This window comes from Canis lupus, chromosome 17, assembly GCF_003254725.2.
Source record: "Canis lupus dingo isolate Sandy chromosome 17, ASM325472v2, whole genome shotgun sequence".
In the NCBI taxonomy this organism is placed as follows: domain Eukaryota; kingdom Metazoa; phylum Chordata; class Mammalia; order Carnivora; family Canidae; genus Canis; species Canis lupus.
Window position 1 is genome coordinate 48379929 of NC_064259.1, and position 144179 is coordinate 48524107.

Here is a 144179-nt window from a genome sequence, read left to right on the forward strand (position 1 = left end):
CATGGAGCCTGCTTCTCCCTCTGCCTGTGTCTCTGCCTCTCTCTCTCTCTCTCTCTGTGTGACTATCATAAATAAATAAAAATTTAAAAAAAAAAAAAGAAAGCTAGAGGCTCAAAACTGGCCTAGGAAAGGTCATCTATCTTCCAGCTTCATTGGAACCATGGTTCTGAGAAGAAAGATATCCAGGGTCAAGACCAAGTCTTGGCCACATACCTGCCAAGCAAGCACATGCAGTCAAAATCAAGATAGGCAATTATTCAGACCAGTCAGGAAGTCATAATATGCCCCACAGATGACGGTACCCTTAAAAATCCTCATGAAGCACACGTTGGCTATTTTGAAAAATGTTAAAATTTAAAAATCCTCATGAACCACACGTTGGCTATTTTGAAAAATGTTAAAATTTATTAATAGTTAACCTCACATAGTTAATTCAACTAGTTCTTTATTATACATGACAACAACTTTACTAGACTGAGTGCTCAAAGATTTGAGATTCAACACTTCCCAGTCAAAGATTGAGATTTACTGTATTTACATCAGGCAAAGCAGCATCAGCAAGGAACTGTCACCTAACCATGGGGACACAGACATTCAAAATGCATTTTCCTTTTTGGAAACCAATGACATAACTAATAGCCATACATACAGCTCTACCTTTAAAAAAAAAAAGGTGCAATTTCACAGACAGTGCCTAATTTTCAAGTTTAAAAGTTAAAATTCATCTCTACTTCTTGGGCATTCTTTAGTGATACGCAGACCCAAACATTGTTCTCAACAAGTATGATACGTGTGCAAAGTTGGGTGCTAGTGAATCCTGTCTTTTCTTCCTCATGATCCTTGATTCCTACTCAATAGTGTTCTAGGGCCATTCCCTCTTTACCATGTAGTCGCAGTATGTGGGTGTGCATAGCTTAGGGAAGACGTGGCTTTCAGATTCAGAATGAACTGCACTCCTGAAAAGTAGAGCATAGATTTTATGCCCCCCTCCCCCCACACCCACCAACAGTTTGAAATAAATACTGTATATAAAAACAGCTCAGCGTTGAGAAGCCCTTGGACAATGCTTCTTGTAAAAACATTTACAAATAAACCAATTTTGCTAGGAGGGCACAAATCTACCAAAGGTGTTGTTCCTGAGGTTTTGTTTGATTGCTTCATTGTTTGGTTTAGGTTTGCTATTAATAATAGTTAGACGGAATTTTCTTTAAATGTTTTTGGCGGCTTCCTTTATCTTCTTAGATAGCTTAAAAATACTACTGGCTGTCCTAATGACAATTCTTAAGCAGTGAGTCTGTCTGAAAGGATTCCTGTTTGCTTTGGTTAAGAGCCCATGTAATATTACCCCAGGAAGGTCTAGACAGAGCAGCTAGTTGCTGTGGTCTCTGTGATCTGTAGACTCAGCTTCCCTCACTGCCTCCTGCCTTCCACATTTCCCAGTCTGCAGGCTAAAAAGGAGCTGGGAAGGAGCTACTTGGCCATTCACTCACCCTGAAGAGGCTTCCCTTCTCTTCCTGCAGGCGAATGAGGTATTTCTAGTAACCTATCAGTATCTTCACCTTCCATCCTGTAACTACGTTCATGGACTACAGAGGCCAAGTCTGAAAAGACCCTGTGTATTTATATACAGAACAAATTGACATATAAATATATTACATACAACCAATCATTACATACAGTGTCAAAATAAAGGAGCAGATGGACTTCATGAACTAAGTAAATTTCAAACATAAATTAAAATGAAAATAGAATTGTTTCCACTTCTGCAGGAAAATTTTAAAAACAGACCAAAAAAGTCTCCCCTGCCCCAAAGGTCCATTGCTTATGGGTGACTCCAGAACCCACAAGGAGATATGACATGCTCTCCAACAGGATGTATCAACTCATGGCCTTGGTTTTGCTTTCTCAGATTCAGGATGCTTTCATTCCAGGAAGAGCATCCACTGGAACCCACCAGGCTTGAAATTTGAGGTTAAAAGGGGACTGCCACGTCGCCATCCATGGATTTCCCTCCATTGCTGCCTCTATGCTTCCCTCTTCCCCCCCAACACCATTTCTGCCTATGGGAGAATCAGGATCAAGCTAACTTGATCTCCAGAGGGATCTCAGAGGAGAAACAATAGCAGCCCCCGCATGCTGGGCGATGCTCTTCACTTAGAAATAAATATCATGTTCAAGGTCCATGGTGAAGCAACCATATCTTTTCATTAGTGTCCCCATCCTGTAGGATGAGACAGGGACATGGAATTTGGTCAGGGGGATTACTAGAGGTTAAAATTTGTCTGAAGTTTTAAAAGAACTGGTAGGAATAGTTGTGACAAATATGAACAAGTCCTTACTTCAAAACATATTTATCTCAAGAGGCCAAGGCTTGGGGATTGAACTCAAAGTGGGTATCCACAGACAGCACACCCAGTCCCACGGGCTCCTCTCTGCCGAGGAAAAGCTGAGGGGCCTGTCTCTGACACAGGGGATGACATCTTATAATTTAAAGTGGGGGAGAGGGGGAACCAGAGGAAGTCCCTTCTGATTTCTGGGACTCTATCGCTGTCCAGCCTCGCGGATGCGGCAGGCCACGGCGGTGATGAGAGCGGCCCCCTTCCCGCTGCCGTCCTCTGACTCGAGAAAGCTCACGTCACATTTCGGAGCCAGGTCCTTCACTGTCTCATGCATGATTTTGGCAAAGCTGCAAATGTTGGGTAGAAGACACAGGAAAAAAAAAAAAGCACCTTAGTCATGATTGATTTGTGTCCTCCGAGGTGAGATCCTAGAAAGTGATGCTGGAACCCCAGGAACTACTAAGATAAGCAAAAGGATGACAGCTACCATGTATGAAACACTGTGTATTGCATATCAGAAAACCAAGGCTTCGAGTGGCTAGCAACATGCCCAAATTCTATGTCACAGCAGGCAAATGGGGAGCCGAGAGCCACTGTGAGGCAACTGAGATTTTGGAAATTGTGCTTTTTTTTTTTTTTTTTTAATTTATTTATTCATGAGAGATACAGAGAGAGAGAGAGAGAGAGAGGCAGAGACACAGGCAGAGGGAGAAGCAGGCTCCACACAGGGAGCCCGACCCCGGACTTGATACCAGGTCTCCAGGATCACGCCCTAGGCTGAAGGCAGCGCTAAACCACTGAGCTACCCGGTCTGCCCAGGAAATTGTGTTCTTAAAACTCATCAGTGGGAAGAAAGATTCAAGAGTCATGGGCACCTCAGGAAGGAAGACCAAGCCCCATGCATGAGATATTTTATTTCCCAGGGGTAGGGATTCACATTAGACCCACATCTAATCCAAGATGCCATTAAAGGACCAGGCTCGGGGTTGTTGCCTGCACATTGTGGTGATCACAGCCTTTCAGTGTGGGACTAGGGAAAGAGATAGTCACCACTTTCCCCAACCGAGCAAGGGCAGGAAGCCCTCATCATCTACGAAACAAGTCTCAGTGCCAGTGCCTTAACTTCTATGTCCCTCTCAGCTCTCAATTCAGACCAAGATTCCCACTTATGAGACATTAATCATTAATGGACTTGGAACTTCAAGATTCTCTTTTTACTTTGTAGCCCTGGGCAAATCTCTCAACTCCTTGGAACAGTCATGGTGAGAGCCGCCAACATTTCAAAAGAGGAGTCTCTCTATCTTCACTCTGTCCCACCTACTGTCCAGACTAGGATGTATCAGCTCTATTCTTCTTAACTTTGAGCTGAGAAGCTTCTAGGGGAAAGGGATTGGGGTACTTCCCGACTTCAAAATGATTTATCCAAAACATATGCAAATAAGTGAAGAAGGGACAGGAACAATGGTTGATGAGAGGAGAGAAGAAGAGAGCTGGAGAGACAGGGAAAAGTATTGAAAGAAAAGGGAATTCAACACTTCCACTCTGGTGGGAGTTCGAGGGACATGTTTCCTATGAAAGAGTCAGACAGTAGGTAGATACACTTGCAGCTTTGTGAGCAACCACTCTGCCATTATAGAGTGAAAGCAACCAGAGGCAACACTTATGTCACGTGTGGGCACAGCTGCATTCCAATAAAACTTTATTTATAAAAACAGTCGTGGCTGCAGTCGGCCAGCCCCCACACCAGACTGCAGAAAATACCTCACTCCAGGGTTCCAGCATCCGTTTCCTAGAATGTTCACAGGAGCACTGTTTGTAGCAGACAAAAATCTAGAAATAACCCAATATCAACTAGCAGTACAAGAAACTATAGTAGACTCATTCAAAGGTATGCTACCCAGCCCTGAAAATTAATGACCTATACCCACATACTTCAGTGTGGATGCATCTCAAAATTATAAATGCTGTGTAGGAAAAGCCAGTCATGAAAGGAGAGATGTAGAGAGAGAGATACATGGCAGAGGAAGCAAGGGACTAAGTCACCAGAGTACCTTCCCCTGGCAGAGGGACAGGGGTGTAACCCTGAGTCCTCCAAGCTGGGTGGTAAAACACAAGCCTACTTCTGGTTATTAACCTTTAAACTAAAGTGTATGTGTTATAGACACGCATTTTAGATGCTGGGTGGTTTGCTAGAAAATAAAAAAGGGGGAGAAAGAGAAGGGAATGCAAGGAAAGAAGAGATGGGGAAAGAAAAGACAGACGGGGCGAGTGGAGGTCAGGCACTCACTGAGGATGGAGCTTGTAGAGGGTCCCATCCACGCCCACTGTCACTTTGAGGGTGTCCAGCCCACGGTTTTCTCGTATTTTGTCCACCACGGCGGCCATGCCTGCACCACAGAGCTGGGCTGCCCGCCGTGCCACCACAGTGCACACCTCTTTGACAATGATGCTGTCATCACAGGTGCTCTCGAGCCCCAGGTGGTGCAGGATGGCACGGACCTGCAGCAGGGCCAAGCAGTCACTGCGGAGTGGGGGTGGAGGGAGACAGCAAGGGGTCAGTCACATACACCAGGGGCCTGGCCAGGCGGCAGCCCCCAAAACACAGCTCCTATGTTTGAAGCAGTCTAGGAACCTGTGCCCATCCCACTGGTTTGTTCCTGAGGTTTTGTTTGAGCCCCTCCTAAGTGTGACAGGAGCACAAAGAAACAGCTCCTATGTCCACTTGGCCTGGGCAAGGCAGGGCACTGCTACCATACAACTGGTACTTAAGAAAAAAACAGGAAATTCACTGTCTAGTTTTGCACTCATTTGGAAAGAATAAAGACAGTGATAATGCCTGTGGTTGGCCTTTTCGGCTGCAAAGCTCTCTCATACCCATTTCGTTTTTGTTCACGGGTCAACAGGACCAGCATAGACCTCTGTTCTATCTCCACTCCCCCACCCGGGGTGGTCTGATAGTTACTCATGTGCTCTTTATGAAATAAATGTAAATCAAATTTTAAGAAGAAAATGAATTTATTCTATCAAGGGAACTGTTTTAGAACTCCAGAATCAGCTTCCTGCACACAAACGGACATGCAAACTCAAACATATTCTTTTTATTCACTGATACAGATGCCCTAGCCGCCACCCCCCCCCACCCTCCGCCCCACTCAGGCTGGTCATCCAGTTCCTGGTTTTCCATACACCTGAGAGTAATGCACAGCATTAATTTTTAAAGGGCTCTGAAATTCACTGTTCTCATTTGGAACAGGCTTTGCTGCCGTTAGACTGGAAGAGGGAGGTACTGCTTTAATGAGCTGCCACATGGCCTGATTTCTGATTGCCTGACGTGCCAACCTTCACTCAATCCTGCTCGTCTTATCGCCATGGCAGCAGTTAAAAAGCGCCCTCCTGCCAGGCGCAAGTGCTTTAATAGACTATATCCTCTGTGTGTTCCAATTTATATCGTAGAAGCAAGTTTCTTCCTAACTTAGATGGTTGACCTAAAACCCAACAATATTACTTTGCATGGGCTCCTGTCAGTTCAGCAGGATTTTCCATGCTTAAAATGCCAACTATCCATAAGTTACTTTAACAGTATAGATATGAATGTCTCTGCTACCAAACTGACCAGTAGATAAGCCATGCCCTAATCTTACTTGAGCTATGGAAATCCTTTCAGCTTGTCTGTCCAAGAGAGGGAGAACACAGTCCCACCCTACCCCGGGCCCAAATTCTCACCTCTCAATCTGAGACAGAAACTTGGTTTCAAAGATTCCTCTTGTCTTGAGCCGCTCAGAGATGCGGCCACGGAAAAGCAGCCCACGCTTGGTGAAATCGATGAGGATGTTCCGGACAATCTCACCCAGGTACATTCCACTGATCATTTTCTCGAATCTGCAATGCAGGTGATGTTCATGGAGGTTACATAGGAAGGTGAGATGCCCAGAGAGTTAGCAAGTAGAGGGCATGCAGATTCCCACCAAGGAAGGAAGTCCCACTTGATTCACTTGGGCAGGATTCCTGGTATCCATACACACTGACCCACAGCCTTCTTGAAACTGACAACAGCACCTGCCTGAGGCCCATGGGGTTCCCTGGGATCATCCCCATCTCCTGGGCTCAGCACCTTCCAATGCTTCCTCCCAGCTCCTTGAGCAGGAAAACATACCCAAAGCCCTCCTCCAAGAAAAGGGCAGGATGCTGAGTCTTAATCGTGAACTTCCCGAGGTATTCTGTCTGCATGCTCTTTCCAAACCATGACATCACGATCACCCAAGTAACTAGAGCCAACTGGAGATTCCCTGTCTTGTCCACTAGAATTGAATGGGACTACTCAATGGCTTGAGGATCTTCTGGCCCTGCATAGTGCTTTTTAAAAAGTTGAGACCCCCAGTTTCAACCAAGATCCCCATCACCACTCCATCTTGTCTCACCCTTTGTTTCATTAATGACACCTGTCTGGCCCCTATAAGCATTTTGGTCTGTGACCTCTACTTTCAACAAAAGTATATTCTGCAGAACTATGGCCCTTGATTAATCCAGTTAGGAAACACTATACACACCTTCCCAGTGGGAAGTGTGCTGGATCTTATACTATCATCCCACAGCTCAGATCCCCTCTCTGCCAGGCTGGGGCTGGCCCTTGTCCAGTCCTGACAATACAGAGAGCTACATACCGCATGGATGGAGGAGGAGGAAGAGACACAGTCCTGTCTGCTTCCTGTTCCTCTCTCTGCCACACCAGCTTCTTTATCCTACTTCAGCAGATGGCTGTTTTCCCTCACCATCCCAGACCTAGGTTTTAACCCCCTCTCTCCTGTTCTCACAGGCAGGGGTGGGGAGGCTGCTTCTAGCATTTCCTTGTTCTGTGTTCCTCAGTGTCCCCCTTTCATGTCTTTTTGTCCCTCTAAAACCTATGTGACCAATTCCCTATAGGAAATGCTCCTCCCAACTGAGCTTTGAAAGTGTCACAGTCCAGCAAGGAGAACTTTCCAGATATATTTGACAAGAATCTTTCTAAGAAAACTTCCTCTCTTGGGAATTCTGGGATCCCAGTGTCCTGGGATTTGCTGCTGTAGACGATCTGATCACTTGTGGCCATAGTTTCAGGGTACCCATACCAGGACCCACATGCACCAGGGGTGCCTACCTCTGTTTGCCGGGGTTAAGGGAGAGCTCATCCACAGCCACATCAAACTCTGTGCGGATGTCGTCAAGGCATCCATTGTCCCCGAAGGCCCCCCATTCCATGTTGACACACATCCGACCCTCTTCCCCCTCCACCAGCTCCACGTTCCGCATCTCCTCCATGTAGCAGGCATTGCTGCCCGTGCCTGCCAAACACAGACACATCAGCATCTCGTTCAATACCATCCTCCCCTCACCCGAGGCTGGGGGTCGCCGCCCAGGAATGACAGCCGGGTCCTTACCAACAATGAGGCCGACTTCACAGTGAGGGTCTTCATAGCCACAGGTCATCATAGTCCCAACTGTGTCGTTCACCACAGCAACCACGTCCAGGTCAAACTCCTGACAGGGTAAAATCAGATCCCCAGTCCACACCAATGAACCACATTTTCCTTCAGACACTTGTGCAAGGGAGATTCCTATGTATATGAAGTGTATTTTATACAGCAGAGCTGATTCTCTTTTCATTCAGGTCTCTACTCAAATGTCACCTCCTCAGAGACCTCCCCTGTTTGTGCTATTTGAGGGTGCCCTTCCCTAGCCCACTCACCCTGTCCTCACCCAACTTCATTTTTCTTTCACAGCCCTAGAGCACCTGACATAGGCTCATGGGTTTGTTTACAGCACAAGAGTTTGTTGTGCTCACTGCTGAATCCCCAGTGCCAAGAGCAGGGTGGGCTTGACACATGGGGGACACTCAGTCATCACTGAAGGATCACATTAATTCTTCCCCGAACCCACTGCCCTCCTTTCAGCACTCAGGTCACTACCATAGGCCATGCCTCCCCCACCTCTCGCCGGTGGATGGCTTCCTTCAGCAGAGTGACCACATCCTCTCCCTCGCAGCCTGATGCCTTGAAGCCTTTAGTCCACTTGAGGAGGATGCTCTAAAAATCAAGAGCACAGATGAGGGTGTCAGAAGAGGGTTCCTGTGTGATTCCTACAGCCTGGCCAGGCTTCCTATTCCCACCCTCCCCAGGTCATACGGGGCCCCTTTCATAACCAACCATCTCTCCTACACATGACTGAGCACCTACTATGCATGCGTTCTATCATTTAATCCTCACAGCAAACTGGTGAAATGGTTATCGTTACCAGGCCCATTTTCTTGGTACCTGCAGCTCTGGAGTAACCCTGCCCAGGGCCAGAAGCTTGAAGGGAGAGGAGCAGGACCCCCAGCCTCACCGACTGCATGGGCCCCAAAACACCACACAAGCACTCCTGCCAGGGAGCGAAGTTCTATTACATGTGTTTCTTTCACTGGTAAAAGCAGTTTGCTCTGTCCTGTTCTATATTTACATCAGAAGTCAGAGTCTGTCTCTTAATTGTCAAATTTCAGTAGGGCATGAACAAGTGCCCTGACCATAGTTGGGTGACAGCTGGGCTTCATACCACCCCTATGAGGGAAGCACTCTAGGCTCCTCAGAGCACCCCCATGAGCCACTGTTTTTAATGTGGCCATCTGTCATGTCACAGGGGAACAGAGAGACATGGTGGTTTTACATGTGGGAGAACTGCTTCGTGTCTTGTCCTGACTCCCTCTTTGCAGTTGTAGCCCATCAGGAGACAAGCATTAGGGACTCCTGAGCCCCATCCTGCAAGGCCAGAATCCACACATGGCTGTATGCTCACTATCCACCCACCAGCATGGTTCCCCAGGCCTTGCTCGGCATTTTATGGCCCAGCAAGGGATCACAAGCCACAAATCAACCTGGATGCATCACACTGTGTTCAGATCCCAGGAGATTTGGAAAAACAAGATATAATCTAAGCCAGTGTCCTGCTTTACATACTTATATCCTAACAACTGTGTGCTCACCTCCACCTAACTCTCTTGCCTACAAATTAGCTTCACATCTCTAATGAAATTTTCTATTTGGCACTCTCAAGTTTACAGAATGACCAAATAACATTATTCCAGGTGGTCCTTAATAATGAGATGTGGAAAGGTGCCTGAAGCTGGGGAGACTTGCCCCAGGCCACCAGGTGGTCAAGGCAGCTTTAAGTCTCTGGGCCTCAGCACCTGCTGATTTTCCACTCAACAGGATGATCTTACCAGAGCAGAACCCGGTTTACAGACAGACCAATGACAGAGAGAAGAACTCAGCTTCTACGTTATTTGCTATTAATTTTTACAATGCTAGACTATTCACGTGCTCCCTAGAGAAACTTAGAACATACAGAATGAAATCTAATACAATGATCTGGAGTCTTATAATTCAGATAAAACAGTGAACATGTTCTTGAGCCACCTGATAAATACATAAAGATATATACATGTTGGCATGAAAAGTAAGGTGTGTCTATTTAAGAATATTTCAGTATGAAAAGCCTGGAAGCATATATACTGGAGTACTATGTTCTCATCTTATGAATTATAATTTTTACAGGCTTCTATATTGTAGAGACTATCTTTTTCTTAAAAAATTTGTTAGTCTTACCATTAAGTTTTTTTTTCCCATATCATTGCAATTTCTTCCAAAAAAACTAGTTACTGCTAAGAGGCAGTGCATGGCTCAGAATTTGTTAACTATTTCCCAACTGTTGAATAATTGGATTTGTTCCTAATGCTTTCATTATAACATGCAATGTTTCATTAAGTATCACAAATATTTATCTTCATGTTCCCTTCGGTAAACTGATGCAAATGGAGAAGGCTTTGAAAACCCAATGCATCGACACTGAGAACCATAATGTTTCGAGACAAAGAAATGAGAAATGCTGGGGAGAGGGAATCAGAGGAAGGTGGTCAAAGGTACAAGCTTCCAGTGATAAGGGAAATGCTCAGGATGGAATGAACAGAGCAAACACTGCTATACAGCATATTTGAAAATTGTGAAAGAGTAGATCCTAAGAATTCTCATTACAAGGAAAAAAACTTTTTTAGCTCTTTTTCTTGTTTTTTATCTATATGAGATGACAGATTTTTTTTTGAGAGAGAGATGACAGATGTTAACTAAACTTACTGTGATGATCATTTCACAAAAGATGTAAGTTAAATCATCGTGCTGTTATCCTTAAACTTACATGGTGTTCATGTTACCATCTCAATAAAACTGGCAAAACAGAAAAGCAAAGAGTAACACTGCCCTATTAACACCGGACAAATGGTGAGACAGATGTTGGGAAATATTGGATTAGGCAAGGGTTTTGATTGTAGGACATCCCAAAACCTCCACTAGACTGGCGCATATGATGAATTTAACTCAGAGGGGAGTAGGAGGAAGCACTTACGAAACTCAGCTGAGCAACATCAAGGCTGCTATTCCAGGATCCTGTGGCAAATGCTGGCCTCTCTTCCCCACTGAACCAAGCTCCCTGTACCTGAGATGTTTCCCACTTCTGTGCTCTCCTCCACACTGCCAGGCCTGTCTGCCCTTCTTTCCCATCCACTCATTCTTCACACTTGGATGATGATCCAAGTCTTCTTCCCAGGTATGCGCTTAGGTTAAAGTCATACTGTGCAGCCTCCGGGCTCCTGTACCTGATGGGTGCCCTGTTCCCAACAGCAGCTCAGGCCTTCCTGAGCTTGCTCACTTTACATCAGCACAGTCTGTGTGTGAGCCCCTAAAGCAGGAACCATGCCTTGTGTACCCTGGCCACTTTGTCCACTGCATACGGTCCATTCGTAAACAGGCAGGTAAGCATCTAGAGAACCAACTGACACAGAGAGACAACTGCTTGGGCAATAGTATCCTAACAACCAATATGCTGACTGTCAACCCACAACAAACCCAGGCCTGGTACTCAGCTCTCTTACATTCCCAATACACCATGTCCAGAATATCTGAGCACACCAGCTCTTCATTCACGGAAGGCAAGTTGAAAAGGAATGAAAAGGGAAGCAAGGACAAGAACTAGGGCATCTAAACAACAGGAGATGAATGAAAATGTCCCACAGGAGCTGGTGGGCACCATTGAGAACAGGGGCTCAGATATAGGAAATCAGAATTCAAATCTTAGCTTGGCCACTCTTAAGCCTTCTGATCTGGTGCAAGATACTTGACATCTCTTTTGTTTTCCTTTCTGCAAAATGGGCATATAAACACCTACCTTATATAACTGCTGTGAGGGTTAAATGAGATAACACATAGGAGGAAGCCTAGCGCAGTGCTTGGCATAAAGTGCTGCAAAAATGTTCACTGTTGTTTATATTTTGATTAGCATCATCGTCATCATCCCAACCATCGTGACCTACTTAACCTCCACTAGCTCCAACTGAACCATTCCTTTCAACAGGCCCCTTGTCACCTCTGCTTACTCATGCCCTTCTTCCCTCCTTTCAACTCAACTTTCTCCCCTGCTACAAACTCTGGCTGGGGTAGATCGACAAAGCCCACAGGCAAGCCCTCTGGGAAGACTCCATTACCTCATCCAGGCTGTTCTGCTGGCAGGGGAAGGAGAAGGTGAAACCCAGAGGCAGGGACACGCCTTTCATGCCCATGTACTCAAGGAAGTCGGCGATGCACTGGACAATATGGTCAAAGAGCTGCGGGGAAAAGTCAGGCTCTGAGGAAGAGGCCCTGCCCACGAGCTCGGGAGGTTCCACTCAAGAGAAATGCAAGCTCGGGCACAAACCTGAGTGAAGACCAGGCCAGGGCCCCAGCCCACCTAGCCCTCCTTGGGACATTGGGTGAGCAGAGAAAGCATTGCCCTCCTGGGCGAGAAGCAGGTATCTACTGGGGTCCCCTCCCAGAGGTGCCACCTTGCCTCACCTCATCCCCAGTGCCATGCATGACCTCCTGCGGGATAGAGTAGATCTTGTTGTGCATCTCCACGCCGCGTCGCTTTCCATTCTTCACACGCACCAGCAGGACCCGGAAATTGGTACCTCCAAGGTCCAAGGCCAGGAAGTCACCTTTCTCTAAAAAAGAAACCCAGGAAGATGATGTGCTGCAGCAGTGCCATGTCACCACTGCAGAGTGACAGTCGCAAGCACTTTCCCCTAACAGGCACCTCCTCTGGCAGCCCCTCAAATGGACTGTGTGCTCCATTTAACAGGAAAGAAAATAAGATCCCTGGGACCAGGGCCTTGCTGTCTCCTTACTGGTCCTCAAATGAGTTCAGATGGCCCCAGAAGCCACAAGGAGGTCTGCGGGACTCTAGAAATTGTGATACATGATACAGTACACTCAGAAAATCTAGGGGCACCTGGGTGGCTCAGTCGATTAAGCGTCTGCCTTTGGCTCATGATACCAGGGTCCTAGGATGGAGCCCCACAGTGTCGGGCTCCCTACTCAGGGAGGAGCCTGCTTCTCCTTTCTCCTCTGCCCTTTTCCCTGCTCATGCTCCCTTACATGTGCTGTCTCTCTGTCAAATAAATAAACAAAATCTATTTAAAAAAGAATTCTAAACATGTCATTCATGCTTAAAGGCCACCTTATCCTATCTTCTAGAATAGAGAAGAAATAACAGAGTTCAACTTTTTAAGGGAAATCTTTTTACATGAAAAAACCCTCCTTTGTTGGGCAATCCTAATGTGCTACGTGCCTCAGAAACACCCTTCATACAACCCTCAGGCAGCCCTGAGGAGGACACATGGCTTTTCCCCCTGGTGGAGGAGGCAGACCTGGCTGAGCTAGGTTGAGTCACTCACTCAGGCCCACAGGCCAGAAGCCGGAAGAGAAGGGACCAAGGCCCAGTCCCTACCTCTGGCACCCGTACCAATGTGTGACACTGGCCTGCTCAATGTTAGTTTTCTCTGAATTGGGAAAAGATCACCATGTCTCAATTTGCAAGATCCAGACCATGGGTCAGCAATCTTGGTCTATAAAGGGTTGGGCAGTAAACATTTTAGTCTTGTGAGTCACAATCCCTGCTGCAACCATACAACTCTGTCACAGTAGTGCAAAGCAGCCATAAACAAACAATACGTAGACAATTGGACATGCTGTGTATTGGTAAGACTTTATTTAAAAAATTAAGTAGTGGGCCAGACTTAGCTCATGGGCCTTAGGTTTGCCAACACCTGACCTAGGGCTTATAAGAACTGAACCTTAAACCAAAATTCCTGGGTTTGAATCCCAGCTCTACCATTTTCCAGCTGTGTGATCTTGGGCAGGTCTCTTAATTTCTCTGTGCCTCAGTTTTATGCCATACGTCTTAGTTTGTTAACAAAATTAATTACTAATCTCTGTTAACAGTTAAAGATTAAATGCTTACAGAAGTGCTTGACACATAGCAGGCATTCAATAAGTGTTTATTATTATTATTCAATTTAGAGGAATGCCTTGGTTGAACTTACTAAACACTAGAATCTCCTAGTACCGTAGTTGAAGAAACATGTTCTGGTCCAAATAGCCAATGCTAAAGCTAAGGGAGTGCCTGAGGCCTGAACATCACAACAAAGACCCGCCACAGTGAGCTGGGTAGCAGCTGCACCGCATACCTGTGCCATCAGGGGTGGCGCACACGTAAGTAGGCAGCATCTTGACGGGGGCAATGGCATGAGTCTCCTTGCTCAGACCTCGCCCCATTTCTACGTTCATCCTCCTCTTGACCTCCAGTAGCTGCTCGCGGCTCAGCTTCAGAGACTCCAGGGTATTCTGGCGAGCTCGGTGTTGGTCAGCCAGCCGGTAGGCCACTGCCGTCACCATGGCCGCCCCCTTGCCACTGCCATCCTCGGAACGCAGGAAGCGGACGTCACAGTCGGGCACCAAGCGCCTCACGGTCTTGTGAAGACGTTTGGCGAAACTGCAGTCACCGAGACAGGGTAAGAGATGTTAGAGTCAATGGGGCAAAAGGCTGGCCGCCTCAGCCCCAAGGTCAGGAGGCACCTACAGGAAGCAGATGAATGGACTCTCCCTGCCCTCCCAAGTTGGCAGTCAACACTATTAAAGCTCACATATTCATCCATGACCACCCTGGCTGGGGGAAGGGAAAAGGATCATTGTCAGAAGGCACTCCCCCCTGCACAGGGTCACATTAAGAACTCCCCTTCCCACAGGCCACAGCTCTTCCACCCCATACATGGGCATCGGAATCAGGGGACTCTGACACCAATGATGATTTGGCCTTCGGTGCTCATTTCATTAGATGCTGCCTGGGAAAGACCCAAAACAGAAAGAGGAGAAGCGCTTTTCTGGACTTTGGTCTCTATGGCCAATTAGTAACAACAATCCCAAAGGTGCCTGAACAGCTCAAGACAACAGGTGTGTTCAGCAAGAAATTCTCGGGTGGTAGCTGCTCTAAGCCCTGGTCTCCAGGGCCTTGCTGTTCCAGGTATGGTCTGTGAGCAGCACACCAGGGGCCGAGACACAGTGTCAAGGGCTGGACCCTTCTGAATCAGAATCTGTCTCTTAACAAGATTCCCCAGGTGATTCATGTGCACTTTCAAGTTTTGGAAGCAATGGATTAGAAGACCAATTCAGTTAACAAAGGCATGCTGCACTGGCACTCGTATCTGATGAAAATGAGATAAGTGAGTACCATAGAGAGAGCAGCCAGGACCCAAATGAAATTTGATTATTTTGATACTTGGGACTGAAGGGATCAAATGTGGAGGGGAAGTGCCAGATTATTCAATGCCCAGGTCAGTCAGACAGACTGAGCTCGGGTGTCCTCTGGCACACCACCTGAATGGACCCTCCAGAAACATGAAAGTCAAGGAAACAAGTGCAAAGAAACCCAACTCCTCAACAAGAGGGTGGTAGACAGAGTCCCATGGCCAGGAGAGCCTTGAGTGCAACTCTAGTCATTGGGAACCCTCAGGAATCACCTCCAAGCCTGCCAAGGAGGACATGCTCCCAATCCCCACATGCCCAGCTGGGAGCTTATTCTACAGAGCCCCTCAACTCCATGGTCCATCACCACCCCAGGATGCAATATGGAGTTGACCGTGGAGTTACTAGGGTCCTCTTTCAGGCCTGTCAGGGGCCCCGTCACTGTGGATTCCAGCACACTGACTCACTGTGGGTGCTTCTTGTAGACGGAGCCATCAACCCCAATGGTGGAGCGCAGCCGCTCCTCGCCCTTGTTCTCCTTGATGCGCCGCAGCACGGCTGCCAGGGTGGCTGCACACAGGCTGGCTGAGCGTGTAGACACAATCTGGCAGACTCGGTGAGTAGCCACGCAGTCCTCCTGTGTCGGGTCTATGCCCAGCCGCACCAGCACCTCACGGGCCTTCCGGATGCCATCCTTTTCCCTGGGAAGGAGGACAGTGTGTGAGCACATGGCCAACCCACTGTGGCCAGTGGGAGGGCAGGCTGCAGGCCGACAAGGAAGCCGCTCAGCGCCAGCAAACACCATCTCCCAACAAACACCGCCTTCAGGGCTCTGCCCATCAACGGAAAGGCAGAACAAAGGGGAAACACAACAGAGCCAATGTGAGGCTCCTCTCTCAGACACACACACTCATACATTCACACACACATACACAGTGCTCAAGTGCTTCTTTTTCCCAATGGGAAAACCAGTATTTTTTATGCACATACTATGTAAGGACAAGGCTCTGCTCTTATGGCTTCACACACCAAGTTTTGTGTGTGTGCGTGTGTGTGTGTGTGAGAGAGAGAGAAACAGAGAGAGACAGAGAGAGGAAGGGGGTGGGGAGAGAACATGCTATGTTTTTCTATCTAGGGGTAGAAGGAACAGTGTCCCTGCCACCAACCACCCAGCTGCAGAGCTCATTTTCTATGAAGCAGTCAGCTCATTGCCTTTCACAACAGAGCAGGCACTGCTTTAACCTGTGCTAGAGACTGTGCTAGTGTCTGCTGCCATGAACTTAGCAGTATTCTCAGGGGAACTAAGTGCTCTCACAAGCATGCATTATTCCGTCCCCTTAGCGTTTAACAAGCAAGCACAATTCCCTCAAGAGTTTCCACTTGAGGTCACTGGAACTGTTTCACTGTTCCCTCTAGCATCCAAATCCCTTCCTCTCCACATCTGGTCCCTGAAACAACAGGCTCCTCAAGCGACAAGTGAAAGTCTCAAGAACAGGAAACTGAGCCCAAGTCTTTGAATACTGTTAACTGAAAAACAAGATTCAGGCCATCCTCACTCAACCATGCCACTGTGTGAAATGCCGGCTTCTTCTATACCTATTGGAACTAAATGGGTAAATCTTAGGGCCATCGAAAGACCTATTCTTCTGTTATAAAGCAGGACAGAGCCCTTTTGGAGACTCACCAACAGAGAAAGAAATGTCAGAGCTTCAGGAGAAGAGAAGGAAAGTAGATACATGAGTCATCAAGGGCCCACTGGGAGCCTCTGGCATTAAGCCAAGCCCCAGTCCCACCCATGTAGCACCAGAAGCCACCTGGGTAATGGACAAGGGTACAGACAGTCTGAAAAGTTAAGTCAAGCCACATGCCTGCCAAGGACCACATTGCACAAGACCTTCTTGCTGTCCAAATCTGAAGGGTCAACACCCAGCCCCCCTTTTTCATTCCCTAAGGGCCTGTCCACTCTTCTGGAGACCCAGCGAACAAAGAGGGACTTGGAAGCTTACCCTTCGATATCTGAAACGTCTTTGGTCTCAAACTGGCCAGTAGCAAGGAGCCCTGGGCTGAGCTTCCCCCCGAAAAGTAGCTCTTCCTTGGCCATCTTCACCAAGATAAGCCTCACCAGTTCTCCCATGTACATCCCACTGATCATCTTCTCAAATCTGCAGGGATACAGACCAAACAATAAATAACAGTCCTTGCTCTCAATGAACTCACAACTTCCCTATGAAGGCAACATGCACACACGTGAGGTTGATGCACAATTGTTAACTTGTGTGGCACTGCTGGGACTCAGATGTTCAGGGAGGTGACAGCTCAGGGGAGGCTACAGGATCGGAGCATCTGGGCCATCTCTGCAGGCAGGTGGGGCTTTGAACTATGGAGGGAAAGGGCCGTTAGCAGCCAAACAATATCCAGGGGATTTGGAACATTGTAGAACAGCCTGAATTTTAGGTTAAGTAACTATTGTGTAGGGTATTGACTTAATTTTTTTTCTCTAGCAAGGAAATACTTTTTAAAAATGAAACCTTATGTAGAACCTCAATAGTTATACACAAGAGAAAAAAAAGGTCAATATGATCAAATTAGCGGCACAGGCCCAGCAACATCTCACACTGCCCTCCCCTTGCAAGGTCATTTGTGGATTCCTAGAAAACAGTACAAACAACCCAGGGCAGGATTAGGTCAGATTAGAACATCAGATGGTCGTGGGAATCTGGGAGTGGGAAATGTTGGAAGTTTCTGAGCAGGCAGGTGACAAGATAAAGGCATGTTTTAGAAAGACAGAGGGCTGCCCCCAAGCTGAGAGCTAATCAGCTAATTAATTTTTTCAACACTAGGTGATGCTGTTTTCTTTAGAAGCCAGGCTTTCAGGCTCAAACTGTGTGATAGGAGAAACTGAACCTTCTTCAGCATTCTCTGTGGCAGCAAAGAATGCCCTTTCTTGGTATCTAAGGATCTGGGGTCTGGAGAGGAGGCCCCCAGGGCCAGCAGATGCTACCTAGGCAGGGCTTCAGCGAAGAAACCCAGAGCGAGGGTGTTAAGGGGTTACGACATCATCTGGTACAATCTACAGGAGGAAGCCGGGCCCTCAGGAAGTGACCCAGGGCCAGGTGTGGCAGAACTGGAACTAAGTGCGGAGCTGACAAAACTGCTTGAGCCGAGGGTGCACTTACAATGTCCAAGCCCTAGCACAGGCACGCTGTGCGGGAGGCAGCCTGGCTTTTACAGGCAGGAATTCGTGTATCTGCCTCTGCACCTTCTCCAAGTAGCTAGGTCTGTAGAAGATAGGGAATGGGTCCAGTGGGACTCTGAGGTGTGGGTGATTTATAAAAGCTTTTATCTCAGCTTTTTAAAAACACTTTCTTCCCGGCAACATTTAGGAAAATATTTATTTAGAAATACATAAAGAGTGGGAAAAAGTTCCTACTGGAGACCAATGATGACTTCGGGGCTACCATGGCTGACACTTTGGTCTATGTCCTCCCAGACTTTTTGATTTATCTAAGCCTGGGCCAATGGTGTGTTGTCAAGGCAGGGTTGGCAATTGTCTTCAGACACTTTAACGGGCATATGGCTCCTCTGAATGGCTTGGGTGTGCCTCATTCTTGGAGGCAGACATTGAGTGAGTGACTTTTCAACCCATAGATTTTCACCAGCCATGGCAGACATAGCCAGGGTGTTCCTATGAAAGCTACAGATCAGTGGACTCATGCTTCAGTATGTGGGAGAAGCTTGTGACTTATATAAACCATGCCTTGAGGAAGCAAGGACTCTCCCTGTAAAGAAAAAGGTACCCCATTGCTGAGCTGGCTGATAGAGTTGGGTTTTACTCTCTGAGCAAAGATCTATGCTAGAAGGTTTCCTGCAACAGTCATACAGCAAGAAGACCAGAGGGGACCTGAATTGCTCAAAACATTTTGTAATTGCCTTCAGAGCTTACAGCAATCCTTGTTTCAAGATCTTTAATAGGGACATTGGGCCAATGTTGGTGTAATAATGACAGCGAAATAATGTTTTGTAACAGTCAAAAATAACTAAAAATCAAGTCCAGTCAGGCTGGAGAGTATAATATTCAGGGTGCAAAATGTTGGAGGCCCTCCTGGTTCAGTCCACCCAAGAACCCCTGCTGGGCCACAGGTTCAGGGAAGTGGCCAAGGAGGTTCCTAAACCTACTTTTCCACAGGCCTCGGGTCTGCCTAAAGCTGGTCCAGCTCAGCTCCCGGACAGCTCTAGTAGAGGTTGGAGTCACAGCCTCAGCCAATACATAGGAGGCAATTGTCATAGCCTCATCCTCTGGGCAGTGGCAGGGGTGGGAGCTATGAAGATAGCTTTCAGGAGCCCTAGGCTTGGCCATCTCACGATGACTTTTCCTCTGTGTCTCACAAACTGTTTCTTTGGACAACTTACAAATTGAAGGTGGAAGAAAGAGCAGGGCCAACAATTAGCCTTCTAAAATGATGGCTCTGAAGGACATAGCCCAATTATTACCTATAATCTGGTCTGTCTGCTTGTTTTGTCATTTTTAGAGCCCTCTCAGCAATTTATAGTCATGATGCGTGTGATGAGCACATCATTCCCATAACCAGGGGGTGCCCTGGCAACCTTTCAGGATGTAAGACTATAAAGCAAAAGTGAGAACCAGCCCCCAGCCCTGGTCAGCCCGCACCAAAGTTCCTGAGCCCACCCCCATGAGCCCACTGCACACAGGGGCTGCTCCTCACAGTTGTTTCCCGGGGTTCAGGGAGCCCATGTCGATCTCCTGATCAAACTCAGTGCGGAAGTCATCGAGTATGCCGTCGTCTCCAAAAGCCCCCCATTCCATGTTGATACACATCCGCCCCTCGTCGCCCTCCACCATGTCAATGTGACGCATCTCTTCCATGTAGCAGGCATTGCTGCCCGTGCCTGGCCAAAACAAAGGACTGCTTAGTACCCACTTGCACCAGCCTCTCCCCCACCCCCCAACCCCCTCTTATTCCTGAGGCTGCCCAGGAATGCATGTATCCCAGCATGACCTAATCCACAACCACCCCCAACTCTCAAGTCCTGGCTGAGGCATACCATGATCTTCTAATATGAAGTATAAAGAAGCATCCAGGCCATGACGCCTTCTCCTTTTCCAGCCCACACCCCCATCCATTAGCCAGCACTGACTCCCCATACCTAGTGTTCACTCACCTACAATGAGACCAATCTCACAATTCTGGTCATCATAACCACAGGTCATCATGGTCCCAACTGTGTCATTCACTACGGCCACAATATCAATATCAAAGTCCTGCAGGGATAAAAGGGGGGCTCTGATATCACCATCACAGAAAGGTTACAATTGTGAAGACAGAGAGAAAGAGCAGCAAGACACACAGCTCAGGTGCATAAGGGCTGCCCCCTTACAAACCCTACTGGGAGCCAAAGAAGGTTAGAGCTGGGAATTGGGTCCCGATCTGGTCTGACAGCAGTGACTCACTCCCCACCCTGCCTGTCCTCACCATGGAGGCCACCAAACCCACAGTCTAGTTTATAGACATCACTGCATTCACAAGAGCCCATCTTATCATTGCTGTCCCCTTCTCCTTCTCTTTCTTCTCCTTTTCTTTCTCTCCCTCCTTCTATCCTGATACCAACATTATCCCAACCTTCTTACTTGAAAATGATAATCAAGCTTCTTCAGGTTAAAGACTGAAGGGTTTTTCTTGTACCAAGGCTAAGATTATTAATCCATCACATTATTATGAGAAATTCAAATGTATCTGGTTGTTATCCATCATGCGAATGTGAAGACCCAAGAGGCATCTAATTATATATAAGATTATCAGTGTGGCAATCATTTCACAGTATGTGGATGCCAAGTTATTATGAAGCATGCCTTAAACTTAGCCATACATCAACTATACCTCAGTAACACTGGGGAGAAAAAATTAATAGTATTGGGTAAACCTAGCCTGGAAGGAAAAGAAAACCTCTCCTTAAGAACTACAAAAAGGTTCTCATGCTGATTTGAGGACAGACTAGGAAAGATTTCAGAACAGACTCAAAAGAATGTAAAAAGCCTCCAGACCCCAAACTCCTGCCTCCCCATCCCTGCTTCCCCTACTCACCCCTCTCCTCTGGATGGCCTTCCGAATCAGAGTAACCACATCTTTGCCTTCCACACCACTGGACTTGAACCCCTTTGTCCAGGAGACCAGGAAACTCTGAAAAAAGGACCAAGGAATGAACACTGATTCCTCACAAAATTCAGATCACACTACTCAAACAACCAGTCATAAGTGGAGACCTCTGCCATGGAGCTAAGCTAAACTACAACCACGCTTAAATATTCATACTGCTTCCTGACTAGCCTAGGAAAGAGAAACGGGGCCCCCATCAAAAACCTCCAGAAAGAAGATTCAATGAATGATTCCTTCATGATCTACTGCCCCCAAGAAGTGGAAAGAACAGGCTATGGAAATGCCAAAATAAGATACTCTCATCCTTAACTCCCTAGACATCTTTCTTCCAAGAAACTTTATCATGATACTCCACAAAGGAGTTCTCATTCCTGGTTCCCTAAAAGGGATGAGAATAATGTACAACCTATGGGGGGTTGTATATTATCCTTTGAGAGATGAGTGATAAAGACCCTCTCCCCATTTGACATTTCTTCACCACCCACCCACACCTACACACACTCAACCAGAAGGACAGAACTCTCAATACTCAAACCCCATCCATACAAGCATCAGAGCCGCCTCTGAAACCACAGAAGCAACTGGCTCAAAGTTCATCCCAGACCTTCCAACCCAAAGAATGAAGCAACAAAAATGTCTAAAGAACTCATCTTACCTCATCTAGTTTCGTTTGGACACAGGGGAATGAGAAAGTAAAACCCAAGGGGAGCTTCTTGTCTTTGATTTGCAGCTTATCCATGAAGTTAGCCAGGCATTCGGCAATGTGGTCAAACAGCTAAGGGCACACAACACAGGAAGATGAGTAGGGAGGGAAAATAGCATGGAAATTAAGAGCATACCTGGACTTGAAGCTTAGAAAAGAACTAGTTGAATTTGTGCAAAAGATATGTATCCCCTCTGAAGTCTTAATTTGCTCATCTATAAAATGGAGGTGATAACTATACCTGCCCTCAGCGTTACCAAAAGGATTAAATGAGTCAGTACAGATAGGCTTAACATTAGTTAGTGCTTATTAAATACTGTCATCCACACAAACCGTTTATCCAAACCACTGTCACTAGAACCGTGTGGGGCAGGGGAAATCATAGGTAAAGCTAATTACAAAGTTATCAGATACCCTAGGAACAGAACATCCCTTGGCGGCTCTGTCAGAACCCTCCTTGACATGGGTGCACAGCTGACTGTCTTGCCAGAGAGGGCAGCCTATCTCACTGCCAAAAAGTATTTTAACATCCCTGTCTCTTGTGATTGGGGAACAACATTCTCTGTTGGCATTCTATGAATGAACTTAACAAAAATAAGTAACTCATATTTTTCCTCCATTCTGGAAAAGTAATTTTCCAGGAACATTTCAAAGAAGTTATCTTTGATTTCTAACTTCAGAATGAAACACCAAGTGAGTCCATGAAAAGCACTAAAGAATAAACAGGGTTTTATGGATGAGCAGCTTCACAACTGTGACCATGCCAAGCAGGACCCACAGCTCCTAAGAAAAAGCTGTATTTACAATTACCCAGGCTTTCAATCAGCCCTAAGGCCCACAGTCCCATGGCTTCCTTCTTGCCCACTCAGCATTCTCAGAGACTCCCTCTAGGAGAGACCCCCTCTAGATGTTGACAGCCTGAGGCCAGGGGCATTCTGGTACAAAAAGTAAGCAGAGGCCAAGGAGACCAAGTAGATGCCAAGAGCCAGGGTGACCAGATAGCAAAACCTAAAAGCCAAGGTGGGTAGATAAGAATATATCTTTTCCTCTCCAGACAGAAGTAAGGAAGATTCCACTAAACCAGAGGCTCCCAGAGGTTGCTTGTCCTGGACCAGCACATCACCAACATCATGTTATAAATGTAAATTCTAGGGCCCAAACCCAAACCTGCTGGATCAGAAATTGTAGAGGCGGGGCCCTCCAAGTGATCCTGAAGCAGTGTTTTGAAAATCACTGCACTAACCACATAAAGTATTTACATTTACAAAGGAACTGACAGGCTGGGGGAGGGCGGGTGGCAGAGTAGGCTGAGATGCCACTTGGCTCCCCAGATGTCTGAGGTATGCTTCCAGGGAGCAGTCCAGGAAACAAGGCCACCCTCATCTAGAAGGAGGCCAGCTCTAACAACTTCCTGCATTGATCCTGTCCCTGTCATGTCACATACAAAATTAACCTCAGCTGATGCTGAAACGCTCAATTTCCAAATCAAAACATTCTCAAAAGCAAAGACTGGGCAACCACAAGACTCTCTCACAAAGAGGATCACCAGTGCAAAAGTGCCAACTACTCTGAGCAGAAGCTAAGTATTTTAATATGTACGTAAGGTTTCTAGATCAATACTCAAATTCTGTTCTTCTATTGTGAAGTTGACCAGAGACAAAATTTACAATATAACCAAATTCCCAGCACCTTCTTCCTGGTAGTCTAGTCAAATGACCTTTAGTAAAAATAGTGTTTACTCAAAAAAAAGGAAGTTGCTGAAGCAGTGCCAAGAGATAAGGCCAATCATCAGAAATGAAGGGATGGGGAGCTTTAAGGAGGAAAAGCAATATGGGTTCCCTTATCCAGCCCTGATCCACCGTTCCCTTTCCAGTTGTGCTGCCAACAAGGAGAGGCAGTGAAGAGGTAATAACTTATATGCAGCCTGATCCAGTAGCTACTAGCCATCTGTGGTTATTTTAATCACTTAGAATCTTAAAAAAATTTAATAGTCATTACCTCGGTCACACTGACTACATCTCCAGTGCTCAGTGCCACCAGTAGCTAGCTGGTGGCCAACATATTGCAAGGGGCAGATATGAAGCAGCTCTACTATTTCGAAAAGTTCTACTGGACAATGCTCGGTTAGGAGAACCTACACATCTTTAAAAGCAGGGAAGAGATGACCATCTGCTCTCTTAATTGGAAGACTATCTCCTTTTCTATTAGCTGATGATCTCAGGATAAGATACTGGGAGAAAGAGCTAACACCTTCCTGCCATAAAAAGGCTCAAAGGGCATCATTTCATAAGGTTAGAAGAGGTTTCCTTTTCCTTATTGGTCTGAGAATCTGCTCACTCTTCTTCCCACAAGATCCACTTTAAAGATCTATTAAAGGGATGCCTGGGGGGCTCAGTGGTTGACTGTCTGCCTTCGGCCCAGGGCGTGATCCTGGAGTCCCAGAATCGAGTCCCACATCAGGGTCCCTGCATGGAGCCTGCTTCTCTCTCTGCCTATGTCTTTGTTCCTCTCTCTGTGTGTGTCTCTCATGAATAAATAAATAAAATCTTTAAAAAAAAAAATCTTATTACAATTTGTAATGCACTGCTCCCAAGTGGTAGAAGTCCTCTCAAGTGCTAAAAGATTTTATCCGGGGACCTACACTGCCCAAGTTCACAGATACTCAGAAATTTTTGCAAGTTTAGGGCTCAGTGATTTGGTCACGGTCTTAACTAAATTTTATGTTGGAAACCCATTTGTTTTCCTCCAATTAAAAGATTGATACCTATGATCCAAAAGAAATTAAAAATATAGGGGAAAAAAGCACCGGTAATTCCATGACTACAATAACCACTAGGAATTTCCTTCCAGTCTTTTGACCAACTGTTTTCTGCTTTTAGGCATAGAGTATTCTTTCCCTTCCTTAGAGTGAAATAAACACCTATATTTTCTTCATGTTTCATTTTTATGTAGCACTTTTCCATTTATTCAAGACTTTTAAGATATCACAATAGCTTTATAGTTTCTTCTAGGTGGCACTCATAGATTTTTTTTTTTAAATTTGGACTACAACATTGTTTATGTATACCAGAGCTGTGACCACCCCCATAGATCTAAAATCCCACACAATCTCCGGGACTTCACCTCCCTTGTCCAATTCCATCATTAAAACAAGGAAAGCAAGTTTACCCTCAGCGCTGTCCCCAGAGACAAATAAAGAGTCTAATAGTATGTCCCCCACGTTCTACTTGTGTTCTGAAATTCCCTTCCGAAGAGGTGGCCCAGTATGGTGGGGAAGAACAGTATATTTGGAATAAGAAGGGTCCACCTCTTCCAAACCCTAAGGCCTAAAAAGTGACCACTGGAAGAGCATCTTATGGGCTATTCACTCTTTTGTTTAGTACATGCTGGGTAGAAAATCAGCAGGAATAGCCAGCACTCTAGCTGAAAGTGATCCTACAGCAGTTCCATCTCCAGGAAGGTCTTCAGTGATTCCTACCCATGAACTGATAAGCAGCTGAAGCAGGAACAAGAAGAACATCCCAGGGAAGGTTTTTGCAGAGCAGCTGAAAGGGGAGACCCATTTCCCTGGACACCCAAGAGCAGAGAATCATGCTGGACCAATGGCTGTCACCCACCAACTGGCCAGATACTTCTGGTGTGGTAGCCAGAAGGTCCCCTCTGTAGGAGGGCTCTCCTGATGGAACTCTTGAGAGTGAGAGCCACCAAAGGGCCTGCCCCACAGGACTTCACATGTGCAGGAGCACCAGCCCCTTCAGGGAGTGCCTACTACTCTGGAAGCAAGGGCAGGTAGTTGGGATCCAGGACCACCATGTTGCATAATTCCAGGAAGTACCACTCACATGGACCACATCACATAGCTTACCAAGTGGACGGAGCCCCTTAGAATTGTGCAAACACATCAACCTTGCTTTGTGTTGTGACTCTGACCCCTACCACCCCTATGATCTAAGGCCAAATCATTCACTCAATCTTTCAAAACCCAATCCTACATCTCTAAAGTGAGATAACAGAGGCACTCAGCCTCATAGGGCCAGTATGAGGATAAAAAGAAATGTATATAAAAAGCTTTTGCTCAGCCCGTCGCACACTAGGTTACCAAGTGTCAGCTCCTCCTGATGGTCACTCATCCACTTCAACACATTTATTACTCTCTGTAAGGGATGGGTGTGTGTCCTGGTGGTCCACTTGTGCTGAAAGCCATGGAGGGGAAAGGCAGGGACTTTGATTCCCACCAAGGATCACTGCTCAATACACAGCAGAGGCTCAATACATGTTTGGAGATTATCACAGTGGCAATTCCATCCTATCTCCTTTTCTTCTAGCTATTATTGAGAGGATTCTTACTCAGATTTCACACTTCTTCTTTATCCACTCCTTTTATTGTTTAGATGCTCTAGAAGCCCCAGAAATATGGGGATGACTAAGCATGATTTGGGGCAATGTAGAAGCACATGGAGTCCCCTACAGTTCCAGGGGGACAGACACCCCAAAGCCGGATTTTGATGTCTTCTCAATAGGCTTCCACCCCTATACGCAAAACCTCTTCTGTTCTAGACAGTAAGAAGAGAAAGAGCAAATAACCACAAAGGCAAGAGCCAAGTTCCATCTTCCTGTGATGCTATGATAATAAATATGAGTCAGAGAGGGCTGCAGAATGACCATAGGGGCAGGTGGCAGTGTCAAACCACAATCCCATGCTCTGACTTGCCATTCAATGGCACCACTAACAACCACAAGTGTCCAGCAGTGTGGGTCCAGCCTCCAGCAGGCTTCCATCAATAACCAGCCCTTGCAAGCAGATCTTAAAAGACATGGCAAATCAAAACATCACTACAGCACATCCAGACACTGGGGCCTCACATGTGCTCTCTGCTCTATGGTCCGTGTGCACCTCTCCTGACGGAGGTGCCTCACTCAGCCTCCAGGCGTAGGAAGGGGTCACCAGGCAGAGAGAGGACAGAAAATCTGAGCCTCAGTCAGGGTCTCCTCCCTTCAGACCAGAGAAAGAGCAGCATCTGCGCCTGTGGAGTCCACAGCCCCAGCAGCCACTGAGAGAAAGGTCATACCTGGGTGCCGCTGCCTCTCATGAGGTCCTCGGGAATGGCATAGATCTGGTTCTCCATCTCGACCTTCTGGAGCCCGTTGTCTGTTACTCTTACCCGAAGCACACGGAAGTTTGTCCCTCCAAGGTCCAGAGCCAGGAACTCTCCATGTTCTGCAGGGAGACGATGGACCACTATTAGTTCAGGAAAGATAAGCTCCTCACAGAGGCCAGGACATAAAAACCCACAAGTCCCTCCATAAACACTGGTCATCTCCCAGTGATGAGGTGGCCAGTGTCTCTTTTTATCACACATATTTATGTATGGCCTGATTCTTTTTCTTCATGCTAAGCATTTTTATATTACTTTTAGAATTCACACAAACAATGGCATGGTCTTACATCCAATGATGGGGTGTGCAGCCGCTCCTAAGAGCTAACTATCTCAGGGGCCTTCAGCCAAGCCCCCACCAAGCTCAAGAGGCCCATCAAGCCCTATCCCAGGAGTCCACGCCTCAGTGTTCTTCATGCCCCCAGGACACTCAGCACACTGCAATAGGCCTGTGGGCCTCTGGGCTTTCAGCCAAATTGTGGTCCCCATACAAAATTTATTTTTTAATGTCTGCATACAATGATGGCAATGTCCTATGGCAGGATAAGAGGGTCATGTGATGGAAGTGAATGGGATCCAAACAGCTATAAATTAAGAGGCCTAGCAAACCAGCCAATCAGGTGCTCCCCAAAAAGATCCCAGGCTTATTAGAATGTGAGAGAATGCTGACCCAAAGGTATGTAAGACAAGAGTCAGGCCACTCAGCTGTTCCACTCAGGACAGACCACAGAGCCAGAGTGGAGGGGGGACGGGAGACTCCACAAACACGAGTGGATCAAGATCTTCAGGTGTCCTTTCTCTCCAGGAAACAAGCAGTATATACAGGAAACATCCAGATTCTAGACAATAATACAGCAGGCTACAGGGACATGCTCCATTGTATGGCACAGAATAAAAGTGCTGAAGAGGCACAGAGGCCAAAGCCAGGGCTGGGGGCTGGCAGGGTGGGAAAGGGTTGGGGGAGGTGGGTTCACCCCCTCAGCAGCCTTCTCCTACCAGTAATAGCTCCGCCAATCTTCCACTGCCCTGCCATATACCTTCTCAAAGGAGACAGTGTTATTTCTTGGGGAATTAACTTATTGGAGTGTTTGTCAATGCTCAGCCTATTTCCCCCTCAGTGACGGCCACTGAAGTAAGGCAGCATGGACCACAGGGGCAGGGAAACGCTCTGACTGAGTGGGTCAAAGAGAGTCCATTCTGTGCCTGGGCCCTCTGAGCAGCAGTAACTGGCCCTAAGTAAAGCTACTTCTGCCCGGCTCCCTGGGGGTACTACCCACAGCCTCTACCGTCCAAAGGAGCAACTTTGTGTGTGTGTGTTGGGTGGGGGGGGGGGGTGATGTCATCTAACCAAGATTCTATGGGACTTGCCTCCACACTACCATGGTCTGGTAGTAGTGACATGCACAGCCTGGCTCTGGAGCCCACATTACCTCTGTCGGATACCTGGCCACGTGTTGGCCATGACAAGTTCCTGAGGCTCAGGAACCTCACCTCTAAAATAGGAACGTCATAACTCCAGCGGTTGTTATGAGGGGGGAAACTAGATAATGTGCCTCCAACACCCAGCACGGTGCCAAAAACTTAGGACAAACTCCATAAGTACTAGAAACTTTCCATCCAGGCCCACATACTACCCAATCCCCACACTGGAGTCCTCTGGGCTCACAGTCAGTTAGGGCTGCCTCTCAGACTGAAAAGCACAATCACCCTCACCAGCGGGGACTGAAGGAACCTGTCTAAGAAAAGCCATTGGCATCTGGCCCAGTGACTTCAGCGTTCCTCCTCAGGGGCGCTAATTTCCCATCTGCTCCCTGGCCTATGGAGAGCCTCCCAACCTCACTAGCTACAGGTGTTCAATAGCTGGGCAACCTCAACTCCACCTGGGGTGAGTCTGCCCTTCTCATGGCCATGGGCGACTTTTCCAGGCACTCCAGTTCTGAGCCTCCCCTGGTAGTGGGAACCCTGCCAGACTGCAAGAAAAGCTATGTGGTGGTTGTCATGGGGGATGAAAAGGAAAATCAAAGATGAACTGCCTGCATCAGCACTCTGCAGGCTAGGACGCATGCAATGCGCTGAATCGGCGACCACGGGGGTCATGATTCAAGGCCAGCCCAGCCTCCGTTCCCAGGAAGGAATGTCATCCCTTGCTTTCTTTTCAGACTCTGCCGGAACAGACATTCCTCTCGGCATCCCTCCTCCCCGGCACCCTGTTCTGCAAACACATAGGATCATAACTACCACAGCCCAGGACTGTATTCCTTCCAGGGTCTGATATCTCTGGGGCAGACCCAGCACCATGACTCCTAGAGCTAAAGCTTAAGGTGACCCTTTGGGACAGTGGATAGATGCATGAGAGGCCCCTGTAGAGCAGGAGTGAAGAGTTGGGCCTTCAGGGATGGGCACACAGGCTTTGTTTTGAATTTCAGCTCAGCTACTTCACTACACTACCTGTATAGCCTCTGAGCACGTCACCTCACCTGTAGAACAGGACCCACAATACTGACTTTTCCTAGGGGTCCTGAGGCAGACACGAAATATAGAACATACTATGTGTGAATATGTAGGCTCAGAATAACCTGTCAATAAATGGCTACTATCACCACTGCTCCTATTCCTGTGTTTGACCGTGGAGTTTTCTCAGCCCTCCAATTGCCACCTACACCTACCTACTTGTAGCTCAAGTCCCACCTCCACTGTGAACCTTCCAGGACATTCCAGAAGCCCAGAGCAGGCAGCGTGGGAGTGTGTGATGGGGCATGAAGGAGCATCACATCTCTTGGCATGGGACTATCAGACTGGACGGCTCTGGGGCAGGAAAACATGCTTACGGCAGGTTTCTTAAAGAAGTGCACAGTCATGTGACAGAGGACCCAGTACGGTCCAGAGAGATCATTCTGCTGAATTATAGTTGCTATCTTAGGCAACATATTAAGAAAACATCTCCTATTGCATTTGCTCATTGACGGTTCATTTGTTAAACAAAATGTCTGAGTACGAACCGATTTACAATATGAAACCATCAGGTCAGAGGTAAGGTTTCTTTCATTGTTGAGCAGGCCGTTATGTCTGGAAAGCAATTTAACTTGCTAAAAGTAGTAAAGTATAAACATCTGATTTTTTTTTAAAAAGCCCAAGTAATATAAAAGTGGGGAAAAAAATAAAAGCAAGTATCTCTCTTTCTTCTCCACACCCCAAAGGTAATAATTATTAATATTTCCTGAGTGTCCTTATGTACATTTATTTTATAAAGACAGCAGAGGCTATTAACAGACACATTCAGAGAAAGGGGTTGGAATTGCTGGTGCTAAGGATGTATGCTTTTAACGGGGAAAACATCGCCTAAAAGTTCATGCTTAGAAGTTCTCAATGATTTCCACACAAACCAACAGCTGAGTTTTGTTCTCACCAAGGTCTCATGTTATGTAGCAATTAATCTTTACCAACCTCTTTGGTCAAAGTGGTATCTTATTTTTCAAACTGGGTTTCCTTCTATTGTGTTAAGGTTACACATTTTGAATTGTTGACTGGCCTTTTGAATTCCTTGTTCTGTGAACTTGCTATTCACATCTTCTGCCTTTTTAGAAAATGCATTCATTATTTTCTTAATAACCTAAAAGAGCTCTTTGCATATTAAAGAAAATAGTTTTGTTGGTTGTATATTTACAATTATTTTTTCCAGTCAGATGTCTGTCTTTTCACTTTATTTGTGGTATTTTTGCCATGCAGAGACATTTAATTTTTATGTCTAGGTTTTATGTTTCATCTGTAGAAAGTCTAAAGATTAAATTTGTTTGCCACCTTTTCTAACTCTCACCAATTCCTCCTGGATGTGACCACCATCACTGCTAAAATGAAGGAAGCAAAGTTTCAAAATCCATTGGAAAAACCAAATTCATCTTCTATTTTTGTTGTTGTTGCTTAAGCCCCCCATCCCCTCCACCTCTCCCTCGGGAGAGGCGCACCACTAGGGCACACAGTTGCTCACTGCACAGCCACCATTTTTGGGTACATTGGCCCAGACGGGTGGGGGGGATCCCCCTTTATAAAATTCAGCCCTGGAGAATGCAGGCATGTATCTTGCTACCTCACACATGTTAAGCAAGTGCTCTACCATTTGAGCTAATTCCCCAGCTCCCATTTTCTAGGTTTTTTAATTTGACTTTTTGGGAAAAAAAACAAAGCCCAGAACACTGTGTCCTCATCTCTCTTGCCCCCGGGACAGAGTTCAGACTTCATCACTGGCATCTGGATTACTGTGGTAATAAAACAATGGAAAGGCACAGACAGGTGTGGGGGGGAGATTTAGTTGAGAGAGGGCCAACATGTAGGTGTTTTTAATGGAAGAAAAACTAACATCTGTTAAGTTATGGTCACTTTATTTATAAGCATTATCTCATTACTCTTCAGCAACCCTACAAGACATTATAATCTCAATTTTCCAGATGAGAAAACCAAGACTCGGTCAAGTAACTGAAACCAAGATTCAAATTCAGGTCTGCTTCTCAAGCAAAGTTTTCTACCGTAATGAGCAAGGAGGCTCCTCATGGCAAAGTTGTAAATCCTCAAATAAGGAAATCTCCATTAGCAATGCCATGAACATAAAGCCCAGAGGTCACCAGCAGCCTCCAAGCTGGCCTGGGTGGCAGAGGAAGTGACACTGTGGTTTAGTAGCTCCATAACTTGATTAAGGTCATGCAGGGGTAAATGATTGATGGGTTTGAACTCAAGTCCATTTGACCCCAAAGCCCTGCCTGTCCCACTGTACCACACCCATGTCCCTTGTTCCTGGAAGCTGAGGAGGATCTGACACCAAATCCAGAATGAGGCATAAGCCATAAAGTGGTGAAAAAGAAAGCAAAGATGCCTTAATCTTTATTAGTAACTATAGTTCATCCCTCCCTCCTCCAGGCCTACTGGATGGCCAAGGTGCTCTCAGATGTGACTGGGAGGTGGCAGACCTACTGAATGCAGGTGACATGCCCTTTTCCCCTCAGAGTCCAGGATCTTCTAAAACTTGATACCGTCTTTTTTGGTAGCCACAAATCACTGCCCTCTCACATAATTATATGGAACCTCTGTTCCCACCAAGAGCTCTCTGCCAAAGGTCCTCCTAATTAAAAGCATCCCCCTCCAAAAGAAGACAAGATTAGGGGCACCAACCTTCTTCTAAAAGAAAGCAGGACTCAAAGAAGCACTACTGGCCCACAGTTAAGAGGAACTGGCAATAGGAGCATTATTAGGTTGTGCCCCCCACCCCACCCCCATCAAACTGCCCAACAGTTAAGATCCAAGTTGTTTCGTCTGGTGGAGTGTGTTTGCTGACTCATTTCCCATCCTGGACTACCATTCTGCCCACTTCCAGTGAGGCTCTTATCAAATACATAAGGTCAGCCAGATAAAAGGGTTTCAATTTCTCCTGGGAACTCACCTGTCTCGGGGAAAGGCTGTGGAGGACTAAAATGGCATTAGACTAGCCACCTGACATGACAGTCACCATTGGGTTAGTCAGTGAGACATCAGTAATGTATCTGAGCAGGCCATAACTCCAGCATTGTCAGTGATACACAAATAAATGGCTTCTACCTGGCAACGTCCACGTAATTTTTGAGGAATGAAAGTCAAGGGCCAGTCAACTTTTCCAACAGGATCTATTTTCAATCATTAGGTACTTGCCACTAATGAAAATAGCTCACCACCTGTTCCTCCCATCAAGCACTCAGAGCACTGTGTCTACTAGGCCTCAAGAGAGACTTACAAACAGGTTCAGTTTGGTTTTGTATTTTGAAGTAGTGGTGCCCTTCGTCAAAGGCCACTATGTCCAGAAAAGGTAGTGCCCTGCCCGTTCAAGGTTGGAGCCAGAACCTGGTCCCCTCACTTCAGAGCTTTTCCAGAACAAGCTCTAGAAGTCTCTTTTTGAACAAGAAGAGGCTTTTACGCAGTGTTCCCAGAGTTCTGGGGATTCTTTTTTTTTTTTTTTTAATTTGTTTTTTTTATTTATGATAGTCACACAGAGAGAGAGAGAGAGAGAGAGAGAGGGGGGGGGCAGAGGGAGAAGCAGGCTACATGCACCAGGAGCCTGACGTGGAATTCGATCCTGGGTCTCCAGGATCGCGCCCTGGGCCAAAGGCAGACGCTAAACCGCTGCGCCACCCAGGGATCCCGAGTTCTGGGGATTCTTGCAGGTGTTAAGGTCTGGTCTTAGCAGGTTAAGGAAGGCCAATTAAGGCACAGCTTCACCTCCCACCTCCTCACTTCCAATTTTATATCCTTACCCTATTGTTACTGTCTTAGATAGGGGGTTCTACATAAGATTTCATTTTGTTTAAAGTTGGGAATGGGGTCCACTACTAAAAAAAATAAAAGTTTCAAAAATCACTATTTTAAGAATCAAACACAGAATCTATTCTAGGACCTGCCAATAAAATACTTCCCATTCTGCATTTAGCTATTTCAACACGAGCACTGAACATAGTACTAATGGCTTCTTGGCTATCTGGTGCTGTATACAAACCCAGTCCCAGACCAGACATCGAGAAAGGGAGTAGTAGTTAGATCTACAGTGGCAAGTACATGATAGAAGGAATGACTTGTTTTTGCTTGGACAAAGAAGGTTTCTAGCCAGGTCTGAATGGATGATATGAAGCTGCCAGACAGGGAAAAGTGGGAGTTAATGGAGTGTTCAGGGAATGGCATGTGGAGTGGCTACAATGTAAGGCTCCTATAGTATGGCTATATGCATGTAGCAAATACCAATGCCAAAGACTTTGGATCTTAAGCACGGGGCCAGCTTTGTTTTCAAGAAGGCTTTAGTAGCACTGTGGATGATTGGTCTAGAGCCAGGGATGATGGTGAGGAGGACACCACAGGACAGTTAGGCTAAGCAGTGATGAAGCTCTGCGTTCCAGGGCCATGTCCGAGGGTCAACCACCTCAATTTGCCCAAGACTGGCATGGGACTTTCAGTGCTAAAATTAGGAGATTCCCAGGCACACCAGGATGGCTGGGCACCCCAGGACCATGTTAGATTGAAACATAATGCCATCACCCCTTATCCCCTAATGCCAGAGGCATGCAGCCTTGAACTTAGAGGGAGGTCAAAGACACACATCCATACTTTCACATTCAGTTCCTGAATCAAACTTTACTAATTCAATGCCCCCAAAGGGACTAGCTCCCGCCTGCCCTGCCACAGCAGGAACATTTCCAGGGGCCCCAGATGACTGCACTGAACATTTCAATCTTTCTCCATGGAGTAGCTCTGGGTTGGAGACCTTGTTTATCCTTTAGTTTTCAGGTGCCTGCTAGCTAGCACATTGCAAGAGACTGCTCTAAGATTGTATGGTATGGACTCCAATTAAGAGGAATAAAAAAAGAGAAATCTCCAGGTCCTAGACAGGTAAATCCAGCAAAACTTCCTCTGGCAGACATAGGTTTTGAGGCATGTATTTCCCATGTACCTGGAACCACACAGCCACTACCACATCTGGGAGCCTCTTTTCAAGTTCCAAGATCCCAGCTACTCCAGTATAATGTAATACAATGCTGGTCTCCACTCAATAGCTCAGAAATAAAGTAACTCCATGTCACTAAAAGTATCAAATCACAGTTAATGCTGGTGTCTAGTACAGTCATGGAATGGGGGTAATCTGATCTTCTACGCCATTGGTCTTCTAATCATTTCAAGCAATGGGATGCCAAATGCCAAGACATAAAACTAGAGAAAAACAGAGCTGCTCCAATTGAAAGAAGGGGGCTGGAGTACAATAACACATTGTTAAGTGCCCCCAAAGCTCCCAGAACACCATCAGAAAGCACCATTCTGGTGTTTTGATACTCAAGAAATGGTTCTTAAGCTCAAAATATGTGCCAGTCACAGAAGTGTTACATTCGCTCCACAGATGTGAAACCATCCTTCAAAGGATTAAAACATGTTTCAATCCATTGAGTGTGTTAAGATTTTCAGACAGGCAGACCCGGAGTTCAAATCCTGTTTTAGTGTGTATTAGCTGTACAATTTCAGGCCAATTACTAGAAATGTCGAGTTTCCTCATCTGTTAAAAGGGGATAGTAATGACTTCTCTAGCCAACACCTCCCCTCCACTCCCCAAGGCACAGGGGCACAAACGTGTGTGCGCACACACACAGTTTTTGGTCAAGATTCAATGCAATAAATGTGTAAGGTGTTTGGAACAATGCCTGGCACATATAAATGTTTAATAAACTCTAGCTACTACTACATGGAAGCCACTTATCAATACAATCTTTGGTTTATATTGTAGGCACCATATAAATCCACTAACTTGCTGGTGTGCTGGCTATTGATCTGTCTCCACTGCACGCCTGTTGACACAATGCTGAGCAACCAAGATAAGGGCTCCTTTAGGGTTTTACTAGCCTCCATGCAACCTACCAGCAGCCTAGTCTCTCTTTATCATATTGTGTGCTTACATTATATGACTGGGTACCATTCTGTAATCATTTCATCTATGTAAGCCTTATCTCCCCAAGGACAAGTTTCATTCTTCAAAGGCGGGGCACAAGGCAGTTTTAGCATACTGCTGCCCTGCAGAGGACCAGCCTAGGGGTGGAGGGAACTCTATGGAACCAAACTGAAATGACAGGCCTGAGTTACTAGCAGAAGAATGAATGTATTGTGCTAGCAGGGGGCAGAGGGTTGGGGGGAGCAGGTGGCAGATAAGCATAAAATACACCGTTAGTGGTGTGCCGAAGCACCCAGGCATTGGCACATAGCAGGCGGGCTTAAAATCAAACACTTCCATTTGTTTACTATGTGAGTTTGGGCAAGTTGCCTAATCAAATGAATCTAGTTTTTCTACAAAATGGGGTTCATAGCGCCTACCACTGGGTCAATGGCAGAATTAATGAGATTGCTCAAATACAGTGCTCAGCACAACAGTCAGCATTTAACAAGCCTACAGTTTATAACTCTCACTGTCATCATCATCCTCCTCCTCCTTTTCCTCTGTTCTCTCGGGAGTTCAGTCTGGCTAGACAATAGAGGTATGCTCACCTGTGAAAATAATTCACAATTCAGGAAAGTGGGGAAGTATCAAATGATCAATAAGCAAAGCCTTCAACTCACTCTGCCTTAAAAGGCTTCTTTACATCTAAACAATCTTGTCAAGGGTGATAAAGACACCACAAAGATACTTTATTTCTATGTTGGAACTTGCCTCTGGAATTATTAGTAGATCTCAGTTAGGTTGTGCTTGAGCTTCTTATTTTAATGGTACAATGCCAAACCCTAACTGTGATGTATTTAAAAAGGTGATAATCCAATTTGCTCTAGAAACCTTGGTTTAGCAACAGGAGTTAATGTAAATTATGAATGTTATGGCCATGGAGTCAGGACTACCTCTGCTTAAACCCTTAAACTCTTCAACTCTTCACCTCTGCCATTCACTGGGCATGTGTGACCTTGGCAATCACAAACCTTCATTAGCATCATTTGCCTCATTTTTAAATATCTCTCTTATAGAGTTTGCATGGGGGAACAAACAGATTATTTATGCAAATCACCTAGCACAGACATTGTGGATGTTCATTAAATGGTGTCAATTATTCCTGCATTTACGCTTAGGATGGAATCATCCTGTCCTCTGAAAACTGGATCCCTATGTTATCTGTGGTAGGCCCGCCGACAGGACTGTGGCTGGGGCTGGCCCCATAATCATACGCACAGCCATGGCTTAGGTCAGGAGAGGTCAGAGATGGCGGGGTTCCTGGCAGATACAAACAAATGCTTTCTTTATTCAACTTTGCACTGCAAAGAAGGTAGGGAAAGGGTACCGACAACAAGCATCAGTGAGGATAAGGGGCAAGTGGCACTCTCGCGCTGTTGGTGGGAGTGTAAAATATAGAGTGGAATGGTTCAATCACTTTGGGAAAAGTCTAGCAGTTTCTTATAATAAAATACACACCAAACTTTATGACCCAGAAATTGCACTCCTAGTTGTTTACCCAAGAAAATGAAGGCATGAGTTCACAAAGAGGCTTGTGCAAAAATGTCCATAGCACCTTTGTCCTAATGGGCAAAAACTGAAAACAGCCCAGGCATCCATCAAGATGCATGTCACACAGGCTTCCAAACAGCATGAAATCAGGTACCAAAGGAATGAACTACTGATATACATAACCTGGATAAAGCCCACAGTATGATGGATAGATGAAGCACTGCATAAAGAGTAAATACAGTATGACTAGATTTATGGAAAATTGTTCAACAGGCAAAATGCATACACATGGAAATGTAAAAATGATTGCTGCTGGGGATCAGGGACAGGGACTGCCTGGGAAGGGGCACAAGGGAACTTTCTGGGTTAGCGGTAATGTCCTCTCTTGATGGGGATTATATTAAAACTGTATGTATTTGTCAATTCATCCAATGATACTTCTAATTTGTTATGTGAGATGACAAATACTGAAGTATTTGAAGTTTGAAATACATATAGTGAGATGACAAATACTGAAGTATTTGAAGTTTTAGGGTTGAAATAAACTGATTTCTGTAATTTACTTTGCAAATGCATCAAATAAAACAAGATAGGCTGATGGGTAGAAGGATGGAGGAGTGTGGTAAAGCAAATCTAGTAAAATATTACTATAGAAGAACCTAGACAGTCAAGATATTGGTGTCTGTTATACAATTCGTTCAACTTTCTTAAACTGGGCGGGGGGGTAGGGTAGGCAGAGGAAGGGGGAGGACTTTTTTTATACACTCTGACTGACAGCCATCTGAATAAGATATTCTTAGTCCATTGACATATCTCATTTTTTTTTACATATCTCATTTTTTCTGTGCACATTTCTGTGCAAAGATGGTCCACACAATCTATGAAGTGAGGATATTTTAGAATCAGCCCCCAAGGGCTCAGTGTCTATGAACATTCTGTTCCTTCTCACACAGAACTCAAACCATTTTCCTTCAGCGTAATGGAGGTCTCCATCATAAATGGATGGCCCGAAGCTTCTTGAAGTTTCTCCCACACTTTCTACCAGGACTTTCATTATCATTAGACAGCTGGGACCCATATAAAGAAGAATTGGAACCTGGTCCTTGCTCCAAAATGCAGGGCCTCTGGTGATGGGGATGAATCCTCACAGCCACCCCCACCAAAAAGGAAGGATCTAGAAGGCTTACCCGCCCTCTCTCAGTGAACTTGGTGCTGGCCCTGGCTCTTGCAGAGATGGGTTCTGGCTGCACAGGACTGTTTACAGAATACATGAGGAGGTCATATATCCACTTCTCCCTTAGTTCTTGTGCCTCCACCCCAATAATGGTTCCTCCTTCTACAAATGAGGAAACCAAGGTTCAGGGCATACATGAATTTCTCTAAAGCACACAGCTTTAATTCAACCCCATTTAACCTAGAATTCTGATCCTCACCCTTCCTGACACTGCCCTAAAACCACCTCCTGTCCCTATCAAGAAAAAGCCTATTTTACAAATGCCCATCTAGGACAAGACTGGGTGAGGAGCTTTTAAGGCAACAGCTTTCAAACTACAAGCTGGAAAAAACTCAGTGGCTCCAGACCAGCAGCTTTTTAATGAACAGACAGCAATAGATCTGACTGTACCACTTGTAAGAACAGACACTGGGCCCTGAAACTTGTTTTAGCCGTATATAAATATTTATATACATGTTATTTCTTGGTGTAAGTGTGCAGCCCAGAAAAGTTAAAGGCCACTGATTTAAATATTAGGTCCCTCTAGATTAGAGATTTAGATCCAAGAGGTTTAATTTCCCAGATTCAAAAATTAATGCTGGAAAAAAATGAGCTGAGAAAGGTACTGAGGAAGGCCAACATGGAAAAGGCATCACTTGAGTGAAAACTGCTAGCCTTCTGTGGGAGAGACACATAATCACCAGTCACCAGTAGCAGCAACAGAACTCAGGCTGTGGCCTCAGCTGGGAAGCAGATGTACACGGGCTGTCGAGGGGAGAGGTACAACTGACCCACACTCCTTCCTCACAGCACTTGACTAAGATGCCAATAACAAAGCAGAATTTTCATTTTTGATAGGATTTATCTATTGAAGAGTCAGATCCTTATTACCACATTCCATAACTCAGAGCCACAACTAACAAAATAAAAAAGTCTTGGCGTTGACCATTTTAAATTACAACCTCTCATGTTCCCCTCCCCAAGCTCATTTTCCTTTCTTGATTTTCCAAGAGCAATCCCTATCACTCATCTTGGATATATATTCCAGTTAAGATCCTAATAATTTTACAACGTGTGTGTGTGTCCCCATAAGCAATGCACAGCATTGTTTCAGGGATCTTAAGTTATATACAAATACTAGGAGGTACAATCGTTCCTCAATGCTTCATACATTGTTTTTTTAGATGTATCCATATTAATATATACATTTATGTAGCTGCATAGTATCCCTCCAAGGGATACTCCACAAACTGTTTCCAATATGCTGTCATTATAAGCAACAATGTTATGAACATTCTTGAACATGGTTCCTCAGTTGCTATGGGAATTTGTTCAAGTTACAATACAGCTGGAGGTAGTACTACCAGGCTGCATATACACATACCTTCAACTTTACTAGTTATTGCCAACCTCATATACGGGAAAACTACTGTTACGAGTTCAATGTGTGTCTTTGAGACTTTACCTGTGAATATATATATATATATATATATATATATATATATATATATATGTGAGTTTCCAGAGTACAAGTATAGATAAATCTATCTCATACTTTAAAATGGGTTGCAGAGGACTGGTTTTGGCATGAATTGACCAGTGCCCAGCTAATGGACATTAAGGGGTTTTCCCCAATCACGGTATTTCAAATAATTTTTGAGGGCCCTAAGTCATGAGCTAAGGTAAGGAGCTGACCCAAAGACCTCAGCAAGGGAAAAATGAAAGGGCTGTGGCTGGGGTTCCTACAGTCTGGTCTCCAGAATCCTAGGGGGCACTTGCTCTGCTTAAGTGAATACAGCATTCTAGTACCCAGTATTTACACTGTAGAATTTGACATTATTAAAAGGTACTCTTTGTATCAGAAAGGTCATGTAAAATCTCCATTTCTGTGTGCAACAGAGGCCAAGAAAAAGTCTTTCTTGTCCCAGGCACTTCTGCCCCAGAAGGCTACAGAAGTCAGCCTTGAGGTCCCACCTTCAGTCCCAGCAATTCACATTCAGAGGCTAAATGCTACTTGCTGCTCCACATCCTGGATTGCAGACAAGATCCCAGGACTCAGCCTGAGGTCAGGGAAGAAGACTCAATAACCACATAGCACAGTAACTGGGGCAAACCCTAAGAGGCAAAGGGAGGTGGCCAGGTCTCCAAACTCAGGAAAGCAGGGAGAGTTTTAAAAGCCAGGTCCCATATCTAGTTCTCCCCAGCAAATTTATTTGGCCACTTAAAGCCAGCCATCCAGCCCCATATTTCAAACACTTTGAGCTGTGCTTGTGCCGTGTGCTCTGGTGCTGACCACACAGGCTCACGCGTGCACGCACACACATAATGGATTGGGTGCCGTCTTGATGCCTGACCTTTAGCATAGATGAGTCTGAATCCTGACTCAGCCTCTCATTAGTTGTATTTGACCAGCCAAGCTTCAAATTCCTCGTCTAAGGAAAAAAAAAATGTAGATAAAATTTGTACTTACCTTATAGGGTTTTATGAAAAATAAAAGAATTACAGCACATAGGTGCTCTGAAAAGCTCTTAGCCTGTAAAAATTTAGTAGACACTGGAGGTACTTGCCTAGTGGTGGTGCCTGAAATAAAACAATGTCCCTGGCCTTAAGGAGCTAGTTAATTTATCAGAATGTCAAATAAAAACAATAGAAGCAGGTGTGGCCACCAGTCTGAGGGAGTGGTAGGCACAGTCAACAGTGCTAATCTGGAGGGCACATGAGGGATAACCAGGTATCGGAGGCAGCCATTCACTGGGCTCACACACACACACACACACACACACACACACACAAACACACTCAAAACAATTCTGTCAAAGTCACCCCCTCACTGCTGGGTCCAGGCTGAGTCCCAAGGCAAACATACCTATTTTACAAACCGTAGGAAGGTCCAAAGTCTTGTTGGACAAACCAGGTCCCCAGAGGCTCTCAGGCAGGTTAGCCTCAAGGAGCCAGATATGAGGGACGCTCAGAAGGCAAGTGGTGCGTGGCTGAGGCCTGCCGCATGCCGTCCGCCAGCATCCTCGGCACCGCTCTGCAGCCGGCCGGCCTCTCGGAGCTCGGGAGTCTGTGCTTGCCCGCTCCTCCACTGCCCTGGAGGCTGCCCCTTGGGCCCTCTCCCCCCTCCTCATGTGGGTGGCTACCCCCCGCTGCTCACCCCCATCGGCCCCCACAGGCGCCTCATCTCTACCAGTGAACAGTTACCGCGTGTGTTTAAGAGAAACAAGCCGCATGATTGTTCCATCCTTCTCTGAGGATGCTGCCTCCCCCGGGCAGCGGGGCTCAACATCCCGGCATCACCTCTGACTCCCGACTCGGCCCCGCATGTCCCCCCAGGGCCACACCCTGCCCCAACCAGGCGCCCCGTCATGTCATGCCGGCCCGCGCTGCAGCTGCTACTGCTGACAGGCAATACCGAGACAGTTCTGTCTGCACCCCGACAACCCTGTTACTCCCCTGGGCTTCCTGAAGAAAGACCCACTGTTTTAGGTGTGCAGGCAAGGCTTTGTAGCCCAACCTACCTTCCAACCTCCATCTCCACCGCCACCCTTTACTCTGACTAAAGCACCTGCTGGGTGGTGCATCATGAAATACAGGGTCTGGACCCAAATAAGGGGATGCCACAAAGCTTGACACAAAGCTTGATACCTAGAAATGCACCGCAGCTCTTCATGTTCTGCCAAGTATGTGTGGAGTGGACTTCAAGTACTTGTTTTTCTCAAGCTCAAGAAACAAATCTGAAACAATCTGTACCATACTGTTTCTCACACAAGGCCTTGGAATGTGCCACATGGAGTGACCGCCCTGGCCTCTGGTTGTGACCATCTCAGACACGTCTGTTCTTCATCACCATTGCCGTATGCAATCTCAATGGGACTGCAAGGTCCTAAGTGGAGCCCATCAGCCTGTCTCATCACAGGGACAGGAAACACAGGGCTGGCAGCAGTGCTGTGGTAGGGCTGACAAAAACCTACTTCCACCTTGATTGCCACGGCTGCCTGCTTTCCAGTTTTCCTGTCTACCCCTCCCTGGAGACTTCATTAAATTTCCTGTATGCCTAAAGTAGACAGGGGTGGTTTCTGAGGTATAAAACCAAAGAACCTTCACTGATACATAGTTCTTTGGTCTCTGAACAAAAGGCCGCCCAAATCTCTCCCGAGCAATGGAGCACTCCGATCCATTCCCACTGCCCCCGCTCCCTCAGTGCAGCACCTGTCCCATCTGGAGTAGACCTCACAAAGGTGGGCAGCATTTTCACTGAAGCGGTGGGGTGGGTGGTGGCTCCAAGCCCCTTCTCCATCTCCTTGCGGAACCGCTTAGAGATCTCCAGAAGGTTCTCATCAGAAAGACGCATGTGGTAGAGATACTGGTCGACCTGCAAAGGAGGGGAAAACGAGTAGAGAGGTTATAGGTAAAAGCAGTAATGGTACACATCTATGTCACGGAACAACACTCGGCCCTTCAAAAGAATAAAACCTGTTATGCCCAGAAGGTTATCATTAAAGATCATTTACTTGGAATCTGGATTATTTAATTTTGTCTAAAAGACAAAAACGAGAAACATAGGTTCAACTTTATTTCTGGAGAGTAGTAAAGATGAGGGGAAAAGCATGTTAGGGAAGAAGAGTTCTTTCCAGAAAGGTTGAGTTTAAGGTCTATGACAACACCCTGGGACCTGGGGTTCGTTACTGACCCTCCTTGTTCCCCACCCACCTCGAGCCAGTCGTGGCAATCCTATCATCCCCCACCCTAGGCCGAGCAGCCAGCACCTCTTGCCTTGCTTATACAATCCCCCAATTCTGCCTTAACCTCTTCTATCCATTTCCCAGCCCCAGCCAGACTCTAGCTTTTCTCCTGCTGAAAAAACCTTTCAGCAGCTTCCCATTAGAACCAAACCTGAAATCCTTCCAAGGCCCCACATGACCTGGCCTCTCCCCACCTCTGAAGCTCACTGCACGCCTCTATACTCGTGTGCAAACCCTACCCTTGGGTCAGTCCTTCTCTGCCTCAGAACCCACACATGGGCCCCACAGCCTTTATTCCATCTGCCCTGTCTCTTCAGCCCTCTCCAGACCTCTGTCCCTGGAGGCCTCTTATCCTTCTAATGAAAGTCAGGCCTTCCATTATTCCAAGAACTCAGGCTTTTCCCTTCACAAAGCCATCCACAATATGTATTTCTCAGTGTCCAAATCATAAGAACCAAGGGTAAGAAGAACCATGTCTCTTTGTTCACCCCTGCATCCCTGGCACGTGCTGACACGGGGGAAAGCCTCCTCTCCTCACAGGCAGAGCTAGCTCTCCCTAGTTACTTCATTGATCTTGTTTCCAACATAAATTTACAGGAAATTTCCCCAGATTTACCACCAGTCAAAGAAGCAGCAGGGGTCCCTCTCACCGGGTTTCCTCCTTGGAAGCTCCTGTCTGCCTTGGCCATGGAAATTCCCAGTTTTCTCTGATCAGGAAAAGGTCTGGTAGAAATCCATCCAAGGAGGCACTCAAGTTTCCACAGTAGCCCTGCTCTCAGCAGCACTGTCCAGGACAGGTGACACTGCTGGCCGTGGACGGGTAGGGGTAGACAGAATCAGGAACATTGGGCCAGGCCCCAGCTGTCCCCTCAAGGGGTAAGGGTCACAGTCCTCCCAGCTTCATCTGCAAGCTGCGGGACTTCAAGCAACCCTGCTCTTCCTAGCTCTAAAATGGCAAGGTTCTCAAGGGCAAAGCTTGGCTGATGACCACTGCCCTGTTATTCCCGTGAGAAACAAGCAAGTACCTACCTGCCCCCTGCCTTGCTCAACTTTGACAAGAAGTACACAATTTTTATAACTAGAGTTCCCAGATGAATGTGCTTGTTGTTAGTATTATAGCCTGTTATATTTTCCAGCCCTTTTATGTCAGGCCTTCTTAATTTTTTTTTTCTTTTTAGCCAGCCTTGCAGCCTAAGATTTCCAGAGGAATGGCAAGAGGTGCTTAATCCTTTAAGAAAAGAACAAACCCAGTTCGTTCAACAGAGACAGTCCCCTCACTCACATCTGCTTTATTCCAGGCTGTATCCTAACTCCCTATGGGATCTAGGGCACATCCTCCTCTTTGGGCCTCTTTCTGCCCCTGTAGAATAAGGAAATTGGCCCTTCTTGGACCATTTCAAATATCCTGCTTAGGACACATCTTTGATCATTCTTGTAAAATCCCAAAAGGCCTAAGATTAGAGTGTGGAGTAAAGTGCTAAAAACAGCTACAAGCGAGGCAAAGGAGAGTCTGTAGTGTGTCAGCCCAGCCTGCTTCACAACTGCTATGTGGTTAAAATACAACCTTGAGACGTGACCCTCTCACGCAGCGGGTGGGAAAGAATAGGGTAGGAGTAGAGAATGGTAATAGGGTAGGAGTAGAGAATGGTAAAGGAGTAGAGAAGGGCCACTTCTCTTCTCCCTCCCCAGCCAACAGAAGACCAGGTTTGTCATGTTGGGTTTCATATTTGCAGAAATAAGGATTTTCCAGAACTCATTTGTTGCCAGCATTTATTAAAAAGCCATCACAGACTACCCAAGTCTATCAGCCTAAATCAGGAAGAACCCAATCATCCCTTCTCGTTCCTGACCTCAGGTCCATGATACCTCACTTGCCTCAGCCTCTCAGGGCTATGCGGACACTGGCCCACACCCCAAGATGGGTCACTGAACTGGGTTTCCTATCATACTGGAAAGCCAGAATGCTCCTGAGAAGCCCTGGCCTCCCTCACAAAGACGTTTGAGGCTCCCCAGGAGGTAAACTGGTACAGCTTCAGCCCAACACCAGACAAGGCCCCTCCCTATTGGTGGGAGGAATATCTCTGGTAACCCCAGGCCCAGGGCAACTTTAATCACCCTGGAAGCCTCCTGGCTCCTGATCCAGCGACACCTGGGCTGGCCCAGGAATACTATCTCACGGCTTATGATGTTAATGTACAAAATCCAGGGTCCTCAGACCAGAGGTCAATGACAGGCTACATCTGAGAAGAGCCTGAGAGGCCCTGGTGGGCAATGGTAATAACAGTAAATCCTTATGTGGCACGGACACTGTTCTCAAGGTTTTACATTCATTATTTAAGCTTCACAACAACCCTGTGAGGCAGGTAGTATTATCACCTCCATTCTACTGAGAGGGGGAAGGTGACATGCCCAGTCAGAGAACCAAAGGGCCAAGCTGGGACTGGACTGGATTGGACAGCCAGGCTCCTCTGTGCTCTTGTCTACTCTGCTAGAAGAATGCTCCTCTTCTGCTGGACAGCAGTGGGGTCTATAGACACAAAGGGCAAACAGCAGAGAGGGTGGCCCTTGGGGCTTGTCTGGCAAATCAGAGGACAGCAGGGGCAGCAGACGGGACTCTGAACATTGTCATGAGTTTGACACATGACAAAGTTGGAGCTCCCATATTACTACTTTCCCAAGAGGTATAGTGCCAAAAGCCTCACTGCCACCCACTCCCTACTCCCTGCCACCCTGCCACCACAGTTGGCTTTGGGTGTTACCAAGGAAGCCAGGAGAACAGAGTCTGTACTGCTCTGTTAAGACGATGCATGGCCACTTCTTGGAATGTGAGTTCATGTACACAAAGGTGGAGTGGCCACAGTTCTACAGTAGTCATTCTTAGTTTAACTTTGATGCTTAAGCTACAACAGGCTAGTTAGAATTCCAGGCAATACTTCTCATCCTTACCCCTCAAAGACTCTCAACAAGTAAACAGCCTTAATTCAAGTCATGTTGCCTTTTACCCAATAGAGTACAATCACCTTTTAGTGTTCGGTGACAGATGAAAACAATCATGATGATTGTTACAGTATTTAAACGTGTACCAAGTATTTCTTACCTGCCAGACACCATCCTTTGACTTTACGGACTTAACCTCCATTGTCCTTTTGTACAACTACTACATCTCTGCTTTACACAGGGAAGACCAGATCTATAATTCAAACTGGGTGCTTGGGACCCCCACCTCCTCTTCACCTGTCCTGCAGGCCCTCCTGGTGTGGGTGGACACTCCCTGCCCTGTGGTTTCCTGGATGACCAGAGGGCCCTATTTCCTCTAACACATAAGACTAAGAAAGGATGGGACAGCTTTGAAAAAATACAACAAGAACACCATGGCCCAAACTTCCCTTCTTTCACAGGATGTTATGTGGCCTGAGTTTATTGGGAAGGAATGTTTCATCACCTCATGCCACAGCTTCCTAAAGATGCCGAGGGGTCCACCCATCCTTGGTTGGCACTGCTGTGTTGGGGGAGGGATGGCCAAGGGAGGCAGAAGCCAGGAACAAGAAAGCAGCCTCCATACAAAGACAATTTCCCTAGATTGGGAAGGAAGTGAATGCACTTTGCAGAATCCTGCCAACCCATGGTGTGGCCAGAGGGAGGGAACACCAGACCCAAAGTCATGGGACAAAGTCATTTGAGAGCTATCAAATGTATGCAGGCCAGTCCTACTGTAATAAATACTCTTAAAAATGCCCTTGGGGCATCACGTTCAAAATCCCACCACATGGGATCCCTGGGTGGCACAGCGGTTTGGCGCCTGCCTTTGGCCCAGGGCGCGGTCCTGGAGACCCGGGATCGAATCCCATGTCGGGCTCCCGGTGCATGAAGCCTGCTTCTCCCTCTGCCTGTGTCTCTGCCTCTCTCTCTCTCTCACTGTGTGCCTATCATAAATAGATAAAAATTTAAAAAAACAAAAAACAAAAAAACAAAAACAAAAACAAAATCCCACCACAGGTAGCATCCACATGTGTCAAGTTTGCCTCTCTCACCCCAACGGTCATCAAGCCTACGTTGGAATGCTTCTAAGCATGACATGCTCAGTACTCTAAATTGGTTAGCTACTACTACTGGTCAGCGCTAATTGGAATAAAATTCTTTATCAAACTGAGATAAATCCACTTCCTGATAACTTCTATCTAGGCCCCATTCTGCCATTTGGGATGAGAATTCCCAAACTTGGCTTTACATCAGCATGACTGACATGAGGAGCCTTTTAAAAACATTAAGAATCCCAAGATCCATTCCAGACTAACCAAATTGACACTTTTAGCCCTGGGTGCTCAAACAGCTCTCTCCTGGAGCTGCCATCCCCCATGCCAATAATCTGATAACAGAGGGCTAGGCTCTGGGTCTACATCACCCATGGTCATTTTTACCAGTTTTCTCCCTTTGAATCTTTGTCAGTCAGCAGTTAAGACATTAGGCTAAGTGTGAAATAATCCTGTGTTGATCCTGGGTGCTGGGAACTGGAAAAGATTAAACCCTGTACTTGCTGGAAACCCTTAGGTCATTGGAAACTATCAAAGCAGAATTATTAGGGCACCTGGCTCAGTGGTTGAGCATTTGCCTTCGGCTCAGGTCGTGATCCCGGGGTCCTGGGATCAAGTCCCAAATCAGGCTCCCTGTGGGGAGCCTGCTTCTCCCTCTGCCTATGGCTCTGCCTCTATGTGTCTCTCATGAATAAATACATAAAATCTTTAAAAAAAAGAAAAAAAGCAGAATCATTCAGGCCAACCCTCATTTTACAGCGAGTGACAGTCAAGTACAGGCTGTAGCATCAGAAAAGTCAGTGTTCAATCCTGGTTGTAGCACCTGTACAGGTGTGTAACAGTGGATGAGTCACTCTGACTGAGACCCAGCTCCCTCCCTGTCAAACAGGATGAACAGCCCCACACAGCAGTCACTGGCATAAATGAGGAACATAAAACTCTATCTACTCCTTCTCTTTTTCTCTTAGACTCCCCACTGGCCAATGGCACCCTCAGAGGCTAGCAAGGACATTTCTTAACCCTACCCTAGTCACATCCAGAGTTAACAAAACAGAGGCTGTTTCCCCAAATTGTTCCTTCTCTTTCTGTGGTTGAGTGTGTGGCCTATCACACTGGACTGCCTCTCTTTAAAACCCTATCCGGGAGAAAGAGGGAAAGAAAGGGGCTTTCCAAGCTGGAGAGACCAAGGTAGCCTGCCTTGGAAGCAAATGAAGGCCGCTTGCCTGCCTGGAAGCAAGCATGTGTATTAAAGAGAAAGAGATAGCAGTTTTAAATGACACCTCTTTAGCAATCTTGAGATTAGAACTTCCTCATTGGGCAAATTTGGTCATCTTTCTTCCTGTAACACACCAGTCTGAAACGCCTGTTTCCTCTAGAGAACTGGGAGTAGAGGCAGGGAAAGTTCGAATGAGAAATTAACCCCATACTCTTGATGAAATAAAACAGCAACCCAAAATGAGAAGCCCATACCCACATTTCCTCAAGACTAGCACTAAAAGGAGGGGAAATCATGCAAAGAGTGGATAGAGCAGGCCAACCTCCATTCAGAGGATCCCCCTCAATGTGTGCAGTGGCCTGGTGGAGCAGACAGAGCCCTGGCTAGGTATGCGGAAGCCCTGAAAAGAAAGGCCTAGAAGTAGCTGGAAAGGGACCTCAGAAAAACTGAGGCCAGGGGGTAGCCTTGACCAAGGTCACACAGTTAAGGCTACAGTGTAGATCACCTAGACACCTTCCTCTATTATCAAGAATAATAAAGGACAGTCTTACTGTTAGTCCACCAGGGCCCATGTCATCTTAGAGGCAACCCCAGTTGAATGACTGGTGGCCACTGCCTAGATCCTAGAGTGACTCTTTCTGGTCCCAGAGTGAAAATGGTCCTGATCAAACTATTCATACCCAGAAAAGAACAATATTTTGATCCTGACAGCTGGTTATATAAAGTACTACAAATCCTACCTTGAATACCTTCCTTAAGAGGTTTCAAAGGGAGGGAAGTGTAGAAGAAACTTCAAATTTCAACACCTGTAAGATTTGTATCATTCAACCCCAGAATCTCTGGTCACTGCTGCAACCTCATCTTCTCCCATTGTACAGCTTTCATTGAAAACCAATTATATGCAAAGCACTTCAGTGTACGGGAACATAATTTTAAAAGAAGTCAATTCTGGGGGCTCCTGAGTAACTTGGTCAGTTAAGCGTCAGACTCTTTTGATTTGGGCCCAGGTCATGATCTCAGGGTCATGGGATCGAGCCCCTCATCAGGCTCCATGCTGAGCAATGAGCCTGCTAAAGATTCCCTCTTTCCCTCCCCTTCTGCCCCTGCCCGCTTCCCCTTCATGTTTTGCGTGTGCTCTTGCTATCTCTCTTGCTCTCAAATAAACAAATAATAAAGGAAATCACTTCTAGAAATGGATAGTAATGATGGTTGTAGGACAATGTAATGAACTGTATACTTTATACACACACACACACACAATTTTTTTAAAGAACTCAAGATTCATGTTCTCTAGGACTTTTTACAAGAAAGGACAGAATTCAGCTCATATTATAGACCCAATAAATGTCTCTGAATTGAACAGAGGGATGGATCTCAGTAGATAACAAAGGCAAAGGCAAGGTGGCCCATGGAAGTATTACAGGTGTAAGTGGCCCATGAAAACAGCAAGCTGGGGAGACTGTGTTCTGGGATAAGAATATATATATCCAACATACATGTCAGTGGATATATGGTGACCTAGAGAGGAGGGGTATCCTGTGAAAGGGCTCAAGACAGTGTGGGCCAATGTCTTGGAAGGACATTATGAATTCCAGGACCAGCACGCTACTGTATTACATTAACTCTCTCTGTGATGTCTTTGTATTAATCTGATTGAAACCTACCGCTTTTAATCAGAGGATCATGGGAAGGAACTGTGTAAAGTCGCTGTGTTGTTTACTGACCAGTTAATTCCTGTAGGGTTTGGCTCCAGGATAAAGTCTGGCTGCCCAGAGTTACTGCTTTCTGCTACAGGCCAATGAAATTCAAACCACTGACTCTAAGACAGCTGTCCTTTTTGCCTGGACTGTCAGGAAGCTCAGAGCTTTGCTCTCAGCTCCAGTGAACTATCCCTCATGTAAGTATGTCAGTAGTTATCCCTGCCTGCTCCCCGCCCCCCACTTTTTTTAAAGATTTTATTCATTTATTCATAAGAAACACCGAGAGAGAGGCAGAGACAGAGCGAGAAGCAGGCTCCCTGCAGGGAGCCTGATGTGGGACTCGATCCCAGGACTCCAGGATCACACCCTGGGCTGAAGGCAGATGCTCAACCGCTGAGCCACCCAGGGATCCCTCTGCCTGCCCCTCTTACTGAAAGCTGAGCTCTATCACCTAATCCTTTTAGTAAGGAGACAAAAGAACTAATATAGGATCAAGCAAACCCTCATCAGTCATCTCTACAGTACACATCCTCCTGAAAATGAAATTCAAGTGAACAAATAAGGTAAGAAAGCATAAAAGCGTCAGGGCTGAGGACACAGGGACACTGAAGCAAAGGACTTTCTTTCTCCAGGCTTTGCATATTTCTGATTTAATAACCCAGAACCTTCTCTCCAGAAGACGCCAGATGCACAGTAGCTAATTCCTACCTTTTAGCTTCTTCCTGACCCCAAGCAGACCAGCTGACTGAATTCCAGCTTTCCTAGCACTCTGGTTCTTGTCCCAAAGATATAATCAGGTCATATATACAGAAATTAGGCAAAGGCTTCAAGGCTCCAACCTAACTTCCCGAAAGGAAATTTAGGAAAGACCACATCCTCTTGAAAGGCTTTGACTGGTCTCATCCGCTTTAATTCAAACCAGTCAAAATTGGGTTGGGGGTGCAGGGACAGGGATACTATACAGCAGGCAAGAAGACACTACCTACCATCACATCCAGCCACATATATAGATGAATCTCACAATATAAAATCGGGCAAGAAAAGCCAGACATGGGACGTCTGGGTGGCCCCACAGTTGAGCATCTATCTGCCCTTGGTTCAGGGAGTGATCCTAGAGTCCTGGGATCAAGTCCCACATCAGGCTCCCTGCAGGGAACCTGCTTCTCCCTCTGCCTGTGTCTCTGCCTCTCTCTGTGTGTCTTTTATGAATAAATAAAATCTTTAAAAAATAGAGAGGCCAGACACAAAAGTAGACATATCTTATGAGTCTATTCTTCTGAAGCACAGAAATAGAGCTCTGCTGACAGAAGGTGGGATAGTGTAATCACTCTGTGCTGCTAATGATCTATTACTGGATCTGGGTGGTGGTTACCTGGTGTTTTCAGTTTCCTATGTATACTATACTTCCATTTTTAAAAATAGGAAGAAAAAAGGGCAAGGTCCTGATTAGGCCCTGGTCTACCCACTACACATGGCCAGAGGGCCCAAGAGATCAAAGGAGGCTGTAAGAGGTCAAACCAGGGGGAAGAGCCAGGATCTAAATGCAGCCACACATAGCCTTCCAGTAGGCTGACACAGGCTTACAGCTTCATTTCAAAAGAATTTGTTTCTTGCATTACTCCTTTGCCAGTGCCACCTCAAATCTTTGACAACGAAAACCAAACCTCAGAGAAGCTTCCCCAAACCAAGGGCCGGCCAAGTCCCTGGCAGGACTCACTACATCCAGTGGTCAGCTGAGTGCCCTAACCTGGGGCACAGGTGTGCCCATCCTGGGAAAGCCAGGTAACTACTGTCAGTGACCTCATTAATAATAATACCTTCACAGACTTCTCCTGGGAGGACCAGGGCTGTGCAAAGAGCAGCAAGTTTATTCTGTAATGGTGCCAAGGCAAGGCCAGATGTCTCTGATTAAAAAAAAAAAAAAAAAAAAAGAATGAAAACAAAAAAAAAGATAAACTGAGGAGGAAAAGACACAGCAGTTCCTCGATTCTTTAAGACTCCCTTCTCTGAAAGGCACCTAACCAATAGTAACAGGTCTGCCAGAACACTTTCCTCAGATGCGACGCGGCGGACGTCGCAGGGGCCACCAGGCCACCTCGGGGAGATTCCAGCTGACGCACCATGAGCTCACAAGCCCAGGGTGCCAGGGTGAGTGTGGAGCTGACCCAGGAGGCTTACAGGCCACGCCCCCCGGATCCTGTTGCACCTTGGTGAGTCACAGGCTTTCCTGTTCTTCCAGTTCTTGCCTCAGCTGCCTGGAGTTACCGCCAGACAGACCTCAGGCAGCAGCACCCCTTCAGGGGTCCAGGAGATGGGCATCTGGGACACCAGTCTTGGGAGCCTCCTGCCCTCACACATTCTGGGCCAGCTGTGAGGCAGCAGTGCAAGAATATGTTCTGATGCACAAGACCCTGGCACAGTTCATTTACACACCATTGATGGAGGATGCTAACTGGAGAGGGCCCCGGCCAGGGGCTGAGGGCACCAGTCTTTGCCTGCAAGGGGCTCAGTCTATTGGTGTCAGGTAAATACATTAGCAAGTAATTACAAACTGAAGGTAAGGCCAGAGTAGGCAGTTTTTTTCCCTGTAATAAAATACAGATTTATAACACTTAAACATGCATGTGTCAATACTATTCTAAGGAGTGTCTCAAAAAGGATAGAAATGTGTATATGTTGACCCCACACCTAGAATGTTCTCCTCCTCTGGCCTAACAAACTCCTACTTTGCCCTTCAGGGCCCAGCACAAATGGCCTCTCCCCAAATTCCCAGCTGCTAACACACTTTTGACACCTTATGTCCCCTGCTCTCGCTGGCCCTTGCTGGTCCCAGAGGACTAAAAGCACCAACTACATGTTCCCAACTTCATGTTTGTGATTCCAGCAGCTCTCTCAGTACTGCGATATAGTAGGTACTGAAGTCATAGGTCATGGTCACGTACAAGGGTCTATGAGTGTGCAGTGGGAGGCAGTGGGAGGCAGTGGAGAGTAACCTGGGTGACGGGGAGAGTTGGCCATTCCAGAATGCCCAGGAGCTCAGAGCCTGACCCTGTTTTTCAGGCCTGAGCCCTCACTGCTTGTGACTCTGGGGGCAGCATGTTTTCCTCTCCAGCTGCCTGTTCAGTCCCCCTGGGTCCCCTAAGGGTCAGACTCTGCCTCCCCTGGACAGCCCCATGACAGGGACCAGAGTCTGCCCGAGCCTCTCGTCCCACAGGGACATCTGAACTCCCTACTCCCGCCTGCTGCCAAGTGTCCCCTCAATCCCTGTGGATCTGTCGCTTGGCACCATGGCACCCCAGACCTTCCCAGTCTGCCCCACTCATCCCACAAGCACCAAAGGCAAGGCAACCATATACCCCAGATTGTCCAGGACAATCTCAGTTTATGCTGAGGCAGCAGCCTAAGTATTAACAGTGTCTCCGTTTACTCTCAAAAGTGGCCCAGTTTGGACAAATTATAGGGTTCCTCTAGGTACAGGCCACAAAGCAAATCCTGCCTTTGTTCTTGGGGAGCCCACACCTGACTGATGAGAAGAGCTCATGCTGCACGACTGGTGCCAAAAAGGAAATGGGGACCAAGAAACTGGGTTCCTGCTCTGGGGCTTGTCCTATATAAAGTTGGGCTGGTCACTCAGTAGACAGCACCTGGTTTCCTCATCTATAAAATGAAAGACTGGAACTAAATGATCCAAAGGTCCCTTCCCAACTGACACCTGACTCATAGCCCCATGAAAAATGGAACAAGTGACCTGTCTCCAGTTGTCCCAGGCAGCTCATGCTGGGGTCGGGGGTCTGGGTTCTGAGGTCAGACTGAAATTCAGGTTTGCCCTTGTGCAAGGTACTATCCCTTTTCTTTGCCTTGGTGTCTTCATCTGAATAATAGCTAATAATAATGTCTACCAGGGTGGGCTGCTTCCAGGGCGGGCTACTTCAGGATGGCCAGAGTTAGAGTGCACAGACAGAGCCCAGCACTTAGTAGTGTTTGTTATTTGAAAAGCTTTAGAAATTGGTGGGGGTGGGGGAGATGGAACTGATGAGACATGGCTAGAAGGCTTCATTGCAAGGTTGACAGAAAAATTTGGAAGGAAGAAAGAGAAGAAAATCTCTCAAATGGGAAAAAAGAAAAGTGCAGTTTCGCCATGCCCTTGTTTAACCCTAGTGGCTTATCTGGCTTCATTCCTTTATCAGACAATATGGAGATGCCAGAGGAAGAGTCTAGGAATAAGGCCTTTCAAGAACATTGAACATACCTCCATGATAGAACCACTGAGGTAAGGGTGAGGAGAATCAGGAAGGCTGGCTGGGTGGGTACCAAGGGCCAGGGTCTCAGCATGACTCACTCTCTTAGTTAACTCCAAAATAAATTTTAACCAAGATCTCTCCAAATAAGGAACATAGGGAAATGCTCTGAGACCCATACACAAAAGTGCAAAAAGTATGGCCACTCCTAAGAGAGGGCAACATTTCAGGGAAACAAGGCCAAGACTCCCACCTGGGTTTGGACAAGCCAAAGCCTGTACAGGAACAAGGGGAGGAGAAAGTGGGTTCCACAGAGGGTTGCCTTGAGCTTTGTCAAGAGGCAGGGGCACCTGAGTATCAGGAGGGGCCACAGTGGACAGCCCAGAGTCCGCATGAGGGGCCAAGAGCTCTCTGCTCACACCCAAGATGGCAAGACACACTCCTCCTGATTTGCCAAAAGACTGTGGGAATGATGGTTCCCTTCAGTGAAATTCTAGGGGTCAGTGGGACCAAAACCTACCATGACCTGGTCCTATGACTCAACAGCCCAGGGTACACAGCCCCCACAAGCAGTTTCCCCAGCAAGAAGCCAGAATCTGGGGCAGAGGTGAGGAGAGTAAGCAAGCATCTCACTGGCCAACTACAGTGTAAGTGGGCCTCAGCAACTGCCCTGGGAGCCTCTGCCCTTTGGTGTGGGGGACTGAAGAGGAGGGGACTAGGTTTCTACAGTGAAAAGGATGGAACTAATGCTATGGTCAGTCATGCCTTCCAGTGAGGATGCTTTAATCTGTGGTACAATGACTGTGGCATCACACACACACACACACACACACACACACACACACACCCTACCCCCCACAGTGGGGAGGCTACTTCCCAGGGGACCCAAAAGAAAGCAAGTTAGAGAAAGAACTCAGGAATGGTTCTCCTATGCCCAGGAAAGAGACAGTTTTCTCTGTTTTTTTTTTTTTTTTAAGATTTTTTTTATTTATTCATGAGACACAGAGAGAGGCAAAGACACAGGCAGAGGGAGAAGCAGGCTCCCTCTGGGGAGCCTAATATGGGACTCGATCCCAGAACCCTGGGATCACGCTCCGAGCCAAAGGCAGATGCTCACTGAAGCCACCCAGGGGCCCCAGAAAGAGACAGTTTTAGAAGGCAGAGAGGGCAGCGAGGACACTTCCTTATCCCTCAGCCTCACGAAATTTCCATCTCTGTCCTCCTTGTCTTCTACTCAACCCGACATCAGATGGCATCAATGTTCCAGGACCCATATGTCCTAAAAGCCCTTGGGAAAAAAGAAACAGGGCCTCTTTTGCTCCTGCCCAGATGGACAGCACCGTAGGGTATCTAAGAATGTAGTACTATATGTATGTAGTCTTCTATGTACTAATATTTAACACATACAGAGTTGACTATGTGTCAAGCACAGCTCTAAGAGCTTCACATATACTAACTCTCTTTAATCCCTACAGTAACCTATGAGGGTGTTATCCAAAAACTCTCCACTTTACCAGAGGAGGAAACCAAGACCTGGAAAGATTAAATTAACTAACCCAAGTTCACAGGGCTGGTTACATAAGGCAGGACTCAATCCTGGGAGACTGACTCTATCACTCCCCATACAGCCCCTTCCAATATGACTGTTGGAGTGGCCCTTAATGAGTATCACTAGCCCTGCTTCTCTGTTCCCAGCTAGAGCAGCACCTGGGCTCATGTTCCGCCAGGCTCATCGGCTTTGTTCACAAGTCTGATGGATGCTTGGCCTCGGTGGAAATCCCAGCAACAATCAGGTAAGAGTCTCCTGGGGACAACTGAGCAGACTTCTCTCCCACTGGCTTCCTGCAGTGCTTACATTGTAGGCATTTTATTGGTGGAAGGCAGAAAAACAGTAACCCAGGTAACCCACCCTTCTTCAACCAGGGGTCATGGACATCTGCTGACTGCTGTGGCCTGCAAACTTCACCTCAAATTCATCTATTCGTCTTTTGTAAAAGGCCACTCACCACCATGATCTCTTCACAACCTGCGAGCTGAAAGCCAAGGTCCTGGTTACAGCTACTATTAACTAGCTGTGTGATCATGAACAATGTGCTATAAAGCTAAAGGAAGGGATGAACTATGTTCTTCTAACACAGTTTCTCAACCTACGGATATTTAGGGCCAAAAATGTCTTTGTTGCAAGGGGTTTTCCTGTGCACTCTAAGATTGAGTAGGTCCCTTGCCTCTACCTCCTAGAGGCAGCAACACATCCTGACCCACCTACCTGGTGACAGACAAAAATGTCTCCAGACATACCAAAGCCCACTGGAGGGCAAAATTGCTAACACTTGAAAACTATGGCTCAAAAGAAGTCATAACAAAAACAAAACAAAACAAATAGAATACAGGTTTTGGCTCTATAAACTTGGGAGGCTGGGAATTTTTCCTCTTTATTATAGGTTGGCATACAGATAGCCCCTCATAAAAGATTGTGTGGCCCAAAATGCCAACAGCACCAAGGCTGAAACACCTGCTTTAGGAGTAAAGCAGAAAGAGCCACTCCAGTGCAAGGAAGTATGGCCTGTCCCTTATGAGCATATGATATTAAGACTCAGGCAATGAACTCTGGGATCTGATCTGCTCTCTGCCACCCCCCACCCCTCATTCCACCCCTGGCCCCCCACTGCTTTGGAAAGGAAAAGACAGACAACACACAGTGTTGGAAAACAAACCAAACTTGCTGACTTCAAAATTCAACAATGATAATGAGGAACCCATTATCAAGAGTCGTCTTGTAAAGAAATATCTGAACAAAGGGCATCAGTTTTCTAGGGTTCCTGAGGTCTTTTAGTACATCAGATCTCCTTAGGCTGGCTGCCAGATTTTGAGAAAACTGTTGTGAATTGTGCTGTTTTGATTTCCCCTGGAAAAGGGCCCCTAACTGCCCTCAAACTCCTCAGGGTGCTGGAAACGTTCATCTTTGAAAAGTGATGTTTGAAAAAAAAAAAAAAAAGTTGGCTTTGTCTGAGGAGCCTCAGAGGGAATTTTAATTAACTCAATGGTAAAGAAAAGTGCTTCCTAGCACTGTCTGAAATAGTAACTGGCCAAACAAAAATAAATAGCAAAAAGCTACAAAATATTCCTCCTACCATCAAATGCTTTTGAGCAGGGAAGGGACAGTATTAAGACACTAAGTATTATGTACACAGTGAACAAATGAGAAACCGTATCTGTCAATGTCAGTTAACTGGGTCAAGAATAATCTTAGTGAGGTTGTGGTCAGTAGTTTACTCCTGCTACTTTAAACCCTTCCCAGAAGATTAAATGGCACATAGTAGGTGCTCAAGGCACACCAGTCAAGGCTCCCTTCAGGTCTCCAACCTCTTACCTCGTGATGCTCCCACTCTTGGCTGCTGCCTTATCTCACTAGACAACTGAAAGGTATCTGAGTTTCAGTTTCTCACATCATAGCCAGAGGGCCTGGTACCCCCAGTAAGTTCTCAAAAAACATTGAAACTCTTCATCTTTCTTGACTCTTGGGGGCTCTCTGTTGAATTTTCTGCCTCCAAGATATCCACCCCCCCATAAGAGTTGAAAGCCACCCCTCCCTCACCCAGAAAAGAGCCCAAGTGAGCTATCTATATTCCATAATCAGAGTGAAAATATGACACCACTCTATGCATGTTAAAACAATTTGGCGAAGGTCTAAAGCAAGGCATGCATACTTCATTTCACTTCTACAGTTAAAACTCATTCTCACTCCTAAGAGGCAAAAATCCTTTATCTTGAATATTAATTATACAACAGTTAATAAAAAAGAATCCTCTATCTCTCCACAGAGAGGACAGAGCCTTGATTGCTAGAAGACAGGAAAACACCTTTACCCTCCCCTTCTCCCTCCCTGTGTCCCCCACCCATTCCCTTTCTCCTCAGGATCAGCCTCAGGGTCAGGATCAGCCTCAGGCCTTAATGAAAGAAAAGCCCACCACCTTTCTTTTTTTTTTTTTTTTAATCTTTTAAAATATTTTTATTTTTTATATTATGATTTTTTAATAATAAAATTTTTTATTGGTGTTCAATTTGCCAACATATAGAATAACACCCAGTGCTCATCCCGTCAAGTGCCCCCCTCAGTGCCCGCCACCCAGTCACCCCCACCCCCTGCCCTCCTCCCCTTCCACCACCCCTTGTTCGTTTCCCAGAGTTAGGAGTCTTCCATGTTCTGTCTCCCTTTCTGATATTTCCTACCCATTTCTTCTCCCTTTCCCTCTATTCCCTTTCACTATTATTTATATTCCCCAAATGAATGAGACCATATAGTGTTTGTCCTTCTCCGATTGACTTATTTCACTCAACATAATACCCTCCAGTTCTATCCACGTCGAAGCAAATGGTGGGTATTTGCTTCGAATGGATAAAGAAGATGTTTATGTATACAATGAAATATTACTCAGCCCACCACCTTTCTTAATGTCCCTCTATCCACTCATCCCTTCAGCCCGGTACCAGCCATCCCCCAACCTGCCTCTCACTCTCCTCTTCTGGCAGCCCTAGCTCAGCTTGTCTCCAGAAAGGTCCCCTCCCTTTTCCTCACACTCACTAAGTACCTCATCAGTGGCCAGAAATAGTGGCTACAAAGGTGAGCAGCCAGGATTCTCGCTGCCCTGAGGAAGGAACTAGAACTGAAAACCACCTGGTCTAATGCATGGTGGGCTGATAAAAATGCCATGATGGGGGCACCTGGGTGGCTCCATCATTTAAATGTCTGCCTTCGGCTCAGGTCATGGTCCCAGGGACCTGGGATCAAGCCCCCATGGGGCTCCTTGCTCAGAGGGGAGTCTGCTTCTCCCTCTGCCTCTGCCCCTCCCTCCACTCATACTCTCTGTCTTTCTCAAATAAAATCTTGAAAAAAAAAAAAAAAAAAAAAAAACCATTGGTCATAAGAACTCCCATTAAAAAAAAAAAAAATGCCACGATAGAGCAAAAGCACCTCGTGTGAAGAGCATGGCATTCAAAGGAAGGGTGATCCAAGTCCTTGGGGAGTGAAGGGGTCAAGGCGCATTCAACCAGCAGGGTTAAAAGGCTTCTGAAATGTTCCAGTCTGACTTCAAAAAGAGACTGGAAACAGAGAAACCCTAGGAGGCCTCTGAATTAAGCCAGAGACTGGTTGACAAATGTGTAGCAATCAGAAAGGAAAGTCAATGAAATGAGTCCAGAGCTCCCAGCCAGAATAGCCAGAGGGTAGTGGTGCCATTAATATAACCAAGAGAAGAGCTAGTTGCATTTCTGGGCATGCTGAGTGACAGTGCTGCCAGCATCCCAGAGTGAATGCAGACACAGGCCAGGATGGAGTTGACTATTGTTCTCAGGAGCAGGTGAGTGTGGTCAAGAGCATGGGGCTCTGGAGCCCAACTGCATGGCTTTAATTCCCAGCTCTTACAAAAAAATCTAGTGACCTTGGACAAGTTCCTGTGCCTTTGTTCCTTACCAGTAAAACAGGGATGCTGATAATAACCGCATCTACTTTGTGAGGTGAGGTTGTTAACATTAATGCGCTAACACATGTAAAGAGCTTAAACCAGTGCCTGGTACACAGTAAGTGCTTTATATGTTTGCTCTTGAGTTTCAAAGCATCAATCAGCAAATGTTAGCAAATAACCCTTACTCTCCTCTTAATGGTACAAAACACTGGACTTGTTCATCAGGAGACAAGGTGGGTGGGGACTAGTTCTAGGTAGGTGAATCTAAGTTTTCCATGCCTCCAACTACAACCCCGAATATGTAAGATAATGATTTCAGGAGAGTCCAAATCAAGGCTTTTTCAAAAGACTCTCTAAAATTAAAACTCAAGCTTCAGCCTTCTCTCCTAATTTGTTCTTGTAGCAGGAACTGAAAAAGAGGCTTCTAGGGGCACTTGGGTGGCTCAGTCAGTTAACTGACCTTGACCTCAGCTCAGATCTTGATCTCAAGGTCCTGAGTTCAAGCCCCACCCTGGGCTCCACACTGGGCGTGCAGTGGAGCCTCCTTAAAAAAAGAAATAAAGAGGGATCCCTGGGTGGCGCAGCGGTTTTGGCGCTTGCCTTTGGCCCAGGGCGCGATCCTGGAGACCCGGGATCGAATCCCACGTCGGGCTCCTGGCATGGAGCCTGCTACTCCCTCTGCCTCTCTCTCTCTCTCTCTCTCTCTGTGACTATCATAAATAAATAAAAATTAAAAAAAAAAAAAAGAAATAAAGAAAAGATAATTCCAAAATATTCTCTGATTCTCTTTCTACTTCCTATCTAATGGCAGCTGTAATCAAACAGCTTTACTCAATTACGTCTAGAGACCAAGTCCCAGATTCTGATACCTGGTAAATTAAAGGCCTGACTCTATTGTGCCCCCATTGGTAATTTAGAGGAAGGACACCCAGTGTCCACCCAGACACTTCACAGGCTAAAAGGAAGCTGTGAGTGTAGATAAGAGTAGCCTACAAAAGACACATTCTACTTTACCGTGTTTAATCATCACAACTCCATAAAGTGGACAAGTCTGCTGCTGTCACTCCTGTTTTATAAAAAGAAACCAACAGTCCAAAGAGGCAAAGTGACTTGCTCAGGGTCCTGTGGTTAATAAATGACAAAAGAGAGATTAGAACTCATTTCCAGATACCCCAGCTTATTAATTCTCTTTCCAATCTGGGACAAAAGAGATGATCACCATACCAGGACAGTTTGAGTCTTAGCCTCCTTCCTCTGGATTAGGGGAGAGTAAATTGGTAAAAGAATTAAAATGTCCTGGAGTGATATTCACACGACTGAGAAGACCTTCACCAAATTAATAATCCTCCAGCTTCCTACTTTAGGATTGCCAAGGGATGAGTCTTGCCCAAGGGTTAACTCACTTCTTGGGCAGAGAAGCCCAAAGAAGATGCCAAGATCCTACCGGCTCACACATACATTCTTAAACTGAAATAAAGTGCAGAGCAGGGCCACATCCCAGGAGTGAGAGAGCAGCAATCTTTTATTTCGAAGCAGAGTAAAACTCAACTAAACCAGCCGCCCACTCCTCCCTACTCCAGTCTGAGGCTAAATATTGCCATGCTTTATTTGGGGGTTCACCTGCCACCGCTCTGAAAACACGAGGGTAACCCACCATCCTCTCCTTTGCTCTCGGAACCCCCAGGATGGGAGTACGAGCCCGTCGCGGCGCCGAACAATTATATCAAGATATTCTCCCAAAATGCGTTCCCTCTAAGACAACAGAAATCTCAAGTATGTAATTGGGCAACGCTGTCATTGCCTCACAGCTCTGGACACCCCCACCGCCGCCCAGCCCGTCCCCTCTTCTCAAGTCCTAGCTGAGGTCCAGGGTCAGGTGCCCGTCCTGAAATCCCGGTATTTCAGAAACTCAATGCTCCCCAGGGTGATAGCGCCTCGGGCCCAGCCCCGGCCCCGGCCCCACCCCCACCCCACGCCCGGAGGCACCTAGAGCTGGGCTCCCGGCGGGGCCAGAAGCTCTTTCTTATGCAAATGACCTGGCCCCGGAGCCCGGGCCTCGGGGGCCGCCGGGCCCGAGGTGGGCAGACCTGTCAGAGCCTAGGGCAGGGAAAAAGCTCCCTGACGTAACGAAAACTTTCCAAAGAAGACGGGAAAGCGGGGCGGGGGTGGGGGTGGGGGTGGGGGGTCCCCTTCGAGTAACTTTCAGTTGCACACCAACCAAAGCTCGCCTCCTACTTGGAGGCGGGCGCCGGGGACTCCGGGTCCCGAGGCACCTCTGGAGGAGAGTGCACGCCCCTCGCGGGGCCTCCGTTCCGGGGAGGGGGCGCGGCGGGCGGAGCTCCCCGGCCCGGCTCCCGGCTCCCGGCTCCGGCTCCCGGCTCCGGCTCCCGGCTCCCTCCCGGACGGGCCTCTGCCCCAGCGCACCTCCGCAGGCCCCGAGGAACGCCGAGGGGAGCCGTGCGTCCCCAGAACGCTGTCCTTCCGCACTGGAGCCCCCCACCCCGGCATCCCACGTGGCGGCGGGGCCTCCCCCCACCCCCACCAGCCACGATTCTCCCCCACGTGCTCTCGCCGGAACTCCGGCAGCGAAAAGGGGGCTCCTCCCACGTGGGCCTCGCAGTCTCAGACTACGTGCCGGGTGACCCGCCCCTCCAGCGAGGGAGAAAAAAAAAAGCGCGACTGCGCGCAGGATGGCAGGAAGGCGGAGAGCCGCGCGGTGCGCGAGCCCCGGCGCCTCGCACGCGCGCACACGCCTGCCCGTGCCTAGCGGACGTGGCTCCTCGCGCCCCGGGGTTGCCCGGCGGCCCTGACTTTTTCCGCGTCCTCCAGCACGAATGCGGAGGAAGCGGTTCCCCGCAGGGGCGAGGAGGAGCGTCGCGGCCGGCCGGGGCCCCAAAGTGGGGGCCGGGGACCACGCAACTTTGCCAAAGGCGAGCCAGCCGCCCCTGCACGCGCTCACTGACCTTCTGCACCTGGTCGTGGTTGAGCTCCGTGAAGAAGTAGGCGAGCAGATGCGAGGCGATCATCCTGCCGCGCGCGGCCTGACGGCGCCGAGTTAGGAAGCCGAGGTTGGTGAGAGCGCGTGCGGGGGAAGAGCGCAGCGCGGTCCGACCGCTTTGTATCCGGGCTCGGCGGCCCGGCGGGGAGCCGCGAACCGGGCGGCACGGAAAAGAAGGCGATGGCACGCCCAGCTGGAGAGTCTGGAGTCTCCAGAAATCGGTCTGGGGAGTCCCGATTGCTAGAAGGCGCCCAAAAATCACTGCCGGGACGTGGCGGGCTGCCCCACCGCTGAGGCGCTAACTCCTCCACGGGATCACTGGAGGCTCAACTTGGGAAGAATCTCGGTCCGGCCTCCCTTGGGCGAGCGGACCCCTCCGGCTCCCGCGCGCGCTGCCCTTGCCCACGGCTCTCCTCCGCGCGATGACACGGCGGCGCTGGCGGCAGCCCGGGACTTCTGCTCGCGAGTTTCGTGCAACAATGTGGCTTATTGAGGGGCTGCCGGCTCGCGGGCCTCCGGGCGGGTGACGCGCGCGCGCCCATTGGCTGCAGGGGGAGGGTGTGTGCGCCCACGGGCCGCCCGCCGCCGCGGCGCAGCCAATCCGTGCGCACGGCCCGCGGGCGCGGCCCCTCCGACACCCGAGCCGGCAAACTGGAGGGGCGCGCCCGGGGCAGGGGGCGGGGCCGGGCGGCCGGGATGGGACGTGTGGTCCGTGGCGAGAGGCTGGGACGGCAAGGCGCATGAGCCACCGCCGCGTCAGGCTCAGCTCTGGGTGGGGGGCGCGTGATCACAGACCCGGCGTGTGGCACGACTGGGAAGACGGGTCACCCGACCAGCACGTGCCTTGTGCGGGAAGAGGGATACCGTCTGGTGTCTCGGGGTCACGTGAGGCGCCCCCCCACCCCTCACTGCTGGGTCACATTTCTGAGACATCTTAGTCCTCACCTGTTGTGGCTCAACGGGGCGCAGCGCTGAAGCAAGATGAGGCGCTGCTTACTTTATGTCAAGCGTCGCAATACAGATAGGCTGTGGGTTTTACTGACCTCTTTTTACAGATGAGGAAACTGAGGCACGGGCCGTTAAGAGGCTTGCCCAGGGCCCCACAGCTATGCGGCAGATGGAGGAAGGAACCCATGCCCGCCTGACTTTGAAGCCCAAAGGTTTTCCCTATTTTCCTATCCTACCGCTCTAAGCGCCCGGGGAAGTAGAAAGCAGGAAAGGAGCTTTATCAGCAGCTGTAGGATGGACGCGTGGGTGAAACTGGGTGGGTGAGAAGTGAGTAACGGAAGGACCCTGGACGTGTGTGGGGTGGGGGGCTTGGGGATGTTGAGAGGAGTGGCAGGTCCAGCCACAGCTAATGCCTGGCACCAGACTGAGTTTATGTATGCGATGGCAGCTTGCAAGAATGTGGAGAAGAGGGATCCCTGGGTGGCGCAGCGGTTTGGCGCTTGCCTTTGGCCCAGGGCGCGATTCTGGAGACCCGGGATCGAATCCCACGTCGGGCTCCTGGTGCATGGAGCCTGCTTCTCCCTCTGCCTGTGTCTCTGCCTCTCTCTCTCTGTGTGTGTGACTATCATAAATAAATAAAAAATTAAAAAAATAAAAAAGAATGTGGAGAAGAGCAGAGCCTGGGGTTGGAGAGGTCACAGAGGAGGCAAGCAAGATGAAGGGATGCCCTGTTCTACTGAGGAGTCCTCTCCTCTCCTCTCTCCAACAGTCAGGTGCTATCTGCAATGTATATATTATTATAGTATTATGTAAGTTAGAAGTGTTCATGGTTGGAATATACCGGCAGAAATAACAAAAACATCCATGATCCAGCCTCTCAGCAAAACTTCTTGAAAGCTACATACCCCTGCCAACTATACCTTCACCCTTCTCCTTCCCCGTACTCCAGTCGGGCCTGGGTCCCAAACTTCTTTTGTTACAGTCACCATAATGACTTATTCATTGCCAAATCCTGTGTTCTTATCCCTTTTTTACCCTTTATCCACTTCTAGTGATACCCACGCACAGTTGACCGCATCCTGCATCTGGACACACCTTCTTCTGTGGGAGCTGGAGAAGCTCCATCCTCCTGGTGTCCCTCTAGCTCCTCAGACCCTGTTTTCTCTACTGGTGAGTGCTGGAGTATTCCAGGGCTCTCCTCCACCCTCTGCGCTGGTTATGCTCTCTTCCTGGGTCATCCCTCCCAGCCTCATGATTGTTGCTATCATGACAGGCCGGTAACTCACAGATGGAAATCTACAGCAAGGACCTCTCTAGGAGCTCCAGACTTATTTCTCCAACAACCATTTGTCATCTGCATTGAATGACTACCCTCTCACACTTAACATCCAAAGCCAAATGGAACTTTTCTTTCCTCATCTATTTCTTTTCCAGTTGCCTCAGCAAATGACATCACCCTCCACCCTAAGTCATCATTAATTCAGTCCTCCCCCTCATTCTCATATCCAGTAAGTCCATCAGCAAGCAGTCAATTTGGCCCATAAAATAAACCCTGTAATTGACTGCTTCTCTCCATGTCCTTGGACACCTTTTCGGACACAAGCCACCAACAACTGGCCAGAGCCAAAACCACATCAGCCCACCTTGTCCTAGCTTCCATTCATGCCTGTCTCCATCCTGACCCTTATACAATCTTCTCGTTCAGGGACCAAAGTGAACTGTAAAAGGTAAACCATTCAGAGATGCCTGGGTGGCTCAGTGGTTGAGCATCTGTCTTCAGCTCAGGGTATGAACTCCGGGTCCTGGGATCGAGTCCCACATCAGGCTCCCCACAGGGAACCTACTTGTCCCTCTGCCTATGTCTCCACCTTTCTCTGTGTGTCTTATGGATGAATAAATAAATAAAATCTTTAAAAGAAAGATTTTATTTATTTATTTATTTATTTATTTATTTATGATAGACATAGAAGGGGGGGGCAGAGACACAGGCAGAGGGAGAAGCAGGCTCCCTGCCAGGAGCCTGACCCGGCACTTGATCCCAGGACTCCAGGACCATGCCCTGGACCAAAGGCAGGCGCTAAACCACTGAGCCACCCAGGGATCCCCAATAAATAAAATCTTAAAAAAAAAAAAAAAAGATAAACTATTCTATGTCTCTCCCTCCCTCACTCAAAGCCATCTAGTTGGGTTTCTAATCCTAGAATAAAATTCAAAATCCTGACAATGATATGATATGGCTTCCTTTTCACCTCATCCCATACTACTTTTCCCAATACACTGCTTGGCATTCACAAGGGCATGTTGTCCTCAAAAATGACAAACTGTTCCCCACCCAAGGACCTTTACTCTTTGTTTTTCTTCCATCTGGAATATTCTCCAGATCTGGGTCCAGCTAACTCAGAGGTTAACTGAAATACCACCTCTTCTGAGGACTTTATTCTAATCAATTTATCTCAAGTGATTCCCCCAGTCACTCTCATGTGCTCCTGGCTGACATCCTACTGATTTTCCTATTGTTCTTTCTCTCTGTGCTAGACTGTGAGCTGTAAGAAGGCAGAGTCTGCAACTATGTTGTTCCCTCACATCTGCAGTGCCTAGAATGGTGCCCAGCATATGGTGGGCACACAGTAAATATTTGTTGAATATCTAAATGAGTAGAAGAAATTTTAAAAATAACTATTGTTCATGTTTTGTATAACAAATATACACATGCAGAAGGAGAGAGTTTATAGTTTTATATATTATTTCTCTAATCTTTTCCACCTCTAGATCTTTCCTAGTTCACACACCCAACATCTCACATGACTGAAACAGCCTCATAACTGGGCTTCCCTCTTTAGATAAGCACCAAAGATATATAGGTTTGGATATACAATAGGAGCTTCTTAGAGAAGTGATGTGACCGGTTTTGCTTTTTTAGGTCAATAGCTGCCCACCCTTTTGGGTGTAGGGTGGGGAGATTAAAGACCAGAGGTGGAGGCACCTGGGTAGCTTAGTAGTTGAGCATCTGCCTTCAGCTCCCGGCCTGATCCCAGGATCCTGGGGTCAAGTCCCACATAGGGCTCCCCGCAGGGAGCCTGCTTCTCCCTCTGTCTATGTCTCTGCCTCTGTGTGTCTGTGTCTCTCATGAATAAATAAATTAAAAAAAAAAAAAAAAAAAAAAAGAGGCAGAAAGAGGCCCAAGCTGTCAGGTAGGACCAAGACCTGAACCAAGGTGGGGATGAGGCAAGGTGTCAGGCTACAGATGTAGATGTTTTAAAGTCTGAGGTAGAATGATGCCTTGGGCTCAGAGTGGGGGATAAAGAGGAAGATGCCTGCTACTGGGTATACTTGGAAGTCCATGTTATAAAACCTGTTGGCCCCAGGCAGGCCAGACCAAACCCCATGGGTCATGTCAGCTATGCTCCCTTCTCTATACACTGACTTTAGAGCTTCTTCTCAACTCCTCTCTCTGGTCCCATTTCTTGTGAATCAGATAGTAATCACAAGGTGCGTTAAGTATACATTATCTCTTCTGAAGGCCCCAGTCCCAGGAGGTAGTTAGAGTGGGTATTGTTATAAACCCCAATTTATACATGACCAACTAAGGGTAGGTTACTCATAAGGCTGAGACTTGTGTCTTTGACTTTTCTAGCTCCAAACTCCATGCCTAGAGTTTATGATTTATTGACTCTTAGATCTCTCTCTCTCACACACACACACACACACATACACATTTAAGAAAAATGAGACATCTATGTAATTTACACTCCACAGCCCCAAGAGAGAAATCAATAAGCAAATATTTATTAAGCAAACCCTTACAATGTTCAGGACAGTCTGTTCAGTGCTGTAAAAAAATATAAAACAAACACAAGATGTGGTTCTTGCCCCTCTGAGGGATTGTTTAATCAGAGATGCAAAACCAACACATAATTATCGCAGAATGGAAAAGTCTATCACTGAGAGCCAAACCTGTGTTTCTATGTGATGGAGTTTCAGAGGACAAAGAGAGCCACAGGCCAGAGTCAGCCAAGGATGGTCTGATGGATACAAATGTCAGCTTTTATACCAGGCTGTCTCTGGCCTCACATAGGACAGACCTGAGCCAGGCCATCGGCTTTTAGGGAGCTGTCCTGGGAAGAGACGACTTGGCCAAAAGACATCCGTCTTCCAAATATTCCTTTTTCTAATTAGGATTTATCAAGTTGGAAGCAAGTTATAAGTAATGGGATTATATAGAGGGTTTTAAGACTGAGGGTGAGCCTTACCTGAATGTAAACACTTAGGACTCTGTGCACTGTGTTATCTTTAACACTGGGCCCTAATGAGCTCCATAATCTCTTGCGTGTCATAGTTCAGTGATAACATATGAATTTGAGAGATTGGGGGAAGGTATTAAAAGTATCTAAAATAGAAAAATGAAAGCCTTAAGATACACAACAACCTCATTTTATCTGTCAGATTTTCACAAAGGACCTATTCAAGCTAGTTTAACCAGAAAAAGTTGGTAGAGGAATATTTGGTCTCTTTCAAGATCTTCAGCAGTGTCAGAGAATCAGGCTTACAGGGCATGCCATTCAAGAGTGATGCCCAAATTATACCATCAGACTCTGCCAGTGGAAATGCTATTGCTCCAGCCACCGGGCTCAAGTATCTCTGCCTGCACTCCTGATGCTGGACCCAAGATTAGCCAGGACAGGCCACAGCCACCTTTGACAATTGGATGTCTGTCTCTCAGCATCCTTGCTAGAAGAATTCTGCACAGCATCTCCTTTATTGTGTTTGCATTCAAACTGACATCTTGCAGCTGGTTGCTGGAGCTTAAGCCACATGCCCATGCCCTAGCTGCAAGAGAAGCTGGGAAAGCAGCCCCAGGAGTCAGGAGCCATAACTTGGAGAAAGGGGCTAGGTAGGCCCAAAGCTTGATACACATCCACCACACCCAGAAGTCACTGAATATGCTACATTGTAAAGTTTAAAGGGCCTTTAGACAAATTGGCTTCCTAAAAAATCCAGGACACACCAAAACAATTAAAAAATAAAACATCCAGGGGCACTTGGATGGCACAGTCAGTTCAACCTCCAACTCTTGGTTTTCTGCTTAGGTCATGATCTCAGGGTCATGACATTTAGCCCCCTGTCGGGCTCCATGCTCAGCACAGTGTCTGCTTGAGATTCTTTCTTCCTCTCCTTCTGCCTCTCCCACTTGTGTGCACTCTCAAATAATAAATAAATAACTATCTTTAAAAATTGGAACATCGGTAGTAGGGCAGCCCAGGTGGCTCAGTGGTAGCACCGCCTTCGGCCCAGGTTGTGATTCTGGAGACCCGGGATCCAGTCCCATGTCGGGCTCCCTGCATGGAGCCTGCTTCTCCCTCTGCCTGTGTCTCAGCCTCTCTCTGTCTCTGTGTCTCTCATGAATAAATAAATAAAATCTTAAAAAAAAAAAAAAAGAACATCTGTACCAGATGAGGGTTAAACTAGAAAGAAAGTAGGCAGTAGGCCAAATGACACCAGGAAACAACTATAAATAAATTGACATGGGCTGGATAATTCATCCTCTCCACACACTTTCTGTAACCCAGTACTGGCCCAATGCCTGCCCAGTGCCTGACCAGTGCCCAGTGCCTGCCCACAGGTGTATTTAGTACCACAGTAAATGAAGAAATATTGTCAGGAGGCCTCACTCCAATGCCACCCCAAACATGAGGGCTATGGAGTCGGATACTCTCATCTTGATAGCCGTAGAGCTATATATCCCCCAGAAGGTCTGCCAAAGAAGATCGTGGTGGCACTCATGGGATCACCATGTACTCTTGGGCCTCCCTGCGCTCCAGCGTCCTCCCCTGCAAAGTGGAAATCGTGAGATGGAAAATGCAAAGACTCTAGTTCAGAACCTGGTACATAGGAGACCCCAAATATCAGTCTTCTAAACACATCATTCATAATTTCAAGTCTTCTATGTAATAAGAACTCAGTGATTTAAAAAATTCCAGATTTGGGGCACCTGGGTGGCTCAGTGTTCGAGCATCTGCCTTTACCTCGGGTCGTGATCCCGGGGTCCTAGGAGCGAGTTCCGCATCGGGATCCCCACAGAAATCCTGCATTTCCCTCTTTTAAAAATTAAGTTAAAAATTCCAGATGCCAGGAATAGTGAATGCAGAGTCTCAGGGACATGGGAGAGATTGGTTTGTTCCAAACGACATGCAGCTCTCTGGTGTAGAGAGTGGATTTCAATGGAGAATGACAGGAAGAAGGTTGGGCAGGTAGGCAAGAGGGTTGAACAAAAAGGGAAGTATTAGAATTGTCAATACTGAGGCTAGAAGCAATGTGGAGGACAGCTTGGGGCAGAGGTCAGGGGTAAGGAGTGAGACCAGAGTCCTGGGGAAGGATGCTGAAGGCTTCTACAAGGTTTATGGCAAAAGGTAAGAGAAGTGAAAGAAGTGAGAAAAGTAGATCAAACAGAACTTGATGGATAATTGAATGTGAGCAGTGGAGACAGGAAAGACTCTAAGACAGTGATTCTCACCCTTGGCAGCTCTTTGGAAGAGTGCTGTCCCAACACATGGAGGTGCTTAGCCCAGGGTACAGACCACAAGGGGTACCTTGTTGTAGAGAATGTATAAATAATAATAATAAATAATAATAATAAAACCTTTAGTCAGTCTGGGATTTTATTATCACCATGGGCTAGCAATTCTAAACAATGTCTGTGACAAAGTATGCTTTCCTGGATTACAGCTAACGGCCCTCCCTGCATCCCACCTCCTGCCCTTATATAGCCACTTTATTAGAGTCATCTGGAGAGCTTTTATAAATCCTGCCATATAAACAAACAGCAGATGTTAATGGCATCTTTTCTTCCACTGCAGTAGTGAACAAAAAGACAAAATATCTAGGAATTTAAGTATATAAGGAATTTAGGATGACAACTAGAACAAGTAGGGAGGCTTAAAGTTGCCTCACTGAACTTCATTTCCTCTTAGGTACACTTGTAAACTTTAAATGTGAGATCCAACTGAAAATAATGGACTTTTAAAAATAAATGGGCTTTAAAAGATTCATATGGAAACATAAACAAGACTCCTTTTGGAAACCACAGGAAGAAGCTTGTTCATTTGCTTTTTTTAATGTCAGAGTGGTGAAGTCCTTTCTGAGAAAGACTAAAAACCTAAATGTCATAAGCAAAAAGACCCATAAAAGACTATCTATTAAGTAAAGCCAAAAGACAACCTAGACAAAAATACAAATCAGATGCAAAAGACTCATTTTTCTACTATATAAAGAGCTTCTTCAAATTAATAAGAAAAGGAAATTAAAAAAAAACTTGGGTAAAGAACACAGAGTTCACAGGAAAGAAACAAATGGCTATTTGATACATGAAAAAATTATTAACATCACTGAGATTGGTGAAAATGCACTTTTAAAATATACTGATAGACCATTTCTTACACATCAGGTTGGCACAAATCAAATAATGATAATACACCTTACCATAAGGAAAGAGGTGTTCTTTCTCCCAGCACATTTTTTTTTTTTTACGGCATTTTATTTATTTACTTGAAAGAGAGCAAGAGAGCAAGCACAGAGGGAGGAGGAGAAGCAGACTACTCTCTGAGCAGGAAGCCCAACATGGGGCTGGCTGGATCCCAAGACCCTGAGATCATGACCTGAGCCAAAGGCAGACGCTTAACCAACTGAGCCACCCAGGAGCAGCCCCCCTAACAGTATTAGTGATGGAAAACCACAGCCTCTATAAGGTCTGCTTAACGCTCTCCATCAATTACAAGTACACCTACCCATTGACCCTGAGAGCACATGTTTCTTACAGGTAAACCCACGTATGTTGTGTGAGGTTGTTCACTGGGGCATCATTTGTCAAAGCAAGTCTGGGACTGACTTAAATCCTATCATTTGGGGACTGGGTAAGTAAAGTTCATCCATACAATGGAATAACTTAACTGCAAATAAAAAAAGAGAAGAGGTTCCCTAAGTATTAATAAGGAATAATCTGTAAGGTACAGTTTAGTAAAAAAATGTAAGATGTAGAAAAGTATGCATATGAAATCCTGTCAAATAAAAAGGAACTGAAAATAAAATAAGCCTACACCTGTGTAGAGTTTTAAACTATCCTCTAGGTAGAGGAACTGAGTGACTGGAAGAGACAGGCATGGGAGAAGACTGTATCATGCAGTCCTCTGTATCAGGTGTGACTATTATCTATTTAAAAAAATGAGATGAATTAAGAAAAGAATCTACTGATGTAAAGGTAGGTGGGGCAGGGAAACTAAAGAGACCAATGAAAAACTGCTTTTCCCCCTCTTCCTGATTCTGTTCTTGCTAGGACCTACATTCCTGCCTTACATGCACCTTATGAAATAGATAAAGGTCAAGGAGTTAATGATTTCTTTGGGAGTCTTCCAGCACAAGAGATAACATCTAAGGAATGACTAGGCAGGGTCATCAGGAACATTTTCCAAGACCACTGACTCACCAAGACCCCTCACTTCAGGCATAAGTGACTTACGTAGAACACCCAAACACTCGTCTGTGTTCCTGGATGTCTGAGAAGACTTATGCGCTGGACCACAATCCTCAATAAAAACCCCAGACTCCAAGCAAAGACTAGACATACTCTTCTTTCCTTTTTGAGTGTCCTGGATTCTCTGTATCTGCTCTCTCTGTGTCTTCAATAAACTCTGTTCTCACTTCCTCTTGGCTTGGGTTTTATTTCTATCCTGCATGAAACCAAGGATCCTCTTGGCTGGTCCTGAGGGTCTCGGCTCTGGGTCCTAAGACCCAGCCAGCCTGCATTAAAGGCAACTCAATAGAGTAAAAAGGACATGGGATGAGATACCGGAATCCGCCAAAAAATTAAAAATTTTAGGGACACTTGGGTGGCTCAGTGGTTGAGTGTCTGCCTTTGGCTCAGGGCGTGATCCTGGGGTCCTGGGATACAGTCTGCATTGGGCTCCCTGCAGGGAACCTGCTTCTCCCTCTGCCTATGTCTCTGCCTCTCTCTCTCTCTCTCTCTTTCTCTGTGTGTCTCTCATGTATAAATAAATAAAATCTTTTTTAAAATAAAAAATTTTAAGTTAAAAAAAAGGATATCCAAGCCACACCCCAGCCCAATTACATTAGTATGTCTGGGGGTGGGAGCCAGGATTTAGTATTTTTAAAGCTCCCCTGGTGATTCCAATGTGCAGCCAATGGTTAAAACCATGACTGTAGCATGCTCTGGGTATTTTAGTCTTGGGTCTTGGGCAACTCCCGAACCCGTGTCAGTTTTGCGTCTCCTCCACCCACTAAGCCCTATTTCTTTGCGCTTACTTCTCTGATCTTTGTATCAGTTCCTGGCCAGGGCTATCTAGTCCTTATCTTTGTAGCTGCCTCATTCTTTCCCTCTAGACAGTAGGACCTCAGTTTTCTTCTTATTGACTTGCCAAAAAACAAGTAAATTCCTAGCTTCCTGTCACTTCAGTGATGGGAAATGTATTAGTTTGAATTAAGAGGGCCCTTGTCCCAGTAGGAATGGATGAGGGTCCTGCCTCTCTTGGTGCCAGTTGGATGGTTTCAGGTACAAGAAACAGAACACGCTGGCTCCAACAAAAAGATATTTGTTATGTCAAATAAAAAGCCACCTGATGGTGGGCCGAACTTCTCTGTCAGGGCTCTGGCCCTCCTTCTCTGAGAATCTCTTGGCTCTACCTCACTTCCTGAGTTGGCTTCATCTTCATTCTGGTAGTGAGACAGAGGCAACATGTTCAGTGCTCAGCCATAAACTATAAGATCAAGAGAAAGGGAAAGGAACTGCCTTCTCCTGGGTGTCTCTCTCTCTCTCTCTCTAAATATATATTTACTTGAGAGAATTTTAAATTTCTAAATATATATTTACTTGAGAGAGAAAGAGAGAGAGAGAGAGAGAGAGAGAGAGAGTGAGCAGGGGGAGGGGCAGGGAAAGAGGGAGAGGCAGACCCTCCCCCTGAGCAGGGAGCCCAACACAGGGCTCTATGCAGGGCTCTATCCCAGGACCCTGGGATCATGAACTGAGCCAAAGGCAGATGCTTAACTGAGCCACCCAGGCACCTCCTCGTTCTCTTTTTTATAAAGAAGAAAACATTGCCTTAAACCTCTCAGCAGCTTTCCTTCCTCCCAATCTCATTAGCCAAATTGTCACATACCCAATCTTATACTAGCTATCTAGAAAGAAGAATAGGATTATAATGATTGGCTTACACTAGTGGTTCTCACCTGGGGGTAGTTTTTCCTCCCAGGAGACCTTTGACACTATCTAGAGACACTTTCAACTGTAGTTGGGGTGCTACTGGCAGAAACGCTGCTCGATATCCTATAATAAACACAACACCCATTACAACAAAGAATTACCCAGGCTCAAATGTCAATAGTGCCAGGATTGAGACACCCTGGCTGAGACTAATCAGGGCCCAAGCCTAGAGATGAGGACAGGGTCACCCTCCCTTAGTCATCTAATGGCTCACAAACAATATCAGGGTTTTTTTTTACAGAAATGAAAGTATGTGATAGGCAGCCTCCAGTCTTCCCTACATCACTGCTTCAAAGGTGTTGGGGCTCTGTATCAATTTCCTGCAGAGTTATCCAAATGGAGAATTTGAAATCAGTGGTCTAATCATAATAGATTATATGGATCTACAGTCCGAGGACCAATGAGGCTAACATTCTTTTTTTTAATGTTTTTATTGAGATATAATTGACATAAAACATATTAGTTTTAGGTATACAATATCATGATGCAATATTTGCAAAAAAAAATGATCACCATGATAAGTCTTGTTAATATCCATCACCACACACAATTTTTCCCTTGTGATGAGAACTTTTAATATCTACTCTCTTAGTAACCATTAAATACACAATACTGTTAATTACACTTACCATGCTGTGTATTACATCCCATGATATTTATTTTATAACTGGAAGTTTGTACCATTTGACTTCACCCATTTCACCCACTTCCATACCCCCTAACATTCTTGATTTAATATGCATATTTCTGCAGAACTAGAAGGCTAGGCACTCAAGATGGTCATGGGACACTTGCTCATTGGTCAATCAAAGAACATTACAAAGGTGCTTCTCTAAATCTTTACAGAGAGGAAGGTATGTATGACACTACTATTGCTAGAATTTTAGCAATCAGGGAAAATGTGAGGTTGGCTGCTCCTGCTTGCAACATTGGTTGGTATCTCAAGGAGACATGGGAGTTCAAGGAGCCAAGATTAAAGTATCAGCTAAAATCCCCAGAAGAACAATATATCCCTGTTCTTTGTTTTTTGCTGAGACAGTTATTTATCCAATATCTCTTTAGCCTGAAAAAAAACCCACTAATTATAAAGACCAACTTTTTAGAGCAAAGAGCAGGGTTGACATGCCATCCCAAGGGCTGTGTGTGTCTGTGTAGATTTCTGATTCCTAAGCCTCTAGAAATATCTTTAGAACTAACTCCTGTCCATAATAGGCACAGATTTCTGGTGTATCAGGGCTCAACACCTCCCCCCCCAGTGGATGGCAGCAGGGTACATGCCAACATACCTGTCCCAGAGTTCTCTTCTGAAACTTAAAGTCAGGTTAATTCACTCACACCCCTATAAGTTAGTCACTACTTATGGTAATTGTTAGTCCTAGTCACCAAATATTTCTAGTTCTCCCTCAAGTTCATGATAGGATGGCACATGCTATCCTTTAAATTTAGATGTGATCATGTGAATTGCTTTGGTACATGAAAACTCCAGCAAGTACGTACGTACACACACACACAAATGAGCAAATGAGCTTTGGCTATTGCTAGAGCATAGAGACACAATCTCCATCATCCTAGATCCCTAAGTGAGGATGCCAGGGAGCAGAGTCCACATCAACCTATAGTGGACAAATAGTATAAACAAGAAATCACTTTTTTAAGCCACTTAAATTTGGGGTCAACTGTTGCAGTAGTATGGCCTGTTGTATCCTGATACAGTTCCCAACATGCTGACTTGCTTCCAGTCATTTGCGCCCTCCATCTCCTCCCTGTATTTCTCCAGTCTAATTTTCTACTTCTCTTTTCACATCACAAGGCAGTGTGTCTTCCAGACCCCCAATTTTGCACCAGATTCCTTGCATCTTTGGCTGCTCCACAGAATGTGCCCTTTACTTCTTACCTGAAGGCCCTGGCTCTCCTCTAGAGGCCTCTCCTCTCACACATCTCAGACCTAGGGGCTGGGAGGTGACACTGGTACTCCCAATGCCAACACTGCTTTTATCCTTAAGTCAAAGTTCCACTCCCTTAAGACTCATGGCCTCCAGCAGGGTCACCTCAGGGCCTTTTCATATTTTACTGACATCCTGGTCACTCTTCCTCTTTCACTGCCCTCTTGGGCATCTGGATTATAGTTCTCTCTTCTCCAAGTCCTACAGAATCCCAAGAGACTTCGGTGACCCTAGGGACAATTACCAAACACCATAGCCTTACAGCTTCCTGACTTTTCCACCCCCAATAGTCTCCACCTCTTTGTGCTCTGGCCATACACTCTGAGATAACATCATAAACCTTGTCACCAACTCAGAACTGCTTCCCTTCTGCAGCTGAAGCTGTGATGACCACTATGGAGGGACAGTGAGATGGCTTAGGAGGTTGAGCTCCACTGGATCCTAAACAACCTCCCATTTTCCAAACTATGTCCTAGAAGAGAGGTTCTTAAATATTAATGATTTATTCTAATCACCTGGGGATCTTGTTAAAAGTCAGACTCTGATTAGGGGCATCTGGTGTGAGACCTGAGTTTCTGCAGCTCTAACCAGCTTCTAGGTGATGGCCATGCCTCCTGACCTCACTTTCAGTCGCAGAGAGTGAAGTGTCCATGAGATGTGGCTTCCCTGTGCTTCCTATTTTTCCTTGAGAAGAGCCTGCCACTGCTTCCTTGAGCCATCATCAGGACCCAGGAACCCACCCAACTGGAGACCTATCTCAAGGAGTCCACACAACTGTGAGTTCTGCCTGGAGACTTATATTTTGACTTTAAATTTTTAAAAGGATCTCAGATGCAAATGGTTCACTGATCTTCACTACATAGCACACTCTCATCAGCCCATGAAATGCCCCTCTATTCGTGGTTTATTTCTTTTCATTTTCAGTTATTGCAACTCTTCAACCCTGATACCCCCTTTTTCCTTCCGTCTTTGTCATAAGGTCAGCACTCTAATAAGTTTGATATAGGTCCTTAAATATGCTGCATTCAACCTCGTAAAATGAGTTTTGTATGCTTACATTTTTAAGTTACAAAAATGATGAGCAATTTAAAAAGAAAAAAATAAGAGAACTTCCTATGTGGTGTTGTATGGATCCTCCTGATGAGGTGGCCAACATTTAGGCCTCCCTTCTTTATATAGGAAAACAATGCACACCTTATTATTTGAACCAGCCCTGGTGATCTCTGTTTCTTGCAACCAAAATAACCTAAAGAACACCCTATTTCATGGGGGTGGTTGTAAGGCTTAGTTGAGAACAGGATGTGGTGTCTAAACTTCCTAGGATCGTCGTTCCTAATGTCAGAACCTCTTTTGCTGTATTTGACAATGGGCTGAATGAAGAGTGATTTAGGCCAGGATTAAGGATTCAGTCTCCATATGGCCTCATTAGCTTCACCAGATACCAAGAGCACCCCTACCACTAGCATAAATATTGTTGCAACCTCTTTGACATAAAGATAGAAATAAAAAGGTTTAAAACATGCAGCCAGACTTGATTAGATAGACCAATGGGCAAAGAAAAAAGTCCAGAAACAGACCCAGAGACATGTAAGGGTTTAATATATACTAAGATGGTTTTTCAAATTAGCAAAGAAAAAATGGATTAACTAGTAAATGTTGAAACATCAGGATGACCATCTGGGAAGACAAATTAACTTGGATTCTTATCTTACTTACTGCTTATAACAACATAAATTCCAGTTGAAGCAGAGATTTATATGTTTAAAAAAATTTAATTATTAGAAAAAATTTTGGGAGAGTTTTTGAAATAATCTCCAATTAAAGCTTTTCTGAGCATCACCCAAAAATCCAGATACCTCAAAAGAAAGATGTATTTAGGTATGTTAAAAAAATTTTTTTAATTACTCCAGACAAATCCATCATAAACAAACTTCCTTAAAACATAACTATACAAATCAGTAAGAAAAATATGATTGTCCCATTTGAAAAACAATAGGCAAGAATATGAAGAGTTCATAGGAAAAAACTATATAAATGCTCTAAATATATGAAAAAATACTTGGGATCACTTATAAAAAGAAAAATACTAATTAAAATTACAACGACAATGCATTTTTCAGTTCACAGATTGACAACATTGAAAGATTTAGAAATTAAGCTGACAAAGATGTATGGAAATAAGCACTCTCATAAGTTTCTCCAGAGAATAATTTGACAATCCCTATCAAAATAAAAATGAGGGGCCCCTGGGTGGCCAACTCAGTTTAAGTGCCCTACTCTTGGTTTCAGCTCAGGTCATGATCTCAGGGTTGTGAGATCGAGCCCCACCTTCGGCTCCGTGTTCAGCAGGGAGTCTCCTTGGGATTCTGTTTCTCCCTCCCTCTGTACCACCCCCTGCCCACAGGCACGCATGGTCACTCTCTCTCAAATAAATAAGTCCTTAAAAAATATGAAAAAATGAACATACCCTTTGACTTTTAGGAATGTATTCACAAACATACTTGAATATGTATGAAATTCCATGTGTCATTTTATTCCTACAAATTATCATTTGTCCAAGTAATGGAATACCATACAGCTATGAAAAGTTATGAAGCTTTGGGATTATTTTTTTAATAATAAATTTATTTTTTATTGGTGTTCAATTTGCCACATACAGAATAACACCCAATGCTCATCCCGTCAAGTGCCCCTCTCAGTGCCCGCCACCCAGTCACCCCCACCCCCCACTCTCCTCCCCTTCCACCACCCCTAGTTCGTTTCCCAGAGTTAGGAGTCTTCCATGTTCTGTCTCCCTTTCTGATATTTCCTACCCATTTCTTCTCCCTAAGCTTTGGGATTATTGACGCAGAATGTGTCCTTTAGAGAAAAGAGCAAGATACAGAACAAAGTTGAGTGGGGGGAGGAGGAGAGTGAAATCACACACCTGCTTGTGAGTACACAGAAGATCTTCAGGAGGTTACAATAGCAACTTTGAGGGGAAATAGGAGCAGCACAGGCATGGGAACAAAACTTAACATTTCATGTTTACCTTTCGTTGGAATTGAATTTTATACCATGTGCATCATTATAAAATTTAATAAAGCTTTAAATAACAATAATAAATATATCAAATGCTATGGGTTTTTCCACCAGAAACATTGGTGCCCACTGAGTTATGGATTTTTGTCAACTGTAATTTCTGTCGACTATCTATACAAACAAATAAAAAAGGAAGCTTAAAAAGGAAGTAGAAAGAAACTGTAGAGAGGGGGTCTGTTTTTATTCTGCAGTTTGGTTTTTCTAGGTATTTGGTAATGAAGTAATGCTAGCCTTCTCAAAGCACAGGAGCAGGAGAAGTGGCTCTCCTTCCTTTCTAAGAGACAGCTACGTACAACCTCAGAGAGTGGGCGCCAGGCTACAAACATGACGTACTGATTAGAGAGCCAGTGCTGATCAGTGGGGGCAGGCAGGTGATAGGGGCTCTCTAGACCAAAGGGAAAGACAGCAGCGTAGAGGCTGTTGGTTCAGCAACAAGTCAGGGGTCAGAATGCCTGGGACCCCTCTGGAACACAGTTGACCAAGAAGAAATGGCAACCTTCTGGGCATAAAGAAGGGAGCACAAAAGAAATAGATAAATACAGGCAGAACCCAATGGCTTGAAAAGGCAAAGAATATTAGGATTTGGAGTGGGAATGTAAGGACTAGAGGAGAGGCAGGGGGTCAATGTGGCTGAGACAGGGACTCCTAATCGCTCTTTATCTGGTGATCATGTCAGGAGATAAGGCCTTCAACTAGCACTGCACAGCTTGAGCTCACATTCAGGTAATGACAGTGGGTTAATATTTAGCCCCACTTTGAAACCGATCAGTACACAGTTCTAAGAGCTTTCACAGATGGGACTCTAAGAGCAGCACTCAGCATACCATGCCCTCAAGCTTCAAGCTTCTGTCAATATTGGTACCATGCTGCTGCTTAGTTCATCTTTACCCAGCCTTCTATCACCCTGCTTCCCTTGCCCTATAGACTTGGATTCATTCATTCATTTATTCGTTCATTCATTCAACAGGATCTACAATACCAAGCATTGATTCAAGCCCAGAGACACAATGGTTAACATGACAAACATGATCCCCACCCTCACGGAGCTTACAGTTTACAGAGGAAATCAAATAAGTATGTAACAAGTTATGATATATGCTATGAGGGAAAACAAAAAGTGCTCTGAGAATGAGAAGCTGGAAGCCCAGTTTAGATTGTGTGGTCAGGCAAGAGGGCTGCCTTCGTATACAGTTCCAAGGGACATTGCACATGGGAAGCACAGTGTGCATGGCATCCCCAGATGTCAGCCAGGCAGAGTGGGGCCAAAAGCCTTCTAGAAGAGGGGAAGGCATGCTCACAGGCTCCAGAGAAGGAAACTTTTTGGCAAGGACAAACCACTGCAAGAAGTACAAAGGAGGGGCAGCATAGAGGAAGGGAGGCATGAGATGAGGCTCAGATCCTTAGAGAATATGGGAGACTCTGAGAGGAAAATGATATTTTTATCCTAAATTGAGTGGGAAGAATAAAGAATACTATGCAGGTGAGTGATATGGTTTAGTGTATAAATATTTGTAAGCCACCCTGGCTGGCATCTGGAGCATGGATTGGAAAAGGACAGAAGAAGTAGGTAACCAATTTGGACACCATTGAGTGTCCATTGAGTCAACCAGGCCAAAAATGAAGGTGGCTTGGCAAAAGATTACAGCTGCAGAAAGAAAAACTTATTAAACTCAACAGCAAAGAAACAATCCAATCATGAATGGGCAAAAGACATGAACAGAAATCTCACAGAGGAAGACATAGACATGGCCACACACACATGAGAAAATGCTCCGCATCACTTGCTATCAGGGAAATACAAATCAAAACCACAGTGAGATACCACCTCACACCAGTGAGAATGGGGAAAATTAACAAGGCAGGAAACTACAAATGTTGGAGAGGATGTGGAGAAAGGGGAACCCTCTTGCACTGTTGGTGGAAATGTGAACTGGTGCAGCCACTCTGGAGAACTATGTGGAGGTTCCTCAAAGAAGTAAAATAGATGTGCCCTACGATCCAGCAATTGCACTGCTGGGGATTTACCCCAAAGATACAGATGCATTGAAACGCCGGGACACCTGCACCCCAGTGTTTATAGCAGCAATGTCCACAATAGCCAAACTGTGGAAGGAGCCTCGGTGTCCATCGAAAGATGAATGGATAAAGAAGATGTGGTTTACATATACAATGGAATATTACTCAGCCATTAGAAATGACAAATACCCACCATTTGCTTTGACGTGGATGGAACTGGAGGGTATTATGCTGAGTGAAATAAGTCAATTGGAGAAGGACAAACATTATATGGTTTTATTCATTGGGGGAATATAAAAAATAGTGAAAGGGAATAAAGGGAAAAGGAGAGAAAATGAGTGGGAAATATCAGAAAGGGAGACAGAACATGAGAGACTCCTAACTGGGAAATGAACTAGGGGAGGTGGACAGGGGGTGGGGGTGACTGGGTGACAGGCAGTGAGGGGGGCACTTGACGGGATGAGCACTGGGTGTTATTCTATATGTTGTCAAATTGAACACCAATAAAAAATAAATTTATATATATAAAAAAAAAGAAAAACAAGTGGATGGAGTTAAGGTAAGTTTTGGAGATAGAAGTGAGGTAGGTTGCCTGTAGGTTGGATATGAGAGGTGAAGAATAACTCCAGGCTTCCGGCTTAAGCAAATGCATAGTACCATTTATTGAGACAGGGAACATGAGGAAGAATGGATTAGTGGGTGGATCCAGAGTTCCATAAGCTGAAATGCTTATAGTAATCGAAGTAGAGATGGCAAGTAGACAGCTGGTTTTATGAGTTTGTGTTCATATCAGAGATCTTATTGGTGATACAGTATGGGTAGCATAAGGTTGTATTTAAGGCCTTGGGAAAGGATGTATCCTCTAGTGAGGGAGTGTGTGCACAAAGCTTTATTTTCTGATGTGCTTGAAAGTTTTTCAGGGTCTCCCATGCATTGTGGACCACACCCCAAAAAGTGTTTTGGGAGCAGCTGGAAACAAGTCTTCACCTTTGTCTTTAGCAGTACAGACAGTGAAACTAACTTCTCTCCTATGAGCTGATGCCGGACCAACTTAGTATTTGCAGTGTCCTGGGCTAGAGCATAATGCCTCACTTCCCAGCATCTCTGCTCACTCACATGTGGGAATCCTTCATTCATCCTCTACCTCTGATTCTGGGTCCGGTCACACATTGATTAAAAGGCTTAGGATGCAATAATGTTACAGTACAAACTTTCAAGGGTGAATCAGAAACAGCATTGAGGGTACAAAGGAATATGAGGGCATGCAGGAACTGTTCATCCTTAACTTTTTGTTTTTGCCAGGTTCCAATGTATCCTGGACTTGGATGACCAGCAGGCCTCAGGGAGAACTGAATCACCCATAGCTTTGCTTCCTAAGGGTATGCCAGCATCTCTCTGTGATCTGACATTCATACTCTCCAATAGAGAGGATTTCCTTGGGCTTGTTTGTCCCAAACAATATGGGTCCCCCATACTGAGTTAAGTTTTTCTTCAAGCCACCTCCCATCCCATGGGTTGAGCTCCATGGTGTCCAAACTATACCTGAATGCCTTTGGTATGGATAATGATCCTCCTCTCAGTCAGTTACTGTGATGGAAATGAGGTTAGTTTCACCCACGGTACCTGGACCACTGCAATAAATGCAGCCTCCATTGGAGCCCTCTGGCCTCTGAAGGAGCTGAGGATGTATCATACCCTTTTAGAGCATTGGCTTGAAGTAACTACAATTCTTGGTCTCCTCTTTACAGCTGTTGCTATAATTCATCCTCATCTGAAGGTGCCAAAGTGTGAATCTTCAGTCTGGTGAGGTTATAAGGTGACAAGACTGGTGGTGTAGGAGGACCTCTGACTGACTAAAAAAATTTTTCACTGGGTTGTGTGGTTGTTCTATTTTACAACTCCTATCTGCAAAGTTCTGTATGTATTTTATTTCTGCCAAACTTGAGAAAACTCTTTAGGAAAGCTTCTGAACATTCCTCAAACACCTCTTTTTTTTGTATATTTTTTTATTGGAGTTTGATTTGCCAACATATAGTATAATACCCAGTGCCCATCCCGTCAAGTGCCCCCCTCAGTGCGTGTCACCCCAACCCCCCACCCACTTCCCCTTCCACTACCCCTTGTTCGTTTCCCAGAGTTAGGAGTCTCTCATTTTCTGTCACCCTTTCTGATATTTCCCACTCATTTTCTCTCCTTTCCCCTTTATTCCCTTTCACTATTTTTTATATTCCCCGAATGAATGAAACCATATAATGTTTGTTCTTCTCCAATTGACTTACTTCACTCAGCATAATACCCTCCAGTTCCATCCACATCGAAGCAAATGGTGGGTATTTGTCGTTTCTAATGGCTGAGGAATATTCCATTGTATACACAGACCACAGCTTCTTTATCCATTCATCTTTCGATGGACACCAAGGCTCCTTCCACAGTTTGGCTATTGTGGACATTGCTGCTAGAAACATCGGGGTGCAGGTATCCTGGCATTTCACTGCACCTGTATCTATGGGGTAAATCCCCAGCAGTGCAATTGCTGGGTCATAGGGCACATCTATTTTTACTTCTTTGAGGAACGTCCACGCAGTTTTCCAGAGTGGCTGCACCAGTTCACATTTCCACCAACAGTGCAAGAGGGTTCCCCTTTCTCCACATCCTCTCCAACATTTGTGGTTTCCTGCCTTGTTAATTTTCCCCATTCTCACTGGTGTGAGGTGGTATCTCATTGTGGTTTTGATTTGTATTTCCCTGATGGCAAGTGATGCGGAGCATTTTCTCATGTGCGTGTTGGCCATGTCTATGTCTTCCTCTGTGAGATTTCTGTTCATGTCTTCTGCCTATTTCATGATTGGATTGTTTGTTTCTTGAGTGTTGAGTTTAATAAGTTCTTTATAGATCTTAGATACTAGTCCTTTATCTGATAGGTCATTTGCAAATATCTTCTCCCATTCTGTAGGTTGTCTTTTAGTTTTGTTGACTGTTTCTTTTGCTGTGCAGAAGCTTTTTATCTCAAGTCCCAATAATTCATTTTTGCTTTTGTTTCCCTTGCTTTCATAGATGTATCTTGCAAGAAGTTGCTGTGGCCAAGTTCAAAAAGGGTGTTGCCTGTGTTCTCCTCTAGGATTTTGATGGATTCTTGTCTCACATTTGGATCTTTCACCCATTCTGAGTTTATCTTTGTGTATGGTGTAAGAGAATGGTCTAGTTTCATTGTCCTGCATGTGGCTGTCCAATTTTCCCAGCACCATTTATTGAAGAGACTTTTCTTTTTCCAGTGGATAGTCTTTCCTGCTTTGTTGAATATTAGTCGACCATAGAGTTGAAGGCCCATTTCTGGGTTCTCTATTCTGTTCTATTGATCTGTGTCTGTTTTTGTGCCAGTACCACACTGTCTTGATGATCACAGCTTTGTAGTACAACTTGAAATCCAGCATTGTGATGCCCCCAGCTCTGGTTTTCTTTTTCAATATTCCCCTGGTTATTCGGGGTCTTTTCTGATTCCACACAAATCTTAAGATGATTTGTTCCAACTCTCTGAAGAAAGTCCATGGTATTTTGATAGGGATTGCATTGAATGTGTGAATTTCCCTGGATAGCACAGACATTTTCACAATATTAATTCTTCCAATCCATGAGCATGGAATATTTTTCCATCTATTTGTGTCTTCCTCCATTTCTTTCAGAAGTGTTGTGTAGTTTTTAGGGTATAGATCCTTTACCTCTTTGGTTACATTTATTCCTAGGTATCTTATGCTTTTGGGTGCAATTGCAAATGGGATTGATTCCTTAATTTCTCTTTCTTCAGTCTCATTGTTAGTGTATAGAAATGCCACTATTTCTGGGCATTGATTTTGCATCCTGCCACATTGCCGAATTGCTGTATGAGTTCTAGCAATCTTGGGGTGGAGGCTTTTGGGTTTTCTATGTACAGTATCATGTCATCTGCGAAGGAGAGTTTGACTTTTTCTTTGTCAATTTGAATGCCTTTTATTTCTTTTTGTTGTCTGATTGCTGAGGCTAGGACTTCTAGTACTATGTTGAATAGCAGTGGTGAGAGTGGACATCCCTGTCATGTTTCTGATCTTAGGGGAAAGGCTCTCAGTGTTTCCCCATTGAGAATGATATTTGCTGTGGGCTTTTCGTAGATGGCTTTTAAGATGCTGAGGAATGTTCCCTCTATCCCTACACTCTCAAGAGTTTTGATCAGGAATGGATGCTGTATTTTGTCAAATGCTTTCTCTGCATCTATTGAGAGGATCATATGGTTCTTGTTTTTTCTCTTGTTGATATGATGTATCACATTGATTGTTTTACAAGTGTTGAACCACTCTTGCATCCTGGGGATAAATCCCACTTGGTCATGGTGAATTATCTTCTTAATGTACTATTGGATCCTATTGGCTAGTATCTTGTTGAGAATTTTTGCATCTGTGTTCATCAGGGATATCAGTCTATAATTCTCCTTTTTGGTGGGGTCTTTGTCTGGTTTTGGAATTAAGGTGATGCTGGCCTCATAAAACGAGTTTAGAAATATTCTGTCCCTTTCTATCTTTTGGAACTGCTTTAGTAGAATAGGTATTGTTTCTTCTTTAATCATTTGATAGAATTCCCCTGGGAAGCCATCTGACCCTGGACCTTTGTGTCTTGTGAGGTTTTTGATGACTGCTTCAATTTCCTCCCTGGTTGTTGATTGGCCTGTTCAGGTTTTCTATTTCTTCCTGTTCCAGTTTTGGTAATTTGTGGTTTTCCAGAAATGCATCCATTTCATCTAGATTGCCTAATTTATTGGTGTATAGCTGCTCATAATATGTTTTTTAAGTGGTTTGTATTTCTTTGGCATTGATTGTGATCTCTCCTTTTTCATTTGTAATTTTATTAATTTGAGTCTTTTTTCTTTTTAGTAAGGCTGGCTAATGGTTTATCTATCTTTTAATTCTTTTTTTTTTTATTTTATTTATTTATTCTTGAGAGACACAGAGAGAGAGAGGCAGAGACACAGGCAGAGGGAGAAGCAGGCTCCAGGCAGGAAGCCTAACGTGGGACTCGATCCAGGACTCCAGGATCACGCCCTGGGCCAAAGGTGGCGCTAAACCGCTGAGCCACCCAGGCTGCCCTTATTACTTCCTTCAAAGAACCAACTCCTGGTTTTGTTGATCTGTTCTACAGTTCTTCTGGCCTCTATTTCACTGAGTTCTGCTCGAATCTTTAACAACTCTCTTCTTCTTCTGCTTGGTGTAGGTTTTATTTGCTGTTCTTTCTCCAGTTCCTTTAGGTGCGAGGTTAGTTTGTGTATTTGAGTTTTTTCCAATTTTTTGAGGGATGCTTGTATTGCGATGTATTTCCCTCTTAGGACTGCTTTTGCTGTATCCCAAAAATTTTGAACGATTGTATCTTCATTTTCATTAGTTTCCATGAATCTTTTTAATTCTTCTCTAATTTCCTGGTTAACCCATTCATCTTTTAGCAGGATACTCTTTAACCTCCACGTGTTTGAATTTCTTCCAAATTTCTTCTTGTGATTGAGTTCTAGTTTCAAAGCAATGTGGTCTGAAAATATGCAGGGGACAATCCCAATCTTTTGGTATTGGTTGAGACCTGATTTGTGAGCCAGTATGTGGTCTATTCTGGAGAAAGTTCCATGTGCACTTGAGAAGAATGTGTATTCAGTTGCGTTCGGATGCAAAATTCTGTATATATCTGTGCCTCAAACACCTCTTAATTATGAGTTCAGCCTTTGGGGCCAAGTAAATAAGATTGATCCAGTTTCACAAAATTTCAAGCTAGTCAGGAATTGGAGAGCCTCGAAGTAAAACAGATCACAGTAGCCTGAAGACCTGATCCGTGAAGGATCATTAAACTAATCATGTATAGACATGTTGACAGACGAGTTGAACTTCCCTTTAGGGACCAACTTCAGATACATAGTGGTCAGATCCTGAGACATTTTAATGAATACCAGTATAATAGAAAGTTCCACCTTTTAGGTCAACCAGAAAAGTCACCTGTGTATTGTGGGTCCAATGGAGGAAAGTGATTGGGGAGTGAAGAGGGTTTGCCATCCCTCCAGGGCATCATTATCAGAGCCTTGTCATTTTAGGATACAGCTCTCCACAGTTTTTGGCATTTCTGAATATATTAGGGTCACAGGACTACCAGATTTTAAGACTGTCTTCTCAAGGATGTTGGTATAGCAAACAGCCTTGGAAGACAGAGATAATGGACTCCTTCCAGAGTACTGGCAAGTTTGTTTACTGCCTGGTATAATAAAAACAGTGACTCCCTTCGGGGTAAAGTTTAGGTAGGCTTATTGTCCATTACAAAAGATTCAAGTTCCCCAAACTTAGGGTTCCTCTCTTCTAACTTAGCACCCTACTTGTGCAAGCATTTCCTAGCCCTTTCATGTATTATCCTGTGGAATTTGAGGTTTGAGGAACAAACACAAAAATGATGTTACTTGAGTTACTGCTGTTGCTGTAAGTAATAAGCTGTGCTTTATCTTGGACACAGGAATCTTGTGTCTTCTGCCAGCATCCATGAAGCAGGCTTATCAGCTTGCAGGTAAGGTAAAATCTCAAACCCTTCATAATTCTTGACAGTCAAGCACCTGTCCATGTAATCCAGGCCAGTGTTGGAGCTTCCAAACAAGACTTCCCTGAGAGCCCAGGTGGAGTGATTCTTTACTTCTGCAGATCATCATTGTATGAACAAGTACATAGTATTACAATTTCCATAAGACTCTAACTTTGGAAGCTTATTACAGAAGATCTTCAAAAAAGTCCCAGCACTGAACAAACAGGGGCAAGCAGGAATGACCATCTGTGACAATGGCCACACAACTGGACCAGAGGTCTTCTAAGTTTTCCTCCCTGGTGCCAAGAGCATAGGTTTTAGGGTGGAGAGGAAGCCTGTGGCCACAAACATAAGTCTGTAAGGCATTTTTTCTTTCTTCCACATTCCTTCTCTTGTCATAGTGTTTTTCATTTGCTGTTTAATATTGTTCTCAGTAGAGAAAAATTAAAATTCTAAATTATTTGCATGAATTTTACTCTTCATCTTTGCATTATGCAATGCCAGTTTTAAATGCAAACATAAGAACACTTGACTCATATGTAGAATCACCGCAATTACAGAATTTGTATTTTATAGCTGGCACATGTACATGTGTTTCATTCTTACCAGAATAAAATTAACTCACCTGTTTGTATTTTACCTCTTGATGTACATACCAATCTACCAACAGTCTCCATTTTATGCTTACTGAAGGAACTGGGGGTCCCCCAATCTTTCCCTTTCCTTCTGCATCACCATTTGCAAAGTAAGTAGCTAGTTTATGATACAATAAGAAAAGATACGATAGGATTCCTTGGTTCTTTTTGTTTCTTAAAGTGCCTTCTTCCTGCATTTAAAGCAAGGTCCTGTTGGAACAGGAAATGTGGCCTCTGAGGCTATAAAAATCCCACTTATTCAGTCACAGAAATAACACGCTTACCTAGTATTCACCTTAAGTCTCACTGAACTCCCACACATCATGTGTCCACCAGGATTCTTTCTTGTGGGGCATCATGAATGCAATACACATGGGACAGTAAGGAATGACAAACCCACATGTTGCACGTTATCTCCTCTGTTAACATGCCTGCTCCATTGTTCTATTGGATTTCAGTTGCTAAACACAAGTTCAAAGACAAAATCATTAAGAACTTCAAGATGGAGCACCTTGCTAGCTCAGTTGGTAGAGCATGCATCTCTTGATCTCAGGATTGTGAATTCAAGCCCTACATTGGGTGTAGAGCCTACTTAGAGCAACAACAACAACAAAAACACCTTCAAGATGGCAAGAGGGGAGCATTAAGCCACATGTGAGACCCTTCTGAGTGTGGAGCGCTGTGACCACCCTGGTCAGGCTGATGTCAGTGATGAGACAAAGTGGCTGAGTCAGAAGGCATGGCATGGCCTGCAAAAGAGCTGGTTTCTGGAGCACCTGGCTGTCTCAGTCAGTAGAGCATGTGACTCTTGATCTTGGGGTTGTGAGTTCAAGTTCCACATTAGGTGTAGAGATTCATTTAAAAAATATTTTAAATAAATAGTTGGTTTCTGAAAAACAAAGGAGATAGAGGAGGAGTGATATGTTAGGAAAGAGTTTGGAGAACAGCAATAACTTCTGCTTCCTGATAAATATCCAGGAATGCCAGAAAATACAGTATATTCCTTGTAAGATGGAAAATTTAACATAGACCTGCTAAATCAGTCATAAGGTCAGGGAACTTTGAGTCCTGATATAGGGTGGATCAACCACATGGTTAAAATTTTCCATGATGACACAACTTGAGCTGGCTAGGGATGCCTGAGTGGCTCAGAGGTTGAGTATATGCCTTTGGTTCAGGGTGTGATCCTGGAGTTCCGGGATCAAGTCCTACATCGGGCTCCCTGCATGGAGCCTGCTTCTCCCTCTGCCTGTGTCTCTGCCTCTCTGTCTATGTCTCTCATGAATAAATAAATAAAATCTATTAAAAAAAAAAAGAACTTGAGCTGGCTAAAAATACTGTGACCTGCTTCCCTAGGACCTCGAGGACTAGGAAGAAGAGCCACAAAGCACACTAGCAAAACAAGCTGGTACTGCCCCAAAGGGCAGAGAGTTTTAGAAGAAGTAGTTTGGAAAATGTTTGGGGAGGAGCAACAAAATGCTAGGAGAATTCTGACAACCTGCCTCCACTCTCTAAATGGGAGATGGTCAATGAACAGCCCAAGCTTTCCAGAAAGATTCAGATGTTGAGGATGAACTGCTCCAACAAACCTCTGTACCTGAGCAGATCACCTTCCTTGCTTAAGAATTCCTTTCAGTAAACTCTACATAGCAGATCATCACTAAAATGAACACACAAGCTAAATCTATACACAGAATGCATTGGAAAGTATTGAGCATTGGAAGCTCTGGGTAGCAGAAGTACGGGTGATTTTATTCTTTAGTTATTTGAATAATGCTCCCCACCCCCATCCATGTCCACCCATCCAGAACCTCAGAATGTGACCTTATTTGCAAAAAGGGTCTTTGCAGGTGTAAATCGTTAAGGATCTTGAGATGAAATCGTCCTGGTTTTAGGGTAGGTCCTAAATCTGATGACTGGTATTCTTCTAAGAAGAGGTGGAGACAGAGACACAAAATCAAAAAGGTCATATGAAGACAGAGGCAGAGATTGTGGAGTGATGTATCTATAAGGCAAGAGACGCCAAGGCTCGTGGACAACTGGGAGGCTGGGAGAAGCTGGGAGAGAGGCATCAGTCAGTTTCTTCCTCAGAATCTCCAGAAAAAGCCAAACCTGCCAATACCTTGATTTTAGTTTTCTGGCTTCCTGAACTATGAGAATAAATTTCTACTCCTTTAGGCTATCCAGTTTACAGTAATTTGTAACAGCAGCCCTGGGAAATGAATACAGTCCTATGCTTCAAATTTTTTCTGTATCACTTACATATTACTATATATTTTAACTTGGAAAAAAAGTTGTGTGGTTCTCCTTCAGCCTACCTATTAAATATTATGTTCTTATCTGCCTTTCTAGCCTCACCTCCTAGCCCTCTTCACCTCAGAATTAACTCTTACTCTTTTCTTAGAGAGAGGGAAGCAAACCGTAAGAGACTCTTAAGGATAGAGAACAAACTGAGTTGATGGAAAGAGGTCGGGAAGTGGGATAAATGGATGATGGACACTTGTTGTGATGAGCACAGGGTGTTATATTATACGTAAGTGATGAATTATGAAATTCTATTCCTGAAACCAATATTACACTGTATGTTAACTAACTAGAATTTAAATAAAATTGTTTTTTGGGGGAAATCTTTTTTCTTACAACGTGTCACTTTGCAGTTCCCCTAACATTGCCACGCCCTTACATATTCTATCCCACGGGAATGTCTTCATGAGCACACAACCAGTGCAGTCACACAAGTCTCTACACTCAGAGGGCCCTGTGCTTGGAGTAAATGCTCTGTAATGGCTTTCCTGAAATTCTTAATTGTCTCTTTGAATTTCTAAGTGAAGTTCAATAGGGTGATGAAAGGTGTGCCAGGGGCTTAGAGCCTCTGTTCATATGTGGTCATTCCTCTTGGCCATCTGCTTCTTACCCCTGGAGTCTGATATCCCCCTTCCCACTCCATGATAGCTGCTGCCCTCTGCCTGGGTGGCAACTGAGTCATTTCTCCATTGCCCTCCAGCCCCAGCCAGGGCTGAGGTACATGAGTGGGGAGGGTCAGGTTTGGGCACAATCCCCACAAGGACATGGTAGCAGCTCTCCCGGCCCTGGGCTGGCAGTGCCCTGGTGATGGGTTTTGGCAGGTAACTCAGTGGGGGCCTCTCACTCACCCTTGATCCAAGATCCAAACAGAGATTGCAATCTCTTGACGGTCACCATGATACATGGGTTGGGGCAGTGTGCAGATGGGAAGGGGAGACTGATTTCCCAGCTCCCTAGCCAGACCTCACATTCTCACTTTGCTCCAGGACCCGAAAATTAGCTGACCCCTCCGTTCTCTCTACCTGGAGGGCCCTTCCCCTCATCTCCTCCTGTTTAATACAAAATAGCAACAACAACAATAATAGTAATGATTATTTACTGAGTTCTTCACTATTTGCTAAGCACTTTAGACTATAAGGAAGACAGGACATACAGAAATGGTTATAATACCAAGTAGTTTGGGAGTAGAGTAGGTAGCAATGAAGGAGAGATGGCTTCCAAGTGAGGGATCTGAGAGTCGGAAGTTTGAGGCTGTCCCTAAGTGATTCACAGCAATTCAATGCACCCCCTGGCCTCTTTGTTCTGTGGGAAGCCAGGTGGGAGGCTCTGTCCTTGGATAATGGGAACAAGCAGGGGACAGCCACAGGGTCTAGAGAACCATCAGGGAACACATCGTAACCCCTCAGAACTAGATGACCCAGTGTCTTCTGAGGATCTCTTTTGGGTTACTTCTAGATCTTTTTAACTCAAAGAGAGAAGCAACTCATTTGAGAAAGCACTGTGACATCTGTCCCTCCCAGACGCTTCTCTGCCAGTAAATAAAATCCCAACTAGTCATTAGGAGGCAAGCTCTCACCTCTCACCTTTCTGTTATGCCACGGAAAAAGGACTTCTCTGTGGCTTGGAGAACCAGCCAAGGGGACCCGCACGAGAGGCTAACACATAATCAAGGCAACTGGCTCTTTTTTGCTAGCTCACTGCAGGCAGAGAGCCTTGTCCCAACTTGGGAACACTTTAAATCAGTGGTTTTCAGGCTTCAACATGTACCAAAATCACCTGGTGCCTTATTAAAACAGTTGGGCTCTATCCCCAGATATTCTGATGCAATATGTCTGAGATGGGACCTGAGACCTCACATTTCTGACAAGTTCACCAGTGAGGCCAGTGCTGCTGGTCTGGGGTCGCACTTTGAAGCTGACAAGCTTTAAGCTGGGAACAGAGCAGTATAGGGCCTTTGAAAAAATGACCTCACAAACACTATCTCTGTCAAGGTTATCAGCAGGCTCCTGCCCCATCCACGACTTCCCCACATACCCACCTTCCAGCCCAGCCACACCCAGCCTCTTGTGATTACCCAGACCCTCCACACTCTTTTAAATGTCCATGCCTTTGTATTCTAAAATGCAGAACCGCATAAAAATAAATAAGAATCAACTTGAACTCTGCCATCCAGAGATAAGTGCCACTGATGTTTGGGGATGTCTGGTAAGAAAAAAATTGAGTTGCCAGCAAGTTACTTTGGAGCAAACTTTGCGAATAAATCTCTCAAGTGCCTGCTTGTAAATGCTCAAGTATAAAGCAGCAGCACCATTGCCTCGGGCAGTGGCACATGACATCCTCGCAAGTCACAGCGATTGCCCTTCTAAGGAAGGTTTGCCAACTTTTGCAATAATATCTCATTCTTGTGTGACATTTTTTAAAACACTTCAGCAAATGTCTTATTTGGATTAAAGGTTTGCTGAGAGACTTCATGACTTAAGGTTCTTTGTTGTTGTTTTTAAGATTTTATTTATTTGCACGCAAGAGAATGAGAGAGAGAGAGAGAGAGAGAGAATGAGAAAGGGCATGAGCAGGGAAGAAGAGCAGGAAGCGAGGGAGAAGCAGGCTCCCTGCTAAGCAAAGAGCCTGATGCGGGGCTCGATCCCAGGACCCTGAGATCCTGACCTGAGCCAAAGGCAGATGCTTAACCGTCTGAGCCACCCAGGTGCCTCTAGCTCAAGGTTTCATAAACAGAAGTTAAGACTGAAATTCTGGTCTTCTGGCTGCAGAATCTACTTTGCCCACATGGTGACGTGGCCTCACAGATGTGCCCCCGCATGGTTGGCCATTCCTGGGGTGGTCTCTTGACCACAACAGTCACTCTGTCTGCCACTTCTAGCAGCTTTTTCTCTAGAAGAGGTGTACCCTCCCCCATTCTGTCCCCACTGTCCCCTGCCAAATACCCTGGGACAGAAACTGCAGGGAGCTCCAAATCCTCACCTTCAAGACATTTTCTCCTTGTCACCTCCATGCCTTGCTGCCAGTCCCCCTCTCCTTCCCACTATTTCCCCCCTCACCCTGACAGGTGATCACAGTTAGACTACCAGACGCAAGGGCAGTAGAAATTATGGGGACCATCTGGCCCGGGGGCCCCTGCAGCTGGAGCCCAGGAGCCTTCCCCCCCACCCACCCCTGCTTCACTGGATGATCTGGGACAAGAAACCTGAATCTTTATCTGTAAAATGTGGATGATAATAAGGTTGTGACATTGAGGAAGTATGCAATCAATTTAAGCAACTCTCATTAATATTTTAACAGCCCAAGGAGAAGGGTGAGCTTGTGATAAGGGAGAAGCTTTGGAGTCACAGGGGACCAATGGTCACAGAGGTAGTCAGTGCCAAAGATAATTGATTATCTGCAAGCCCTTAGTGCTTCCGTGGCCCAGGTGATCTGAGGGTGTCACATCTCATAAGTTCCTCTCCCTGTTCTTCTTATAAAATGTCTCTGCCAAGGCACCTGCGTGGCTCAGTGGCTGAGCATCTGCCTTAGGCTCAGGTCGTGATCCCGGGGTCCTGGGTTCAAGTCCCACACCGGACTCCCCATGGGGAGCTTGCTTCTCCCTCTGCCTGTGTCTCTGCCTCTCGCTCTGTGTGTGTGTGTGTCTCAGGAATAAATAAATAAAATCTTTAAAATAATAATAATAGAAAATAAAAATAAATTAAATGTCCCCGCCCCCGGCCCCCAGCCTTCTCCCAGCAGACAGATGCATAGATAGCACCTCTTGCATGCACACACAGTCCCTGCGGTTTCCTCGATGCCTGAAATGATCTTTCCTCCAGGTACCCACACAGATCCTTGCTCCCATTCTGTGGGATTTCATTCCACTGCTCCCTTGTGCTTAGGCCTTCTCTGGTCACTTTGTCTAAAACAGTAAATGTTCTTGCCGCACCACCACCCCTCCCTTACACAGCCCACTTCCCTTCCCTGCTCTCTGCTTCTCCTTAGCACAGTTCACCTCTTAAATTCTATATATTTTATTTCTCATCTTAATTACTAAGTTCCCCTACAAGAATGTAAGCTCTGTTAGGGCAAGAATTCTTGTCTCTTTTGTTCAGTTATTTCCACCGTGCTAAAAGAATGCCTGACCCAAGAACCATCTGTTAAATAAAGGAATAAATAATACAGTGATTTTTGTCAACAGCTCAATTCATTCCCCGACTAATCTTTCTGTATTTTGCTATCAGCAAGCATCAGTTAAGAAACACGAGGTCAAGGGGCGCCTGAGTAGCTCAGTAGTTGAGCGTCTACCTTTGGTTCAGGTCATGATCCGGGGTCCTGGGATGGAGTCCCCCATGGGGCTCCCTGCAGGGAGCCTGCCTCTGCCTCTGCCTATGTCTCTGCCTTTATATCTCTGTGTCTCTCATGAGTAAATAAATAAAATCTTAAAAAAAAAAAAAAGAATCATGAGGTGGAGAGATGGCCCTATATTTCTCTATACCTCACTTGCTGTTGAAGAAGCACTCAGACATGAGCTGCATCAGAATCACTGGAGGGCATGTTAGAACAGGTTCCTGAGCCCCGCCCGAGTCTATGATTCCGCAGGTCTGAGCAGGGCCTGAGCTTCTGCACTGCTGACAGCCTCCCAGGTGCCAATCCCAGGAGCACACTGTAGTACAAGTGTCCAGATCAGGAGCAAGCCAGGGTTCTTGGTCTCATGGGGCAACAGTGACTACATGTTTATTCTATTTCTAGCTCAAGCCACTTTTCACCATTCTCTCTGCAGAACGGATTCCACTCCAACCCACCTTAGACTCCCACTTGAGTTTTCCCTTGATAGGCCCTAGAAGGCCCCAGAGGTCACTGGGTGGCCACAACCTGCTTTAGCTCTGGCTAAACTGGCTCTCAGACCCTCCAAGCACTGAATCTCTGCCACTGTCACCAGCCTCTTCCATGGCCTCAGCAACACTCCTAATTCATCCCTTCCCACTTTCCTTCCTTTTTTCCTCCCCCTTATCCAGGGCTTTTCAGTCACAGAAGTCCTTTCATCACCAGCATGGGTTTGCCCATCAGGTTCTCTGGGTCCACGGCTAGTTCAAGCCCAAAGCAAGTGCAAGATTCACTGGGCTCAGAGCAGCAAGGGATTCCACCCCAATGCCATTAAAGCAGCAGGAGGCTAGAGGGAGGCTGATGGGACAGCACCTACACAGTGCCTAGTGCAAGCAAAGGCTGAAGGTTCTGGGGTGGGATATGCAGGGGATGGATGGAAGAAACCCATGAAGAGAACTGGAAGAGGGTCTGTGATAGGGACCAGTGACATCAGGTTATAAAAGCAACGAGGGAGTCAAATAGGGCAAAGGATTTTAATCCAGAAGACACACATGAAGAGCTGACTCTGTGTCAGGCACAGTTCTAAGAGCCTCACATCGATGAACTCTCTCTTTGATCCCTACAACAACCCTAACAAGGTGTTTTGACAACAGGAAAGTTTTACCCTAAGTGCTGATAACACTGCCTACCATGAGACTCCACTCCTCCCTCAGAGTGTCTGGCTCTGATCCGGTGTCTTGAGCTCACAATTAGGAGACGGACAGCCAGAGTGGACACTGCATTTTTCCCTTTGCCCGCTAGGCTCTGCCTTTCTGGGGCTTGTCCCCTCTACCCCCTAAATCCAGTGTTAGCCTATGTTCTACACTGGAGGCTACCAGCCTCCCCATCTCTGGACAAGAAGTCCTGGCTTCAAAGGGCACCTGCATTTTACCTCTTTGGGCAGCTGCCTGGCTTTGGAGCCAGGTGAGGCATGAGCAGAACACAACTCTGCAAATCTGTCGCCCCATCAAAACCAATGGGGGGCATCCTACAAAAGTACCTATTCCTGGACCCACCTCAGACCTCCTGAAGCCAAATCGGCAGAGATGGGAGAACTTTAAAACTTAAAAACTCCTTACCAGAGGGTGGAGTTCTGTGAGCCAGGGGAAGAGCAGGACAACAGGCCAGAGATAATTCTATGGTCCAGCCTGCATAGCTTTCGGCAAAGCCACTGTACAATTGCCCATTGTTATCATAATAATGATAGTAACAATAATGACAAAGATAAGCAGCCGTTTTTATTTTGTTTCAGCTGTGAGGCTAAGTGCATTCTCCATCTTCCTGTAGATAGAGCAGCACGCAGAAATGGATTCAGCTTTCAGCCTTTATTAATCATAACTTGGCCTTTGAGTTTGCATCCCGAAAACAGTAAAGGTCAGGGGCTCTGGCCAGTATGCGTATATTTGGAACCTGTGACTTAAAGCCTCCTGCAGGGTCAGAGTTGGTAGGGACAAATTGACAGATAGGGAAATAGTTTCAAGCACGTTAATTCTGGCATATTTTAGCCCTGATCCCATACCCTGTATGTTATTTACTTTAAGTTACTGACCTGAAATCACTTTGGGGTGTGTCGTTGAATGCCCTCCTGCTACTAGCAATCAAAGGATACACATTGAAGGCAGCTATTCTTGTCTATGCTGCTGACCAAGTGTCATTTACTGAGAGGTCTTAACAGATCAACCCAATTCCTAATTGTTGTCAGAAAGCATGACCCAAGACTGACCCTTCTAGAATCAACGTTGTCATTTATGTTCACTCCTACAACATGTAGTTGTCTCATTTTCAATAATCATATTCAGGAAGTTCTTTCATTCGGTTACTCAGTGATTCTCAACCCAGAGAATCTGGGTTGCCACCAAGAGACAGTTGGCAATGTCCAGAGACATTTTCCATTGTCACAACTGGGGAGAGGGGCAGAGGATGCTGCTGGCATCTAGTATGTAGAGACCAGGAAAGCCACTAACATCTACAATGCACAGGACAGCCTCCACAACAGAGAATTATCTGGCCCAAAATGTAAAGAGTGCCAAACTGAAAATCCTTGAGTTACCTGGAAATACAGTTTTAAATTTAATTTAATTTAAAATTAAATTGTATTTTGGAAGGTTCAACAGGAGGTTATATTACTTGATATTATAAGTTCCCTGAGTTCTTCATTGATGTTTTTTTAATGCTATGCTGGGCAATTGGCCATAATTCTTTGAAGCTTTTCCAGATCAAATATGTTACAGTCATGCATTGGTGTGAAGAACACTGAGGCCTTCACCACCTACATGTGGAGCTTGTATTTGGCACACCCAGGGAACTTTCCAGAGGACCATGTTGGCCCGCTCTGTATGCTGGGCATATAGCCTGATTAGTAACTTTAACGTTCATAGAAGAATGTCCTCTCGGTCCTCAGCTTAGTTCACAGAGTCACCCTTAATCAGTATCCCTATCCACACTCAAGTTCTTGTCCAGAAACATCCATGTGGCCGGGACTGTTGAGAACCTGACACAGACTTGCACTCTCTTCCACAACAGAGCACCATTACCAGACAGTAGTTAGCTACCGTCTTTATTGGCACCCCACACACACCCCTTCACATCCAAATGTGGTTGAGTTGTGTGTGCCACTTTGGGGCTGATGTGGTTGAGAAACAAGCACCTTGTCTTCCCCCAGCTGCTGCCTGGGAGTAGAGCCACCAGGTGGATAGAGCTCAGGACTCTGAGTCACCTTTTGTAGGAGAGCCGCCCACTCATTCGGAACACCTGCTTGGTCTGTGTAATAGCAGAAATACACTTACGGTAAGCCATGGAGACTTCAAGGTTTGTCTGTTAGAGTAACAGTAGTTAGTAATATAGCAGTTACAGCCAGTGGTCTCCAAACGAAACTCAAATCCTTCATCTCCCACTTTCTTAATCAGTGATAAAAATGACCCCTTATGGAGGATCATCTAAAGCAGAAGTCAGAAAAAAAAAAAAAAAAAAAAAGCAGAAGTCAGCAAACTATGGCATGTGGGCCAATTCCAGCCTGCTGCCTATTTTTGTATGACTATAGCCCACAAGCTAAGAATAGTTTTTACACATTCAAATGACTGAAAGAAAAAGGAACTCTAAACAGTAGCATTTGGTGACACGTGTCAATTGTTTTGTCATGACCTTGGCTGTGCTGGGAACTCTGTATCAAAAAATCCCCTTGACTATCTATCCTGTCATGGGTCTGTGCCAGAGCAGAAACAGCAGCCATGCCTCCTCTCTTAGAAAAGGGGAGAGATGCCCACAAAGGGACAGGCAGTCTTCCCACTATGTGACTAGCTTCTCTTCCAGTTCTCCATCCCTATGGATCAGTAGTGATGCCAGCTCCAACCCCCAGACACTTGGCTTCAAACCAGTGCCACAATGCCACACAGAGTGCTCTACCTTCCAGAGGCTTCTATACCAGCCCCTACCACGGGTTAATTTCAGCTGCAGGATGTGCCCTGCCTCCAGATTTCCCTGCAAGTTTCAGCTCATCTACCAGCAATAAGGCTGGATAATGCCTATTTGAAGGAGATCCTTCAAATCTCCTTTTCAGGCCTGTGGGCTCCCAGTCTCTCCTGCAATCATGAAAGTTCTTCTTCCTCCAACCTCCTTACTCCACCATCTTCCCTGGGTTCAACTTCCCTGATCAAGCCCGGACCCGCGCAAGTGATGGGACGTTTCAAGTAGAATTAATAGTTAAGAACACTTATCTCCACCCAACTTCCTAACTTCTGATATGGGCTGTGTGTGATACTCTTTTTTTTTTCAAATAATACTTATTTCACAAGAAACTCATGTTTTTTTGACTTTTTTTTTTTAAGATTTTATTTATGAATGACAGAGAGAGGCAGAGACACAGGCAGAGGGAGAAGCAGGCTCCATGCAGGGAACCCAATGTGGGCCTCCATCCCAGGTCTCCAGGATCAGGCCTTGAACTGAAGGCAGCGCTAAACCGCTGAGCCACCCGGGCTGCCTGCAATACTCTTATTAAGTTAAATTGTCCTTATTTCTAGATCCCAACCTGCGGCTAAAGCATTTTGAATTACACAAGTTTCCTGTGCCGTGAAAAGTTCTCAAGGCCTCTGGCCAACAGGAAGATTCAGGCTGTGTTGGAGGTAGGTGGGCTCTGAGCCACTTTGAGCCACCTCTTTCTTCCTCCCTCCCCAGAGAGGTGGTGTGGCCAGCCCACGAGGTTCTCCTGTCAAGGAGACTGAAGTTAGCGATTTCCCTTGCTGCTCCGGACCAAAAACCACCCTGCCAATGCAATATTCCTAAATCTCCTCTCAGTCCCAGCAAAAATAGAACCTGAATGGGGTCTGAGATAACATTGCCTTTCTTGTGTGTTTTGAAAGATGTTGGAATTCAGTCATTAATGATTCATTCTTTGGGGTTATAGGCAATCATAAACACATCCGCTTTTAGATTCCCTTTAAAAACACAAATGCTTCTGGGCAGCCCGGGTGACTCAGCGGTTTAGCGCCGCCTACAGCCCAGGGCGTGATCCTGAAGACCTGAGATCGAGTCCCACATCGGCCTCCCTGCATGGAGCCGGCTTCTCCCTCTGCCTGTGTCTCTGCCTCTCTCTCGTGTATGTGTCTTTCATGAATAAATAAATAAAATCTTAAAAAAAAAATACAAATGCTTCTCAAAGAGTTGATGATAGCAAGCCACCATCTAGCTCTCCCTATGTGCCAGAGAATGTTCTAGACACATCCCAGAGACTAACTCACCTAAGCCTTACCACTATCTGAAGGAGTTAGTTTTATAATCATCCCCTTCTTTTTTTTTTTTTTTTTAGATAAAGAAATTGAGGCACAGGATAGCTAAGTAGTTTGCCCGAGCTCTCCCTGCCTGTCAGGACCAGGACAGGAACCCCAGCAGTTTGGCTCTGAAGTCTGTGTATTTAATTAGCACATTGTATTGTATCTTTGCAGAGAAGTAGATTTGGCTTGACTTTATTTATTCATTGATTTAGTCAACAAATATTTATTGAGCACTCACTACGTGCTAGGTAGTTTGCTAGGCCCTGTGGTTATGGTGGTGAAAGTACTCTCCCTTCCCCTCCCCCGTCTTCTCATCTGCCACCACAAAAGTGATCTCTGCTATCCTAGACCCATTTGCATTCTCATATCCATTAGCATTTGCATTGTCTGGGATTTCCATCCTGCAGAATGCTTTGAAAATAGAAATAACTACCCTTTATTAAGGGGATACTATGTGCTGAATCTTGCATTTGTTTCTGCAAGGATCTGCAGTTCCCCATGCAGCAACGTCAACTACCCCACCCTGTCATGCTTCAGCAGCCCTCCGTAGTCCACCACTGGGCATTTAACCACCTTCCTGCCCAGGACCAGCTCAGACCCACACTAATTTCTGTGCTCTATCTTGTGCTTAGCTTGGAGGGAGGAGAGGAATTGGGGCAGGACCCCTATTGTTCCTAGAAGTTGGAAGCTGTCATTACACTGGAATTAAGTCAGGTGATACTTTCCTTTTCTGAAAAAAGACTGGATTTTTTAAAAAGACCTTTCTTTCTTTCTTTCTTTCTTTCTTTCTTTCTTTCTTTCTTTCTTTGACAGAGAAAGAGAGCACACAAGCAAGGGGAGCAGCAGGCAGAAGGAAAGGGAGAAGCAAGAACCCCGTGGGACTCCATCCCAGGATCCCAGGATCATGACCTGAGCCAAAGGCAGATGCTCAACCGACTGAGCCACCCAGGTGCCCCTGGAATTTTTTTAAGTATTTACTGAGCACTTTGGGGGGAAGAATTTTTTAAAATCTTGTTATTCTTATCACTAGTTATCTGCACAACATCAAAACATGTTTACAAAACTCAGAGTAAAAGTTTTTATCCCCAATTCCCCCTTTGGCCCACTAGCCCTCCTTAGCCTTGCTCTCATTTGCACCTGTTGTTGACAGACATTGGTACAGAATTAGGGAGCCCTGGATTTGAGTTCTGACTCCCTCACTCTGTAAGCCATGAGAGCTCAGGGAAGCATCTCACCTCTCAAGGCATTGGCTTCTCATCTGAAAATGGGAATGGGAGTGCTGTGAGGATCAAAAACCTGAGGGAAGCAGAGTGCTTTCCTCGTTGCCTGGTGCTCAGTGAATTGGTAAAAATGATCATTCCCTTCCATGACCTTCAAGGAGGCCATCCAGGTTTCCTTCTAGAACTCTGAGGCCTGACTCTATCTTGTCAAGGTGTACCCATTCTTCCTAACCTACCTCATCTGAAGGACCACTTTAAGACACTGTGATTGAAGCATAGGTACCAGTGGAGGAAGATGGCAAGAGCTAATCCTCTCAGTTTATACTGAGAAAATTATAAACAACAAGCTCTTTGCCTCAGGTCACCCAGTGAGTTACAATGGAACTGGAATTGGAAGCCTGGTATCCATCCTGATTCTCTGCTGGGAAGTTTTGCTCTGAGTAGTTCTCCACCTTGGTCTCTTTAAGGTCTCCTTAATCCACGAGAAGAGCTTTAGAAAGACTAGAGCAAATCCACCAAGCATCCAGTGGCACTGTGCCCAAAGACTCATACCCCAATTGCTCTTCACTCTTTATCCCCACCTTTGAACTGTCTTCTGAACCCTAGACTTAAAGAGCTCTCTGACTATTGGACAACACCTGGATATTTCACAGGACTCTCAAAACAAACAGTTCAGAATTAAGGTCAAAATCGTCTTCCCCAAATACTTTATTTCTCCTATATTCTTCATCTTGCTTAATGGAGTCTCTATTCATCAAACCAGACAGACCCCAGGCAGCATCCTCACCTCCTCCTCACCCTTATCTACCCTTCTTCTCTCCATGGTTAATCCATGTTTTAGTCTATCAGTTTGAGAGGGGTACACTAATCAGTGCCCAGAGCCTGCTGTGTCCACATCCAGTTCTAGGCTAACCCCACCTGAGACCAGGTCCAAACATGGTGCTGAGATTGTAAAAGGAAAAATGGTGCTTAAGGAACAAAGGCTCCCTTCTACCTTATCTCCAGCCAATCTGGATCCTAGGAGAAACTTGTTCAAACGCTTTGAGGAAGACAGGTGTACAATTAGGTATTATCCAGCATCTTAGCTAAATGTTTGAAAAGCCCAAATTAAAATTCTGGGATGGGATGCATTTATCTTCCAAACAGGAGAAGGCTAGGCTGCTCACCTGTGTGTTCATCACTCTCTCCTCTGAGTCAAGTCCTCTTCTGGATGGTCAATTTCCAGAGGGCTGAAATGCTCACCAAAAACCATTTGGGAACAGCTGCAATCACCAGTCTCTGGGAAGACCAGAGGCTATTAAGGGCCTGACCTGGGATTGGAAGAGTGGAGGATGAGGAATAAGATTGTATTAAAGTCAGATAACATTTTTTTGTTAAGTAATTAACTTCGCTTCCTCTTTAACTTCCTGTGCTGTCTTCTGTTCTCTCTGCTGTCCCAAAACTATCCTAACCAAGTCACCACTGACCACCTGCTTGCTTATGATGCTCTTTCCTTGCCTCACCTCCAACTTGAGCTCCTGAGCTTTCACCACTGCCTTAAGCCCCTTATTCTTTATTTTTAAAACCCCTTATTCTTAAACTTCCCTTCTTAACTGGTTCTCATGGAGATCCCCTTCCATTTCTCTGATCCCTCCTCTGGGTCTGTTGAAGTTTCCACTCTCTCTTCCCATCCTCTAAATACCAGTGTTTGCCAAGGACCAGTCCCTGGATCTCCATTTGTCTCTCTCCACAATTTCTCCCTCAAAGAAACCACCACTCTACTCTAAATAATCCCGACAATGTCTCTTCCACATGGACTATTCACATTACCTCCACCGGTAAAAACCCATCCCAATTTCCTTGCCTTTCTCAAGAGCAGTGCCAATCTTTTGTCTTCCAAGATCAACACTGAGGGGTTGTCTCTGCCTCTTCCCACTCCTTTGTCTTCCTTATTCAATCAGACCCAAAGTCTGTCCACTTGCCCAGCTAAACCTTCCTATTCCACTGTTATTTCCATTACCACTCCTGTAAAATGAGACTTCAATGCATGCCTACATAAAAATCTCAGCCTCATAACTGGTCTCCATCAGCATAATTTTGAGTGCTGACTCTAGGGTCTATGAAAAGGTCATATTTAGCTTTTAAACTCCCCTCAGATCAAATAAGTCATTTGAGTCATTCTTATCACTTCTTTGGATTCACAACTTTCTAAGTCAGATGCAGAGAATGAACTCAACTTCCATCAATCCCTAGCCCAGGGCAGCCCAGGTGGCTCAGCGGTTTAGCGGTTTAGCGTTGCCTTCAGCCCAGGGCGTGATCCTGGAGATCAGGGATGGAGTCCCACGTCAGGCTCCCTGCATGGAGCCTGCTTCTCCCTCTGCCTCTCTCTCTCTCTCTCTCTCTCTCTCTCTCTCTGTGTGTGTGTGTGTATGTGTCTCGTGAACCAATAAATAATCTTTAAAAAAAAATCCCTATCCCAGTGATATGTTGGGATATTAGATTAGTCCTCCTGTTGATAATTAAAGACTATAGACAAAATATTTTTTAAGATTTTATTTATTTGAGAGAATGAGAGAGAGCACAAGGGGGAGGAGGAGCAGATTCCCCACTGAGCGGGGAACCTGACATGGGGTTCAATCCTGGGACTCTGGGATCATGACCTGAGCTTACAGCAGACACTTAACTGACTGAGCCATCCAGCTGCCCCTAGATAAAATATTTTTTAAAAGAAATTCTTTGAAGGCACTGGAGAGCAGTTTGGACAGGCGGAAACTGTAGGGGATTTGACCTTTAAAAGAAGGAAGACACACAAGATTAGATCTGTATTTACCCAATCTTTTCCTTAAGGATGGTATGGTGTGGTGAATGGAAATAGAGCTCAAGCAGGAAGCATCTGTCCTACTTAGCAAAGTCAGAGATCAGAGTTTAGGGCTACCAAAGCAGCTGGACATTTAAGTAGGGAAATCTTGGAAAGGAGGGAGTCACAGAGGAGGAATCACAAAATCTGTGTAAAAATTCTCTTCAAATCCTTGGATAACTCTGAACTGGACATGTTCAGGGAAAGAATCCAAGAAATCCAGCATAAAGCAACAACCTAAAGGTCCTTGGAGAGATTTCAATAGCTGTCTGATACTGAGGAGACAGAGTCTGAAGTTTAATACCACCAGTTTAGAGAACCCTAGTTTTCCAGTGAAACCCCAAAAGGGCCATATCTTAGTAGTAAGAATTCTATCCCAAGACTAAGAACTATCACTTCTCAGCCTTTTGGCTAAGATCAAGTGTAGTATCTGTTCTCATCACCTTAGTATTGCTACATCCTCTATTCAAGACTAAGAGCTAAATCCTAAGATTAAGAGAAAAATAGTCCTGCTATAGCAGAGCCTGAATGAAGCCGCCACAGAAACAAAGTGATCCACTAGCAATTTAGTGGATCAACCCTCTTTGGAGTAAGATAACTAAACCAGAGTTTCCACAATGTAATATCCACAATACTGAATGTACAATAAAAAGATTATTAGACTCGTGAAGAAGTAGGAAATTATAACCCAAAATCAAGAGAAAATAGTCAGTAGAAACAGTAGCAATCCATATATTGTAATTAGCAGGCAAGATTTTTAAATAACTATGATAAATATGTTAAAGCATCTCTGGATGGATACAATGGATGAAAGGATAGGAAGTTTCAGGAGATAAATATTCTATTCAATTATCCAAATTGAATCACAAAAAACTGAAAGAAATGAAAATAACCTTAATGATTTGTGAAATAGTAGAAGTGTAACACAATAGGCTGGAGTCCCAGAAAGAGACAAGAGAGAGAATTGAGCAGAAAGAATGTTCTTTAAAAAAACATGGGACCAAAATTATTTCTAAATATTATTCAAAGTATCAGCTTATTGACCTAAGAAGTTCAGCAATACCCAAGTGAGTAGAACAAATACAAAGAAAATCCTTTATCATTTAAATTTCAAAAATCAGGGGCACCTGGGTGGCTCAGTGGTTGAGCATCTAACTTTGGCTCAGGTTGTGATCTTGGGGTCCTGGGATCGAGTCCTACAACAGGCTCCCCACAGGGAGCCTGCTTCTCCCTCTGCTTATGTCTCTGCCTCTCCCTCTGTGTCTCATGAATAAATTTAAAAAAAAATTTTTTTTTAAATCAAAGAAAGAAAATCTTAAACACCACAGAAAGGGAAGAAACATTACATACAGAGGACCAATGATAAGAATTACAACTAATTTCTCACCAGAAACAATAGAGACCAGAAGACAATAGGGTGATATCTATAAAGTGTTGAAAGAATAACCCTGTTAAGCTAGAATTCTATATCCAGTAAAAATATTCTTTAAAATGGAAAGTGAGGGCAGCCCGGGTGGCTCAGCAGTTTAGCGCGCCTTCCACCCAGGGTGTGATCCTGGAAACCCGGGATCGAGTCCCACATCAGGCTCCCTGCATGGAGCCTGCTTCTCCCTTGGCCTGTGTCTCTGCCTCTCTCTCTATCTCTCTGTGTCTCTCATGAATAAATAAATAAAATCTTCAAAAAAAAATAAAATGGAAAGTGAAATAATGATATTTCAGGTAAGTGAAAACTGCATTTATCATCAGTAAATCCACATATAAGGAATGTTAAAGGAAATCCTTCAGGCTGAAGTCATATGATACCATACGAAAATTCAAATTATAAATTTATAATTATAAAGAGCATAAAATGCTAAATAAGTGGAGAAATATTTTTAATCTACTTTTCTACCATTGCTTAAACATTTAAAGGACCATTGACCATTTAAAGCAAAAATAATAATGTTATTAGATGTGTACCTTTGCAGAAGTAAAATATATAATTACATCCAAGGATCTCCTGTCTCCTTTCCCACCAGCTGTCAATCCCAAAGGGATGAAGAAGATCCCTTAAAATTAGCCACTTCAAGACCATCAGAACAACTACACAGTCATCATTAATATTGTCTGTGGTTAGGAAGGAGATCTGTCCCCTTTGAGGCATCCTTCTCTCTTCCAGGGCCTGGTCAATATCTACAGGCATGTGAGCTTCCTGAGCTCTTGTCCATTCTCCACAGAAGGGAAAGCTATTGATTCTATTCAGGCAGCAGACATTCATAGCCTCTTTTCTGCAGGGGCTTTGCGTTCTACTTCCTCTTCCTAAAATAACTTCCTCCTCTCTCTGTGTGGTTAATTCCTGCTCATTTTTCAGATCTCAATACAAATTTAATTTCTTTGGGCAATTTCTCATTGACCTCCCACCTTCTTTTCCCCCTGCTATCATGCCCCATGTCTTTGTCCCTGCCTGGGTACCCTGCTCAGTCTCCCACTTCCTTCTGGGCAAGATACCTCCCTAGTTATCCTTCAGAACCCTAAGGGTGAGTCCACCCAACCACTGCCAAATTCATGGAATACATATCTACCTGTTTGTTTTTTAAAGATTTTATTTATTCATGAGAGACATAGAGAGAGGGAGGCAGTGACACAGGTAGAGGGAGAAACAGGCTCCATGCAGGGAGCCCGATGCGGGACTCGATCCTGGGTCTCCAGGATCCCGCCCTGGGCCGAAGGCAGCACTAAACCACTGAGCCACCAGGGCTGCCCCATACCTATCTGTTTCATTCTCACCTGCCTACCAGGATATTCATCTTGTCTGAACTGTTCAAATCTTCTGAATGCTGATTGATCACTTGTCTGCATATCTCTAACTAATCACTAACTGAGATTATTCCTGCCAAGGAAACCTTTTCCTCAGTCCATCCAGTCTGCTGGTCACAGCCAACCTTGTTTTGCTCCAACCTTTTGCCAAAAAACATCATTCTGTCTGCATATATTTGGAAATGCCCATACTCAGACTCAGGAGAAGGACAAGAAGATATCTGGAGCCAGCCTTGGTTGAGAACCCCCATTGGTAATCCTATGGCCACCTCATAGCACTCATGATACCATACTCTAATTGGCCTATAACCCTGTCCTTTATTGTAGCCCCGGTTCATAACAGAGTCTGGTTACATATAATGCATTTAGTCAATATTTTTCGAATAAATAAATGGAAAACTGAAGAGTCAGAAATGACCAAGGAAATGGATTACTAAAGTGAAAGAAGGAAAGTTTCAGGAAAGCATTAAGAATCCTGTTCTTTGCTTCCCCCCCTACACCTCTTGCAGCATTGATGTGGCAACTGCCACATGAGACTGTATGAATGCCTGTCCATTCCTGAAGGTAAAATACACCTGTGAAGTTATGCTTATGTAAGAGGGTTTCAGTGAAGGTCGTTTTTTTTTGTGTGTGCTAAAAGGCACTACCTATGAGGTAAGTGGCATCACTGCTATAAAGGCTTGGGGCTAATCAAATAACATACTTTTAATAAATTCTCTGCAATATCTGAGTGTACTTGACATTTATATCTAACTCATGATTCACCGTCCTGGTATGATTGCTCTCAAAGTGCTTGTGACTCTCTCAAGTACATGGGCAGACTCTCCAAATGAAATGAATTTGCATTCACCTGAATACAGATTCCCGGGGCCCACCCCAGACATATTTAATAGGGATCCATGGATTGGGCCTAGAAATCTGCATTTTTAAAGAAAGCTCTCAGATAATTCTGATGCAGCACTTTGGAATCATTGCTCTTTACCAGTCTTCTCACTTTCCAGATCAGCAAACATGAGCCAGTAGGGTAAACATGACTTGCTTTACAGTTATGCTAGGGCAAAATTAGGGCCAGAATCCAGGCCTGCTGACTCTAATTCCAGTGCTCTCTCAACTATAGCACGCTGCCTCAGAGTCCCAATACCGCTGCTCCTGGCTTCAGGGAAATTGAGCCTGGTTTAATTATAGCAATCCTGCTATTCCTGGCCTTGTTCCGCAATGTCCTGCAGCCTGTGGGGGGCAGGGAGAGGGGCGGGCAGTGGGTGGGACACAATGAGATCAGCTACAAGGGGCTTCGCCAGCCACTAGTCCGGGCAGCAGCAGCTCCGTGAACACCTGCATGAGCCACTGCCCCCCACTGGTCTGCTGGGAGCTCCATCACCCACCAGCTATTTTCCTACCCAGGCTCTACTCAATCTCTCCCTGCCCTCCCTATTTGCCAACAACCCCTCCTCAACTCTGTAGCTTCCTAGAGCTAAGAAAAGAGACAGCTATGTGGTTTCCTCAGAATGAATGGCACTCAAAAGTGTACTCAAAAGTCAAAGGGAACCTAGAAGTTGTGAGTGGAAAGGCTGCCTGGTAGTCTCCATAGCAACACCTCCATCCTGCCCGGACAGCTACATGCCCTGGAGCACGCACACTCTGCCAGGTTCCTGGACAGCACTACTGTCCCTTGCTCGCTCAGGGTTCAAAAATGAGTTTTTAATGCTGGAATTCAGGTAATAATATACGAGGCATTTACAGGACCTGGAGCCAGCAGGAGCTGAAGCACATGTCTGCAGACCAGGTAAGGAGGGGTCCAGAACTTGGACACCTTTACATTCTGCCTCCTACCACAGGTCTTGGCGTGCAGGAGGTGCTTTAACACTGTTGGCTAAATGGCTGAAAAAATGAGTTTCTTCGAGGCTTCAGGAAGCTCTTCTGCTCATTGAGGTCAGAGAAAAACGGAACAGGGCATGCCACAGAGCACCAAGAGGAGGAAGGGTAGGCCCTCTCCAGGTACGGGGGGCACACACTGATCTCCAAGCGGCTTCTAGGGATCTCCCCTCTCCACTCTTCACACAGTGAGTGTCTGCTGGCTCCCTCAAGGTGCAAGCCACCAGTTCTAAGGAGAGAGTAACCAAGTGTTACCCTTCCTTCTGTAGAACTGTATACCTACCCCACACCACCCCACCCGCAAACAGACACACATACACCTTGGGAGAGAGGTATGTGGCAGTGGATCACTAAGAAGAGTTGCCAGCACTAACAATGAACATGTTTTTAGGAAAGGGGAGGAAACACTTGGAGTCCTACAAATAGACGAACTGCCTTCATAATCATAGCCTGGAATGTATTTATAAACACACATCCTAAATATCTTCCTTTGAGAGTAGTTTTCGTATTTGACAACAGCAAACAAGTCTGGTAAAGCAGATAGGTAAATAAGCTGCATAAGACCTTTTGGGATCAAAGAAGCCTTTCAGCTTTAAGAAAGTGATAAAGACAGGTTGTTTGCTTTGGTTTTTGTGGGAGTCAATGAATCATTGAGGAAATATTCTGGGAGTGTGTTCCCCTGATCGGGCCCCCTCAGGCTCTGGAGCTGCAGACCTGGGCTGGGATGGGACTCCCGCCCCAGGGAGTGGAAGGGGGTCCCAATCACACAGGCAGCCACAGGATCCCACTGCTCACCTCTGCCCACATGGCCTCAGATCTCAGCCATTCTGGGGCCCCCAATCTGCCCAGCCCCTTCCCTCCTTCACTCACCACTGGCCCTCTGCTCAGGGTCCCAGGTTGCTGAGAACTGTGGGAGAAGACTCAGCGCACCGCTCCCCATCACTGATGGCCTCTGGGCCCTCAAAGCGGCCCACTGCTGCCCTCAGGGCCTCTTCCACGTTCACCTGCTTTCACACAGGGGCTACTTTAAGTTGTTTTTGGTTTTGTTTTTTATTTTTTCTTTTTGGGTTTTTTGTTTTGTTTTGTTTTGTTTTGCTACTTTAACCACTGCCCTCCTGCCCCTAGGCCCCCAGCTCCTCCCTCAGGAGCAGCAGATAAACTATCTCATGTTTTCTAGAGAATATGGAGGCCCTGAGGCTGGAGCTCTCTAACCCCACCCCAGGCCTCTGGTTTTATCTCTCCAGGGGCCAATCCTCCCCTCATCTTGTCCGGCTCAGGGAAGGAGGTGTGTTTGCTCCCACCCAAAACTGGGATCTCCTGATCCTCGATTTCACTCCGTTGATAACTGGCTCCAGCAGCCTTTCCTTTTTGTCAAAATTATCCCTATCACAGGACACACCAAACCCTTCCTCAGCTGTCTGAAACCACAGGCCAGACAACAGCAAATCCTTGACCCTCTGACCTTCCAGATGCCATTTTACATCCCTCTCTCCCTCCCCAAGAAAACTAAACTATATGTAAAGAAGAAGGAATTCTTTTGGAGAAGTTAAATATTAACAGGTTTGGGGGGTTTTTTAATTGATATTTAAAAAGCGCACAGTGAAAAATGTCTTCTTTCTATCCCAGTCCTCTTCCCAGAGGCCACCTTTCCTAGAGTCCTTTTCCATTCACAGAACTATGCCTGTTCCATATACCTTCTCTCGTTTCACACTTCCTGTTTCTACACAGTGACAATCATTCCATATTAGCATATATAGATTGACCTTTTTTTTTTTTTTTAACATGCACAGGGTACTCCAAAGTACACATAATGGACACATCAAAATGTATTTGACAAGTCTTCTGTTGATAGATGCCTGGATCTATCTTTTGCTATTTCAAATAACATTATAGTTAATAAACATCATATGAATATTTCTATATTCATTTCTATATTTCTATATTCATGCATATGAATATTTCTCTAGAATAAATTCCTAGGTGTGGAATTATGGGATCAAATTGTGTGAACGCTGGGAATTTCAACTGATAATGCAAAACAGGTCCACCATAGTAAATATACCATTTTATATTATATCTTACTCTTACTCCCAACAGCAAGGATTAAGAGTAACTTTTTCCTAAGGCCCTGACCAACAACTGAGTTATCCAACTTTATTTTGTCTTTTACAATCTAAGTGATTGCAGTGTAGTTTTATTTTTATTTTCTCTTGCAATTAGTGAGAATGGTCTTTTTTCATGTGTTTAAGAACCATTTGTATTTTCTTTCTTGTAAACTGCTCATGTCATTTACCCATTTTTACAGTGGGTATCTTATTGATTTATCTTATTGATTTGTGGAAGCTCTTTATATGTAAATCCCTTTTACCAGAGGTTACTTTGTTTTTTTCAATCTGTTGTTTGTGTTTGTGCCTGTATGTTTTTGGTAATGCAATTTTTATTGTGATAAGATATATATACATAAAAGCTATTATTTTAACCATTTTAAAGTATACAGTTCAATGGCATTAAGCTCATTCACACTGTTGTGCAACCATCTATCTCCAGAACTTTGCAGTTTCCCATACTGAAACACCATACTCTTAGACTCCCCACTATTGAATTTGCCAGCTTTTTCGTCTAGAACTGTGGAGTTTCTCTTTTCCCAGAATTTTTCTTTCTTTCTTTCTTTTTTTTTTTTTTTTTTACTCTATACATCTTCCTTTTGGTCAGTCCTTCTCAGCCTTGGCTACATTCCAACTACCAGGGGAGCTTTTAAAAATACACATGTCTAGGGGCACCTGGGTGGCTCAGTTAAGCATCTGCCTTCAGTTTATATCATGATTTCAGGGTCCTAAGATTGAACCTCGAGTCGGGCTCCCTGCTCAGTGGGGAGTCGGCACCTCCCTCTCCCTCTACCTCTGTCTGTCAAATAAATAAGAACACAGATGTCTAGGTCTTACCCCCAGACATTCTGATTTAAATTTGGAATGGAAGGACACCTGGGTGGCTCAGGGGTTGAGCATCTGCTTTCCACTCAAGACATGATCCTGGAGTTCTGGGATAGAGTCCCACACTGGGCTCCTTGCAAGGAGCCTGTGTCTCTGCTTGTCTCTGCTTCTCTCTCTCTCTCTCTCTCTCTCTCTCTCTCATAAATAAATAAAATCTTCTAAAAATAAATTAATTAATTAATCTGGAGTGGACCCCAAACATTGCTTAATTCTAAACAAATACCCTAGGTGATTCTAAAATTCAACCAGCACTGAGAACCACTGTTTTTGCACGTTTACAATTTTATCTTTTATATTTAAGTCTTCGACTCCTCTGGAATTTATATTAAGGGAAATTGTGAAGTAAAAGTCAACCTCATTTTTTTTCTAGATTAGCTATTCAATTATTCCAATACCATTTAGTAAGTATAATCTACCAAAACAGACTTCAGAGGACAGAGAAATTCCTGCCACTTAGTATCTGGGTGATTTGAGGTAACTTATTCAAACTCTCTATACCTCATATATATGTATAGAGCCAAACATATATATATATGCAGAGGTTGGGCCTGCCAGCCTGAGGATTAACAGTCTCCACCCCCCAATTCCTGTTCCCATGAGATGGCCTCAACCTTTCCCAGCACAGGGCTGCAACAGGGGGGCTAATTCAGAAGCAGGATGGCAGAGGACTCAGGTCAGGTGAGCCCCTGAAGTCCTGCTTGCTTCCAGCGTGGCCTCACTGAGTGATAGGCAGGATGCTTCCAGCCATGTGAGCTCCAGTCCCTTTATCCCTAAAATGGAACCATAAAGTGTGGCCATTCAGAGTCGTGGCAAAATTCACAGGACCCATATATATATATATATATATATATGGGTCCTGTGAATATAACATATTCACACACACACACACACACATATATGTTTAGGTTAAATTAAAAAAAGGCTATAAAATTAACTCATCTAGATTAAAATCTGAATACATTGAACAAGCACTGCAAAGAAATACACTAATATATTAGCAGTGGTTATATTTAGGGAGATCACAAATCCTTTTTCATGCTTCCTTAGCCTTTCCTATATTTTTCAAATTGCCTATAGTGAGTAGGTATTGCTTATATCAAGGATGGGGCAGTGGCAAAGGAGGTTTTAAAAATTGCTAAGTATGTTGCTCTGGATTCTATCCCTAAACATATATGTTGCCCTGCCCAGTGTGGATCAAAGAGCCTGTTCTCTATGTTGTATCCATGTCGTGGAGAGCTTTCTGGGGATGTGATGGTCCAGATTAGAACTCTGCCTCCAGGCTGCTATGAATAGCATTTTCTGGGTTATTCTAACCCAGCCAATAGCCCTTGAATCCAGTCTGCATTGTGCCATCACTTTATCAACCAGGTCAGAAAGGCTTATCATAAGCCTTCACTAGTTCAGTCAACAGATATGGATTAAGTCCCTATTATGATTAGGCCTAGGTCTGTCCATTTCTGGTAATAAGTATTATATTAATAGATACAATATTAAAGAACAAAAAAGTCAGGCTGACATATTTTGTTTTTAAAAATCTCAGACTGAATGCCAGGGATAGTTGCTTTTCCAAAGTCTTCCGAACTATACTTCTACTACTATTTATTTTAAATTATCTAGTCTAGAATCTTGCATAGGACTGAAGCCAAACTCGGCCAGCAGTATTTGAGCATGCTACATTCTTCCCCTTTGAACATCCAAATGACTTTTATTTAACCCTCTTCCTCCAGGATTTCTGTCATTGCCCTAAAATGACTCAAAGAGCATCGCCGAGGCCATTCCTCTATCCTGCAAGCCTTCTAGGAACTAGGATATAATTCCTTTGCACCAGAGTCTAAAACAACACAATTAGAGCAGAAAATCCTGAAAACTCGTCCCTTATCTTGGCACTATTATGGGAGAAGGTCAAGGGGACTCCAGACACTCTGAAAGAGCTAGAGAAAATTTTTCCCATCTCACTCAAATTTTTTACAAGTAAAACCTTCCAAATATCCTCAAAAAAAACTTATTCTTTAAAAAAATCTGAAAATAAACTCAAATCCATTCTTTCCTAATGCAAAGGACCACTATAAACTGATAGATGATAAATCAATACTTCAAAGAGCTGAATAGCGAGCAACACTCTGCACAAACTGGATATGGCAAGTGGCAACATAGGAAAGTACTTTCCATTTTAAAATTTAGAAGGCAATTAAGTATATGACCCAAAGTTCATTTTACAAGTGGTCAGGAGACATTTAAAATAACGCTACCTTTAATATGGTGTGTCATTGCCAGACCCCTCCCCAGGCTTTCTGCTTCAGTAGGTCTGGGATGCAAAAAAAAAAAAAAAAAAAAAACAAAAACAAAAACAAAAATCTGACAGCTAAGAAGCAGAAAGAAAAGGCTGAGGAGCACTCTTGTGGGAGAGCTTGATATTTCTATCACTAGCTGCAGAAAGAGCATAGGGGAAATGCACAAAAATAACATCTAACATTTGTGTGTGATTCCAATGTGCTTTTTTTGTATGCACTTCTTCATTTAATCTTCCCTCCAGCCAAGGAGATGGGTGTCAGCATAGTCATCACTAGATTACCACCATCTCTACCACCACCATCATCATCTGCTTTTAAGAGATGAGGACACTGATGCACACAGATTGTAATTCAAAAAACCAAGATTTGGACGCAAGAATTTTGACTCCCACATTAGCATGCTTAATCCCACACTATAGACTTTCCTGAGGAACATCTGGCCACTTGGCCACCCCTCACTACACAAGATGTTGGATGATCTTTCCCCCACAACCACTCAGAAATAAATGCCCATGGATAGTCATTCACCCAGGACCACTGATAGATGTGACTCCTCAGGCACTTACCACCCGCTCTGTGGCCTGAGGCCCTGACCCCAGGAGCCCATGACAATCCGCAGGACACCCTCCCCAGGCTGAGTGGGACATTTTTGGCAGACTGGGGACAAAGCCACGCAATCAATGCCACACAAGCATAGTACATGCATTATCTCTAATCCCCAACATCCTCCAAGGTGGATTTTTATCATTTTCCTTACTTTATAGATGAAGAAAGTATAGCTCAGGAAGGGTTAGGTGTGCATTTAAAGCATTATCGAGGGACACCTGGATGGCTCAGCAGTTGAGTGCCTGCCTTTGGCTTAGGGTGTGATCCTAGATTCCTGGGATCGAGTGCCACATCGGGATCCTTACATGGAGCCTGCTTCTCCCTCTGCCTATGTTTCTGCCTCTGTGTGTGTATGTGTGTGTGTCCCTCATGAATAAATGAATAAAAAATCTTAAAAAAGATAAAATAAAATAAAGCATTATCGTGCCTTGGGTGTTCCACTCTTAGGCATTCAACACCACCTGCCACCCAGGGAGATAAGCAAACCAACCACGCTGGCCTCTGAGGCCACCTGCCTCTCCCCTATGTGTCCTACTGAGTGATGGGATGGCTGTAAAGGAGCAATCCATTCCCACCCAGCCATGCTGAATTACCTCAGTCTCATGATGTGGTGAAAATAAGCGTTTTCGAGTTTTGAGTCCTGGTTTTGTCACTTGCAGGCTGCAGGACCCTGATATGTCCCATAACTTCTCTGGGCTCAGTTTCCTCATCTCTAGGATGGGGAATAAAAGTATCACTAATTTCTGGAGCTGTTGTGAGAATTAAACAAAAGAATAGACCTAAAGTGAGCACTGAAGAAATGGGAAATTCATTTCCTTATCCCCACTCACGCAGACCCTTTTTGCTGCCTTTGGCCATCTTCCCACCACCTGTGCCCCGTAGAACTTCAAAGGCACTTCTCCCTCCAACAAGCTTTGGGCAGTTTACAGTGGCTGGAGTCCTTCATTTTGGGTGCTCACTGGGCTTCCTAGGGTGTCCTAGAGCCCAACATTCATCTATGGCTTCAAATCTGAGCTTCTAGGAGTCCCCTGGGTATCTGCTAGGAGCAGGGAAGGAGAAAGGGGTGTGGTGAGCCAGGGAGGAAATGAGGAACAATTTCTTTTCAAGAGAGTTTCATTACTTTTTGCTTGTTTTATTTTTAACTTGAAAAACACTGACTTGTAACATCATTTCTGTGAAGGAGAATGTGCTTCAAGTTCCAGACCACACACTTAGGACACAGCCTGTTCCTTCTGCAGGTAACAATACCATAATCAATCAGCCAGTGTCAAAATGCTGTGAGGGACACTGACACAGGGCCTGGCCTCTCAATCTAGACATCAAAACATTCCTCAAGCGTAGCTAATATTATGGCTTCTTTTCCCCTCTCTTAACTAACTGCATCTATTTACTGGACAATGATTCAACCAGCCCCTGCTATGAGCCAGCAGCAGAGGCCAGTGCAGGGGATACTGAGATGAGCAATCCCCGAGCCCAGCCTTCCAGGAGCAATTAGCCTCATGAGAGAGATAAATAGGGAAGCTTATGAGTTCTGTCAAATGGGGCAGGAATTCAAAAACACAGAGAGGGGCTCCAAGGAGAATGGCCAAACTTTGTGTGGAGACTAATGCCAGACTGAGACTCAAAAGATGAGTGGGCATTGGGAATGGGGAGATTCTAAAGCCTGTATAATTCTAAAACACAGTATAGCAATATAAGAAGGCCCAGGTGCCACACAGGTCCATGGACACCTGCCACTCTAACTTCCTCTTCAGACTGACAGTGTTATGCCCACCAACCCCTAAATCAGCCAACTGTGATAGCCAGTCTTCAACAAGATTGTATAGGTAGGCACCTGATCCAAGGCTCAGGCTGGCCAGAGTGTCCTGTGAGGTATTCACTACAGGTGATACTAATTAAATCAGCCAATCACCCTGGATCCCTCTGGAATTTGAAAAGGAAAAATAGCAAGTATTTGGCCAGTAAGTCAACAGAGTCGAGTTCAGAAAAGCAAGACACCATGCTAGACGAGGCACTGCACGCTCACTAAAGCTTCTCCTGCTCCTGCCCACACTTTGAGTTCTATTTCAAGTCTATCTGCATAACAAATCACCCCCAAACCTAGTGGCTTATAATCTTCATCGTTTTATCTCACAATTTTCAGGAGTCGGGAAACTGAGAAGGGCTCAGCTGAGTGGTTCTGGCTCAAAGTGTCTCCAGCAGTTGTGGTCAGATCAAGAGGCAGAACAGCGTGGAGCTGGAGCACTCAGGGACTGGCTGGGCACCTAGCTCTCTTTATATAATCTCAGAACATGTCCAAGGTGTCTCTCCCCATGAGCTACTTTGGGCTTCCGCGCATCATGTCAGCTCCAGGGCAGTCAGGCTGTTTACATGGCAACTGAATGAGTCTAAAGGGGGGATTTCAGGAAGCTGAATCACCTTTTATGACCTACCCTCAGAAATCCCATACTGTTACTCCCACATACTCTCTTGATTGAATATGTCATGAAAGCCCAACCAGTTATCAAGCCCCCTACTTCACAGAAGGAATATAGAAAAAGGTTGTCAACATATATTGGAATTTCCACACAGTCTCAGCTCAGCCCTACAGTGAAACTCCATTCTCCTCAAGGATTTAGATTAAGGCTAAAGTTGATTCTCTATTCTTTGCACCTTAGGTAGTTACAGTTAGCTCAGCAGGCCTGAAGCATAAAGTATGAGGGGAGCACAGGAAGGATAAGTCTGGAGAAATAAGCAAGGGTCTTTCACATCAGACTAGGGACTGGACTTTTTCCTACAGGTATCTACACTTTCTTGCAGGACAAAGAGGGCAGGTATGAGTGACTTTTTTTTTTTTTTAAGATTTTTATTTATTCATGAGAGACACAGAGACAGAGAAGCAGAGACACAGGCAGAAGGAGAAGCAGGCTCCATGCAGGGAGCCCGATGCAGCACTTGATCCCGGGTCTCCAGGATCACACCCTGGCTGAAGGTGGCACTAAACCGCTGAGCCACCTGGGCTGCCCCAAGAGTTACTTTTGTAAGTGAGTGGCCTCTGGAGCAGAGACTGCAAACCGGTGATTCGCACAGCAAAGACACCCCATACAATATTCCTTAGATTGGGCTATTTCTTATAAAAAGTCAGCACTTCTGGCTTCTCCTGAAAAATTAGAAAATCTAACCACAGTGGGCTGTCTTCACACAGACACAGAGCAGGAAAAAAAAGTAGCATCTGTCCTCTAAATGGGGTGTGTGCTATCTGGTTAGCCATAGTCCTCACATTTCCTATTGCATCATAGTTGTCTTGTTTCATTATTTATGTTATCTTCCTTGAGTTTGTGACCTCTGATCTCAGGCTTCTCGTAAGTGATAGATTTTATGGATCTGGACTAATAAATCCCCCTCGTATTTAGCACTTGGCCATGAAATGCAGACGTAATCTGTCTTCATTTAAAGTATAATGTAATTAAACTTTGTAAACGTGTTTTCAACCATTTTAAAAGAGAAACTTCATGCTTGGGATCATTTCCCTTGCTAAACTGGATTTGGTCAATTTGTTTAGAACAAACAGAAACCAGGGATCCCTGGGTGGCGCAGCGGTTTGGCACCTGCCTTTGGCCCAGGGCGCGATCCTGGAGACCCGGGATCGAATCCCACGTCGGGCTCCCAGTGCATGGAGCCTGCTTCTCCCTCTGCCTATGTCTCTGCCTCTCTCTCTCTCTCTCTCTCTCTCTCTGTGTGAGTATCATAAATAAAAATAAAAAAAATAAAAAAAATAAAAAAAAAAAAAAGAACAAACAGAAACCAGTATCTACCCCATGAAGTGTAAAACAAGGTGACATCCCTGCAGGAGAAATTACCTCAGCTGCCCTTGTGAGTCAGCATCCTGGCCTTGTGACAGGCCCATTAGCCCACAGGTGAGTACAGCCAATCGGAGCATGGAAATGCCTTGCTTAGGTGCAAATCACTGAGTGATGTGTGACCTCATCTCACACAACACAGGAAGTGGCTTGTCATACTCCTTTTCAACTCTAGAAATCCTACTCTTTCTTCAAGCCCCAAATCCAGTCCCAGCTCCTTCTGAAAGCCTTCCCAAACTACTCTAGTTGTGCAGATAGGGTTTACTACCTAGGTTTGCCTCTGGGGCTGGCTTTGTGTCTGTGTTTCTAAGTTTCTTCATCTCAGCATCTTCATCACGATGTCTCATCTTCCATCAGACTTCCTTTCGGCACAGAGCCTGCCTGGATCTTGGCTTTGTCTAGTTTGGCAGCTGGCTGCTCTGCTATAGCTTCTCTGGCTGAATAAGTTCTCCCAAAGCCAGTTCTAGAGCTAGTACTGCATACTTTCCCCACCTGTTCCTCCAGAAATGCCTATTCCTTTGTCTACCAGGGACATTGACACCAATGAGAGGGTGAGAAAATGAAAAGACCAGAACAGAATCTTGGAAGGCCAAGAAATGGAAAGTCCAGCCACAGGCTGGTTAATGTCTTCATTCAAAATTGAAAATGAACCATTGGAGACTCATGGACACATGAGTGGCCACAGTTAATCCATACCTGTGTTTCTGTTCAGGTTGTATCTTTGGATTTGAGAAGAAGAGCTTTCCTTCAGGAAGAGTTCAACATGAGAAGAGGTATTGTCTGAGGAAGCAAGTAGGGGAAGCACTACAATGAGGAATAAAGAGAAGAGCGAGAGGACAATGGGGTTCTCAGAACTGTTCATGAAAGGAGGTCATGAGGATAAGAGAGACTGGATGCTTTTTGTTGATTGGCAACCATTAATAGGCAGAATTGGATAAAGTGGCCTGACTCAAATACTTAAAAATCAAACAATATCGTAATTTCAGGTGTAAGGATGGGGCAGCAACAAAAGCTCATGAGATAGGAAACTTCATGCTTGGATTAAAATAGTCAGATGGGGGCTCCTGGGTAGCTCAGTCAGTTAAGCATCTGCCTTTGGCTCAGGCCATGATCCCAGGGTCCTGGGATCCAGCCCTACATCAGCTTCTCTGCTCAGCGGGGAGTCTGCTTCTCCCTCTCCCTCTGCCCCTCCCCACTCCCCACCCCGCTTGTGCGCTCTCTCTCTCTCTCTCTCTCTGTCTCAAATAAATAAATAAAATCTTTAAAATAGTCAGATAACTTAAATGTTGTAAGAAATGACAAAGGTTTTATTCATGTATCTCATACATAATAAATATCGAATACTGTCCCAGGCATGATTGAGATGATATAAACAATATGCCCAGTGAATCAGATTAGATAACATCCAACATGATAGTTAAGTGCTGCCCATCTATTGTCACACATTTGTGCCTTAGATGGCCCTAACACCTACTAGAGGCCTGCCATGAACCAGATGCTGGGGATGCAGGGACGAGCAAGAAAGAAACTCCCTGACTTCATAATAATTATGCCTGGGATTAGTTATCCTCAACTGGAAGCAGTAACATTGACATCTCAAGGGACTTGTGGACATAGGGCAACACCCTTCGCTGCACATCGACCAAGAACCTCACCGGCATTTACCTGGAGGGGACCAGAGATGCTACACTGTACATACTCGGACTAGAGGCCAACAGCACCTCTGTTGGAAAATATGGGTTGTACAAGATATGACACATCATTTTTAGAGGCAGATTTTTTTTCAAAATAACAAGACCAAGCACATAATGTTTATTTTCAAAGTATACCTTTTTCAAATTCCTCCACAGTGTTCCTATTTAAATCTCACTGAATGCTTGTCTTCTAAATGACACACTTTGGAAAACACCAGAATACAGATTAAGAGCAGACACTGATAGGTTTGAATCCCATCTCTAACCAGTTACTAGTTTAGACTGTGATAGAGCTACTTAATGTCTCTGAGCTTCCTAACATGAGGTAAATAATAGCTAACTCATTGAGGTATTGTTGGGTTTTTGAGAGGATGAAAGGCAGTGATGTCTACAAATTGCCCGGAAATCTGCATGTTAAAAAGAGGTGGCCAATGTAGACAATGTGGCCCAAGCAATTTGGGTGTGGAAAAAAATGACATGATGGATAGAGAAGGAATTGGGGACAGGGGGTGACTTCTTGAAGAATAAGGACACCTGAAGTACGAAAGGGCACAGAGGAATGAGAAGGGGAAAGGAAGGCCCAGAGGTGAGGATGGAGGATAAGTGGGGAAATGAAATGATCCAGGCCCGAAGACACACCTGGAAGATGTTCTTCCCAGTTCATTGTACATCCAAAGAGTGATTCATCTCCCACACAGGATCCCCTGAGCAAATAGGTCCCTCCTGATACTCACCCTACTTCTATCTTTCATCCTTCTTTGTGCCACTCCCAGAGGAGACACACAAACCATTCTCTTGGTCTCATGTGGTCCTGAGTTAGATGATTCACCCACAGAACAGCCCACTGGTGGATAAGGCAGTGTCTAGGCAAGATCTAACCAAGCCCTTTGGCCTAGCCTCTCTTGGCAAGTCATCTCAGGGCCCCATCAGTGTTTTGTGAGGTCAGAAGCAGGGACAATGGCAGGGAGTCTAAGCAAACAGTTTGCTTCTACCCTCTATGGTTTTGCTTATTTGCTTTTTTGCTTGACAAGTTAACTACCTTGATGAGATTTCTGCAAAGTTCCTTTAGATCACTTCTATTGGGCAGAAGTCTGTCTCTTAGCCAAAGAGTTTCCCCCCCCCAATGGTCATGAGCAGTGTTCTCATGTTCTGGAGATAACTCCCATGCCAGTTGCAAAATATAAAGTGGCACTTTAGGGACGCCTGGGTGGCTCAGCAGTTGAGCATCTGCCTTCAGCTCAGGATGTGATCCCAGAATTTTGGGATTGAGTCCTGCATTGGGCTCCTGCATGGAGCCTGCTTCTCCTCCCTGTACCTATGTCTCTGCCTCTCTCTGTGTCTCTCATAATAAATAAGTAAAATATTTTTAAATTAATTAATTAATTAATTATAAAGTGGCACTTTAGGTGTATGGTAGGGAGAGGATGTAGAACCCTGGGAAAGACACTCTGCTTCTTGGCATTTATCCCCAATAGTAGGCCATTGTAGGCTTTAGAAATACTTGCTGGTTCTTCTTGCTTGTTGTAGGAAGCCCCAGTTCTACAGTCCAAGTGTTGGTTTCATGTATACTCTAAGAAAAGGTAAAACCCAGCTGCTGAACCTTTTTCCTTTATCTCCTTCCCTAATGAAAAATATTCAGAAGAAAAGGTAAAACCCAGCTGCTGAACCCTTTTCCTTTATCTCCTTCCCTAATGAAAAATATTCAGAAACTGGGTAAGAATTGTCCCAACCTTAGTCTCACCCATGTTGTCCTTTCATTCTATTTTATCCAGGTATTTTTCTGGAGCCAGCTGCTCTCCAAGAAGATAAGTTAACAGTTGCCAGTCATGGCCAGTGTGGAATACTTCTGTCTTGTACTTTTGGATGTCACCAGGCAAGTTTTCTTGGTATGATTTTGGCATCTGTCCTTAGCCAAATCCTGAGGTCTCCATTTGGTCCCCTTGATCACAGTATGTGGAGTAATTAAACTGTGGTACTGCTTGGTTTCTATAGTAAGGAAAAAAGTAAAGGCATGCAACTATTCTTTCTTTTCCTTATTTACACTCTAGAGTTGATGGTGAGGCATCATTACTTATAGAAGAACCTTGGCCTTTCATATTGATAAGGTCTTCTGTCAAACCTATCTTTCTATGCAAAATCTCATCTTCTATTTGTACTATGGATTCAATTGCCAGAGAGGCAGTGACACTCTCTGTAGGTAAAAGAGTTTTGATGGATTAGTAACGTCTGTCTTAAAAGAAGAATGGGAAGTGGCAACAGGTATGTCATGTGTTTGTCATCCTTGGTCTGTAACCAACTAGATTATGGAATTGTTTTTCCTCTTATTTTTAGGGTCATAGTTCAGTCTATTGTTTCTGTCCCTAGAACTTATAATTACCTTGGAAAGAAATCTATTTTTACCAGGGTAATTGTATCCCATATCTTCATGCCGCTCAATTTCTCACATTCAGGGAAGAGATAATTTATTGAGCCCCAGATATGTGCCAAATACCATTCTAGGACCCTGACAATGTAGCAGTGAACAAGAAAGACAAGATTCTTGTCCTCATGGACATTATTTCCTAAAGCAGGGAGGCAAATAATAAACAATTATATGTATAGGAACATTTCAAGTAGCAAGTGCTTTGAGAAACATATCAATGTGATAAAGAATGACTAGAAGATAATTTTGATATTGTTTGTTTTTGATATGAGAGATACACTATGGAATGCTCATATGACATTGGGAGAATTGCTGCATGGAAAGAGAAACTGATTATTCAGGAGAGAGAAGGGATAATTACAGGACTACTTGAATGTCCCTTTCCTTTCTATATACCCCTCTTTTACCAGAGCAGATTAGTTTTTCTCTCTCCAATTGATCCCTTGGAGTCTATGGGCATCAGCTTCTCTCTGCTTACAGGGCTGTTTTCTGTCATATACACCATGTCCACCAGCTTCCCAAAGAAAGTCATGCATGACAGCATTATTTGCCAATGTATCAAGTATTTTCATATATACGTTTTGGTATTTTTCTACTCTCTAGACTCATTTGTCTGCTCTCAAATAAATTTAACTCTCAAGTGTGTTGTCAATAACAACTGACCTCCTTCTCTTATATTTCTTCAAGAGGATCCATTTTCTTGATCCTTTCTCTCAAATAATTCTCGCCATCTGTTTTTGGCAACAAAGACAACTGTCAGCAAACCTATGGTCACATAGTGTAAATCTTTCCCAGCAGAAAGTGAAAGAGAGATTCCTATAATACTAAATCTCCAAATTTATGGTCAGCCGCGCATCTCTTCCATAAATTCCTGACAAAATAAGCAAATACATAGTTCACAAGAGTACTTTGGCCCTAAATCCCCACTTGGATTTCCTAAATTTTGTGAGCTCAGCCAGGCTATGCATGAATCTTTTGGACACCTTACCCCAAAGTCCAGACTAACTCCAGACCCAAACTTAATCCTGGCCCAATCTTAATCTTGACCCTAATAGGAGTGTTTTCCTCTAAATTCTAAGCAGAGCTGACCAAAGCCCACCCCAGGGCAAAGAGTTTTTCACTAATCCAGCTGCTCTAGAGGAGGAGGGCCAAGAGCCAGGAGGTCTCAAAAGAAAGAACCTAGAGAAATATCAACAGGAAAAAGGAACTAATGTGGAAAAGCTTTTAATCCTTTTTTGATTTTACCACCATGGCCCAATTATTTCCTTGGCGTTATGATAGTCTTCTGCATCCCAAGATAATGAAGTTGTCCATTTAATTTTCTTCTAGTGTGTTTGTGGTTTTATTTACACTTGTATGTGATATAGGTCAACAGCCCTCAGGCTAAATCCAGCCAGCTGCCTATTTTTGTAAATAAAGTTTTATTGGCATAAAGCCCCACACTCATTTGTTTATGTATTGTTCATGTCTGCTTTCACACTACAATGGCAGTTAAATAGTTATGAAAGAGATGGTATAGCTCACAAAGGCTAAGATATTTATTAGCTGGACCTTTACAGAAAAAGTTTTGTCAGCTTCAGGTATATGGCATTAATGCTTATTCCAGCTCTATATATTAAATAATAAATGCTTTTCCCCACTGATTTAAATGTCACATTTATTAGATATAAAAACATACACACACATATACAGGCTATTTTGTTCTACTGATCTGCTGCCTATTTCTACAACAGTATCATACTTTTTTAATTTTTATTTATTTTTAATTTTTATTTATTTATGATAGTCACAGAGAGAGAGAGAGAGAGGCAGAGACACAGGCAGAGGGAGAAGCAGGCTCCATGCACCGGGAGCCCGACGTGGAACTCGATCCTGGGTCTCCAGGATCACGTCCGGGGCCAAAGGCAGGCGCTAAAACACTGCGCCACCCAGGGTTCCCTCATACTTTTTTTTAAATGCAGTTTTAAAATATGTTTAAGTGCCAAGAGTAAAAGTTCTTCCACTATCACTGTGAAAATCTTATTGACTATCTTCAAATCCATTCTTTTGAATGAAGTATAGAATCATTTTGTAAAATTCCTATATCTGCTATGAGCATTCATATACAATCCTTATGTGGATATATGTTTTTATTTATCTTGATAACTACTATCTAAGAGTAGATGGAATTGCTGGGTCATATGGTAAATGTACATTTAACCTTATAAGAAACCACCTATTTTTCTTCCATTTAAATATTTGTTTTCTTTCAAACTGTTTTGATTTTCTTTTTCAGGGAAATCAATTATGCTTCTGCTGGATCTCCTTTGTTTCTTACATTTACTATTTTCTCTTTAATCCTTTTTAATTTATTTCCATTTCACTATATTTAGTTTCCTCATTCCTATCTTACCCTCTGCCATGGTCATCTCTTTTGGTGTTTTCCAAGTCTTCTCTAGTTGCTCTCTCCTGATCTCAGAATTTCTCACCAAGCTCAGCCCTTACAATGTATTCTTGCTAATAGCAACATTTTCTCTAGCTATTGCATTTTAGGGTACCATTTGGTACCCATTTCAGAAAACCCATTTGTAAATGTTTATCATTATCTATTAAGTTGAATATATACACACCCTAAGATTCTGTGAACCCTGGATCTTTATATATGAGTCTTTAAGATGATCTTTACATATGAATATATATATATATATATATAGTCTTTTTAAAAGATTTTATTTATGTATTCATGAGAGACACAGAGAGAGAGAGAGGCAGAGACACAGGCTGAGGGAGAAGCAGACTCCATGCAGGGAGCTCAATGTGGGACTCAATTCCGGGACCCCAGGATCATGCCCTGAGCCAAAGGCAGGCGCTAAACCACTGAGCCACCCAGGCATCCATTTTATCTTTCCTTTAAAAGAATAGTTTACCTGAATTTTATTTTTGTTTATGTGTGAAGCAAAAATTAATATTTATCTTTTTCCAAGTGGATATTCAAATATTCCAGCACAGTCATTGAAAAGACTCCTTTTCCCCACTGCTCTATTGTGTCACCTTTGACATAATCAAGAATCCATATATCTGTTTTACTATCCTAATCCACCAATAAATTTGCCCATCCTGAAGCCAATACCACAAAGTCTTAATTGCTATAGTTTTGTAACAAATCTTGATACTGCTAGCTAATTTCTTCCATATTATTCTTATTTATATAGACATATACATTAATATATTGTTTTATATATTAACTTCTTGTTAATACATATATTTAATGATAATATATATGTAAATACAATACTTATATATAACATTATTTAATATTATTATTATAAATAAATCATATTATTATTTAATATCTATTATTTTTATATATTAATATTTACATTTCCCTCTGGGCACAGCTTTATCTATATCCCACAATTGTGAATATATAGTATTTTTATTATAATGCAGTTCAGGGATCCCTGGGTGGCGCAGCGGTTTGGCGCCTGCCTTTGGCCCAGGGCGTGATCCTGGAGACCCAGGATCGAGTCCCACGTCAGGCTCCCGGTGCATGGAGCCTGCTTCTCCCTCTGCCTGTGTCTCTGCCTCTCTCTCTCTCTCTGTGTGACTATCATAAATAAATGAAAAAAAATTATAATGCAGTTCACAATATTTTATAATACTATTAGGTTCATAGACATTTAGTATTGTTATATCTTCCTAGTGAACTAAACCTTTAATTGTATCTTTTTCCAGAGTGAATTTATGTTACTTCTGCCATGTGTCTGGAAGCACTAGTCACCTGGGATCATGTCAATCCAATTTTGGAGGCTGAATAATTAAAGCTGAGTTGCTATCCCTCTAAAGGCCTATTTACTTCTGGTTCAACCTTAACTCCCAGTGTGGAGGCATGTCTTGAGGTCTCAATCTAAAGGGAGGAGGGTTTATCAAGCCTCTCTCTTGTTTTGTTCTTATATTATCAGTTCTGTTCTTCATTGGCTCACTGTACATTTTTAAATTTTATTATCTCATTCATTTATCTCTTTGGGGTTTCTGTCCTGTTTCATAAAGACCATCTCTTTTATTCTACTGAGGATACCAAAATGTTTCCTGAAATTTTCTTTTGGAGACTCCACTACATTATTTCTTTCTTTCTTTGTAAAGATCTTATGTATTTATTTGAGAGAAAACACGTGGAGGTGAGGGGCAGAGGGAGAAGAAGAAACAGACTCCCCATTGAGCAGGGAGCCCCCTTGGGGCTTGATCCCAGGACCCTGAGATCATGACCTAAGCTGAAGGCAGATGCTTAACCGACTAAGCCACCCAAGTGCCCCATGCAGTACTTTATTTCTGAAGATATATTTGGTCTCAATCTTCAGCCTATTTCCTTTCCCTTGTTTCTGTAATTTATTTACAGGTTCTATATTAAATTCTTTTTCTCTTTAATCATAATTCTCATAGCCATAATATAGCTCACATTTATGGAGTGCTTACTGTGTACTGTCCTAAAGCATTTCTCATGTATTGACTCATGTAACCCTCACAACAACAATGAAGAAAGAATTATTAACTTCATTTTATAAGTGTGAATGCTGAGACACCAAACTTAGGTAACTTGCCCAAGGTCAGAGGGCTATAAATGGTGGAGTCAGGATTTGAACCCAGACAGTCTGGCTCCATAGTATTGATGCTATACTGCCTGTCAGTCATATTTAAATCATTTTTAAAAGATAAAAGCAAAAAAAATAAATAAATAAATAAAATAAAATAAAATAATAAAAGATAAAAGCTACTTAAACTCAGTATTTTGACAACAGATAATGTGTGTAGATTTCCCCTGGCTCTACTTCTGTTTGTGTGAAGGTCAAACTCCATTCTCAGTTCCACAGTCGAAGGACAGGTTGGAGTACATAACATTCAGCCCAGTTCAGTGGGTGTTCATCCATTTAAACCCTGCACCTGATACTCTAAACCGATATGATTCTTGAAAAGCTACAGTTCTCACTGGTTCCCAACAGAGCTCCTTCTCTCAATGCCAACTTAAATAGCTCTTTGCCTCTAGGGATTATATTTCCCAGGAAGTAGATACTACAGCCAACCCCCACCCCAGGGTTTCCCAACACATACACACATGCATGTGCACACACATACATACACACACACCATCCCACTACTTACTGGCTTATTAACTCCTGGGGACTTGTGGCCTTTAAGTAGATACACAGAGATAACAAGGAAAGAGGAGGAGAATTAACCTTAATTATCTTACAGGACTCCACAGTAGAATGGCAGCTGGGTCTTTGAGTCAGGATAAATAGTGGGGAGTTCTGAAGGGTCTTATGTTTTTCATGTATGTTCTCTTTCATTATCTAAATGAAGGGAAGGTATGTCATAACCTTCATTTGTCTATGTTGAAGATTCCTCTAAAATTCTGGGTTTATGCTGCCCATTAGACTTAGGTTTTGGGGTGGTTATAAGTTTCTATGCACCACTCCCTGCCATGGCTTCATAGACACTTTAGTGAAAAAGTGAGAGATGCTGTACCAAGGGATATTAATCAAGAACTCTCCTCACCTATTATTTTTAAAACTTACCAAACATATTAAATCAAATCAGTGATAAAAAATCATAAAAGTATTCATATTCATAAAGTGCCACGTTAAGTTCTAAACCTGATTGCAGCTTCATCACTGGCCTTCATGTTTCTATAGATACTTTTCACCTCACTTAGCATCTTCCAAATCCTCAACATATAAAAGTAACCAATCAAGCCTTACTATAAGCACAACCTCTTTGTTGGATATAACTAGAAAGCAACCACTGTTTTCTTACCCAACCAGTACCACTCTCCTCTTTCTCCTGAATAAAAACAACTCCAATTTTATTGGATTAACTACATTTTTGAGCATTCTTTAAAACTATATGGTCACATGACATTATTTAGCTAAGGAAATGTGAGTAGAAGATTTCGGGGGACAATACACAGAAAAACTCTTTCAAGGGGGACAGGTAGCTGGAGATTGCTCCTCTCATCTTGTTCTTCACCACTTCCTCCTGCTTCCTGCCTGAACACACACATGATGGCTGGATTTTCAGTAGCTGTGTTAGACCATGAGCAACCTAGAAATGGAAGCCATACACTGCGGATGGCAAAGCAGGTGGACAGAATAACATATATGGGTCCCTCATGCCAATTTTGGGCTTCACACCTCTGGACTTCTTTTATAAAACAGAAAAATAATAATACAATAAAACTCCTATTTTGTTTAAGCCACAGTTATTTACAGTCTTTCACTAGCAGTCCAATGCAATTTCTAGCTGAGATTTTTCTCTAAATAATAAAATTAATAAAAAGTGAATGCTTGTTAAGCGCCTCCTGCATGCTGAGCGATAAGTGATATTTTGTGTTACTTTAAATGACATGAATGCCTTTAAGTCTCACAGCATCATTATTACCTTACCATACATGTAAGGAAATCTCCCTGAGAACACTTGAGCAACTTGCCCAAGTAACAAGTAGTTGACCTAGAATTTGGTCCCAAGCAAGCCTCCAAATATGCATTCTTAGCCACGTATTAACTGCCTTTAATGTCTCAGCTCAAACATCAAAAAATGGTCCCAGAAAATACACCAGGCACTGTGATTAGGCAACGGCAGTCCCAGCAGTTTAGGCTGGGTCATCTCCAGCCTCTGAGGCATCTTTCACGGCATTCTCTGACTTTTCTAAGTATCAACTCATAAATGTCACCAAAACTCCAAACCGACAGCCTGCTGCACAGACTGAGCCACAGTCCTAGGCAGGGATTGGCCAGCAGCTGTCACATCCAGGTGCCCTCCTACTGCCTTGGAGCCTGCCAGCTGCAGTTCCACATTCACATACTAGTCCAGAATCTTGCAGTATTACTCATCCTTGGAGAAAATCCCATTTTTCTCCTGAGGAAAACAGAAGCAGAGTGGTTGTCAAAATTCTTTATTAGCGATCCCTCAGCATTTCTATCACTATGTGGTTAGGCATATTAGCATATGTCAACCATCCCCGGTTTTTCTGTTTGCAACTGTTGCATTCACAGGTCACCCCAGAGTAATAGTCAAATTCATTTCTAAGAGTTTACCCAAACACATATGTGTTTGCTAGGCCCTGTTCACTCACCTTCAAGCTAAAATGTTATTATTATGCTTACAGAAAGGTGCTACTTTTCCCCTTCTTTTCTCTTTGTCACCCAAAATCTGTTCACCAATCAGACTGACAGCATCTGACTGAAAAGATAGAGTTGGTGATATACCGATTTCTACAGATGGGAACACTGAAAATTTTACCAGACCTCAAACACACGTAAGCCAATATTGCACTAGGACCCCATTTGAACGCATGCATTGCTGCACTCAGAGTTTGAGAAGCCTGAAGAGATGGGCCAAGTGAAGGGAGCAAAGGACCATTCCTAAGGCCATCTGGGTAATTCCCTCCCTGCAAGGCATGATTTGATAGTGAATAGAAAGACTCCTCTAACAGCAAATCCTCCTGCAGCCACCCACTCCCCCTGCATTGACCTATCGTTAATGTCTGAAACCCTACCATAGAGTTTTTTCAGTTCTTACACGGAGGGGATGCAGATGCAACATACAAGAATGATTTTCTCCCCTAGGTAGAATGACCCACTTTATCAAAGCCTAACAATTACCAGAGAGTAAATAAATCAGGACACCAAAAAAAGGAGTGTGGTTGGGGGGGAGGCAGCAGGTATGAGGCGTGAGGGGCCGGTGTGGGGGAGTGCAGGCTTGAAGGGTGCCAAGAGACACGCTGGGCCTTGGGGAAGTGCATAAGCTTAGGGGTAATGGAGCCCCGTGAGGGAGTCTTGGAGAGGACAATTGGACATGGAGTCTTCAGCACCCACTTTGCCCCAGGTGGGACACCTGGTAGATCTGGTCATTGAGGAGTGAGGGGCAGCGGCATGGGTTCCAGAGGCTGGGAGAGGGGGCTGAATGAGGGAAGAAGAGGAAGAAGACAGCATAGTCTATCGTCTCCCACCTCACACAATCGCATTCCTCAGTGAGACTAGCACTGACACATGGTAGATGCTTTCTCAGTCAGCCCCAAGCCCCGCCTCACCACTCCTCTTGCCAAGGCCAATCTCTAAAAACTGGTTGTCCAATCACAAGGGAATGAGTCAGGGCCCTGCCAGGCTGGGGAGGGCGTGGGTGTGGGCGGGTGCTAGCCAGACTTGCACAACCCTGGACCACTGAGGTCACCAGAGGGAGCCCAGCTGCCTCCAGAAGCCGCAGAGTGACCCCTCCAAAGACTTCAAGAGGAGGGGTGCTGGGCAGTAGGGTTTCTGGCTTCCTATCTGGCTTGGCCCTCAGATGTGCTCTGTCACTTCCTGGACTAGAGTATTAGCGGGGATAATGAGTCCTTTCCTGTCTGCCTCTGTGGATGAGGGAAGGGCCTAGGAAATGTTACAGCCAACACCCCGGACATCCCCAAACTTGCCTCTCTGTTCCAGTACCGCACTGGGCATTCCTGGATCGTAAAGTGAGATTGTGGCATCTCAGGGGGTGCTTCCAGACCCTCTGGCAGGGTGGAACATAAGCACCTTTCTGAGAACAACTGGCCAGGGGATTCCTGGCCAGCTGAGTCTGATGGGAGGTGGACAAGGGTCGCCAACTCTCCTCCCTAGGTCAGTTCAATCTTGGAGACTTCAGAGTCAGCCCAAACTTGTGCCAAGTTTCGGGTCTATCCATCTCAGTCCTCCAAAACCCTCTGCTGAGGCAGGAAGCCAAGCTGATAAGAGTAAAGATATCTATCACTGGAGATGGTACAGAAAACACCAAGTTAGCAATAGAGAAACCCATCCCTTCTCTTCTATCTAGAGCTTGTCACATCTGAGCTAAAGGCAACAAAGAAACTTCACCCAATACAGTGATTCCAAAAGCATATGCCTCTAATGGCAGGGGGTGGCGGGGGAGGGTGGCGAGGAGGTCAGAAGGAGGAGTGGAGATTTTTTAATTCCCTCCAACTACCACCACACCCACCTGCAGAATTTCTGAATCATCCTCCAGGTAAGAATGGCTTCTGTATTAATAGTTAAAAAGTTTCAGTAACTATTTACTAAGCACCTCCTGTGTTCTGGCACCATGTGTAGATTCCTCAGGATACTGGGAAACACACAGTTAAAGAACATTTGCTCCCCAGAGGGTCATCACTCTGGACTTGTCTGGGCATAAGAATTTATTTACTCACAAGACAGTCCTTCAGGGAGTGTCCAAACCAGCCTAACTTCACCCTCAGAGTGGGATGGTACTGAGGAAGTAACCCTTTGGCCCAGATGCTCAGCCAGACAAATGAGGTTGGGTATCACTGTCATGGGTAGTCTTCAGCTCTAGTGGAAGCAGATGGTGAACAAAGCAGCGGTTAGCCTCACACGTGGACAGAGTGCAGGCAATCTCAACAGAGCAGCGTTTGGAAGTCTGACCGAGCAGATTTCCACAGCTAAGAATCTGCAACTGAGCTCTAGGGTTTGGGAGAATTCTCCAGTCTTGGGGCTGGGCAACAAGAAGGACTAGGAAGAGAGGCAGGGATCTTAGGAGGTTACCAGCAGAGGAACCCAGGAACAGAGGCCAAAGGAAAAACAAATGGAGTTTGGCCTTGGATCTTGGGAGTTGGGTCTGTATCATGATCTTGCCTTGGATCAGATGGGGGAAGAGAAGGGGAATGAATGGCATAAAGTCATGGGAGAATATGGATTGGATGGAGCGCTGTGAGCCTGCCCCAGAGGGCCTCTGTGGGCTCAGCTGAGGAGAACTGGGAGCTGGAAATAAGGGTTAAGTTCCTGAGCAGCAAAGGAATCTGTCCTCTGTCTTATGAGGGTGCACAGCCAGGGCCACCACTGGCCCACATGGGGCCGTTATATGAACGGAACACGGCACCCCCATCAGGCACACCAATCGCAGATTCACCAGAAACACTCAGACGACACCTTGGTACAACAAGACTCTGCTTCCTTCTGCAGGTGCAGCCCACATCAAGGCCCACAACACGTGAATAGAGCACGAGCTGAATTGCAGTGCTCAATTATTCCCATGGTCAGCATCTGTATGCAGTCCACAAACAGCACATCTGTAGCTAGAGGCTCCAGGAGCTGCTCAGGGAGAGGGCATGTGAACCCTCCCGTTCTCCCATGGCTGTGGGCAAGCCTGGACCTCCCAACAAGAAACAGCCACTGTAGGTGGGCTTACCACCATGGTGGCAGGAAGGAGTGTTGAAATGAACTAGACTTTTGCGCCTTTGAAAACTAGCCCCATGCCTCAGCTACCACCCTACTACATAACCTTTAATCGACGTCTTGTTCACACATGTTGGAACGTCAAGAATCTATGCTAGTGACACCGTCTTCCCACCCAGCAGCCACCGAGCCAGAGCTGGAGAGAGACTGACAAGCTGGGTAGCCTCAGCCACCAGCTTCTGGCTTGAATCCTGACTTGCAGGTTATAGCAATTACCAGGAACAACTAACATTTGTAGAGCACACTGCGATTTATCAAGCGCTTTCACACACAGCATCTCATTTGCTCCCTATGAGGCAGGAATGACAGGCAAGCCTCTCACAAATGAAAAGACAGACTCCAGGAAGTCTGACATGGCCAGGTGGTGTAGCAGGGTGGTTGGGAGCATGCTCTCTGGAGTCTCACTGCCTGGGTTCCATCCCAGTCCTGCCATTTTCTGGCTGTGTGACACAGAGCAACTTGCTTCATCCTTCTGTGCCTGTTTCTCCAAGTGTGAGATGGGGATATTACTAGCTGCTTCATGTACCAGGTGGTCTGGGGGCAATTAAAATGCTTAGGACAGTACCTGGCATGGTACAAATGATCCTAGCATAGAGGGTCTGCTTTCTTTGCCAACTCTGGAAAATAAGATCCACCAAAATCTCCCATTTGAGCCCATTTGAGGCACAGTTCAAATTGGGTCGGATTATAGTGTCATGTGGGAAATTTAACTGCCCGTAAGTTTGTTGAGCAAAATTTAGTCCCCATGTAGCTGGACACTGTGCTCAGGGAAGGTGGCCACAGTACAGGTGACAGGATGAGTGAAGCAGATGGAGTAGGTCTGGGCTGGGCTGGGCAGCGTATGTCCCCACCCCACCCCACACCCCGCCCCGAGAAGGACAATCTGGCCAAAAGGGCTCAAGGGGGAATACAGGCTCAGTGTGGCCCTTTCCTGCTTGAGACCACCGTTGAGGTCTATAGGTGGTAAAATGCCTGCCATGAAAGCAGTGAGTGTTCTGCCTAAAGCACATCAGAGGGAAGGTGCCATAAGTAATTAATTACTCAATTACCATGTAACATGAAAAATACTGTGCTATGTAAACAAGATAAACCAAGACACACTTCTGGAATGTACAGTGAAAAGTGCTAAGGAAGTGCCACACACATATAAGATACTATGTACTCACTGTGATTTTTTAATAATATTCAACTCAAGGGAAAGTTTGACACAACACGAAAACTCCTTATTAAAGGAAGGAACCTCAAAGTCATCTCCCCCAATTTCTCATATCAGGATGGGGAAACTGGAAAGAAACATGCCTAAGATTCCAGAGCTAGCACCCAGTCTCCCAACATAACACAGTGCTCCCCACATGCTCACTAAGCCCACTCTCCCATCTGTGATTCGCAATTCCTGCTTTCCAGGGCCTGTGACTTCCCTCCCTGGTGTGCATCCCCATACTTGTCACCCAAGCATGCTCACTGGGAGCACTTCTGCATGTGCGGGTTAGCACTGGAGACTCGAGAAGATTCTGACACATAACTTAGATTTGTAGGGTTCCTTGTATGTTATCTAGGGGCCTCAGTGTGTCCCTATGCTTTTTCTGAATGAGGCACAACGCATGGAAGAAAGGACCCTGCCCAGGGTCAGGCGGATCTCATACAAACACCATATGTGAGCCAGGTGACTTTGTGTGGGGCATTTGGCATATTTCCTCCCTTGGGTATGCATCAGTACTCACTACCACTTAGTATAGGTATAATCATTACGAGATTTCTGCACCACCGGCTGAAGACATGTTGCTGAATGACTGCAAACACTGAGAATCTTGAGAAATGGCACAAGGTCCCTGAACCCACCAAGGGGAGAGTCACACACACAGAGACACACATGGACACGCACGCGCACACACGCACTGCTGAGTGGCTGCGGGCAGAGGGCTACTGAGGAAGTGGCCCTCAGGAACCCACCTCTGGCAGCTACAAGCCAGACTTCAGATCACCCAGGTCGTCCCAGCACCAGGGACCAGCAGTGCCTTGCCTGAGGCTGGTGGCCCCTGTCCTCATCTGGTCACTGGCACTGAGACACCTTCTCCCTGACTTCTGAATCCATTTGGCAGTCCCAGTGCATGCCAAGACCAGACTGCTTTAGCCGTGAATTAGAGAGAGTGATCTCAGCAAGATTGAGGCAATAGGATTAGAGCTGAACAGTGCTTGGACTCACACCTGTGTCAATGAAGTTACACAAGCAACTAGTGCCTAAACTTGAGGGGATCAACATTCAGGGTAGCAAGGATTTTCCAGAGAGGAACAGCCAGAGACTGAAGAAGAGAAATATTTGAGAGTCTATATAAGCAGTGATATGATAGAACAGGTACAAGAAATCAGGGACTTAGAAACTCCATCATTCGGATCCTAATTAACTTAAGAAAACCGCCTAAGTTTCTTGGCTATTGTCCTCTCCATGTGTAAGGAGGTAAACTATCTGGTGGTCAACAGCCAATAAATGTTTTCAATATGCCAGGTGCAGTGTGAGGCAGGGAATCAACACTGCCCACCTACAAAGGCATGTGTGTGGACACACAGGTGGTGTCCACGTCCAGGGAGAGAAAACCATGAGAAAGAAACCGGGAAGGAGGTGATTTTTCCTAAGAGGTAGCAGGAGTAGTAAAAGAGATGGGTCACAGAGGCCAAGGGGAGAGACAGAGAGTGAGCAGCTGGTCTGCACGTCACATGTTGCCAAGAGGTTAAAGTGGATTAGGACTAAGAAGAGGCCCTGGGATTGAGCAGTGAGAAGGTCACTAGGGACGCCGAGGACAGCTCACCGCCCTGTAGAGTGGAGCACGGACGGGAGAGGAAGAGGTGGAGGCAGTAGGGACAGGCTCTTGCGTCCAGGAAATTTGCAAAAGGAAAGACAGAGAAAGAGTGATGGGTTCGGCCTGGTTTGTAGTCTGTGGGGAGTGAGGAGGGCACAGCGGGGGAGGTGCGCTGCCCGCAGGCGGAGGGACCCAGGACCAACCAGGCCTGGCTGTCGGACCCAGGTTCCAACGTTCCACAGTGGAGACGGCCAGGCAGTGGGGATGGGGAAACGGTGTAAGTCTGAGCTGCAGCTTTCCCCTGGAGCCACAGCTGAGGTGCAGGTGCGCCGTGTTAGCCAAGGCAGCTGAGAGGTGGGTTCCCATCCTTTTCCGGAGGCAGCCCCGTAGCGCTCCTGGCCCAGCGGCAGCATCCTGACGCACATCCCTGTCCACTCACCACCACCACCCCCACAACACACGCAAGCACACACATTTACTCACTCTGTCACCAGAAACAGTCCCTTCTCTGGGCCTCATTTTCCTGCCCAAGGCTCCTGACAGCCGGGGCTACCCTGGGGCCGGCGGGAGAGGGGAGCTAGACCGTGCAGATGGCAGGGAGTGGGGGGTGGAGGGTGCCAACTCCGCCTTGGCCATGCAAGGTCAAGGCGCAGGGGTTTCACATTCAAAGGCCAGCTTCCCTTCAGGGGCTGGGTTCTCCCTAACTGATGACAATTCCCATTCGCCTGCTCTCCAGTAATGCTTGATTCCTTTCCAAAGATGAACTCAAAGAAGCTTTTATCCAAAAGAAAGATTAAAAAAAAAAAAATAGTGAATGGGATGGGAGAGGTCTTGGGCTGCCGGCATGGATGTAATGCCGCCTGCTCCTGGGTGCTTACATAATCTACAGTGAGTCACAGCTGCCAGCAGAGCTGAAACATGATTAAGTCCTTACAATCCCTCTGCCTGGAGCAAGGCAAGGCGTGCTCCTTAACCCACCTGCTGCCACAGCCTGGCTCTGGAGATGGCCGCCCCTGGGGAGGCAGCAACTCAAGACGGTTGAGGTCAGGGCACTGGGAGAGATCCCCTGATTCGCAAAATTTCTCTCAGACCACCGCAAAGTCCTTTTGTTCTACCATACAAACACCTCTTGGAGAGATAGCACATGGAATCTCAGCATTTTAAAGCTGAGAGGAACTTTGGACTTGTCGAGTCAAATTTTCTGCCTTAACAGATGAGGACATGGAGGCCCAGTGTTCAGTGTCTGGTGAGAGATTAGCAATCACTCAAAGTCACATCATGAGCTAGTAGCAGAGTGGGGACTTAAACTCGGATTTCCTGACAGCAAGCCCATAATGTGGTAGGCATGATGATCTATTAAGAATATTGTCCCCATTGGGGAACCTGAGTGGCTCAGTCCGTTGGCGTCCAGCTCTTGGTTTCCAGCTCATATCACAATCTCAGTGTTGTAGCATAAGGCTCCACGCTCAACCAGGAGTCTGCTTGGGATTCTCTCTCTCCCTCTCCCTCTGCCCCCTCCCCCTCATTCACATGAACTTGCTCTCTCTCTTCCTCTCTCTCCCTCTGAAAGAAATAAATCTTTATTTTTTAAAAAAGAATATTGTCCTCTATGCCCATCAATAGATGAGTGGGTAAAGAAGCTGTGATATATATATATATATACACACACACACAAAGGAATATTACTCATCCACAAAAAGAATGAAATCTTGCCATTTGCAACGATGTGAATGGATCTAGAGAATATAATGATAAACAAAATAAGCCAGTCAGAGAAAGACAAATACCATATGATTTCACTCATATGTGGAATTTAAGAAACAAAAGAAAACGAGGGGAAAAAAAAGAGACAAACCCCAAAACAAACTGTTTACTAGAGAAACTAAACAGATGGTTACCAGAGGGGAGGTGGGAGGAGAGATGGGTGACATAGGTGAAGAAGATTAAGAGTATCATGACGAGCACTGAGTAATACATAGAATTGCTGAATCACTCTATTGTCTACCCAAAACAAATATAATGCTGCATGTTAACTACACTGGGATTAAATTTTAATTAAAAGGAAGGATATTTTCTCCCTATATTTCAGCAGGGGCCAAATGATTCCCCACTTCACTGTGGCCTGCATGTACCTGCTCTCCTCAGTCCTAGCAAGAATGATCCCAAAGCATTTCCCCCTAAGTTCCTGAGTTCTACTTCTCATAAATTCTCATAGCTGGAGTTCTTAAGGAAATAGTATCTGGATGTTGGTGGGATCTCCAGGTGTGGAGCCTGGTTGTCTGGATGTGGTTTTATTCAGATACTTCCCAGCCCAGTGACTTTAGGCATGTTATCTAACCTATTTGAATCTCAGTTGCCTCATCTGTAAAATGGGATAAAAACAAAAGGATTGTTGTGAAATCTCTGAAATGATTTATGAAAAGTGCTTAGCACAATGCCTGGCATAGAGTAAGTACTCACCAAAAGGTAGCCACGGTTTAAATGGCAGAAGCTCTACCACCTCCACAAAGAATGGCTCTTGCTGGGAGTACCCAAGGAATGCTGCCTGTAGGTTGACCCCCAGATACTCACAATCCTCATGATAATCTCTGTCTGGAGACTTTCTGGGAACACCTGGTGTCCGGGTGTGAGAACATCTGAATTGCCTCATCCTACCTGGTATTGTCTCTGGCAGTGGCAGCAAGGGACTGCCCAAAGGAGAGCATATTGTCTTATTGGCTTCCTGCACAAAAGGTTAACATGCTATCTCCCTGCCCCAAACATCTGTCCTGGTCTCACTTAATAAGCAATCAATTCTGTCACCCAAGAGTTACTTAATAAACTATTGCCAGAAAATCTTTTCTTTTTTATAATTGTTTCATTTGAGCATATTTAAAGTATGTATTCTTCAATCACTTCTTGGCCTTTGGGCTAAGATCAAATGTAGAGTGTGTATTCTAGAGGCATATTAACAGGTGAGAGGTGTCTGAAGGGGCAGTAGACTGAGAAGGTGAGATGATGAGGTGGACTGAAGACAAGGATGATACAAAAGCCTGCATGCTGAATGGGGAGGCCTCCTCACTCCTTCCCCTGCTTAGTTCCAAGAATGCTGGCAGCCAGGTTCATATCCTGCAGGAAGGAGAATACGGCACCCGGAACAGGCAATTGAATAATATATGGAAAAAGACCTACAGATTCTACAGATAATGACATTTGGAAGTGCCTCATTGCAAAGTTCCATCGTTGTCTGGTTGCCTGTGGCAGTTGGCTTCAACTCTATCAAATTCAACACCTTTAAAAAAAAAAAAAAGCTTTATTGAGGTATGATTGACATACAATAAACTGCTCACATTTAGGGTGTACATTTAGAGAGTTTTGACATATATATCCATTCATAAAACCATCACCATAATCGAGATAATGAACATATCCATCCCCTCAAAAATTTCCTCATGCCCCTTGGTAATCCCACCCCCTCGCCACTCCCTTTTTCACCTCCCATTTCCAGGCAATCATTAATCTTCTTTCTGTTGCTATAGGTTAGTTTGCATTTTTGAGAATTGTCTTAAAATAGAATCATATGCATATACTCTTTTTTTGCCTGACTTCCTTCATGGAGCATAATTATTTTGAGATTTGATCATGCTGTGGGTGCCAACACCTTCTTTTTAAAATAAATATTTTAAAATATCCCCTTTATAATCAGAAATGAAATTCATAGTTAAAATATTCAATCTACACATTTTTTAAAAGCATGATAATGCCCTTATAAAGGAGAAATAGAAGGAAAGTAATTTATGATACAACTGTGTTTCACTGTGAAGGCCCACATGGGTATCACACCCTGAAAGACATAATAGTTGGATGTTTTCATCTTTTTTACAATGAATAAGCTTGAATTTAGGATAAGTTACATAATATGCAACTGAATTTTGCTGGCACTTCTTTCACTATATTTTGTTTTTTTTACATATTTGCCATCTTGAAATAAGGTCTACATTAGTATATTTGAATCCCCATGAGTGAGACGACTACTTATAGACTAATAGCATATTTGATCAGGAGCAGGCTGTTGTCAATGATATGTCTTTTTTTTTAAGATTTTATTTATTTATTCATGAGAGACACACAGAGAGAGGCAGAGAGAGAAGCAGGCTCTCCACAGGGAGGCCGTTGCGGGACTTGATCCCTGGACCCAGGATCACACCCTGAGCCAACAATGGCAGATGCTCAACCGCTGAGCCACCGAGGTGTCCCAATGATATGTCCTTCTAAATGGTGAACAGCTCTTGGTTAGTTTTTAAGCAAAACAAAGTCCAAAGTCCCCTTAATTTACGTGGTCGTTGCATTCTTAGAAATGCAAATCTGTAGAAATCTCAGGGTATATTAAATCCATGCAAAAACAATTTATTGGTATTTATATATTCTAGCTCAAATCATTAAAAACAGTTTTTTACCTGCATAACTGTCCAGGAGAACATCAAAAGTAAACCAGAACACAGATAGTGTTGCCAGATTTTTTAAAAAAGCAATATTTGAGACATACTGATACAAAAAATACATTTTTGTTTACCTGAAATTTCATTTTAACTGCATGTCCTATATTTTATCTGTCAACCCTTGACACGTGGCAATCTTTATTGTATGGGACTGTCCTACAAGCCAACTAGCATACCTGGCCCCCACATACTAGATACTAGTAGACCTTTAAAAAAAAAACTTGATTCCTTCTACTCTTGCAATACTTCTGACACCAAATATGTCAAATTCTCTCACTTTGCAGGTGTCTATCAACTAGGGTATCCTACAAGTTAATTTTGACACTAACTACCCTGAGTTAACACAGACCCCACAGGTTAAGGGCTCAATCTCACAAGACTGCCCCCACTTCAGACAGCAATCACAAGTCCCAGGCTATCATCTGCACTTCTGACCAATCAGCTATAAATTGAGCTTCCCACAACCCCCTCCTCAGGTTTGATAATTTGCTATAATAGCTCAAAAAACTCAAAGAATCATTTGTTTACATTTACCAGTATATTATAAGAGATATAACAAAGAATTTATCAAACAAACAATTCAAGAAAAAATTTTAGTATAAAGACTTAAGTTTCTAGATTAAAGCTTCCCATGAAATGCCAGCAAGAAGAGTACAATCCACATCATGATAACATTTCAAAACATCAGGGAAAAAATAGAGGCTACTAAAAAGAAAAAAGAAAAGATTACATCAAAATAACCAGCAATAAAAATGGCCACTTCTCAGCTGTAATACAGGAAGCTAGAAAATTTCATGAAGCAATGCTTTCAAAATTCTACAGAAAAAATTATTTTGAGGCTACAATTCTATACCCAGATGAGTTAACTACCAAGAGTGAGGATAAAAAAAAAAAAAATTCAGGCTTGAAAAGTCTCAAGAAATTTTCCTCCCATGCTTTTTTTTCTCAGGAAGCTATTTGAGAATGAGAATGTGATCCATGAAAATGAGGGAGTTAATACAAAAAAAGAGAGAGAGAGAGAGAGAGAGAGAGAAACAGGATTCAGGATATGTGATCAAACACAAGTGAGAGTCAAAAGGGATTTCCAGGATAATGACAGAAGTTCCAGAGCCACAGCTGTGCTCCCAGCCCATAGAGCAACAAGTCAACCTGGAGCAGGACAGGGAGGCAAGAAAGTTAACTGAAGCTACCTGGGCAGTTATCTGATACATTTAGCTATGTGAACAAGCATGTGAAAAAAACCATCATTTGGAACCGAGACATTTAAGCTGGGGGCGGGGGGCAATTAATAACCCTAATAATATCAAAAAGTTTACAAGAAAAGAAGCATAATTACAATACAGTCCTTCCTTGGCTTTGCAACAAACAGTATTTACATAGTTATCAACCTAAATACTGAAGACAGATTCAATCAAAAATTACAACATTGGCAGAGAGAGGACCAGAGATGGAGGGTGAAAGACAGCAAGAAGATTTATTTAAACTATGAGAAAGCTCATGGGCACATGGGTGGCTCAGTGATTGAGTATCTGCCTTTGGCTCAAGTCTCGATCCCAGGGTCCCGGGATTGAGTCCTGAATCAGGCTCCCCACAGGGAGCCTGCCTCTCCTTCTGCCTGTGTCTCTGCCTGTCTCTCTCTCATGAATAACTAAATAAAATATTAAAAAAAAATAAAAACTGAGAGAGCCAATAGGTAATACCGTCAAAGACTCACGACTCAAGCCAACAATATATGTATATCATGTAGAAAAAAAAGAGATAAATAATAAAGGGGGGGAGAACTAAAAGTAGCTTGAGTAAATGGGGCAGGAGACAGCTGTTTTTCCTCATGAGCCTTCTGGCATTGCTTAATGTTTGAAGCTATGTGTGCTTCTCAGAGAAAAGTGAAAAGTGATTTCTGGAAATTAATATGGGCTGTGGTAGAAGTGGTCTGGAAACTTTCCAGGGCAGGAAGACCCACTGCATCCTGTCTAATTTAACCATCGGGCTCCTCTCTCCCTATGAGGAGGCAAAGTAGACTAGCCGCTCTGAAAAGGGAAACCACTGACTCTAGATTATAAAAGGACTGCAGAGCAGGAGGTTTGGGAAGGACCCTGCTGTGCACACCTGCCATGGCCATAATCTCTCTCTCTCTCTGCCTGGTTCTGTCAAGTCACCAGGAACAGGAAGCTGCTTTCTCTATTACATAGAGCAACAAAAGGGGAATGAGTGGTTTTGATAATGAGAACTGATAACTGTCTCTCACAGAGAGAGCCTGGGCCTCCCCAAAGCTTTAAATTACAACTTTAACAGCACTGATCAGAGTTCCCGAAGTTGCAACTGGGACATGGAGAAACTACAGAAGATGCAGGGTGTTTTTCTCAGATGCAAAGAAAGACCTGGAGTCAGATTAAGCAAAGATTCCCAGCTATTGAAGCAGATGGGTGGGAAAAGAACTAAGAGATGTGTCTGTCTCTTTAAATCTTGCTCTAAATTGCAGGTTGCCTTGTATGTATGGTGAAGATTAGAAATTGTTTAATTGCTGTTTGTTTTTAATGGAGATTTTTATTTTCGTAGGAAAAAAACAAATGGGTGGGGTGAGGTGCTATCTTTTGTGACTCAGTTAGCCATACTTAGGAAAAACCTGTCTGCTTGGATCACAAGCCCACAATTCACATAGGTGTCAGCTTTGTCTAGCCTACAGCACCAGGAGGAGAAATCACCCAACAGCCTCCCCAGCCTGAACCCCGAGATGTGATGAGAAACAGCACGTCCCTTTTTTGAGGCTATATTTTCAATCCTATTACAAGCCAGATAGGATTATTTGTATCTGAGTTCATCACAAATTCTGGGTGAGATGTTGACATGACTTGGCCCTGCAGACCAGAGTGTACTAGTCCCAGGCTGTGTTTCAGTAACTATCCCATTAAGAAACTTTGGTTGTTCTATAAGAACAGTTGAAGATCTGCAAAGTCGAGATTAAGATATCTATTTCTGAAGAGGTTTTTTTTACCAAACTGGTTTTTCATTACATATTTTATTAACTAGACCCTCCAAATGGATTTGATTTGCCTAAAAAAGACAAAAAGATGGACATAGGACAAAACATAGGTGCAAGTGTACCCTCTGTAGAAAGAGCAACCGTAAACTCTCAGTGGCATCTTACATGATTCTCCACATCCCAGCATGCCAGAAACCACTGTCTCAAAACACAGAGGTCTCAGCAACCCAGAGAATCTGGGGCAAAACCTCCCCTCAAGACTCTTCAGGTTTGGAGTTCTCCTGGACTCTGGCTACAGGGTGCTGCCCAGTAGTCAAGAAATAGTCACTAGCAAGCAGGGCGCTGTGGATGCTCTCTGGGGAGCTCGTGGTGGAGGAGGATGTCACCCACCAGCTGTCCATACCAGCAGTGCATGCAGCAGATGATAGTGGAATTCTCGAGGAAGTGTACGTGTGGGAAGGAAAGCTCCTGCCCCACTCGTTGTTTTCTGCCTTCCAACTTCCGTTAGTAACAACATGCTAGCAACATAACTTCCCCACTCCTCCGGAGACTAGATACTATTCAATTACTGCTGATGCCAGATGCCATTTGTGGAATGGTTATCATGCAGCAGGCACACATTTTATTTCATTCAAACTCTGTAACAACTTCTTGAGAAGATGGGTACCATTTTCTAGAAGAAGAAACACGGGCTTTAAAAGGTTAGGTAATATGCTAAAGACCATGAGAGAGCCAATAGTCAAACTTATGCAACCTGAGCAGACATTCTATTTCTTTTTTTTTTTTAAGATTTTATTTATTTATTCATGAGAGACACAGAGAGAGAGGCAGAGACACAAGCAGAGAGAAAAACAGGGTCCATGCAGGGAGCCCGATGTGGGACTTGATCCCAGGACCCCAGGATCACGCCCTGGGCCGAAGGCAGGCTATCAACCACTGAGCCACCCAGGCTTCCCAATTTCTTTCTTTTTTTTTTTTTTTTAGGATTTTATTGATTTATTTGAGAGAGAGAGAGAGAGAGAGAAGCAGACTCCCCACTGAGCAGGGAGCCTGACAGGGAGCTTTATCCCAGGACTCTGGGATCATGACCTGATCCGAAGGCAGATCTTAACCAGCTGAGCAACCCAGGCACTCCGACCTTCTGTTTCTATTCATTTTTGTAGAAATAAACACTATTTAGGTTTCTGTTGCT

General features: G+C 45.0%; 1 protein-coding gene and 1 non-coding gene across 2 annotated transcripts; one reads left to right on the forward strand and one right to left on the reverse strand.

The window, feature by feature from the left end:
• Positions 1 to 383: 383 nt before the first annotated feature.
• On the reverse strand, positions 384 to 63040 carry HK2 (hexokinase 2). Its single transcript, XM_025453704.3, has 18 exons — positions 62527 to 63040; positions 42384 to 42546; positions 26899 to 27047; positions 21782 to 21901; positions 21055 to 21150; positions 20135 to 20234; positions 19678 to 19861; positions 16960 to 17115; positions 15421 to 15654; positions 13900 to 14204; positions 12227 to 12375; positions 11881 to 12000; positions 8303 to 8398; positions 7754 to 7853; positions 7474 to 7657; positions 6063 to 6218; positions 4627 to 4860; positions 384 to 2686 (listed from the first exon to the last, which is right to left on the reverse strand). The coding sequence occupies exons 1-18, from the start codon at positions 62587 to 62589 to the stop codon at positions 2542 to 2544; spliced, it is 2754 nt and encodes a 917-aa protein (XP_025309489.1). The 5' UTR covers positions 62590 to 63040; the 3' UTR covers positions 384 to 2541.
• A 41340-nt stretch (positions 63041 to 104380) lies between these two features.
• On the forward strand, positions 104381 to 104573 carry LOC112665144 (U2 spliceosomal RNA). The gene has a single exon (XR_003140248.1). It is a non-coding gene; the product is annotated as a U2 spliceosomal RNA (small nuclear RNA).
• Positions 104574 to 144179: the final 39606 nt, after the last annotated feature.

Bases quoted from the DNA above. Each gene is read 5' to 3' on its own strand.
- HK2 (XM_025453704.3), bottom strand. From the start codon at position 62,589: ATGATCGCCTCGCATCTGCTCGCCTACTTCTTCACGGAGCTCAACCAC. The intron at 42,547-62,526 runs GTCAGTGAGCGC...CCTCCTTTGCAG, and splicing joins ACCACGACCAGGTGCAGAAG to GTCGACCAGTATCTCTACCA. The intron at 7,658-7,753 runs GTAAGGACCCGG...TGTGTTTGGCAG, and splicing joins TGAAGTCGGCCTCATTGTTG to GCACGGGCAGCAATGCCTGC.